Raw genomic sequence first — 120,353 nt, 5'->3', positions numbered from 1 at the left:
TTTTGGCTAGGAATCTTTCAGACCTCATGAAAAAAAAAAGTGACAACAAAAATAGAAGCTACAGCAGAGGGAGATGGATGCTGAGCATGCATTCTGGGGATTTCTCGGGTCGGGTCACGCTTTACAATCGGACGTAAATGTCCGTACTACAGAGAAAAACATTAAAGTAAATGAAGATTCTAAAAATCTTACACAGACGCAAGAGCACTGAAGCCAGGAGGATTCACTCAGTCAGCCGCCCAAAAGCCATGATCCTCAACACGCAGCTAAGGCAGAAATGACCGGGACGCCAGTAGACCAGTGCTCCATCCTAGATAAGATCAAAACTCTGGGTCTTCTGGATTAGAGCCCTGGTCGGGGCGGCACCTTGCGCCGCATTTCTTCTTGTATTCTTTTGTGCAACGGGGTTGGAAATGGACGTGCGCCCACGGGTGGTCAATTCCCCGTAGTTGGGCCCAGTGTTGTAGAGGGCGCCCTCCTTAATCCAGATTGATACTTCGCTCGCTCTCAAGCAGACACGAAGAAATGAAGCGAGGAGACGACCCCTGGTCGTCATCATGAGCGGGGAATACTGGAAAGGATATCTGATACGGGGTGGGCATCGCCTTATAGGCTAGCGCCAGTAAGCTCACAAGCTGAGGCTTGCTGGGGCTTACAGAAGAGGAAAGTTAAACCTTGCGTCGTTCATTTCTTTTTTGAAAATAGAAAGATAGGCAAGGAATGCTTGCGCCAAGAACGGCGCTATCCACCTGAAAATTCTACGGTTGTCTGCCTCTGAGTTGTTATCCAACCCTTGCACAGAGTTACGTTAATGGCTGGTTGACGGTGAATTATTTTCTGCGCACTGCGGTACGAAGCACGCTGTAATGGTACGGTTCCAGCTGGTGGAAGCTATCTGGAGGGTGGTGCGGGGGGGGGGGGGGGGGGGGGGGGGTAGGGCGGTTCTCGAAGGTGGAGACTTCACTCATTGCACTCCCATGCCGACTCCGCAATTCGAAAAATGAGTCTACGACAGCTGTTTCCGTAGAATGTAATGTTATATGCAGCCAAATGTGCGTACAAGCACTCGCAAAAGACTATGTAATCAGAGATGGAGGCGATGGCATCGGGAAGATCGATCCAAAGTGAAATGGAGTACAAAAATTGAGATGAATTGAAAGTACGTGTTTTGACAAAAATATGCTTGAAGATGGATTGATTGTGAAGTCTTTAGGATGTGTGCTGTGGAGTTACAGGGGGTAAAGAAGAAGGTTTGGTGCAATTTACCACAAAGGGATGAACTACGGCCATGTGCTCGCGAACGTGAGCAGTAGAATTAACTAATTAGGCAAGCGGGCGTCCGCGGCTGTGGTTTTAAAAAAGGGTAATTTGAAATCATACGATCGACACTACTTGATACCTCGGTCACAGGTAATAGTGGGGATAACCTAGACAGTTTGATGGCGATAGTAAGGCACCTAAAAACCCTGAACACAAAAAATTCTTTAAATATAAACATAGTAAGGCAGACACCTGAGAAATATAACCACACAAAAATTTTTCTGAAGAAAGTATACGGGCAGGCGCCGGTACGTCTCAAGAATTTAATTTATAACTTTTTTCCTGGGTAGGCAAAATGAAAGTTGGCTCTCGCTTTGGCATATCCCAGAGTCGTTTTTAATGTTTAATATTTATAGAGACCTCTGGAGGTGAACCTTTAAGAGAAGCTGAGCGATCGGCATTGACATTTAAAAGAGAACTATTGTTAGCATTATAAGGACCTATTCGAGTATTATAACATAAGCTCCCATCATTGTTAATGCCCTCAAGAGAAAAATGGTGCGGATTGGTTAATACAGAGGCGACGGCTGGCAGATGCTCAAAAACGCTTTCCAAGAAAAAAAAAAATGAGATTGCAGATTGGGAGATTGGGTTGGATTGGGTTGGATTGTAAAACTTTTATTTCCAACAGTTTGTGGGGTTTTAGGCTCCCCGCCAAAACGACTGCCAAAAGGTCTTGGGTCCCTGCGGCGTCTTCGGCCAGTTGGACGACCTTTGTCAGAGTCTCCAGATCGGAGCTGAGTAGGAGAGCCTCCTATTGGTCAAGCAACTTTATTTTTATTCCCTCCACAGGGGCAAGAGGGCATTTCTAAAGAATATGATTGATACCCGCTTTGTCGTTACATAGCTTGCACTCATATGAATATTGTCCCAGATAATAAAGACTACATTTAACCTGGTTCGGGAATGTATGAGTTTGGAGACGGCGCCAAGAGGTGGCCTGCTTCTTTGTCAATGATTTATCAGCAGGGGGCGAATAAATTTAAGAACAAATCGGTAGCTGTGAAATGGGTGATTAAATATAGGAAGAAGGCTACATGAGCAGAGTTTTCGACGGTTTGACTACGAGTAAATTTTGTGCACGAGCAGCCAAAAATTGAAATTCAGACAGATTTCAAGATGGGAGCCGTTTTCGTGTCTAAAAGGGAGCTTTTTAAGGCGGACAGCCTGTTCCTGCTGCTTTTCCTAAGAGTAGAAGCATCAAGGAAAAAAAACAATCACAGTCGACAAACCTGTAGAGAGCAGTTTAAACGAGTATTCTAGCAGACGCTAGCAGATTCTAGCAGATTGGTGAAAAGGTGATTTTAAATTTCGAAAACTTCTAATACAAGTACCAAGGGAATCTGCCGATGGCTGTTATGTAATCGTAAAAGTATTCGCAAATCTGATGTAATGCAAAACCTCTGGCGCTCGCACTGAAGGACATAAGAAGTGGGACCGACAAAGTAAGTCCCAATTTGGAACGGAGATTTCTGGATGCCTCCTTTACTGATGCGCGAACAACCAGCAAGAGCGTAAGAAGCGCTACATTGTTTCCACCTCTCCGCAAGCCGCGCAAAGATTTTGGGACTGAACCTGCATCTACATAAATAAAGAGTTAGGCGAGGCATCCCGCGCCGCATAAAAGTCATCGCTACCTCACATTGCCGCGATGTTGTTGTTGTTGTTGGCCTTACAATAGATGGACCGGCCAAGAACCGGGAGGCGTAGATTGCAAAAGAAATCACATCAGAATATATGTCATTTTTTTCTGCTTCTTTCTTCCTCTCCCTCTTCTTCCAGGAGCAACCGAGTACTGTGTTTTACCCTCCTCTTTTTCTTAGTTCAGGTTTAGCTGAATAACACTATTACATAGCGGCAACATCAAAAATTAGAAAATGACAAAGTTGACCAAATGATCTATCACATTTAAAACCCAGTAAAATATTTGCGTCTATAGCATCCACTTAAGGTGGTGACTTGGTGCCTAACCATTGAGCGAAGAAGAAAAAGGGAAAAACACTGACATATCGCCTCCTCAAGACAACAACTGATAAGCGACAGCTTGGCCTTACCTCATGTAATATCCCTTCAAGTTTCCTTGAAAACTGGAAGACTAGTCCCTAGTAGACGCTGAAGCCTCGCCAAGTCCACTCCCTTGCTCTGTAACATGCCAAGCAATGAGGTGCTAAAAAGCGTAAAAGAAAAACAAGCCGTTTTGAAAGGATAAAAAAAAGAAAGTGTAATAACTGGGAATAGTCTCGTATTCGCTTTTAGCGGAAAAAGTGTGACAGCTCGGAAGATTGAAAATAGCCGCTTTCTTTTTTTCGTCCTTTTTCGTAGTTTTGAATGGGGGAAAAGCCCGCGAAGAATAAGCCAGTGTTTGCATCGCCTATCAGGGAAAGGCAAGTATGGAGCCCGGCCTCATCGTCCCTGCTTTCTCCGGAGCACCCCGTCGCCGCGCTCGCCGCAGCGTCCTGCGTTCGAGAAACCTCAGGGGAAATTTCTGACTCGGGCTGACAGAAAATGTGAATGACGTATCTTTCCGGCAGAGCTGTGTTGGGCCGCTCTGGGAGACGTCCTGGAAACTGCGATGAAAGCCAGCGTTGGCATCAGAAAACACAGAAGCAGATCCAAAATCTCCTCTTCTTATACTCGCACTGCTCGGAGTAGCAACATGTGCCTTTCGTCTTCGCGGGGTTTTGTAGACGAAGCGTTTAATGGAAACAACCCACCGTCCCGGTAGCTCAGTTGGGTATTACGTTCGGCAAGGTCGGGATTTCATTCTTTTTCGTGTCGGCTGCGTTGCGATGCAAGCGAAATGCCACAAATGCAGGGATATTTAATTCCATTAAGTGCCGGTATTGCGATAGCACTCGAAGCTGTTGAAGCTGTACCTTCCGTTGGAAGGTACTGTTGGGTCTGTGAGACCCAGGTTCCTCTCTTCCCGCTAACGCACGTTGTCTGGTGACGTCACTTCCCTAAAATAATGGGGTTACTGCGATCTGGTGACGTCAATGATGACATAACTGACCACCAACCAATCAGGATTGTTATGGACAACTCCAAATGGTCGCCGCTGGCTTTTTTGCTCGCGTAAGGTTCCCCACTCCCGCATAAAAACACATCTCCATTTCCGCTCAAGGAAAACGAATAATACCTGTTTACTCAACTTGTGTGTTTACCTGCACCGAAACTGGTCGACCCGCCTACCTGTATTTCTTGCATAAAACTCCGGTTTGGGTGTAGCTGGTACATGTTACTGTTCAGGTGAAGGTTGCGCAAACACGGGATGATCCACAACGAGGACACACACACACACACACACACACACACACACACACACACACACACACACACACACACACACACACACACACACACACACACACACACACACACACACACACACACACACACACACACACACGCACGCACGCACGCACGCACGCACGCACACACACACGCACACACGCGCGCACACACACACACACACACACACACACACACAGCGCATCGTTGTGGATCGTCCCGTGTTTGCGCAACCTTCACCTGAACAGCAATTATTCCGTTCTCTTTTAACTCCCTCTATTTCTTTATATACGCCTTTTCTTTTAAGGAGAAATTCTAGAGGCCCGTGTACTGTGCGATGTCAGTGCACGTTTAAGAACCCCAGGTGGTCGAAATTTCCGGAGCCCTCCACTATACGGCGTCTCCCATAGCCTTAGTCGCTTTGGGACATTAAACCCCATAAACTAAACTAACTATTTCTTTATATTCCTTTTTCCATCGGTTTTCTCCGCACTATGGCGTACTGCACGGAGAAAAAAGTTGCGGCGCGCATTATATACACTAGATGGTTGAAACTGATCCGGAGTGCACTACTACAGCTGCCTCCTAGCCCACGTGAGTAAAATTATTGATCATTAATTCAGTTATTGAGAACATGCGAACACATGGCGCAAGAGGGTGGCCTACACGCGTAAGAAAATACGAAAAATACTATTGCTACACTTAGCGACAGCTTTTCTTCGCTGTTCGCTGCTCGATTTTTCGTTCAGTTGCTGGAACAGCTGGCGCCGTCTATGGAAGCTTCCTGGAAACGGACGCGACTAAACTCGTTCGAATGAAAGAAAATGTTTTTTTTCCATGGCCCTGTAGCGTCGATAATGCCCATGTATGCTCGAAGCACGCTTTAATTAGCAGTATACCAGGCTTTAAGAAAAAAAATGCCATAAATGTAACAGAGGTTATGTTTAGCTGCACAGGAAAAGAAGTCGTGTTTCGGCTCAGTAGCCTTGCCTCCATTACCACGAAAAATGGTCACGAAGTATGGGTTCACATGGGAAATGATAGCTTTCGTACGCTTTTGTTTCATATTGTTACGTAGCCGTTGGGGCTCGTAACCGAAACGCTTTAATGGTTGACGTGGACGGCACCGGAGAACAAGCCAAGAGCACCCAGAGGAAGCCGGAACCGATCTTCTTCTTCTTTCACTCGGCGGTGCACGCGACTTGCGAAGAGCAGCCGCCTAGTGGCTGCTTGTGGAAACGTATCATTACCCCCCTCCCTAAAAAAAAAACATCGACCCGATGAATGCGCAAGAAAAGAAGGTAAGAAAAGCAGTTCACAAGAACATGGCAGAAAATAAGTTAGTAAGCAAGGATGGTGCGAAAATGAACGGTCACAAGAAGCATGTGGTTATGGCGTGGCGGTAGGCTGCTAGCGGTGCTCGCGCGAAAAGTACGGCTTCATTCGCACGACGTGGACGACTTCGGGCTTCTGCTGGCGGCGATGAGAAGTAGAAGAGCCGTCTGGAAGAAGTTCGTATGTGACGTCACTGAGCTGACGGACCACTCTGTACGGACCGAAGTACTGCTTTAGCAGTTTCTCGGAAAGCCCTCGGCGTCGAATCGGAGTCCACACCCACACCATGTCGTCCGGTTCGAAGGTCACTACTCGGTGGCGGTGATTGTAACGCCGAGCGTCTCGGCCTTGCTGGTTCCGGATGCGCAGTCGCGCAAGCTGCCGTGCTTCTTCGGCGCGCTGAGTAAAGTCCTCGGTACCAGCTTCGGAGTCACGACCGTCATGGGGCAACATGGCCTCTAGCATGGTGGACACCTCGCGGCCATACAACAGAGAGAAGGGCGTCATGCGCGTTGTCTCTTGTTGTGCCGTATTGTACGCGAATGTGACGTACGGTAGGATGTCATCCCAAGACCGATGTTCAACGTCCACGTACATAGACAGCATGTCGGCGAGAGTTTTGTTGAGACGTTCGGTCAGGCCATTCGTCTGTGGATGGAAGGCGGTGGATTTGCGGTGGGTAGTGCCACTCAGCTGCATGACGGATTCCAGCAGCTTGGCCGTGAAAGCTGTGCCTCGGTCCGTTATGACAACTGACGGGGCGCCGTGCCTGAGGACGATGCGCTCGATGAAAAATTGCGCTGCTTCGGCTGCCGTGCCTCGTTCGAGGGCCTTTGTTTCAGCATATCGCGTGAGGTAATCGGTAGCGACTATTATCCACCGGTTGCCCGAGGAGGAAGTTGGAAAAGGGCCCAACAAGTCCATGCCAACCTGCTCGAATGGAAGTCTGGGCACTTGGACAGGCTGCAGTAAACCAGCTGGCCTTACAGACGGTATTTTCCGTCGCTGGCAATCGTGGCACGTTCGTACATAGTGGCGCACTGCCGCCGCAAGTTTGGGCCAGTAAAAACTCTTTTGAATGCGAGCCAAAGTTCGAGCATAGCCGAGATGACCGGCGGTGGGCTCATCATGACATGCCTGCAAGACTTCGTCGCGGAGAGTGTCTGGCACGACGAGGAGATAATCCCTTCCCGTGGGAGAGAAGTTGATCTTGTAGAGCACGTCGTTTAGGAGACAAAACGAGGAGTGCGTTCTGGCGAAGGGACGGGGTACTTCCGTAGTACGGGCTTTCAGGAAGTCGATGAGTGGAGCGAGTCCCGGGTCCTCACGTTGGCGCTGCGAAACAGTGACTGTGTCGACAGTTGTTATAAGAGGGAAGTCGGGCTCTTCGTCTTCGTTCGCCGACTGGATAGGCGAACGGGACAAGCAGTCGGCGTCGTTGTGCTGGCGTCCGGACTTATACACGATGGTCATGTCGAACTCTTGTAGACGTAAACTCCAACGTGCAAGGCGTCCGGAGGGATCGCGCAAGTTCGTCAACCAGCAAAGAGAATGATGGTCGCTCACGACCTGGAAGCGGCGGCCATAAAGATACGGGCGAAATTTCATCACTGCCCAGACAACAGCGAGGCACTCTTTCTCGGTGGTGGAATAATTGGTTTCAGCACGAGACAAAGTCCGGCTAGCGTACGCGATGACTCGCTCAGCGCCATCCTGCCACTGTACGAGCACAGCGCCGAGGCCTACGTTGCTTGCATCCGTGTGAACCAGGGTCTCGGCATGGGCATCGAAGTGGGCAAGCACAGGCGTTGTTTGCAAGCGGTGCCGTAATTCATCGAATGCCTTTTGCTGTTCTTCTGTCCAGGCGAAGGTGACATCATCTCGGGTGAGACGCGTCAATGGGGCAGCAATTCGTGAAAAGTTTGCAATGAATCGGCGGTAATAGGCGCAGAGTCCCAAAAAACGCCGGACTGTCTTCTTGTCGGATGGAGTAGGGAAGTTGGCGACGGCTGCAGTTTTGGCGGGATCGGGCTGAACACCTCGACGGCTGACGACGTGGCCCAGGAACAGGAGCTCTTCGTAACCGAAGTGGCACTTTTCAGGTTTCAACGTGAGGCCGGCAGATCTTATAGCCCGTAGCACGGTGGAAAGGCGTTGGAGGTGTTCCTCGAACGTTGGGGAAAACACAATAACGTCGTCCAGATATACTAAACAAGTTTGCCATTTAAGGCCGGATAAGACTGCGTCCATCATTCGCTGGAATGTCGCTGGAGCGGAGCACAATCCAAACGGTAGGACCTTGAACTCGTATAGTCCATCCGGCGTGACAAACGCAGTCTTCTCACGGTCCCGTTCGTCTACTTCGATCTGCCAATAACCGCTTTTGAGATCGAGCGAGGAGAAGTAGCGCGCATGGCGCAGCCGGTCCAAGGAGTCATCAATGCGTGGTAGCGGGTAGACGTCTTTTTTTGTGACCTGGTTGAGTTTGCGGTAGTCAACACAGAATCTCAGACTGCCGTCTTTCTTCTTAACCAAGACGACAGGTGAAGCCCAGGGACTCCTCGATGGCTGTATGACACCGTCATTCAGCATTTCGTCTACCTGCTGAGCGATGACTTCGCGTTCCCGCGGTGACACTCGGTATGGGTTCTGTCGGACTGGTCGGATACGTTCGTCGGTTATTATGCGGTGCTTGGTGAGGGGCGTCTGCTTGACCGCGGAGGCAGACGAGAAACAGTCTTGAAACTGAGAGAGCAGCCCGACAAGTCGATCCTTCTCGGTAGGTGATAGAGCGGGGTTCACATCGAGGGCGAATTGGGCCGGTCGGCTGGCAGATGTCCCGGTCTGGAGTGCGATGCAATCAGAAGTTTCGGCGATATCTTCCAAGTAGGCGACCGTGGTCCCTTTGGCGATGCGTTGTCGCTCATTGCCGAAGTTGGTAAGGAGTACATCCGCGAGGCCGTTGGTCGGATGGACGATACCGCGGGCAACACAGACGCCGTGATGGAGCAGCAGCTCAGTGTTCTGTTCGGCCACCCCTGCAGCACTCGACTGGTCGTCGCACCTGACGGTAACGAGAGTACATGAGCGTGGCGGCACGGTTACATCCGCGTCAAGGATGCGCAAAGGTGCGTGGCGTCGTCCGGCGTCTGCGGAAGTCGGTGCAGGCGGTGAAAACGTGACCAAACGGCGAGGAACGTTAATGACGGCACCATGCTGTCGTAAGAAGTCAAGGCCGAGGATGAGGTCCTTGCAACAGTTGGGCAGAATAACGAAAACCGCAACAAACACGGAGTCGGCAATGGTGACTCGTGCAGTGCAACGCCCTAAAGGTGTCATAAGGTGGCCACCAGCAGTACGAATTTGGGGTCCAGGCCATTCAGTCCGAACTTTTGCGAGCCGATCCGCAAAATTCTTGCTGATTATTGAGAAGTCTGCTCCTGTATCTACTAAAGCAGTCACTGGGTGCCCGTCAACAAGCACGGGAAGGTCGGCGCTAGCTGTGTCATTGGTATGAGGGAAGCTCGGAGTCACGGAATCAAGCTGCGGCGGCGTCGCTGTCACGGAATCACGCTGCGTCGTCACGGGGGGGTCTTCGGGACGTCGGTTTCGTTTTTCAGCAACCTGCCCCCCTGAGGTCGCCGCCTTCAGTTTCCCCGGCGTGGGCTTGGCGATCGCCCCCTCAGCGTATCGCTGAAAGTACGACGGCAGCCGTGGCCTCGTGGCAGAGCGCCCGCCTCGGCTTCGGGAGGTGATGGGTTCGACTCCCGCCACCGGCCGGGTACCCACCGGTTTTCTCAAAATGGGTACAAGCTATGGCCCGGCCTGGTGCTCGGCTTACTAGGGCTACATTGCTTGGGAAAGGAGCCTGCGCCTTCAAATCCCGTCACTGTGGGCAAAGAGTCGTGCGGACATAATTGACAAGATCGAAGCGAACGGACAGTCGTGTGGAAAAAGCGGAAGAGATGCAGGAAAGTTGTTAGGAAGCCGGAACCGATCTTCTTCTTCTTTCACTCGGCGGTGCACGCGACTTGCGAAGAGCAGCCGCCTAGTGGCTGCTTGTGGAAACGTATCAATATGCACCCTCTGGCTAGCGCTTCGGATTTACTGGAAATATGTGAATGGCGAAATATTGTGTGCCTGCCTTCGCAGGAAACGAGACACAAGTGTAACTTATTTGCTAGTAACTTTTCTCTGTTAGGCCACACAATATCCGCTACGACACATGCGTGCAAAACGTGAAAACAATATTACTTTGTAGAAGGTGGTGTTTTCATGGCATGAAGGTGTCAAACTGGTTTACCAATCAAGCCATGTTCGACAACGACATTCCTGCCCCTGTGAACATCAGGAAGACAAAAAATAAACATTGCTCAAATCTATATTTTCGCGCTTAAGGCAGCTGCAAAGCAGCAAACTCATGCCGCCATCTTTCTTTATTCAGGGAACTGGAAATGAGCAAGTGAGAATTAGTTCACTTTCAACACCGCAACACGAACGCAGACTCCTTATAAATAATTCAGATACACAGAGGATAGTGCTGCCTCGCTTCTCTTCTTTACAAATCAAAACCGACATATATGTAGTACATAATATAAATTCATGAGGGATAAAGAAAAAAAACGCACACTATAAAAAAAGAAAACAGACCTAAAGCATAATTATTCAAGTGGGTTTCCAGGAATTAAAATCTACTATCACACAGCCCAATCGAAGGCTTGCTTAATAAAAAAAGGCTCAAAGTTGACCGCTGTTCGCTATGTGCAAGGTTCCGGCTATCTTTTCGGCCGGTCGGTGTGATTTGCTAGGTTAAGAGCGTTTTAGAAAATGGGCGTGCAGCTGCACTTAACTTATTTTGGTTGTGGACGTCAGGCCTGAAGGTAATTGCTGCTTGAAAACGCTGCATTCCACAAGCTTTTAACCAGAAAAGAGGTGTCAGAACGCCTCACAGTGAAGCAATCAAGACACGAAAAGCAGTTTCCCATTCCCAAACTGCACTCCGTTACCGAAAATGCCTCCCCAGTTAGTTCAACTGATATATCGCCGACTCTATCACTCAGAGTACAGGCAGGAAACCTGTCACATTACCTGAGCATAAGATCGTGCCGCCAACGTCGCGGTCGTAATTCCCTCGGCGTGCGGCTATGAGCGAGAGAACCAGTGGCAGGTATTATCCCGCATAACTATATACTCCGCCTCGTCGCATTGTCTTCCTGACCAAGACTCCCTTAAGCATCCGTGAGAGCAAAATAAGTCGATTATTTACTCTTAGTTACCCAGCTTATTTGGAAGTTCTCTAGAATTAACCGCAGAAACGGCGCGCTGCTGGGAAATCTAAAGCCCGCTTTAGACAGCGTTGTTGTATGGCTTCCAGGAGGCCATTATTGAAGCTTTTCATACCACGTAGGAAGCTGCAGCTCTTGACCATATCTGCAAAATGGTAAACACAGTCATCAGGAGTGAGATTAACGTTATCTGTCTCGTCCCTAGCTACTTGCGTATTTTGAAGATTTTCGAGCAATATTCAGTACCGTCATAGTAATTCTTATCAGGGACATCATCATCAAAATTAGCCCCATCCCTATCAAATATACCACTGAACGAATTGTTCTCCAATGGGTCTCCAATTAACCCTGGCCGCCGCAACTGCGGCCGCATTTACCCCGCTGCCATCCATTGCTGCACTTGACTTCTCTTAATCTCGCCGAGCTCTAAACGCAATCGCGATAAAGCTACCCCGAAGAGACCTTTCACCCCGTACACTGGCAAAGAAATCCAGCAAACAGATTATTTGGATGAAGTCACAATGTCACATGACCCGCTGCGTACAACGCGCGAAAATAACCCTCCAGGCATTCTTACAGGTGAGTTAACGCAACACGTGTCAAAAGCAAGGCGCTATTGCTTCACTCGTTTTGTTTCGTTTTCGGAGACTTGTAACAGTCGCTTCTCCTTAATGCGATCAGATGGAAACCGCAGGCTGGTTTCTTTGACGTTCTTTCACTCCATTTACGAGAGAACGTTGACCTCAACGTATCAAACTTGGTCTCCAGTTTCTTGCCGCTCTGTATAGCAACGTACTTCGCTCCATTTGCCTGGGATGAATGAACCCTTCCCGGGGGCTTAAGTTCGCAGAACAAAAGTTACTGCACCGCCAGAAGTTCTGACGTCCCCAATCATTTTTATAAGCGCGGGCTTAGCCGCGGGTGGAGGGAGAAGGGACCCTTATAGTCGGAGGTCGTCCTGGACGTGCTGACAAATGACCTGCATGACGCAAATAAGCCGCGCTTGCACCGTGGGCGCGCCAGTTTCGGTCCGAGCCTGGTTTTTGTCTAAGCTAATTAGGCGCACCTTAATGGCGCAGGCTAGCCTGGCCACCCGCCACGTTATTCTCTAGAACAGGCGCCTCTGCAGAATCCCTACCCTCCCCCCACCCTTCCCTTGGTATAGGAGAGGCCTCCACCGGCTCGAGCACATTCGCTACACAATGGGCCAGGCCCGAAACGCCGGCTTGCGAAGCTTAATGCAGCTAAACAAAGAACGTCTTCAGGGACGGCAGCCATTTTGGAGCATGCGATTGTGAAACAAGCCTGGGGAGTAAGCCAGAGACGCAATAGAAAGACACAAGAAAAAGGAAACCACTGGTGCACAAATTTGCCTTTCTTTTGCGTGCTTTGTTCGGAATCAGGAAGAAATTATTGAGATTGCATGCTTTATAGTCAGACGCTGCAGTAAGTGAAGATCGCGGTCTGGCTTTCGGTGCTTTACAAGCACTGTTTACGAGAATCAATCAATCAATCAATCAATCAATCAATCAATCAATCAATCAATCAATCAATCAATCAATCAATCAATCAATCAATCAATCAATCAATCAATCAATCAATCAATCAATCAATCAATCAATCAATCAATCAATCAATCAATCAATCAATCAATCAATCAATCAATCAACAATTTTATTTCCTTAGAAAAGGAGGAGTACGGGACTAAAAGCTCGAACAGCTTGACGAGGTCCCGACCCCTTGTTAGTTGGCATGACAGCAGGATGACGGCCAGTCTTACACAAAAATGAAAAAATATCACAAAGCAACGGGTAATACAGAATTAAACAAGACGGCAATCAATCGGAGAAGCAACAAAAGGTAATACAGATAAATCAACACACATAAGCAACATTAGTGAACAAAATTAGGCGAATAGGAAGGCATGGTTTAGTCTTGCGAATGAAGAAGTTGACAAAAACGTTTAATGCGACAGTTTCGGTTTCTGGAGGGATCAAAATTTTGTCGGTCTAGTAAGTTTAACAGCGAAGGTAATGTATAAGATACAGATTGTTCATCATAGGAGGTTCTCGGGGTGTGTACAAACCACATTTCTTTATGTCGGGTCTGACGAATATTTGTGTTTTCTTGGAGTTTTGCCAGATGAGTTATGTAATCAATGCCAAACTTTACAAAACCTTTGTAGCACAACATCAACCTGTAATTATAAAAACAAAACACAGGAAGAATTTCATATTTTGGAAAAAGTGGTTTTGTGGAGTATGTATAATGGACATCAGCTATGTAACGTACAGCTCTTTTTTGTAGCAAATGTAGTTTCTGCAAGTTTGTCACGCCAGTTGTGCCCCACACCACAATGCAATACTGTATGACAGATACCACCAGTGCATTGTACAACATTAATTTTACCTTGGTCGGGAGAATGCGACGCAGACGAGCAATGACACCAATGGCAGATGACAATTTTGATTGTAGGTGATCAACATGCTCATTCCAGGTAAGGTGCTTTGAAAAATGCACCCCAAGGATGTTAACGGAGTCCACTATCTCTAACTGCTCACTGCCCAGACACAAATTCATATTAGTTGTCAACATCTTACCTCTAGGCGTGTACAAGATTACTTTTGTTTTCTTCGGGTTGATTTTTAAACAGTTTATCGCGGACCAGCGTTCTAAGTCAGACAGCGTCTTATTAGCCTTTATTTCTAGATCTGTTTCCACGTTGCCTGTAATAAAAATGGTTGTGTCATCGGCATACGAAACGAATGTAGCATTATCTGTGCAGCTTGCAATGTCATTTATGTAAATTAAGAATAAAAGTGGGCCCAAAATGCTTCCTTGCGGCACACCAGTGGTAACTGCCTTCCGTGAAGATATTGCGTTATTGGCATCTACAAACTGTGACCTGTGGGACAGATAAGATGACAAAAGCGAGTGGGCGATTCCACGCACACCATACATTTCTAATTTGTTAAGAAGAATGGAATGATTAATTAAATCAAAAGCCTTAGAGAAGTCTATATATATGCCTAACGCCATATGCTTACACCTGAACGTGTCTAAAATTATTTCTTTTTGGCTCAGGAGGGCTGTTTCCGTAGAGCGATGCTTTCTAAAACCATGTTGAAAGTCTGCAATCAAATGGTGGCGGTTGAAGAATGAGAGTAATCGCTCATGCATTATCTTCTCAATGCCCTTAGAAAATACTGGAACTATTGATATAGGCCGATAATTATTCAGTGCAGTTTTATCACCGCGCTTGAAGACGGGAACAACGCGGGTGATTTGCATCCTCTTAGGAAAGGTACCTGTTGATAATATTATGTTGTACACATGGGCAAGAATAGGGCTTATAATATCGAGCACAAACTTTACAGGGCGAATCTGGATACCATCGGCATCTAGTGACTTGCTATTGCTTGTAGCTCTGATACATGAAAAAACTTCAAGAGAGGTAGTGGGAGCAAGGAAAAGCGGTGCTCCATTCCTGTTTACTGGAAGAAACTGAGCGTAGTTAGTGAGGCTGTGTTCTAAGTCCTGTTGCGGTGCTTGAGTAAAAACGTCATTAAATGCGTCTGGTACTGCATCTCCAGAAATTTGCTGCCCATCATGTTTCAATATATCAGGAATAGCTGAGTAGGAGATAGGCTGTAACAAAGCATTCAATTTGCGCCAAAGTACATCACTTCGCTGGTTAGCAGGGTCACTAAATATTGCTAAAAAATAAGCATCTTTGGCTGCTCTAAGTTTTTTGTTAAACTGTTTCTGTATTTCTTAAACTTCTTAAGTAAGGCTTCATCCCTAGATTTTACAAATTTGGCATATAAAAAATGTTTTTGTTTAATCATGTCAAGAAGCTCAGGGGTCAGCCAAGGTTTCCGCGCTTTTGATGGCCTTGTAATTTTTTTGCGTGGAAAGTGTGTAGCATGTAATGGTTTAAAAATATTAATAAAAGCGGAATATGCAGAGTCACTGTCTTGTGCGCAATAAAGGCTATCCCAAGTTTGCTGAGCAATGGCGTGGCGAAAAGCCTCCAGATTTGATGGCGTGATTGACTGAACATAAACTGGTTCCTTAGTTTTCTGAATCAAATGATTGATCTTACTTACTAGTAAAATGATGCCTAGATGGTCACTGATATCAGTGTACAGAACGTCGGCCTTTAACGAATGAATATTAATATTTGATATGAATACATCCAATAAGGAGGCACTGTCAACAGTCACGCGTGTTGCTGTAGAAATTGTATTCGAAAAACCGCAAGTTGTAATTAGAGTCTGGAAATCCTTTTGCAGCGGAGAAGATGACAGCATGTTTATATTGACGTCACCTCCTAAAACTAGATTCATTTTTTCTTCTGTTGCATAACTAAAAAGCTTTTCAAAGAAAGCAAGAAAGCGGGTGGCATCGCCTGATGGCGGTCTGTACACAACAGAGAACAAGTTTGTACGGTTTTGTAGTGTTAATACCTCATAATCAGAAGTTATAGCGGTGAAATCGTCGACTGGTTCAGCAACAATATCATCTTTGAGCAAAAGCGCTACACCGCCCCCTCGCTTATCATCTCGACTACAGAAGAACGACTGATAACCAGAAAGCCGGAACAATTGTGCTGTAGGCGTTAACCAAGTTTCGGTTAACATTATGACTGTAATCGGTATCCTAAAGCTATGTATTAACATGGTCAGTTCATCTGTCTTATGTGCAAGCGATCGAACATTTTGATGAAAAAATGTCATTGCTGGTTTTTTATCTGATATAAAATCTTTTACCTCGGATGGCAGATAACCCATATTTTAAATAAGGAGCCACCAGAAAAGATGAACACATTTGTTGTTCTTAAGTCATTTTCTGCAAATCATCAAGATGGCAAATGGGGACAATGAGACTGCCTTCTGATTTCCGGGCGAAAATCTTGCCGTTTCGATACCAGGCATACTTCCGGCCGAGTTCTTTCTTTTTGCTGTTGACCGCTCCAAACAAGCGTTTCATGGGAGGAGATAAGTGTTCATTGATGTAAATCGGAGTACTGGGCTGCAACTCTAACTGTATATCTTCTGTTGTCAGCCGTTTTTTTCTTGCTTTCTCTAGGAAACAGTCACGCTTGGCTCTGTGTTTGAACTGCACCACAATATTAGGACTATCAGCGTTTCCACTTGTCCTAACCCGGTGGCAAATTTCAACATCAGAATCCTCTAAAGGTACATTCAAGTGCATCTGCAAGTTTTCTGGTTATATCCAGGGTGTTTTCTGCTGGCTCCGTTGGTACACCTTTGATTTCTATGTTGAAACACCTGGCATGCTGTTCATTTTGCATCAACCTTACTTCTTGATCCTTAAGTTTTGCGAGCAGGGCATCTCGGTCCTTTTCCAGACCCTGCAATGCGTCTCTTAGATCAGAATTTTCGTTTTTCAGCTCACTAACAGATGTTTTCATTTCCTCATAGCTCTTGTTCGCAAATTCCAAAAATTCTTTCCAGGCATTCGCGCAGTTCTCTCAATTCATTCTTGAACTCACGTTTAAGGTCTTCGAAAAGTTTAGCGAGCTCTTGCTTTCCTGTCATTGCTACCACCAGAGCGTGGTGCAACACGGAGATAAGCGAAAACAAGATCGCGAGTGAAACAGTCCGCACGGGAACACACAAAAACAATGTATGTGCATGAACAGGAATATGGCAGCAGAAGCTACGGCCGAGTGTTTATCCGACTATTTAAGAGGGCATAGAAATCACCAACCTGTACAGGCGGAAAGAAACAGTTCAGAATGCGTGCTCCCGGCCGCAACCGCTGCTGCCAACTGATGCGAAGGTGCTTCTTGCAGGGCTTTTTAACCAAGGGGCTTGGTGTCCCGCGCAGGCGCGCTGTGGTAGACAGTAGGCAGTAGACACGGCCACCGCCACGATGCTTTTTCTTGGGGCGATAAGCGCTGCAGCCAGGGTAGATGAAGTTTTCTTGCCGGTAGTTCCTTGCAGCTGTGATCTGTACAGGCGGAAAGAAACAGTTCAGAATGCGTGCTCCCGGCCGCAACCGCTGCTGCCAATGTCTAAAAGACATTGCAATGTCTAATGCAATGTCTAAAAGAGTCGAAAAATGAGAGCATAAAAATTACTGCTGAGCAGTGAGCATAAAGCGAGTAGCCTCAACCAGCAAACGTGGCTGGCAGTAAGCCCAAGGTATGCCTGAAATATTGACTTGGTAAGTGCCACACATTACTATAAATATCAGAGCGAAAAGTGCGAAAAATCTCATTTCGCAAATGAGCCCGCTGTAAAATAAGTTATTACGGTAATAAAAACTCCCTGCAATATGAACCTTTATAAATATGCAATAGCTTATTCAGATCGAAATTTAAGCTGCTGAGAAGCCAGTTGATTTTGAAGTTTTGGCGACCAGCAATGAATGCTGAAAATTACTGGAAACCGCACCTAAAAAGATCAAGCCAAATTACACCTAACCTAAACGACTACTTTTTTTCAAGTCTAATACTGGGTGTTTCAGGAAAGACTGAATAATTTTCAAAAATAGAGTTTTTGGGGTCAACTAATGACTTTTGCGACATAGTATTACCAGTGCTGGCGGGCACCGGACAGCCGGTGAATTGCCTTCAGTAGTAAGCTGGTTAACAAATTTCTGATAATTACCCTTTCATTTATCACAGCTAGGCAACTGGTTACAATTACAGATTTGTAGCTGGTGGTTAGTAATAGCCATATCAGTTTTTAAAATTTCGAAAACGCGATTATCCTCGGCGCTGTAGCTCGACGAACTCTGGCTACATCGTGCCGAAATACATGTGGTTTCGAAAAGCATGAAGGAATAGCAACCTTTCCAGTGCACGAAACTGGTCAAAAAAGCCAAAATTTGTCTAGTCGCAGCGGCAATTGTAATCGCGTTTTCGAAGTTTTAAAAACTGATACGGCTCTAACTGCAAATAGACACCCAACTCTAATAGTTAAAAAGTTAATGAATAAAAATTAATTAACCATCTTAATACATAAGATGATTCACCGGTTCTCTGGTGTCCGCCAACACTGGTACTATTATGCTGAAAATGACATATTTTTACTTTAAAAAAAACCTATTTTAGAGAATTACTTGAAGTCTTGCCTGAAATACTTCGTATAAGCGATCTACGAACACCTTCAGAATACCGCGTTCTTTCTTTCTGCGGGGGGTGTTTCCTCTCACAACTTCATTGATGAGTGAAACGTACATCCCAAGCACATACTACATAGATTTAGAAAACCACGTCACTTCCACTTCCTCTGGCACTGCTGTAAACGAAATGAAAATAAACGTAGCTAGCTTATACCAAAAATTCCAGAAATGCTCCATCACTTCAAAGACTTATACGACTTAACTTATCGTTATAACTTATCGTTCAGTGTTGTCATGTCCTCCGCCATAAAGCGTTAACCAAATAACACTAGTCTCCTATTTAAAAAATTAGCTACAACTACTCGCGTTAAAAGTAACCTAAGGCAGAACATATATAAAATTTTGAACAATTGCTCGTAGCTCATGACTTAATGGCCACATCGATTCCTTTAAGCTAATCTAATATGCAGTCTCACTAGAACACATGTACGGTCCGGAGAAATATACTAATTTTTGAAGACTATTCTACCGTATCAAGCTCCAAATACCAAACTTTTACGTGAGAGAAGGCTAATGAAAGACGAAATATGCACGATTATCACCTTGGCATTTAGTTGTAATTAAAATTGATAGAAACATTATTTGTTTCGTAATTTCACTCATCTACTTTGCAGGGAAGAATACTATTTCTAAATATATAAAAATGGATGGTACCAACAGGGCAGTTAGTCATGGAAAGCATCATTTGCAGCGTTCGCTCGCCTGACTAATAAATATGGATCCCTCATTAGCTTTGCTTTGCACTCATATGTCTATCAGAATCACTTAACATGCAAGTAATGCTACTACTTCACCGCATGCTGCACAAATGCTCTGTATGCTGTAAAGTGCACTAATGCTGCTGCTCTTGTAGAACAATAGGGCACTGCAGCCTCATTGAGCGGTGTGAGAATTTTTTTTGTCTTTACCAATCCCTCGTACAGAAGATTTAATAGACGGAAACAAATAGTATAATTTCATTTTATTCGGTTATTTTATGACTGACATAAACACAACGTGAACTAGCGCTCAAGACAGCAAGCGATCGGAGATGGATTCCTTAAAAGTGTAAACCTCCGGCTTCTTGAAAAGGTAAGCATTGAAAAGCATTGAAAAAGTTACGCCGAAATTTCCGGCAGCCCACCCTTAACCGCCTACAAACTTATTGCGTTTACGGCTAAGATATCGCAGCCGGCGATGACTTCAGTCTGTCACCGGCCAAATAAGTTCAGGGATGTTTTTACGTCCCGAAGCCTCAGATGGATGAAGCAATGAAGAAAGTGAAATATGGCGCAACTGACGTGAGTCAAGTCTCCCTTTATTCGGCCCTTTTTCTACTGTCTCCTCCTTCAAACTTGCTTCCTCTCAAGTTGCTCGTGCGTGCGTGTGTGCGCGCGTGACGAGAGAGCCACGCGAACAATTCTGCACACCTGGTGCCTTTTTCCGTTCCGCAATTCCGGGGGCTTTTACGGGTCTTCGCCGCTCCTGAGCGAAAGGTGCTCGCTACAGCCCCTTCGCGGGAGATGTCGAGTGCGAGGATCCCAATCGAATAGGAATAGGCACCCACACCGCTATGCCATTGTTCTTCGCGCAGGTTTCTTGCCTTAGCACATCTTTCTCGGCCTGACTTTTTTTCGCATCTCCTCTCTTCGGCTTTGTTGTTTTTATTTTTCTTTCTCCTTCTGAAGTGGAAGCGAGCAAGCGCCTATTGTGGAATTGGCTCCGGTCTCGCTCCTGCCGGCCTTTCCCTGGTGGCGACTGAACGAAACGACCCAGCGCGGAGGAAGGCGGCTTCGACTTTGCTGAGGAATCTCATCTCGTAGGAATGGCCCCGTCCACTCTATAGACCGCGTTTCCCTTCCGCAATGGACGCCTTATCTCGCCCAGCGAGCCCTGACCTTCTCGCCTCTCGCTCTCTTTCGCTTCTTCTTACCTTCATTGTTTTCCCCACATTTCCCTTCGGCGTCGTTCCCTCTTTCACTCCTCAGCCGCGTGCCTTCTCGTCCCCGCCCTGAATGCGCTCGCCCGGGGTTCTCCGTTACAACCGCGGCGCCTCGACTCTTATTTGCGAACAATAGAGGCGATAAAGAGAGGACGTCTCGCCACCTTTCCCTCCCCTCCCATCTTCTCTCTTTTTATTCTCGAGTGCGCGTCTTTATTTCGGCATCTGGGACGAGTCTTCCTTGTCTTTACGCCTTTCTGCTTTCCCCTCGGTTCCCTCTTATTCCCTCCCCGGCTCCCCCGCTGGGGCGTTCAGAATTCCGGGGACCCGCGTGGCCCTAAACGCTTCCGGAAGAATCGAAGCTTTAGGGCTTCCACTTCCGTCTTTCCTTTTCCCAGCGCCCTCTTCTTCCGCCTCGTTCAGATTTCTTTGCAGTCTCCGCCTCAATTTCCGCTTCGCTGAGGCAGCGTGCGTGCGTGCCAGTTTGACTTCATTGTTTTATTGCACTCAATTGTAGTGCCTGATGTGCGCAGGGTAATGCCGCTTTGATCTATCGCGCTTAATTAATGTCATTCCCAAAGCAGCATAGGATCGTGATAGTTCGTCCCATACTAGTGTGGGTATGCGCTCGACAGCTAGAAACTGCCTGCCGCCCTGCTCCAACGTCACTGACTCTTGCTGCGTCGAGTAGGGCAACGACCTCTGTACGTTAACTGTGCAGACTACTTGTTTTTGTGTTAGCCATTGTTTCTGACCATAGGTGGCGCTTAATAATGGGTAGATCAATAAGTTCGGTCGCCATCACTGCTTAAACTGTGTTTTGTTCGTTTTTACTGCAGGGACGTGAAGTTACATTGCAGTGAAATACTGCAATGCGATGATTTCGAACCGTTCATGGCAGAAGTGGATGGTCCAACAGGCCTGTACATGAAGATTACCTTGCAGGTAAAAGAAAGAGAAGGCAGACTTATCGACGACCCACCCACGGCAATTCTAAAGCAAGTTGCGTGGAAGCGGCTGTGCATTCAAACAAGTCAGTTTTAAGTGCCGGTGTTAATAAAAGCTAGGTGAGGAAAACATGGTTAGCGAAGCTTGAGACGGGGCACCAAGGCGTAGAGGTCTGTGTCCTGTAGAACACTTGCACCGCTAACGAATTTGTGCTGTTTCCTCAGTTGAAGGCGGCTTCGCTTTTGCTGAGTGCTGAGTAATCTCGTCCCGTAGCAATGGCGAAGTCCTCTCTATAAACCGCACTCAGATTTCTCGGGCGACGATCACATTTCTCTCTTTCATCATTGGTGTTGAGAGCAAGTTACACGTAAGCACAGTTATGCCTCATGCCTGATCTTACTCCTGTTGTGCTAACAAAGTCAAGCTTTCACTATAAGCGGAACTTCCTCACGGGTTTGCTCACGTCGCTCTAGGGGCCGTGAAACTAGTGGTGTGGTACATCTTCTTACAAAACTAAATACGATTAGGACTGCTGTCTTTGACTTGGAGCGTTCATTTGGAAGTGTTGCAGGCGTCTACTTCAGCCAGGAAATCAACAAGATCATGTACGGGAGCTGAGTACAACGTTGACAGCGCCGCATTCAGGAAACAGCAGCCTAAGATCGAAACGGAGAAAATGCAGACGAATTTGAAGATGGTGAACACATATCCTCAAACGTGAGCAGCAAACTTTTTTAGGGTGTCCTACAAGGGAGTTTGCTTTTGTTCCTAAGTGACAGCTGATGCACACTCCAACACGGCACAAACGCATAAAACATCAGTACCAATGGAAAATCAGTACCAATGGAATTACCATCATTTGGGATCCATACTTATAATGGCACGGGGTGCCAATACAGAAAACGAGACAGAAAAAGCGCCCATACCCAGAAAACTAATTTCGCTCTAACGAGAACTTTCTCTGGCGTTTTCTCCAACTCACATAACATTTCCTTTTTTCTTCCTTCGCATGCAAGCTCCGAGATTGCGGGATATTCCCTCAGCGCGCAGGCTGCCAAACTCACCGTCCAGCTGGGAGTCTTTGGCAGACAGCGAAGATGAATCGTTCTCATCGGCAGCTCCTTTTCATGGCAGACTACCTGGCAAACAATTTCCAGGGCATTCCTCCTGGTCTCGACGGGTCGATCGGCAGAAAAAAAAAAAAGACCTACTCGAGCCCGTGCCAGCCCTACACTCACAAGTGTTCGGCAACAAAGAGCCGATAGAGAACTTGCGAAACCAAGTATTTGTCTTGCGTTTCTCACTTTCAAGGATAAATATGGCGTTTCATTCACGAAGGTTCTAAAACTGTGGCGCTTGACAAGACAGTTGATTCTTCCCATGCACAAAATAATGCGTGACATGGAGTCGGCAGCAACAGCTTGCATTACTTTCACGCTGGCGCATTCCACCTGAATTCACGAGAACACTACTCTGGTAACCAACGACGTCACGGCAGTTACGAAGTGCGAGCAGCTCTTCTTTTTTTCTTTTTCCGCCTCCAGTAGTGTGCGGATTCCTGCCCTTGACTGAGCGTGGCTTGTAGGTAGTGCAGTTATTAGTACTGCCCAGAACACGCGAGCAATTTAGTAAGAAAAAAGTTATCTTCAACAGCGAGAATCACGCCTTTCACGTAACGCTAAAAGCGCTCGAAAGTGCACAGCACAGTGGAGCATAACGTGACACGGGGCAAAGCGCGACATTTTAACGTGTAAGCGCTAAGGATACCGTTCAGCGGAAACCCCGGCATCGGCGTTGGCGTGCAGAGAAAAGTAGGCGGCATACCTGCCACTTAGGTCGCATCGCCTTGTGACGTCATCAAAACCTGCCCAACACGGCGGGTGGCAGTTAAATTAATGACTGGTGGAGACAGGTTGGTCGGGTAGAGTAATCTCAATCCCAAAAGACCCATCGGTGACTGTGCTTAAAATAGCCACCTGCCGGGACAGAGCTGCATTGCGCAACCACTGCGCTGGGAACGGTATCACGACTCTCCCCGATCTGTGAAGACAAGTAGAGGATGAACAATTGCGCATACATGGGCATGTAGGCAGAACATACGTGGCAGAGAAGGAGTACTTGTGCGGGAGGGATCTCTGATCGTATCGCATTGTACTATTACGGGTAGATTAAGCGTTATGTGATGTTGAAAGAAAGACCGGTGTCTGTGTTTACGAAATTATGCGCAAAGAGGACCCCAAGCCGCTGAAGGGACCGATTAACCCTATCGCGATATACTCTTAAGGCGGAGCTGTTAGCGGAATCTTTCGTTACTTAGCGCCGACTAACTTTTAAATGACCTATCATATCAACTTTGTATTTATGTGCTGTTGAATAGCCTGCCACATGTTCACTGCAATTGATTGGCCCTTTTTAGGCCGAGGAAAATAATGCGAAGCGAGCACTGGTGAACGAGAAAGCGGTCCAAAAGGCGCGAAAGTTGCGCCTTGGGCACTTAAAATATAATTATTTTAGCAGCAGGCTAGATGTGGGTAAAACGTGACGTCGTAATGGTCTGGTGTGTCTAATGTAAATTTAATGGTTTCATTGCTTAGACTAGAGCTGTACTTGTGTTTTGCCGCTCTATAGGATAGTGTGAATGTACAAAAAAGAAAACAGTGAATGCCAACTAGCGCGCAGAAAGCGTGAAGAAAGCCCTGCAGAGAGGCAAGCAGCGCCGTCGCCGTCAAGCGCTTTGGTGTTCCCAAAGACGTCCACCAATGTACATTAAAGAAAATGAGAGAATGTAAAAAGTAGAAAAATGTATAAAAACTCTCGCGAACTTCAACATCGCACTCTGTACGGCAGGCACGAGAACTATTTGTGCAACACATTCTGGCAATAGAACACGATCTGTTCGGTCTGCTTACAATTCAATTAAAACTTGTGTTCAGGCTCTACGAATCGAACCAAATTGCATATCCATCCAGCGCGGCTCAGTGAAAGAGCAACAACTTGACTAAAACAGAAGAAGTTGTGATGAAGGCCGGAAATTAAAAAAAAAAAACAATCGCGTAGACAGGCTTCATGCTGGGCCCGGCGGTAGAATTGACTAGGTAGCATCGGGTTATGTAACAAAACAGTGCTAGGTGCAGTCATATATTACAGTGTATGCTATTAGAATAGGCCCGCAAACATTGTCTAGATGTCCATGGAGCCAACTTCGTGTGCGTTCAGTCTCATTTCGTCCTATGCGGTAGGGCGAAATGCGGCATTTTGTAGTTTTAAATTTCATAAAATTTTACTGCGTTCGGTTTCAACTGGACGTTTCCTATTTGGTGAGCGTGATGCCGGACTGCAGCAAATAATTCTGCAATATTTTTTTTAATTTAATATATATCTGTGAACAAAAAAAACTCGGGGGAAGCTTAATCTCGCCTTTAAGAGTAGGACACGATAGTGTTATCGGGTCCCGTTCGCATCAGATAGTCATTTACCTTATTCCTAATTAGCTTACCAATAATTACTCACGTACGCATGAGTACATGTCCCTAAGACATCTAAGTCAAAGACCACAACTCATTCAGTAGGTGCGTTTTTATTTAGCTTGCCAGAACCAACCTTCGTGGCCGATGTTTTCCGCGCATGCAATACCGCAAAGTTGAACCTGTTGTTTCGCCCAGAATTCATTTTAGCCAAATGTTGCTGCAAGTAACGGACATTTAACAGGGATTGGACTTTTTACCGGATTGGTTTCCTCTCCTGATGCGCTGTATACCCTTGCCGGCCTTTTAGTTCTGTTATGTTTTCTATCAAGTTTATGCCACGTAGCGTCTACCTAGGTGCTCTGCAAATAGTTTTTTGTGTGTATATACACACAGACACACGCACAGACACTCACCAATATATATATATATATATATATATATATATATATATATATATATATATATATATATATATAGCACAGTAAGGTAAACGTACTTGGTTGCTAGTTTAAAATAAGATGCGAAATTGAGAAACGCTTCGTTTATTGGGAGTCGACGTTTCGGACAGAGCCTGTCCTTTTTCAAGACTTTTTCAAGTCTTGAAAAAGGACAGGCTCTGTCCGAAACGTCGACTCCCAATAAACGAAGCGTTTCTCAATTTCGCATATATATATATATATATATATATATATATATATATATATAAAGCTGTCGCATTATAAAGCTGTCGCTTAAAGCTGTCGCATTAAAATAATGGCGACGATTTGCAAATTTGTGTCGCGTTTCACCGCACTCTACACTAGTGGGCAGTGAGTCGAGACACCGGGTTTCGGCTACAGTCACGGAAAAAAAGCTAATAACCGGTAAATGTCGTACTTACACACTCACACGAGGTATGGTTACACACGGGAAATACAGCGTATATTGCCGTGCGCTCCAGCCCGTGTTTAACGAGGTTCTTACAAAGGAACCCTTGTTCGAGATGGTGGACAATTCTGATCGCCATTGTTTGCGCGAGTATAGAACGCCCGCATGTTTGAAGTCGGAGAAAGATTGCGAATGAACGAAACTGGAATGGAGAGAGCATGCGGGCTTTGTTCTATAGGGCCGCGTCAGAACTCGTCCCGGAACATACCGCGTCAGAATCAATTATTACGGTACCGTTTACGATGACATAAGTTCTGTACATGCATCTGTGAAACGTAGCTAGGCAAGGTCTGATGCGTTAATAAATTGGCCGCTTAAGTGCTCTGGTATTGTAGAAATATCGGAGCTGGCCTTCCGCGTTAAGATTTAATGCCAACAGGCGCTGCGGCGGCGATCTAACGTGCTCGCTGCCTAAATCTGCCATCGGTTAAAATGGGCCACAAGTACTGCATCAAAGAGCAGAAAAACATATTAAATTATTTTTTTTTGCTTCGCGCACTTGCCATAAAGCATAATTTGGGTCAGTTGTATACTAGAGTGAATCTTGTAAGGTGTCTTCATGCAGGGACCGAAGAAGGCTCCTGCTCTTATTGTCGGTGAGCCACTTGGATAAATCCTTCTCCCTTGTCGCCGGTAGTGCCACCCCCTGTGAAATGCCTGTCCTTGAAGCCCTTGTCCCTTGCACAAGTCCGCAGCAGGGGGCCGACATTCACGTATGCAGCCGGAGTGGCACACTTCGGGCAGGTGGTGGGTCCTGCGTCTTCTTGTGAGCCCCGTCGACACGTGACCGACGCGGTAAGAGCCGCCCCAGCCCTGACCTTTCTAAACGATACCTCCTCCAATCTGGTTAGGTTATGAGGGATGGGGAAAGTGCTCGGGAGAATGAGGGCGCGTGTACTTTTCCTTAAGGAAGACACTAACATGGGGATAGCGGAGGGGTCACCAAAAGGGAGCCTGGTGTGGGATGCATTAGTGTTTGGAGCTTGGTGTTGGTGTGTAAGATTGTCTACTCTTCTATGCTCAGTGCTCTCAGCATCGCCTTGTGTCCAGTGTATCTGAATGCGTATCTTTGTTTTCTTGTTGAATGCATGTAACTCCTGAGTGACACATAGTGTCTTTGTCACTTTTTTCAGTTGTTTTATGGCGGATAAGGAGTCTGTGTAGATATAGGCTTCTGTTATAGACTCTATTTTATTTATAGCCTCCATAGCATCGCGGATTGCATAAAGTTCCATAACAAGCGGATCCCGATGGCCTGATACTTATTCATGATGTACGTTCAGCTCCGCCAAATTAACTTGCGTGTTTGCTGCAGTGAAATACGCTTCAGTGCCAGCCTTACTGAAAGCCTGAAAACACTCAAAAAAGATGCTACGAGCTTTTACGCGATTGTTTTTGTCAGTTTTGTTTTTACGGTTTTTGCAGAGTGACAGCCAAGAATTACTACTTGGTACATTAGATAGTCTTGATCAGCAAAACATATTAAGTTCCGCTCAGCCTGTGACTTTGTGTTGTATTTGAGTGCTACTGCCTACTTCAGACTGCAAGTGCTTTTTAGTCGAATGAACCACAGTTTTTACTAGAATAGCTCTGTGTAGCCTCTGAGATTACCGTTAGCATCATGACTAATACCGCTAAAACCTTGGGGAGTTTATGCCCAATCTTCTGCTATGTAGCACAGGCATTACATGAAATTAATTTCTTGTTTTCAGTGCTGGCTGCGGTACATAACAACCGACCCCACAAAACAGTCGGATGAGCATTTTTTTTCTATAAAAGAATGAATTTCGATCTAGAATCGTCAATTTTTATATATGCTTACGTATTTGCATTCTTTTTTTTTTTTTGGGGGGGGGGGGGGGCAAAGCAAACGACGTACAGCTGCGCCAGAGTAGCTTAGTTTTCAGCGAAGAAAATCTCTAGGGAAGGCAGGAGAAGGAAACTAAGTTGGTCAAGACATCTAATGCGTAGCAGAGATAACCGAAGCTTTGCTAAGGTAAGATAGTAGATTTTAAGTGAGGGAAATCGCAGCCTAGGGCGGCAAGGAGTTGTTTGATGAGTGGGTTGAGGGAATCTGTCGACATAGGGCGAAGTCCTGCGACTGGCAGCAAGACAGAAGGAAATCGGAGACTGGTGGCTGAGGTCTTTATCCTGCTGCGGACATGACATGAACGATGACACGAATAGTATAACCGTTGCACTGCTGTGGCTGTGAGTAGTGCGAAGCATTCGGCTCGACGCCCGTCTTCAAGCAGAATGCGGGATAGAAGGAAATCCGTTGCACGTAGGAATGCACTGCTGGTCTATTTAGTTACTCACATAAAGGTAAAAAAAAAAAACGCTGCGAAACGACGACAACCCTGGGACGGGCACCGACTCTAGCTGAGTCAGGTGTACTCTCGAGTCGTACAGCTTTTATTAAAGTACACAGCTCTAAGGGTTACCTTTACAGCCTTGCACTAGGCCTCTTCAGAACCCTAAGGTTCTCCGGAAGTGCTGAGCCCTAAAGGCTGTACATGGCCGCAGTTTCGGCGAAATGGCTACAAGGTTAGGTTATTCACTGTCTTTTCGTAGTCGGTGCGAACACTTCAATACGGAAGCAAGCATAAAAAAAGAAGCCGAACGTCAGCCCCGTCGCCTTTATAAATGTTGGGGAGCGCAGGATTTCCTATATAGACTAACAAAGTGTAGCCACGCCTCAACAGGGGACGGATGATCCATCAGAGCTGTGGCTCAGATCAGCTACGCCACCGCGCCTTTGCTATCGTTTCGCTGGAAACGGCACGCCATGACCAGCGCCGCTCTGAGCGGAGCCGTGCCTCAGCACCCTGGGGACACGCCTGGTCCCGCTTTTGTGCGCGCATGTGCGTGCGTGTGTGTGTGTGCGTGAGTGAGCGCATTCCCGGGACGGGATAAATGACGCCTTTCCTTATTTATCCGTGACAGTGCAGCACACACACAAAAAAAACGAGGCCGGAGCCAATCATCGTTCATCGTTGACAAATTGCGGGCCGCCTTGCCATTCCCCGTAGCTAAGCCTCGTCGCGGGAAGGATGACGGCCAAGTCTTCGCCGGTGGAGACAGTCCTTCGGCACGTTCTGGCTGGGATTTGGGAAAACGGGAAGGCAGTTAATCGCTCTCATTAGGGAAGACACTTCCGAAGCAAATACAGGCGCTGACGACCCGAACGGGTACGCCTGAAGGGAAAAGATGAAAAATAAAAACAAAGGATAGGAGCCAGGAAGCATCGACAGTCACTAAAAGCTGCCCGAGGCGGCGAAGGAAGAACAGCGCGCTCACAACAAAAATCCCGGACGGAAAGGAGGTCTTGAAGCGATCATCCTCCCGGGGGGAAAAGATAATTCACGTTGTCCCTTCCAATAAGGCGTTGAGACTTTCGCTTCAGGACGGCGTAATGGCATCGCTGGGCTGCTCAAGGACGAAATGAGTGGACGGCGTTCTTCCTTTCTCCGCAAAGCATAGGCAATCACACCAAAAGTGATACGATCAAAATTAAAGGCCCGCGATGGTAAGGAGAAACATCGACATCGGGGAAGTCCAGCGGCCATTTTCGCAATCGCCAGCGGGAGATTAACGCCACGTCACATGAAATATGTGCCACGCGAAAAGACAGAGATTATATTTAGTGCCACATTTTACGACTGTTTTTGCTTCACAAACGTCGGATAAATCGAGTACGTCGTCGGTTATTTTGAGCGATAACCGCAATAAAGAAGAGTTTTTTTTTTGTTGATCGAAGTTCCAAACACCACAGATATTCCCCTTGTTCAATGCTTCCGGGTGTAATTGCATTTATATATTTTTGGCTCTTGTGCAGTGCTCTAATTAACGCTATGATGAAATGGTGTTTTTTTTTTATAAAGGCATTCAGGCTACAATTCTGCTTAGTGAGCAAAGACTAGTGTCTTACGACACAGTACTGGCAATGTGCAAAAACCTTAGAAGGGGGCGAAATTAGAAGTTGGAGAAAGTTCGCATGGACGACAATCCTTCTTCATGCCGAAAGGCACATGGCATAACGAAGTTGCTCCACTTTACACTTTCTGTACCTACAGCCTGCATAAAGGGAAAAAAAAAACTGCAACTTTTTCGCAATTTCATAATACTTGCTGCCGCTGTACCGGCTATTATTCAAGTACCTTGTTCTTTTCATAGAAGGACGCATACAAAAAGAGGACTGCAATATGTCACGAACGGCGACGGCCTCGTTTAGTCTTCAAAGTCGGGGTCTTTCGCAAGTCTCCCTGGACGGCTCGCATCGTTTTTAAGCGGTTTTAACTCACAATTGAGACACTTATTTTCATTTGCTGTCCCGAGGAGAAACGCTCCGCTGCCCCTGAGCTCAATTTTCCTCCGTTTAGCCGGCCAGTGCAGAAAATAAGTTTGAAAGTTAGATATAAAAGAAGAAGAGTGATACGGAGTCTGCTCTCTGCAATCTGCGGCAACCGGATTCACCAGTTACCCAAGGAGGCATTGCAACATCAACACCAGGTTCTGCGCAGCGAAATCGCGAAGGGTCAACACACTGCAATTTAGCTGAGGCACCACTCTTGTTTAGAGACAATTTAGAAAGAAAAAAATTTGATGGTGAACGAGAACTTGGTTTGTGAGGTCTATAAACTTCTTTCTAGGCTTTCTGCTGGTTCCGTGACGTTTCATCATTCATATTAAAACCCAAATTTTTGCTACTTTTCTACCAAGCGACTTCAGCTGGTGTGTTTTGCAATAATGGCCCAGGAGTCAGTATTGCATACTTTGCTTTGGTACAATGCAGCGTATGTACAGGTAACGATTTAAAAAAGAGAAAGCATTAATCGATTTCAAATCAGATCGAATACTCAGGTCTGCTCAACGTTTTTAGTTTTGACGAAAAAATTGTAGACCAGCCTACTGAAAAAGTTGCATAATGCAATAAACTCATACACGCTTTGCCATACAAGTGTGATACAAGTTGTATGATATTGCATTACATGTGTATGACAAATGAATGATCTTGTAGAACTGAATGTCGTATGTAAGACATATGAATGATAATTGTATGACATTTTATGACAAATCATTTGAGGTTATTGCATCAGCTTTTTTCACCAAGGGGCCAACTGCACTCCCGGAAAATATACCAGATGTCCCAGCTAAATGTAACCAAACTTTTAAAAAAGGCGAAGTGTCCTAGTCCAGTAAAACCAACTCAGGGTTGTTCATAGTCGCGTGGCCTAGTCTTGAGCATTTTTTTCGCTCTTCAAAGTTAATTAATGAGTTCAGTTCAATTAGGTAACTTTTTAATTATTGACTACAGGAAGAAAGTGTCATTGCAAAAGTTTCAGATCACCTCGAAAAACCGCTAGTAGTGCTGTTTCCGTCAAGTTACGACTTACGTAGCTTCATTTATTGGCCTTAAAAGAAAGTTGTCACGTGACCAGCTGTTCGCTCACTTCTCTGCCCCAGTGTGCAACCAAAGTCTCATCGAGGAGAGGACTTCAGAAAAAATGAATTTTATTCTTTAAGGTGTGTCTTGGGACGTTGAAGTGGCACAGTTGTCATGTGGAAGCTTTTTCTTATTGTGCGGGTTATGGTTAAAGGCCGGTAAAAAAGACACTGGCAGCAGTTATGTTTTGTGACTCGTTTGGAGAGCAACCGGCGCTTGTATGCCGGTCCCGTAGGAGGGCATCTCGGGAGAGAGTCTCGTTGAATCTCGTTAAGTCTCGTACGGTGCCCGGATGTTCTCGTTTCAGAGCCCGGATGAGTGGAAATCAGTGCCCGGATGATGGCTCTCGGTCTTGGCGTGACGTCACCACACTGCCGACAACGGGAGCTAACAGCATTTCATGCTTAAAAACTACTTTACGTAAATATTACTTTGCTGCAAATGTCACAGTAAGCTGTTTCTCAAAGCGATCTACAACGTTTCCATTGACACTTTGTTCCTCAAGTCAATAATTAAAAAGTTAGTTAATTAAGCTTACCTAATTAGTCAACCTTGAAGAACGAAAAAAATACTGAAGACTAGGGCACGCGACTCTAAACAACCCTGATTTGGTTTCAGACGGCTAGGACACTCCGTGTTTTTTAAAAGCTTGGTTACATTTAGCTGGGACACCTGGTATGCAGACTAATACTGTCCCGAAGAAATATTTTCGTTATCACGAAAGGACCAGAATGTTCGTTCCTGTTGTAGGCGATTGTACCTGCAGTAACGTAGAATACTTCTTTTAGAGCTTTGAAAGCATAAAACGTTCTAGTGAAAGATTGAATAGCTTTAAGCCAGAACTACGCGAATGACCAAGTAAGAGTATTCCCGTGTAGACTATTTACTCACGTGCCCCAGCAACACGCTTTTTCTGCAAGGCTCGCATAGGTTGCCCTAAATCAGATTTTTAGAATTCAAAGACTTGGTAGCAAATGCATGTGAAAAAATCTCTTGTTACATGGTGCCGGACTTTTTTTGTAGCCTACAGATCTTTGTCTTGTTATTTTGTCAAATTTTCTATTACTCAAAAATGTTCTCCGTGTCTAAAAAAGCCTCGGGCTGGGGGCTAAACACTTATTAACATTTATTCCCTCTTCTCTACATATCTAAAGGCTCACTAAAATATAAAATAATGACTTATATAGCAATTCTGAAACCGAGTTTTCTAAAAATGGAATGCGGTAAATTATTATAAAAATGCGAAACACGAAAGTCAACGTGTGTAGTCATCGTCACGCCCAAACGTGCCTATCTGTGATAGGCACGTTTGGGTGCGGCGCTTTTACTGACGTTGCGTATGTTCGTAGATTCCTGGATTGTATAAAAAGATGCGTGTTTTTTCTAATAAAAGAGAGTTATAAGTTCAGCGCCGTCTTTGTGTCCCTCTTTGCTCGATGTCCTCGTTGTGTAGCGCTGTTGCAAAAATTATGAATCAGTACCAACTCACCCAGACTTCCATTCTTCTGCAGTGTGTATTCAGCTGCCGAAAAATTACGCTTCGGTAGAGAAGGTTGACTGACATTAAAAAGTGTAAATAGGACAATAAATGATGCCAAATGCGAAAAAAGACCAGAATGTAGAAGAAAAATCCCTTATAGTGAGCGTTCTGCCTAAAGTTACAATCTGTTTCACAAGTTAAATGAAATTTTGAAACCTTTTATGATGTCAGTATATGCATGCACATGCCGATGGCTGTGCCGCCTGTCGGCAAGCCCGTGAAGCGTAGGTGGGCCGCGTATGTCCCCCCCCCCCCCCCCCCCCCCCCTGTTCCGTTCCTGTACGCCTTCACAATGCGCCCGTGTCTTTACATGCAGCTCACGTGGCATGGTGTATTAGTAATCAGTCGCGAATCTGCGCACACGTAAGCCTTCACTTATGCAAAAAAAACATACTGCTGTGTAATTGGCTGCTCATTATATTTTTAAAAGTTCCCGTGAACGCGCTCCTGAGACCTTTCCGTGTCTTCACTGGTGAACAGCCGTTTGGGCCATTGGACGAGAAAAATAAACGTCCGCATCCTTTTCAATTTCCACGTTTGAGCGCTTATTGCTCTTTGGCTCTCTTCCCATTCAGTGATCGTTTTCATGCGTGGTCGCCTCGTTTATGGTCCGCAAGGTGCATAATAGTGCCGCAAATCTTTGTAGCGTTACCGCCTTACCGTGCAAGCGCGCTCGATAGTGGATCCTAAAGCAAGATTTCGCAACCTCTGCGTGCATTTCTACATTAGATAATTCGCGCAGTCACAAGGCAGCGGAAAGCTACGGCAAGCGAGTTGAAAAATTTAAAGATGAAGGGTGCACAACAGCGCTGCTAGCTGCTGCTTTGAGCGACGCGATTCTGTAGAATATCCAGCGACAGGCTAAAGGAGTCACAACCTGGATTGTAGACGATGGCATATAAGGCAGAACAGAAAGAGAATGGCCGCAGTGTCGTATATATACGTGGCATTAAAGGTTGCCTCCCTGAGAAGAATGCGGAGAGAGCTGGCACTGATGTTTTAGTTTCCATGCGCACAAAGGATGCGCGATGTGTCCGCGCGCAAGTCAAGACTAAAAAACTGCACGCGATTGAAGAAGCAACGCCCACGACATGCCACATTTCGGCAATGAGGTGTGCGTAAATTCCGCTATAATGTGGATGAAGCTACATCGGCAAAACGGGCCGATGTATAAACCATCGTGCTCGACAGCACGCTGATGAACTAAAAGGCACCCGTGCAGGCTACCTGCTTATCCAGAACCGTGACTGTCATCGCGCGGCGGGTCTCAGTGGTAAAAGTTAAAAGCTATAAAGCATACACTATACAACCAAGCCTTCAAGAACTCCTACTGATATTCAAAAATCATGATCAAGTGGCTCACTTTATCAGTTCGTGCTGCTAACGTTCTTTTTCCCCTTATGAGATAGCGGCTCAAAGTCTCAACGAACCTCAGGTGATTATTTCGTCAACCCACGTACCGAAGGCTTGTTGTCGGAACCGATGCAAATCATGATAAAATAAGGACGCTAGGAAACACGGGTGTTCGTTTTGTTTTTCTTTTCTCGCTCGCCCTTATCGTGAAACGTGGCTCGCAAAGGCACTCGTTCATTTATTTTTGCTGATGGCTTTGCAAATACACCCCCTTCGCTTGGCACGTAACTCGTCCATTTTCAGGTTTGCGATGAGTGATGATAACGCACCTCGCGTCTGCAGGATACCGTCTGATTTCGATCGAAGCCGGCGGGCTTTGCACGAGCGCTAAGAGGTGGTGACCAGAGTGGAAGGCACAACACACGTAACCCGTAGTTACAGTCGTCTAGCAACCAACGCACTTATATTGAATTCTACAAGGTGCACCTGTGACGCGTACTTTGTGCCTATAGGCTCGTGAAAAAAAATCGGGCACGACCTCCTTCGTTGCATTAACCACAGGGCACGTGCCGACTGATTTTACTGCCACGTTCACCGTCGATGTTGTTCGTTGACGCGAAAGATTAACATAATGTGCACTAAGAATACGTAATTCGTTGCTAAGTGCTGAAGCAATGCGGCTGCATCTCTGTGGAACGAAGTTTTTATGCACCTGGAGGAAGGCGTGTGCTGACTGCACCTGACTAACCCCCATACGGTTCCCCATCGTTCTGCTCCTGAGACAACATCGATATTTACGTAGCGACCATCCTCAACTTTATGAGGGCTCCTTCCCTGAGACCCTGTTGTTGTCCACTCATGTAATCGAGAACACCACGTGCTGACCACGTGATCCAGGACCTCACTGATCACGTGTAAAGCACGTGGTCACCAGGTTGCGCATTTCCCAAAGCACGCACGCTATGAGGTAAATAGATGGACGGTTTCAGTGCGTGAACATGGCAGTTTTCGTTTTATACTTGTTACGAAGTTGTAATGCAGAGGGTGGCACCATTTCCCGCGTGAATATATGTAGCACTAGCGCATAAATTTGAGAAAGCGCTATTGCTCCCACCTGTTGGTGATGAGCGTCCTTTGTTCTAATTAGTCTCTCGTCGCAAACAGCCCTTCATATAAACCTGGTATCGCCGCTTCAAATACCTAACAATAGGGAAGAAAACCCACAGAAGGCACGGGACGGATGTTTGCGGACAACGCAAGGCGGTACTAGCAACTGACCATTTATTGAAACAACCCCGTGGCTTTTATAGACCAAACGCGCGTGTACTCCGAAAACAGTCATAAGTGGAGGTTAAAAACACTAATGAAATGTCAAAATAATTTTTCACAAGCATGGTCGACAACAGCAGGTACGTGAAAGGGATAAAAAAAAAAACAATCTAATCGCCACACAGGAAGAGACCGTCAGTGTTTTTCGAGTACGGCAACGAAGGATGGCGACTGCCTCAGTTATTTCTCTTGAAAGTTGTCCCCCTTTCGTCTTCCGATAGTCCCAGTGTCACTGAACTTCGGTTAGCAACGCTTGCAACAGTTACAGTGAGCTGGCAGATGTGCCCCCCTCCCCCCCTTCCGGCCACATACGCGCGTGATCTCGTAAACAATCGTTTCGCGCACACGTGCTTTCCTTGGATGTGGCCAGAAAGACACACCTGCCAGCTCAGAGTAACACTTACAAGCGTTGCTACCCGAAGTTCAGTGACACCCAGGTTATCGGAAGTCGAAAGGGACAACTTTCAAGTTGCCGAGGCAGTCGATCGCTCACCCAGGCCAGAAACCGAATGAATGAGTCAGTTCGCCTTCTGCTGCCATACTTCGAAAAGTATTATTGTCCTCTTCCACGTGACCATTCATTTCTTTGTTTTTCTTTCATCCCTTCCGTATGCGGGATGTTGTTATTCATGCTTGTGAAATTTTGCACTTCATTTGCGTTCAACGCATTCAATGCCGAAGACAGAGGCGCGTCTAGTGATGATGATGATGATGATGATGTTCTCGGGCTGAATGGCGCGTCTAGTGTGTGCTAAGACACACTTCGTCCTTTTCTTTCGGTGGCGTGATCGCAAATGATGCAGCATATAGCTGGAAAGACCAAAAGTGACTGATCCGCGTCTTTGTCATACAGCGCCTACAACGCAGATTGTCCTCTAAAGTTAATATTAGGTGGCCGACATTTAGGTTAAGAGAAAACAAGATCAAGAAGCAATGTGGTGAGAACATAGAGGTATAGTGCAACTAGCAGCGGATTAATATCGTTACGTAACGGCAAGCCGATGAGGAGAGAACGACATGAGAGATGGCTATGGCATGATTTAATGCAGGTGGGCCTAGCGCCAGTGCTCCGTGCCGCGCCACTGGCCAATTTGTCGTCTTCCAGTCCGTGACAATATTGAAGAACACTTCAAATAACAAAGATTCTCATTAATAACAAGAGGTAACAAAATACCATGAATAGGAGTCTCAGAAGGAGTAAGCAACGTTCCTTCTCCTTTCCCTAACGGCCTCCAAGTCCGTCATATTGCTTTTGTCAGCACTGCATGCTAGGTCCGCAGGAGCGCTTTAATCGGTGTCCACACAGAAAGCACCTTCACCCCTCGTTTTCTGCCACTGTTGTTTCAACGGGAGAACATGGGCGAGTGCCAAGAATAAAATCACTTTAACTTCTGCTCGAACTCGTATTCCTCCAAAACATTTCCCCGCACCTTGCCCGGGGTCTGGCCGTCTGCGTCAGACTTTTGCTGGTGGCTACAGGGGGCATTCACTGCCCTCTCTTTCTCTCAAGACGTGCCATAAGGAATTAAACATCGCCTCCTATTGTTAACCAGCTGTGACATCCCATTTTGATAGACTATAGCTCTGAAAAAAAAAAGCAAAAGCGACCAGCCGCTCCTTCTTACGGCTAGGCTGAGTGCGACACGTGCATGAAAACACTTCCATGTAGGGCCAGATCGGCCTGAAAAGGAAAAGAGTAGTATCCCCGTCCTTCCCTGTTGTGAGTGGAAAGCTGTCGCCTTCCACGGCTTTTCTTTAAACCCAATTTCCATTTCTGAGGATGCTTAAGCGAAAGGACAGAGCACACACAGCGCGCAGCCGGCCAGGCTCAGGCTGGGTCGGCGCCAACCACGTTCCTGAAAGGCGGCTTTCCTCCATGAATAAAACCGACTCGGGCGCAGGCGCAAATGCCGTGTTGTGTGTGCACAATGCCGCGTTTTCCGAGTGCCGGCTCCACTGCACGTCTCGCAGCGAACAGAGGCAGAAAGAGAGAAAACATCGAGGAATAAAGTGAAAGGAAGAACAAGGATAAACGTGGTGGCGGGGTGGGGGGGGGGGGGGGGGGGGGAGCGGCTCTGCGTTAGCGGAACCCTGATGTAAGCGACTAAAGCGAAAATTCCAAATCGCGCGCTTTTGCGCGAAAAGCGCGGGGGATAGGGGCTGGCTGAAGCAAGCTCAGGAAAGCGCGCGCATACGCTCGCCCCCAAAGGTGAATTGCGTGTTCCGTTGCCACGCGCTTTCTTCCGCGAGCCTCTTCACCCGCCGCGTGCCTTCAGCTGCGCTCCTGCTCCCTTCGTCTCTTCTTTCCTCTGAAACCAAACAAGGGCCGACGTGCGCGTTTTACCGCGCCGGAGTGCAGGGGACGCTGGGTCCCGGTAGCCACCCTCTCCCGCACTCTCTCGGACGAAAGATTTCTCAAGCGAGCGGTTATTCAATTCGGACCGTGCCGTCCACACGCGCATACAAACAGAAACCAGGCGGCGACACTGTTTCGAAGAAAAAAAAAAGCTGCTCTCTTCGATTGCGAGAACTGCGGGCGCTTGGAAAGCGCGCTCCTAAAAACGTACAAAACAAATCAAGGCTCTATAACTCGCTTCATACCTCGCAAGCTTTGCGCTCCCGATGGAAGCGCCACCAACGGCGGCGCACGAAGACAATAATGCCACGTCGCTGTGTTTCCTCCAGCACGTACTTACATAAACACAGCGGACACTCGGCTTGTCTGTGCTCGCCCACATTTACCTTCTCGTAGGAAGCATGCGTGTCTCCCTTTGTTTCTTCCCATGTCAATACGCCCTCGGTGATACGAACTTGACATTTCTTATGCGCACGTTTCCCTCGATGCACGCAGCTGTCCGGCTGTTCTAGCTTTATCTCATTTCCGTTCTTCTTTTCGGGCAGCACACACCTTTATGGGTCCCCATCCTCTCATCTTTCAGCACGAAGCTCTCAGCCCGCTTGCTTTCTACTTTCTTTTGTTTTTAACTTCTATTTTTTTTTTAACGCTGCTGCTCCGGCTTTTCTCGGTTTTCATTTCTGCTATTATCGAGAGCGGCTTGAAAAGAAACCGACTGCCTTTTCAGCTCTCACACTTCTGCGCTGTCGTCGCGCTGTGCGCCGCAAGCTGTCTCCCAACTTTTCTTCCTTTCCGACCGCCCGCATTAATGAGTGCCCTTTTGGGTGCTCAGCAAAAGGGAGTGCACAAGAGCTCTGAAACTTCCGTATCGCGCGCTCAACTTTTCACCTTCAAGAGAGGGATAAAGGCGCTACAAGTATGTCACGATGCTTCCTTGTCTTGTGTCTGTGTTTCTTGTTCTTTTTGTTTTACCGTTCCTATCCCCTCATTCGGTCGCGAAGGTGCCACAGAACCTGGGTTACCCCACAGCAAAGTTTTAGTTTAGTAGTTCGGCGCGTTGGACGCATTTCGATTGAGGCATATAGTCAAGCCACCCGTGTACAACGGTCGCGAAAACGCAACGCTGCCCCCGGTAGTCAAGTTCTAAACAAAGCTTTTATCCTCCGGTATTGCTATCCCTTTTTCTGTTTTGTTTTCTTTGCTTCGCGACACTGCTACTCAGTCATGCCAGCTGTGTCTCGCAAGAGAAACAATTGGAAATTGGAAGAGATGGCATGAGAAGCAATGAGAAAAGAAAAACTAGGTACAGGCACCAAGTAAAGACATTCAGGGGTATACAGCTGGTAGAAGGACGCCTGGGCAGGCTAGTTGGCTCATGCTCTGTAAGTTGCAACAACGCAGGAATGCGGAGGCTAAATAAGGACAGAAACAGGCTGCTCTGTTGTTGCTCTCGGAAAGATAACTGAGATAAGCTTTCGTGCTACCCTAAACATGATATGGTCGCTAATGGTGTTGACCTCTCGTAGCAATAAGGCCTGCAAGGGCACAAGGCACTGTATCTTTTTGTTTTTCATATCGTCGTAGTTTCTCGTTCAAACCACCGGGCTTTCGTTTTGCTTCCTGTTTACCCCGCTTCGCTCAACTCCTATCCTTCCTTGCCTTTTATTCATACCCTTCCAGTGTTTCCGACTCTGCGATCCTTCCTGGTGGGAATAGAAAATCGACGTGACTCTTTTTTTAGCCCTTTTACGTCCTCGCTACATCCTGTGTGTGCTTAGCACAGAGCGCGTGCCTTCCGCACGTCCTCTCGGTGGCACGACCATACAGTGGCGCCCTCTGGGCTCGCTACGGCACCACCGTATGCAAACAGAATGTCCATCTCAAGGGGTGCGCAAACACGGCCCAGGCGCAAACTCCCCCACAGTGGCGATGGCTTCGGTGCCATGGCTTCGTCGAGTGAGGCTGCGAAAAAAAAAATTAAGAGATTGTTCCGGAAAGACAGGAAGAAAAGTTCGGAACTGGGCTCGAGCCTGGCACTCTTTGTTTTCCTGGCGGTTTGCAACGCACAAACCGGAAGAGCCGGCTTCGGTGAAGGCGCTATCGAAAGCGCCCCCCATGGAGTAAAGTGCGTTGAGCCTCTAGTGTGGCATCAATGCAGAAAGAGTGTCAAAGACAGCACTTCACACTCCCGCGGATGGATACCTTCGCTTGGTACTCAGTAGGAGACGCATAACTCGATGACCACGGTACTTAAACGATTCGTTGTAAACAAGCTCCTTGAGAAGGGTCTGGAGGAGAGACATGAGAGTGAAGAGAAGATAAAAGAATACCGAGCCTGAGAAGTGCTCGGGTGAACGAACTGTCCGCGAGTTCTTCAGCAGGCTGTCGGTGGCCGTTAAATCTGATTAAGGTCGCCGCATGTTTTGTAGCCTGGCCCACTCCCTACGCTCTTAGATATTAATTTTGTGTTAGGGCCCAAGTGGGCTGCTGCAAGAAGTCCGATGTCAGCACTGAAAGAGCAGAGAATTCTGTCCCGGAATGCTTCGTAATAAACCCGCTCTGCCCGTGATTTGCTTCCAGCGCCCTTAAGCTTACGCGTGTTTTGCGAGCTAAGTGGTGTCAACGTGGAACGGCAGCCCAACGAGAAGAGGTGAAGCAGTACTTGTGTTAATTCCATGCTTGTTCTTTTTTGTTTGCGTTTCAGACTAGATAACCGCTGCTCGTGAGTTTTATATTTTTTTATCAACAAGTGTGCCAGAATTCATAGGTTTAGAAAGTGGGATGAGGGATACTAGAGTACCCGGGTTCGAACCCGACCGGGGCGGCCGCGTTTCGATGGATGCAAAACTCAAAAGGCACCTGTGTGCTGTGCGCGTGAAAAATCCCGAGGTGGTCGATATTATTCTGGAGACTTCCACTGCGGCCCCTCTTTCTTCCTTTCTTCTTTCACTCCCTTCTTTTATCCCTCCCCTTACGGCGCGATATGGGTGTTCACCGAGATATGTGAGACAATTACTGCGTCATTTGCGTTCCCCAAAACTTATTTTGGTTTTCATTTCAAACCGGGGAAAGAAGAAGGACAGAAAGCCAGTTTGCGGATGGCTGTTAGCTAAGGGGTGCCGGTCCCAGATTCATGATGACCATGTACCAGAACTGGTTCAACAGGGGGGATCAAGAAATTATCGTGTAAAATGAAAAGGAAGGGCTTTCCACATACCGGCTTTGTTTCTAATGGAAATAAAACATTGCTTAGCAGGTGAAAAGTGTCAGACAGAGAGGTGGAAGGCCAGACGTTGAGGCATTCTGTGCGTGCTGGAGGGCCGATAAGTGGATAGACGCAGCTCGGTGACAAGACGATAAAGTGATATCATCCACGTACGCCAGAACGCGGATAGAATGTTTGTTCTACTGAACACGAATAAGGGGAATAAAGACCACGTTAAAAAATCTGGGTGCAAGAACGGAGCCCTGCGGCATTCCTCCGTTGGAAGTAAAACAACCAAATAGCCTACCACGGACGCGAACACTGGAGGCTCTGTTAGATAAGAAAGAGTCAATGGAAAGGAGAAAGCGATGCAGCTGGAGGCCTCGAGTGTAGAGGGTGTACAGAGAGAAACAGAAGAACGGAAACGAGGGTGGGGAGGTTGACTAGGTGGCGCCCAGTAAGCTACCACGTAGGAACGGGACAGAGGGAGAAAAAGAAAGGGAAGAGAGGAATGCGAAATCAGTTTTGCGCATATCCGCAGGCCATTACTATGAGGGTACACAGGGCGTACAGTGAAAAGTTATAGCCTTGAATTCAACCCTGAGTACTTTCGGAATTTCGACAGCACCTTCCCAGTTTTTCTCCGAGATGAAGCTTCAGTCCAAGGCCCCAGAATCCTGGATTCGGTAAAAGGACGAAGATCCAAGCGGCCGAGCGTGGCAGCCAGGAAGACACGTTCACGCTCAAACCAAAAGCAGTCACAAAGTAGGTGGCCAATTGTCTCATCACACCCGCAGTTCTCACGCGCTCGACAGTCTGCCGTCAGGTGGAAGCAGGCATTTGCAAACGCCACTCCCACGGCCACAGTCGACACAGCAGAGTAGTATTGCAGCGGAAGGGGCGGGGCGGTATGTTCAGTTGAAGCAAGAGCTCCAGGTGGTGCAAACGGCGAGGTGAGCCACCGCAGGTAAAATATAACGCTAAAATAACGTTTCAGGAAAAAATTCACAGATGTTCTGCTGCCTCGGCTGTTGTCAATTATATCCGAACAATGTTGGCGCTACCGGGAGAAGATCCAGCCGTTTCTTTTCTGGCAATGCCCCTGTGTCCTGCTAGGCACTGGAAGATGATGTCGTGACGTCCTTCTAGTGCCCTGTGTTGTAGATGTCTTATCTCCGCTACTACTTGCTCGCGGTGGCATGGCGCAAGGCAGATTTGAAACATTGCAGTGCAGCTTTGGAATCGCAAGAACGAAGGCCATTTTTTGTGTGTTTGCTGACCGATGTATTGCAAGCTGAACGAAGAGAGGTCAATTCTGTCCCAGTAGATCTTGTCCTATGTGAAATTAGTTGGTTAATGCTGGCCTCTCTCATAGGAAAGACCATGGCGCAAGCTTAACTACCAGATGAGACCGAGTCATGCGTATATACGTGAGTAAGGTCACTATACTCGGTGTGCAGTAAGGACAGTATCCGCTGCTTAACTTGTAGCATTGATAAGTGCGATTTCCTCCCTATACGTGGATTTTTCAGACGTACACATGGGTTTCGCTTACTCCACAGTGGAGAGGAGGGTCGTGTCGGGAGGTGGGGAGAGAGGAGGGGAACTGTGATGGTATGGATGACTGTTGGGCTGCCATAAACTTTGAAAATAAAGAGCGCGGTCTCGGTACCGGCACGTACACAAGGTGATGCTGAGGAATAACTTCAAGATGAAGTCTGTGAATCCGCATAGCGTCAAGGGCAATCTACGCCGAAAACGGGTGTTCTTTTGCGAGGGCAATGGTTGCAACTGTTGATGCGCTCCTAGGGAGACCTAGGCATACGTGAAAGGCCTGACCTTGTAAGGTCTGGAGCGCACGCAAATTCATCTTGCACTAGTTTCAACGTACGGGTGTAGAATACCGCAGAAACGCCAAGAAGATTGCTTTACACAGCTTCAGCATTCACTGAACGGACGAGCCCCATGATTTTCCGCCGAGAAATTGGAGGCTTAGGTTTATGGAGTTTAACCTGCGAAAACAACTAAGGCTTTGAGGGACGCCCTAGCGGAGGGCTCCGGATGATTTCTACCTTCTGGGATTCTTTAACCTTTAACGCGGGTGTCTAGAATTTCGCCTCCAGCAAACGCCGCTGCCAGGGTCGAGCCCAGATCTTCCAATTCAGCAGCTGAGCACCATAACCACTGAGCCAAAGCGGCGGCTGGACCTGCTGCCTTTAGTGGATCACTTGTCACCTGTTCTGAATTATTCCTTTTGTATGAATTCTAAAAGTGATTGTTGACATACCTCCCCAATGCTTGCCATTACCAGCGAAAAGTGGTAAGGCAGAAATATTAAAGCGGAAGCATTTAATGTCTCTTCGTTGTAAGCAGCAGTTGTCGACAGAAAATGTCACGCTTTTCAATTGGTCGAAACGATCGTGACGTCACAGTGCGCGAATTTCAAACGGGACCAATTGTACTTTGGCTAGTAACCATGCAACCAATTGAAGGGATCGTATAGTGATGCTCCAAGTAAGTGGGACTGAGCTTAGTTAATTGCTTAATTACCCAATTAGCCTAATTAGCTTTACTAGTCAGGCCATATAAATAAATAAAACCGATTAAGAAATTGGTCGAGCTCAGGAATCGAACCCCGGTCTTCGGCGTGAGAGACGAGCATGCTATCCACTCCGCCATGCCAGCTCGATGGTTTCGAATGAACAAAGGCGCGTCTAGTGAATACGGTGTCTTCACTCACTCTCATCCTTCTCCATTCCCTTCCGGCGAGGTTTAGGTGTCCACCAACAAATGAGAGACAGATACATTTCCTTTCCTCAAAAACCAATTTACCGATGAGCGAGGCGTAGAACCGAATGGACGATGGCGTTCTATGGACTCCTTGGCAGCGTTGCAAGACGCTATCGCGTTCCACTCTTAGGGGCGAAGCTTAAGATCTTAACCACACATCAGTGACCACACTTTAGGTGAAAAAAGTGCCCCCCTGAATTTTGTGAGACAGTTACTGCGTAATTTCCTTTCCTCAAATACAATTTTCATTTTCTTCATTACGGCTCCTCTTTATCTATCTTCTTTCACTCCCATTTCCTCCCTTCCTCTACGGTGCGGTTCAGGTGTCCACCTAGATGACAGAGAATTACTGCGCCATTTCCTTTCCTCAAAAAGCGTTGCGTTCAAAGGGCAAGGCATCGCGCCGAACGGGTGGTGGCGTTCCGTGGACTCCCTGGCAGCGCTACAACGCGCTGTCGCGTTCCACTCCTAAAGGCGAAGCTTAAGCGTCACTAATTAGCAGTTAATTAGTATTCAGGCATTAATCAGCAATTAACCATTAATTAGTGATTTGGCATCATTTAGTAACTAGTACTCAATTATATGTGACGCCACCAGTGCCACAGAAACAGCGAAGGTGGTGCGGAAAACGGTTCCGCCTCTACCCACTTTAGAGAGTCAAAGTGCCCCCTGAATTTTTAGTTACAAATTATGATACACACGTGTAATCACCGTTAAAATCCACGTACAATTTTCGCTCATTTGCAGTTAAATAAATTGTTCTCTTGTCCCGAGACTCAAATATTGAATCGCCAGAGCACCATGGCCGTCGTTTTATGGAATAAGGTAAAAAACAAAATCTAGGAGATGGGATAGACTGTTGTAAGCTGTTGTAACCTCACGGTTCGTAGCATTTTTATTTATTTTTATTTGAACATACTGCAGGCCCTTTTCGGGCCCATGCAGGAGTGTTTACAATGCATCATTGATCAAACAGAGTAAAAACAAAAATGTGGATGGTACAGGAAATTATTCGTATGTTCAAATCGTACAGCGACTGTGTCTAATTGCACGGTACGTTTTTAGTGCGGTTTTATGTTGCAAAGCCGCAGGCACCGTCATGCAAGTCATTAAAATGTACATTAATGCAGTGACTTTATTTACACTGTCCTAGCGCTCAAGGAACCTAAATCCTATCGGAATGACGATTATGTGGCAGTCCGATAAACTTGCTGTTGGAGAATTTGTTTCTAAGCTAGTTGGTGCATAATCCACAGTCAACCAATAGACGCCCCCCCTGGAAGAACACACGTAGGCAGCCTCGTGTACATGTTTTCTTCCCAGTGTGCAGTCTCTTTGTTGACTGCAGTTCTCTTCAATAAACTTCGCCTGACATGCACTCTTGCTTTTTGTCCTCGCCTTTAACGTCGGCAAAGAGGAATCAGAAGAAATCATTATGCATCTGTGCACACCTGGGATGTTGTTTGACGTGAGAGCCAGAGTTGATAAAAAAAAAATAGGAGAGTAAAGGAAAAATAGAGGCTGGTAATAGGGAGGAAAAAAAATGCAGTAAGAACATAATTTTTGCCCGATTGCCCGAGCCGTGAAAGAACATGAGAGACAGATCTGTCGGCTGCAGGGGCCGGTGTTCGTGATTAATAGTTTCACGAGGCGCCTTTGGTCCCACTTGCACCGGCCCTCCTCCCTCTCTTCTCTCCCCCTCAACCTCTTTCTCTAGGCGGTGCCGTCATCATTGACCCGCCTGGTGAACGATTATCGCCGATAGAGCGGCCAAGGCAATTTGCGCAATCTCAAGGCAGCCACGCTGCGCGCCTTGTCCGCGAAGAGTGTGCCCTGGATAACCAACGTTCTCGTCGCGTTATTGAAGGCGCCGCAAGTATGATAAATACGGTGCATAGTTTAACGACGCCCGAATAAACTATACTCGTCGAACTTCGCATTGCGCATTCAGTGGGCTGTATCCATAGCCCATAGAAGGTGAATAGCTAACACAGGTTACGTTCGAACATTTCATGATGAATGGGTCTCATGCCATATTTAAGGATTTCAATATATCTAGAGGCACCATTCGCAGCGAAGTCAGTTGTAAGATTATTCAGTTCCTGCTGTCCGGCTGCTACATAAACTTTGCGCAGCCTCTCAAAATGAAACTGCATTATCAGTCAGATAACGGACTTTCTTAGTTTCACTATCTTGATTATGCACTGACAATTGCTCTGCCATTGAAAAAAGCAGCAACAAAAATTGTCCACGTCAAGCTAAATACGCGTATTCTTTCATAAGGCAAGAATTATTTCCCTCATATATTCTATGTATCATTGCCTAACAAAACAAACATTCTTGATCTTGATTTGAAACGAAGTAGTATTGCTTATGGTACCGATGAACGCTGTATAATGAAAAGAAAAATGTGCGGGTAACAATTTTGGTGCACTTGAGCGCTGCCTCCTTAGTCTCCAAAAAAGTTTTGTCTTCAAAAGCTGGCTTCATAGCAGGACTTACTCGATCTGCAGTGAAAACGTTCAAAAACAAGATTACAAAAATAATAATTATTCAAAATGTACCGAGTTTTGTTACTGATAGCAGAAGGTACGTCATCGAGTTTTGAAGTAAAACGTAACCTTTTTCCCCCCCTTTTAAAATCCCAATCGATATACCTGGCAGAAGATGCATAACTCCATGGCCACTCCACTTTAACTCTTCGTTGCAAACGCGCGCGTCCTGATGTATTTCAAGAGCACCTTTGTCCAAAATAGTTGCGGCCAGTCACGAACTATATCCTTCTCCAGGAGTCGTTCTGCACATTTTGAAATGTGAGGTTACTTTCAAGTGTTCCACCATCAATTCGCTCTCAACGAAGAAAGGCGTGTATACATCTGGAACAGGTACACATTTACCTGAACATAGAACAGGTCAAGGGGAAATGCTGTGAACGCCAGGCTCAACCTGTATCCGCACTAAAAGCTGCTTGAAACTGCTGACGGTGCCCACATCAATGTCCTCGCAAAGTTCGCACTCGTATTTGCTTGCATATGCAAGCACTTTAATCATGATGCCACACTACGTGATTATGTTAGAGCCGCAGATCCTAACCAGCGTTAAGCAGTTGCGTTGCGTGCGGTGTGGCGAGAGATATTTTGTCGAGCCATGCTGTATAACTGGCGTTCCTACTTACTGGCCCAGGATGGCAGCTTTTTAGGACGGAGGAACCTACGAAATGAGTGGAGATATTTATTACTCTTTTATCACTTTCCTTCTGCTCCCAAGGTACTCGTCTCTTGAATGTAAGAGCGTAAGTCACTCTTGTTTACTTACGTGCCCGATTTTGTAAGCTCACACGTGAGCCCCGTATAAGTCATCGAATAAAAAGTACAACTGCGCGAACAAGACAGGACAGGAGACAGAAACGAAAATGACAGCACGGGAGATTCTATGTCTCCTGTCGTGTCTTGTTCGTGCAGTTCTACCTTTTACTGAAATGACCCAACTAGCCCGCAAAAAATTTGTTCCCAGCCACAGAAGTATTTGCATTTCATATTTATTACAAGCATTTCTATAAAAAGCGTGAGCGATAGTCCCCTTCATTTCTCGAAGCGGCAGAAAAGAGAATCCGCTTGTACTGAAAAGCGCTTGGTACTCGTCTATGCCTTCTTTTGAGATTTTCCTGTCGCCCTGTACTTGGCGACAGGTTTTCTTGGCATTGAAAGGAAAGGCACTGGAGCGTAGAAGCGGTAACTGTGTCCCTCCGCCAGTAGTTCGGCCGCAGGTCGCCGCCTCGCACGCTACCCGCTGCGCGGTTTACAGCTCATTTCTAGAGCAGCTGGCGCCATCTATAGATGCTTTTCGGAATCGTACGCACCTGAACAGACCGTTGTAATCAAAGAAAGTCCCTTTTCCGTGATCCTGAGGTAACGTTGAATATTGGCGTTTGTGTTATAAATAGGCCCTAAATAACGAATGCATTCAATGTACGATGTCTTAAAAGGAAACTCATAAATACCACCGGGGACTATATTCGGCTTCGCTTCGAAGAGAGGGCGTGTTCCGGCTCCGCAACTGCTGCTGCGTAACCAGACAAAGCTGTCCCTAAGCTGAGCTCGTGGAACGGCACAGCACATGCTTGGTGTGCTTCCAGTTCATGCTTTCCGTCGACGAGAGCGCACACGCTGAGCGCGCTATTCGCGACCTGTCGCAAGTGCAGCGAACCACACAGAAGTGTTTCGATTGAACTCGCTTTTGCACTTCACCGAGGACAGCATTCATGACAAGTCCTTTCAGGTTTAGAACTCGATCCTCTTTGTGCTACACTGACAGATGATGCTGCAACAGTTTGTTCTCTCCAATATTTTCTTTTCTTCTTTCGTCATCCACGTTAGCGACGGTGTACCGAGGTACAAACTGCATTGCTGCCTATTCGAAGCGCTCGTAGACGAGGATATCTGCGCTATCTTGTGTCTCGCGCTGTCTCGTATGTAAGAGGCCACATGACGTTGTAAACGAAGTAAGATAAATTTTACCCAATATTTCGACATCTGCGTATCCCATTCCTATTTCGGAACATCTCTTCGCTAGTAAAGAGCACGGGTTAACGTGACTGCGTTGAAGAGTGCGATTTTTCAATGCGAACAAATTGGGCAAGATTTTCGAGAACCTGCTGCCTTTCGAAATAACTGCTCTAGAAGATAGCCCGAATCTACTTCACATCGCAGGCAGGAGCGCCGAACGAGGCGGCGGGGCCGTGGCGCAGCAGGGACTTGATGTCGGGGAGTTCTGCGTGCAATATATATGACCACTCGTTGGTGGGAACGCTTCGGTATAAAAAACCGCTCACGTATCCTTAAAGCTGATTTGTAATAGAAGGGAGCTGCTGCTGTAGATTACCAAGAAGCAGTTTGGTGTGCAGCAGAGAAACAGCACGTCACGTATCGCAGCATTGCAGATGTTTCCAATGACAACGTTCCAGTAAAAAAGAACCGTTGTTAAATTTCAGCCAAAGGTCAGATGTAGGCCTCTTAACGCGACCGCTGTAAATAAAGGTAGGCCATGGTTACTTTTGGTTTGTACGGCTGAATTCGGGTTTTCTGCACTGGTTAAAATTTATAACAGGGACACAACCCGACAAAACACAAAGAAGCACGAACTGGATTCACGTCGGTTACAGCTCTCAGTCTCTGCCACTAGGGCGCGGTGCCAACCCCGCCAGGAAGGCAGCCTGTCGACTTCCAAGGCACAGCTCCCGTTCTAAGCGTGCAGATTCATCCGTAAGTGCCGTTGGGCTTGAGGACACTGACCACCGCTGTTGCGATCAGCGCCGTAACCCACTGATGCGAACGGGAGGCATTAACGGTCACTTTATTGTCGTCACGCGGTATTAGTTGTGGTTAGAGCGCTGTCGGAGACGTCCATGCTCCAATTTGCATTGGTTTCCCCATCGGCAGGTCGTTCACGTCGTTCTTTCTCTTTAGCCCCTTTCGCTTCGAATTCGTGGCGCTGAAGGTATTGACTTCAGTTATACTAGTGGCTGACTGGTGCTTCCTCACTCAGTGACTGAAGTTACTTATGAGCTTTGTTGTAAGTGCGGATTAGTATACAGTGTTTGCTAAGCGCTACCGTATGCCGCTCCCTCCAGCTGAGAAAAATGCATGACCAGATGACACCATGCTACCACGTTCAACCGCAGCTGGCCCTCACCTTGCCGGTCAAGGCCATCTGCGCACGCGCTGCTGGATGCTTGCGCAATTAGTGCTGGGCGCAAGAACCTGTCCCCTTTAGTGCACCGCGAAAGACTGCAGCTGCTGTACTGGACCATCTCCTTCGTGTTCAAGTCAACAGTAAATGCCGAAGTTACCGCCGCAGTGGCTTAGTTCAAATGGCCTTCCGCTGCTGTCTCCAAGGTTGCGGGATCGAATTTTGGGTGCGGCAGCCGCGTGTTGGTGGAGGAGAAATGCAAGATCACCCGTACACTTGTGACGTCACAGTACGTTAAATAACTTCAGGTGACCGGAGTTAATTCGGAGCCCTTGACTACGGACTCTTACTGCCGCAGTGGTTGAATTGCTACGGAGATGAAATTGTAGAGGCCCGTGTACTGTGCGATTTTAGTGCACGTTAAAGAACCCCAGGTGGTCGAAATTTCCGGAGCCCTTCAATACGGCGTCTCTCATAGCCTGAGTCGCTTTGGAACGTTAAACCCCATAAACCAAACCAAACTCTTACTGTTCAAGCGTAGCTTTGGGACGGTAAATTCCGCATGTCGTACCATGCAATGTCATGCAAGTAAATGCTCAAGTAGGCGAATGCTGTGCGGCTGCTATTAAGGCACAGATTAAATGTGCTTGCCTGCGTGAGAATGAAAATGGAGGCCCCGTAGTCGCAGCGACGGCAATATGGCGAAGAATACTTTTTATCCAGATGGAGCTTTAGCCAAAATGTAATTTTTGCTTTTCATTACAGACGAACAAAGTACAAGTGAAAATTTTCTCCAGAAAAAGGAACCTATTCTACCATGCGGAAAGCACTTTTTTATTTCACGAACGCTACAATCCCCTCAGCATGTTTTATTTTTTTAAACTTCTGGCAGGTTTATTCTTTCTATAATATTTTTCAACGGGAATTGAAAAAAAGGACTTGCCAATGAGCAGCTATGGGATATGGTTTCTGCCAGACAATAATGAGGACGGAGAAGTGCTAGTTGTGATAATTGGGCTGGGCCTTGATGTAAACTGGTGGCTAAACATTCTGATGAAGACACCAGGTCTTTTAAATTGTACTTTTAAGACCTCACCTGCATTGTTATTTAAATGTTAAAGTTACAGCAACCTGAACCAAAATGACTTCCAACAATTGGAGCCCTACATTCTTCACCTACGCCCTAAAACTGCCAGCTGCATGCGAGTAACGCGCGCCGTCCAAATGTTCCTTTGTCCGAAGTTATTTGTCGGCGCTGATTTGGCATTAGCTATGAAACAAATCGCTCTCGGGCGATATAATGCCACCCGCCTTTGAACGCTTGCTTCTTTGTTCCAGTTCCACTGCTTTCTTTGTGTTATATTCTTATTCTCCCAGATACAACTCAGGGTTCGTTTTCAACATTACATTAACGAAGCTGTTATCGGCTCCCTTATGGCTCAGAAGCGGTGCATTTCGGGCGAGTGGGTACTTATGGCGTCGGCGTCGGGTGCTGACGTAACATATCACATTATCAGTGCGGCTCACGTGAGCGTGACGTCATCGGCAGCGAGCAGCCGTCCGAGCGCATATTTTTTTCCTCATCTGTACACATTTCAGAGTGTGCATTACTTTATAGGTTAATGCCTGAGTTCTTAGGGTCTAATAGCACGTTCTGTTGTAAGCTGACAGGCGAGTCGCTGCGGTTGATATGCTTGCGATGTACGCGCTAGGCTGCGGTAAAGCAATCCCCGTTTCCGATAGCTGAAATTCATAAGGTTTCTTCTTCCGTTTCTCGATAATATTCACACGCCTTCGTCTGCTCATCTTCGTATGTTCCTTTTTATCCCGTTTCCCGACTCTCAGTGTTATTCTTGTATTCCTTGTGAAACAAGCGAATCGAGGGTATAAAAAATCTGCCGCTTTTTCGAATCTTCCAGCTCACTTTTATATCCCGCATGGCATACCCCCATATCTTGGATATTCCGTACCTTTTCTTGCCGCTTCTTAGCACACTCGTACTTTTTTTTTCTCTGTGAAGGAGGAGAGGGGAGTGCACGCACGCTAGTCTTACTGCTACACACATAGCAACGACGACGATTAGCCTCCAGCTGAGAGTTCAATCTCCAAACAACAGCATCGACGTGCGCCTCCTTCTTCTTCTTTCCAGGTCATAAATACAAAGCGCTCCTGGCAACAACATCGACAATAGGGCACCATTTCCAAGCTTCTATCTCACCTCCGCTTCTTTTACTTCTTTTTTTTTCCCCTTCTGTTACCATACGCGCGAGAAGAAGGGCCGGGACTCGGCAGACTGAAAGGTGCCGCAAGTAACATCGACGCCTCGGCCAATGGAACGCGAGACACACAGAAAAGGAGGCACTGCGCCAGTCTCCCGCCAAGGAAAAAGCAACCGACGCTGGATTTCCGGTGCGTGCTCCCGGCCTGCTGCGCTTGTCGGTTCACGGTTGCCAGGCAGGAAGCTGCGAAAATGCCGAACAGGGAACTTCGTTTCTCGGAATTGCTTTTCGCGCTCGATATTTTGTCTCCGTGGCCGGAACGGTCTCGCGCGGCCCGCCGCCGCCAGAGAGCGCGCGGCGGCGGAAGTGCGCACCGTATCCAATTCCTTTCTTTCCCTTTATCCCCTCTTTACTTTTCCCTTTTATGGTCGACGACATTCCCTACATTATGGGGCTTTCCTACGTTTCTCTTTATCTCTCTCCTTTGCCACCGTGAGAAAACTTTATTTGCGATCTGCGCGCACGCGCGTAGACGGAGGAATTGGGTGCGCCTTGCATCTATTCGGAGGTAGACGTTTGTGGGGAAATGCGCTTCTTCAATGACATGCTGCCTGTCGCGCTTGTTGGCACGCGAACGTCGCTACACGGACTAGAAACTATGTGGAGACACCAAAGGGGATTTGCAGGGCCGACTATACTTAAAAACAAGGAAGAAGAGCGAACCGAGCAACATGATCTCGAATACTCCGAAAATTCTTTCCATGAATGCCTCGACAAAGAAGACTGGGCAGAGGCTGAATGAGTGATGATGCTCTCATCAAGCGCGCATAGCGGGTGTTCAGCCAATGCTGCGGCTGGCGGCGGAGGCCTCATTTCGGAGGGAAATGCGCTGCATAATTCATCCTGCATAGGCCTGTTTTTGAGAGCTATCCCGCGTAATAGAGAGCGATGGAAGCAACTCTTTCTTCTGATTTTGCAACAGTAAACGGGACAAAGTAATCAGGAGGTTTCGTTGGATGGCAAGTAAAATTATAGCTTTCGCAATCTAAACTACCAACAGAAAAACAACACCCAAAGAGAAAAAAAAGAAATCTAAAGTTTTTGCATAGTAATTAGCATATTATTTGTCTGCGGCCGCCACGGTGGCTCAGTGGTTATGGTGCTTGGCGGGTGACCCGAAAGACGCGGGTTTGATCCTGCCCGCCGTGATCACATTTCGATGGCGGCGAAATGCTAGAGGCCCGTGAACTGTGCTATGCCAGTGCACTTTGAAGAACCTCAGATGGTCGAAATTACCCGGAGCCCTCAACTTCGGTGTTCCTCATAGCCTGATTCACTTTGGGACGTTAAAATCCATAAAACCAATAAACCAAACAGTATTATTTGCCACTAGTGCCCAAAGATCTCCTGTCTTCTTTGTATTATGACAAGTAAAAGTTTGTTCCTTCTCCTCCTCAGAGAAAACTTTTTTAAAGAGTAAAAAGAGCTTGTAAATTGCCGTAAAAATATCCAGGCTAGTGTGAGAAAAGCAAAAGTTGTTCCTACGTCTGCGAACTGCGGCGGAAGTAATAGTTATCCGAGGGTATTTTTTGATAATAAAACTGAACATCAAGATTCAGCTCCGTTATCTCTCGATTTTTCCAGCTACCTGAAAATATCATTCAACTTAAAATTTTGCCATGCCCTCGACGCTGGTTGTAGTTAAAAATGCGACGAACTGTGCTGCAGAGGCCAGTTGTCACATACCGTGTTCAATTGCCGAAGGGCCGCCGCGGTGGCTCAGCGGTTATGGTGCTCGGCTGCTGACCCGAAAGACGCGGGTTCGATCCCGGCCGCGGCGGCTGGAATTTCTTTGGAGGAGAAATTCTAGAGGCCCGTGTACTGTGCGATGTCAGTGCACGTTAAAGAACCCCAGGTGGTCGAAATTTCCGGAGCCCTTCACTACGGCGTCTCTCATAGCCTCAGTCGCTTTGGGACGTTAAACCCCATAAACCAACCAACCAATTGCCGAAGCCTGCACAAATGTGATTAATTCCCACTTGTGTATCAATTTAGTGAAGGCGATGGACATCATTCAGGCTGATGAAGCGCATTTGATGCCTGCCGTCACTAGGGTTGCTGACACATGCCTTCGAGAAGGTGAACAGGAACTACGAATGGTACCGACCAAGGTAGATTGGTACTGACAATCTCGGTACGAACCCCAGGACTGTGATAGGTACGAATTACGATAGGAACAGAGATACCTGCAGCACAAGGGACAAGAGACGCGACAAGGGACGCGTAGGACGCTGTTCGGCTGTATGAGGAGCGGCTGATGGAGACGTCTCCACAAGTCATGACGGCAGGTAGGGAAGCCAAGCACAAAGCCGAGTTCGAAGGGTTTTACTGCTGATCAGGAACTGGATGATAGCTGATCACCTTTCTTACAAAGAATTGCATAGCCTCATCTCTTCTCAGTGACAAGGTAAACTGAAATGTCCGAAAGCTTCTCTGCATTCCGCAATCGCGACATCGATGAGCGTTCTTATTGGATAGTTACTGTTCTTTTTTCTACGTACTCCCTTTGCGAAAAGTAACCCAGCAATATGTTTTTGCTTCTCAACCGTATAACGGAGCCTTTATGGCACCCCTAAAGACCGCAAGATGTCAAAACGTGTGGTCAAGTGTTCACCTTACTTTACACCGATTCGGAGATAAAGGACTGTCATAGGTGCTTCGCTACGAGGCTAAGAAACAAGCCATAGTTGCCCGGTTACTTGTGGCAAAGATACACCAAGATTTTAGTACCGAACTGTTTATGTAAGTCTTTCGTTATCCATTGACGAGAGCCTTCTATTTAACCTGCAGCATCAAGGTCGCGACGACGTTGTCATGGAGCCCCTTAAGACCCCGCGGCTTATTTTAATGACCGAGCCGACTTGCAAAAATTTACGAAAAAAAAAAGGGGGTCGTACTTGCTAAAAACAGCAGTATCCAGATATTTCGGTATTCAGGTTTGCTTTATTTACGTGTTAACGAAGCGGGCTGCCGATAAGAACTACGCTAATTAAAACTGCACTGAACGAGCATTGCAGCAAAACACGCGCTTCACCGAGGCGATAAAGTTTGGGGGGGGGGGGCAGCGCTACCCGCAAGCGATCACCGCATGCGGCTGTGGCAGTCGTCGAGCCCTTGGTTCTCCTTGTTTTCTCTGCGGGGAGCGCTGAACCGCAGGCGGTGTAGCTACTCGCTATTTTGTAATGCGACGCTCCAAGCGGAAATTAGTTTCGCATCCATCCGACGTGAGACGGGTGGATGGGGCACAAGAAAAAAAAAATATTATTGAAAACGCGTCGGGTTGGGTTATTTCGTCAGGAATAAGGGAAATTGCGCGGCGGCTGCCCCAGCTATTACCAGTTCTGCTCATTACCGCGGACGCGCAGGGGGATGGAGAAAGGTGCGAGAGAGTATCCGCTCATTATAAAAACGCGGAAAAGGAGAAACGGGCTGAACTAATTTCGGAGGCGCTGGGAGTAAGCGTTTAGAAGGGAACGGAGATCAGGTATCGGGCTCGGAAAGAAGGAAATTTGAGCGATGAGGAGAGGAGGCGGATATAGTTGCCGCAGAGCGATGCGTTTGTGAAGTTATGCGCATAATAATAACGTTTTCTTCAAGGAGAAAGAAAGAAGGAAAAGAATAGAAAGAAGAGAATTAAAAGATGAAGAAGCTTGACGTCATACCCAACGCGACATACTGGACTCAACTGCAATTTTGCCGCGCAACTGCGCAGTTGAGTCCCGCATGTTTCGTCACTGCGCACCAATGGCGCTTATATTGTTGAAGACTAAAATAATCATCGACTGGAAAGTGTACTAAACATTATGCGGGCTTACTGACCTAGATTTCAGAGAAGTAGAAACTTTAGTGCCCCAGAATGAGAAAAAGGGTTGAGGGGGTCCCGACGAAGAAAAGTCCTCTGATCGAAACGGTGCCTAAGCAAACTGAAGCCCCAAAATGAGCAAAAAAGGGTTGACGGGGGCCCAGACAAAGATAAGCCCTCTGATCGAAACACTTGCTAAGCAAATCATCTGGCCTCAATCCTTGTTCATATTGTTTTGTGCTGTCAAGAACTCTATGTTCGTACTCTCCTTCTACAATTGGACCCGTGATGCGCAAGGCAGACGACCCTGAAACCTGGCAAGCGAGAACACAGCGCTAACGAATGCCAATATGACTGCACAGCCGACACGAAATGCTTACGGGATGCGTGTTCTAGGGAACAAATTTGTTTCACTCCTGCCTTGGGACTCAGTCGCCGAGGATGGATATCAGCGGATCTAGTACACGAGTCCCCTCATGTTTAAAGGCAATTTAAGCGATTAACCTTTGTGACAGCGCCTAAATATTATTTTTTCGAATGCCGGTACTCCGTACACTTTTACTCCCGACTGCATGCATGTAGATAACTACCATGAAATGAGAATAAAGCTCATTTGAATTTAGCACTTGCGTGCGGCCTCGTCTTTTTACGCCCAGAGAAGTTCCCGAGCTAGGAAGTATGACTGACCAATTCGCCCGCCCCAATTGTACCGCTCGTTAACTAAGTGAGACTATCAGATGCGAGCGTCTGAGCCGGCATTCGACCGCCCAAGCCCCAACACCAGCTGTTTGCTACGTGGCGTAGGCTAATCAGCGTCAGTCTGCTTTCGGTGGAGCTGATACTGATTGCTGGTCACACGGTCGCTGTTGGAGGACAAAGATATTGACGAGGATGACTATTGTATTTATTTACATTTTATTTATTTATAATTAACGACTTTGCCCACAGCGCCATTTTCGTTTGGCATTACAGCAGGAGGGGGGAAATTATAGCATGAGCAGTACAACCCAGTTGCAGGCTGCCGTTAACACAGTGCTATCGTTGCGGTGATAGACGTTTCGGGAATAAACGCAAAGAGTGCCTTTCTTAGCTGCCCCTTCCATCCATTTCAAGCGCATTTCTACTTCTGTATGAAACGGGATCGGCTGCAACCTCTTCTGCTCAGACGTCGAAAGATGCGCGTAATTACAAACTTTTTCGGAAAGTGAGCTAAAGCGCTACAGCTGTAGCGACTGTGGAGCTCCTGGTCAAAGCAGAACAGCTTTATACGCATTCCTGCAAGGAGAGCTTATCTGTTTACGGGAAGAGAACGCCTATAGGGATCATTATTCTTAATATTATTCTGCTCTGGTTTACGTGTTCCACGTATAACTGTGACCTTTGATTTTTTGCAAGGAGGATTGATTCGCTAGAATGTGTCTTTTAACACGATGCTTACATGTCACCCCTTCATATGGCTTTAAGCATGAAATGCTTTTAGCTCTCCCTCGGCAAACTAAGACGAACGTCCTCCGGAAACCACAGAGAACTTGAATGCGAGCATGAGGGCGGACATGAAGCCGAACTTACCCCAAACTGCTGAAAAAAATAGCCATCACTATAATACTGCCCCAAGCGGGATTCCAACCGGTGCCGGCGCAGACAGAGCAGCTTCGTTTCCCGATGACGTAAACTGCTAAAAAAAAGAAGGGGGGGGGGGGGATCACTATAACACTGCCCCAAGCGGGATTCGAACCGATGCCGGCGCAAACCCGATGACTTAAACCACGTGGCCTGAATTCCATACTGGCCATCTCCGCAACCTCTCGCGTTGAGTGCTCCAAGTGGTTGCCTGTCGCGCTATGTCTTGGTTGCCTTCGTCATCTCTCTTTGATTCGTTCTGTGCCGCGAATGTTTTCTAAGGCCGTTGAAAAGCGGGAGAGAGCTGTTGCACGCCAAAGAGCGAAAGCAGAGAGAGACTCCCAGTGCACTTCCAGCACCAAAAAAGAAAAAAAGAAGCGACTGAACGCAGTGGCACGTAACGCGTCAGAACCAGTGAAGAAAATCGAGAGCCCCGGTCCGGCAGGAAAGCGGCCGGCGTTGAAGGATCCTCAGGCTGCGAACACAGTCAGGGAGATAATTCGTAGAACGTTAAGTTGGGCAAGTTGGTATAGGTTCATGGTTGAAAAACAGCGCACAAAAGACTAGAGACAAGAGTAAAGGCAACGACAGGACAAGCGCAGGACAGCATCGTGTTACCGGCACCGTATGGCGACCGGACTCCCGGAGCTCTATAACCCTCTGGCATCTCGGATCACGCGTTGTACAAGACGTCGTTACCACCTGAGAGTACGCTGCGTGAGTGGGTACGGGTGTTGGCAGGATTCATCGGAAGGTATCTGTTTACTGGCCTAAATAATGATCGGCACCAAAAACCCCAAAAAGCTTCTCTTGGCGGGGATTTCGCGGAAACCTCAGGAGCCGTGCTTTGATTACACTGCAAAGTGAGAATCACTAATGTCTCCGCTGAGCTGCAAAGGCTATCAGTAATTCCAAAGCGAAGAAAACATGCAAATCTCTATTTGTTGTTGTTCTTATTCGATGTTCAACGCTATTTCCGTGAAAATTTAAGCTGTTTTGAAAATTTACTTTCTGTACTCAACGCCAAGTTTACACGCGGCTGTCAAATGAAAAGCATACGCGCAAGCCTCAGGCATACTCATAAAAGCACCTTTCTGCTAGAGCCTGTTTTGGCCCGGCAGTTTCGGTATATACGGCACCAAAAGAGCTCGCAACGCGTTTTCCAGCGCATCGTTTACGAAACTTCATGGTCTAACGGCGAGCTCGTTAACGCTGGATGGTTCGCAGGCAAGCAACGGCGACGAGGTGTGCCGGCAACGGGCGTCCAAGCGTGCCGGCGTCAAGATTACAACGCGTAAACGCCGACACCAGCCGCACCGTCTGCTGGCAGGTCGGCGAGCGTGGCGCTCCCGCGCGGAAGGCGGCGCACACTTCGTCACCGTGCGACGTTCTTCTGCGCGATTTAGAAAGACGCCCTGAAACCGCGCGTCGTTTCGCGTGTTGATGAAGGCGGACGTTGAAAGCGCTGCGAAAGTTCGCTCGGCTCGAAAAAAAACTGCCATGTCCCACTGCTTTTCGGTTGAGAAGCCGCGCTGCTCCACCGAGAGGGGGCGTAAAGTGGCGGTGCTGAAGCCATACCGCCGCCTCTCACACCCCGTCAGCCAAGCCCACTCCTTTTTTGCACCAGCTTCTGCAGCGCGCCTCTTGTTCGCTCAGACTTTTACGGAAGATGGAAAGAAAGGCGATTTTTACGAGTGCATAAGGCCTCCAAATTGCCGCATTTTTGCGTGGTCGTAAACTGCGCGGAGTTTACTGAAGAAACATAGCGTATGGTGTTTTACGGCGTCTTTGTTTTCGAGACGCCGAGAGAATAACGGACGTTAAACTGCCAACTTTCGCTACGACTCTAAGGAACGACGCCGTAATTAACTGGCACGCTTTCGTTCTCAACGCAAGAGTAACTTTGTACCCCGGAACGACCAAAGGAAACGACTTGTATCTGACAAGCTGCCTTTGAGTACGTCGAGTAAACAACAAGAACAAAATTAACTGTGAAATGAGTTGTTGTTTTTTTCACATGAATTAACTGATGAGCATAATAAGTAGTCAGGTATTTTTGAACAAGACATGTTGAGGACCACGTAGGAAGGAATGGACTCAGGAAAGGCGGTTACGTCATATTTTTTGAAGCCGGCTCCCCCTGCTCCCCCCTACTAAGTCGCCGTCTCAGCGTTCTCGCCCATGCGCAGCAGGCATTGCAGCAGACGACACCGCAGCGCCCAGCGTTACTATTGGCTGCGCAGTCAGCCAGACTCCCAGTAGTCCTTGCGAAAGCGCGTGACTTCCGGCACACTTTTTGGCTAGCAGCTCGGATAGCGAGGGCCTCTTCTGAGTTTTCCTTCCTCCAGGTTGAAGGCACAGATTGAAACACATGACACTGCTTCAGTTGTCTGCAAGCTACTCAAAAAGCTACAAAACGCCAGCATTTGAGTGCACCAAGTTTCACTTAAGGCGCAGAGCGGGCAACAGTCTTGCTGGTGCATCCTAGAGCAATAAAAAAGCCATCTGCGAAAGCAAAAATTCCCGAACCTCCCCTCTAATCGCGTGAAACGAGCTTGAAAAGCGAAAGAAAATTAAGAAGTTGTTGAATTATATGGCACGCGATTTCCCTCTGAGCACTAAGCTGCCGAACGCCGATTTTGAATCCCAGAGAGGTCGGTACCTTTTGGGGGTCCTGGCAGCAGGGTTTTATTTCTACTGACAGCCCTTGTGACCCTCCGACGCCTGTCCCAAGCGCCCAACTGCTCTGTCGCGGGACGCCTGGGAAGGGGGTGGCAGGTAAGCACCGAAAAATTCAGAAGAACTCAGTAATTAATTATTGAATACAGGCTATTAAGAGCTCATTTGTTTCCCCATGCTTAGCTTTTAGGCAGTCCCAGAACACTCTCAACTATGTAGGTGAAGAGCCAGCTAGGGGAGCATATTGTCAAAAAGGGATGGTGTTCCGCAGTTTGATACTTTCAAACATTATCTCTGGCGCTTGGAGACCATGAAAGAGTCGCCAATAAACGAGTAGCGTCTAGTAGGCGCCAAAACACCATTTCCGCAGTCAGAAAAAATGATGGACCTGGGACTGGCCGGCTGTTACGGGTTGTGGAACCAAGCTGTCGAAAAAAGGGGATTCGAGATCAACTTGTCCCGTTGGGTTTCACCTGTCCCCGAGGTTGGGGCCTCAGCAAGCGTCTGGTGGTGATCAAACTATCTCCGGATAACAGCATCTGCATCACTGAGCAGACATGGCGCATTCCTTGTAACAGAGGCATGAAAAGCAGCAGCTCACAGCAGCCTCAACTTGACAAGCAACTAGCTGCCTCTAATCCCTCTTATAACCTATTAGGTACTATAACAGCTGCATCCTAACCTGATCCCCCACCCGTCTGCATTGGCAGCCGTTTGGAACCTCGCAGCCGGAGCGGCCGGTTGCTCCGACCGCTCCGGCAACCTAGGGGGGGGGGGGGGGGGGGGGGGGCACCTGGGTCACGTGACTTTTTGGCGTAATCACAACATGCCCACTGGATTGTGAGTAAACTGATCACCATGACAGGTGACAGTTGAATTAATGATTGGTCACGAGTTAAACTAATGACTGGCTCTCACAAGCGCACCGCTGGGAGCACCTGCCATAGCAGGGCAATGGCGCATCGCTTAACCACTGAACCATTCCACTAGGAGCGGTATGAGGACTCCCCGCGACCTATGAATGTAAAGTCGAGAATTACCAATTCCCAATTAATGCGCATTAACCCATTAACCCTATTTCGTCATATCCTAAGGAGAAACTGTAGTGTCCCCTCCGCTCTTTTTTTTGCCAGCACATGGGTGCGTGAGTTTTTCCTCACGCTGTTCGTTCAACACTGGGAACGTCTCACGTACAGCCATAGCTCTAAAGCTATCTAAAGCTAGAACAAAGAGAGTTCTGGTCATGTGTCCTTTTCACGAGAGTCGAAAGCCAGTGGCGTTTTCAGCCCATTTCTTTTACCACCACCGTCATACCACCACCCAGCATATCCTTTGGACGTGCCTAGCGGTGCCCTCTTGCATATTCAGACGAACAGGACCACGCACATAAATCTGATGCACCCTGACGACTACGAGCGGTCGATATGTCATCCCACAGTCATGTATCTTTCTCAGCTATATTTGCGCGGCCAGTCTGTATGGATGGTTCTGAACATACGGTCACAGCACACCAGAGTTAATTTTATAAACGCTGCTTCTTTTTGAACTCGAGTTACTTTTCGTGCGAGCGGAAATGCAGTCAATCACACGGTGGAAATGAATTCATGCTTTGAACGAATATCAGTGCTGCATTAATGCTTTCGCGAAAAGACTGTGCGCCGTACCATTTACGCTTTACGACATTCCATAATAGATGGTCATTGTGCGTCTAAACCGGCAAACTCTTTCATGCGCCCTGCCTCGTTATCAAATCCTTTGCTTTTTGAACTGACCAAATAGGGCGTGAGCAAAATTAGTGCTGCCGCAAAATCAAACACAGGTTAAGACATTTTGCCGCTTGTCTGTTTGCCTTACTGTGAGCAAACACAAGTTCATAAAAATTGAATATGCAGAATCATTTCTGTTCACCTGCGTGCGGGCTAAGCTTAGACTGCAAGAATGCACAAGACGTGAGCGGCGTTCCTTCATAGAAAGATCAGAGAGCAAATATCAATTTTGACGAGAAAAGAAAGCATCACCGCTCAGATGCCTTAGAAACGTTAACATTTAGCCGGAAATAAGTGTCCATATGTTGCAATACTGCAATAACTCTCACTTGAAAAGAGGAAACAGTCTACAAATAGTAAAACATCTCACGGCGCCATCTTCGGCAAATGCATAAAGTGCTATAACAGCCGCAGCGTATCTGAAAACACTGCGCCGTGGTTACGCGACGGACGCCTCGTGTTCGCAATCGTAACCACGCAATAAAACCATGATTTCTGATTCCGAAACGTGAAGCATAAATCCCGCCTTTTCTTTGCTTGTTTTCCTCGAGTACTGTGACAAGCAATATGCATTCTTCTTCTTCTTCTTCTTCATTCAGGGAGAGAACTTCTTCCTTCACGTCCGAAAGACATCAGTAGTGCTGCGCAATAGGCTTCTGCGCGCATCTCAATGTCAACCACACGCGCCTGTCCCTATTCTCTTTTAAGCTGCCTTTACCACTCACCGTTGCACAACAAACCTGCACCATTCCCTATTTTATGGCCGTGAACGTCCCACCTCTTCTGGAAGGCCTTTCCACGTAGAGTTTGTGAATGCCGGTCATCTTCTGCCCTGCTTGTTTATTTTTTTTTTCGAATTTCTACGCGCTGGTAAAGATGAGGCATTCGACTGTGAGAAAGTATCTTCCAAAAAAAAAAATGAAGAGCTGCGCTTGTTTTGAGAGCAGATGCGCGGCCAGCGGGCACACACACATATATATCGGTGCGGGTAGGATTCATCCCCTCGTTGATCTCGATAGGCAGCCCAATATCTCTGACCCAGCATGTCCTTTATCAAAGGTTTTATTTTTTTTTCATCTTTTTCTTTTCTTCTGTCGCTTTGTTCTCGAAAAACAGCATCCTGCATCCTCCTCCGCATTCAGCTTGGCAGTGTGTGGGAGAAGGAAAGAGAGTGGGGCATATATAGGCCGAAGAGGAGGAGGAGGAGGACGAGGCTGAAGGAGAAGAAGAGGCCAGTCTATTTCTTTCGGCCCGATATGATTCCCGACAAAACCGGCTGTCAGACAGCGGGAGTTTCTGCTTGGATGGGCATCGAGATACATAAACGCCGTGAACGGCGATCCAACAAGAAAAAAAAGAAAAGCAGAGAGCCACGCTGCGGTGGGGCGGTGAGGATAAGGGACTGAGATGCGAAGGAGAGAAAAAAAAAAGAAGAGTAATGCCGAGGGAAGTTGGGTGAAGAACGAGGCAGCTAGGCACGATGGAGGTGGGAGGAAGCGTCAAAGATGGCGGGATGCTCGCGGGATGGACGTATTGGGAAGGAATCTTCGCTTCGGAACCCAGCGGACCGCGAGTGACAAGATGCAATTCGGCTGGAACTCAGCTGGCTCATCACGGGCAGACGTCTTCCCCAAACCGGTTCCCTCCCTCACTACGGTCTCTTGCTCATCCTACTTCTTTTCCTCGCTGCAAGTTTGGGCAGCGTCTCCTACCGAAAAGTTTCCGAAGCCGCAACAACTGCGGATACGCGAAACGGAAAAAAGCCAGTGTCAAAAACAATACCATCAGCGCTAAGTTCCCGTCTTTTTTTCTTGCTTAACTACCGATATGTACGCGTCAGCGTCGATAAGACGTGGTGCGTTTCGGTGAAGGAATTCAAATGCATTTCAAACAACTTCTGAGTAAGAATAGGTAAGGAACGTAGAAGCACGAGTAAGCAGGCGTATAAAGGGATCGATTTGGACGTCAGTCGAGTAGGAGCTTCTTAAGAGAAAAACAAATGGCGCGAAGAGTCTGGTACATGTTTATATTTGCATGCACAGCGTTCGCATAGACCAGAATTCTCTGTCCAGATGATGCAGCGCGACGATTGTTAAAGATGGAAGAATACACTCTTGGATACACATTGTGAAATAGCAACCATATGCGTTGTCACAGTCAGCAATCGAGCAGCCATGGTCGGCGGTAATGGTCGGCGTTGCATACTTGATTGGATTGCCGAAACCGTGAATGAAATGACGTGCTACATGCGGATATTTTGGAGTGTCGTGATAGCTACAGGACATATTCATAGTTTAAAATGCCTCGCCTGGGACAATCTTGACTACGGTCTCATTACCAACAAATTGGCAGTAGCCGACAACATGGCGAACAAATAAACATTCAGAGGATTGTTCTTCCTTTCGCAACCAACACAAAGAAATGAGACACCAAGAGTTCTCTCGAAGCAAAGCCAACACGGCTTCGAAAGACGGCAACGATGCCGCGTAAGGTACAGCGCACACGCGATGGCTACTACAGTGCCCCTCACCGTAACAACCGGAACGATAGAGCATTCTTCACTCGCGTCAGCAACACAGCGCCCACTTTTGTTCTCATACAATTCACGTTTAGAATGCAGTGTGTGTAGTTCCTACGCTCCCATTTTTCGCTCTCCGTTCAATGCCCAGGGCTTGCAGCCAACAAGCTCTCCAAAAAGGATCAGTCAATGGCAGCAAAGGACAGTTCCCCATCCCACTTCGCAAGAAAAATAAAAATAAAAAAAGAGAGAAAAAACGAAGGTATCCCAACAGTGGTGCGACAGAAGATTCCGAGCCAGAAAGCATTCGGAAACCATCTATCACAGCGCGCGTTCGGCGGCGGCCTGTAGGCTTGTCACGCACCAAAGAGAGCAGAACCGAAACGTCGTTTGCCCTACGTGCGATAAGAAAGAGTGTATATATATGTGCCCCGCTAAGAGGGGACAACAGGGCAATCTACGGGGCCCGTGCAATAGCTGGCAGGCTTCCGGCTTTCGGGCCTTGTGAGGGGGATCGATTTCCTTTGAATTCGAGCTTGAACGAACCCGACTTTCACGGCGGGGTGCTCGGAAGCACGCCACTAAGGCACTTCCTTTTGCGGCGCCTTCTCCGTGGCCACTTTCGCCCTATTACACTCTTTGCCACTCCTCCATTTTTCTGTTAGCTGAAACAGTTTAGCGTGTGCTGATGAAGGCAAGTGGGTAGGGCTGGAAAAGAGACCGGGGGTGCTCGCAACGGCAATAGCACGGGTTCTAAAAACGATGACAAAATGATATTGAAGAGTTTTTAGAACGTACGTTTGGTTTTACGATTATCGGATATTTTGACCGGCGCGATTGAAGTGCGGTGTACCGCTAGAAAGATTTGAGATCGCTGGGCAGCTCGGAAGCACCTCGGTCGTTACGCTTACAGCATAGCCAACATAGTGCAGCAAGGAATATATGGCCAATTGCAATTAATTTCATTGCAGTGCCTTCGCCTCCGTTTCAACTCCACAAGGATAATATACAGGGTGTTTCACCTAAGACTTTACACATTATTTAAAAAAAGGCTTTTTCAGTGTGTTAAAATAGGCTTTTCAGTTGGGAGAGCGCTTTCTTCGGCACAGCATTTTCAGCGCTGTCGTACATTAGAATACAGTTAAGACGTGCTAACTAGCACGTTGGTTGACTAATATTGAGCAGTTAACTTTTAAATATTACCGCTAGGCTCCTTAATTATTGAAAGGCGTTTAGCCAGCTGCAACTAATATTCATATCAGGTTTTAGAATTTCGAAAATGCGGTTACTCTCGGCGCTGTGGCTCAACAGATTTTGGCTATTTCGACGAGTTACGTGCACTGGAGAGGTTGCTTTGCCTGCAAACTTCTCGAAAGCGCATGTATATTGGAGTTATTTAGCCAAAATTTGTTGTGCCACAAAGCCGAGGGTAACTGTGTTTTCGGAATTCTAAAAACTGATACCGACATTACTAACGATGCGCTGCGCCCCTCTCAATAATTAAGGATCCTAACAGTAATAGATAACAAGTTAACTATTCAATATTGGTTAGCCAGCCTGCTAGTTAGCACTTCTTAGCCCTATTCTCATGTACGACACCGCTGACAATGCTATGCCAAAAAAGCGCTATTCCAACTGAAAAGGCCTATTTTTAAATACCCTATTGTGCCAAGTTTCGGAGAAATCAAGCTTTGTGCCAATCCTTCAATGCGGTTGCGACGACGACAGCTTAAAATGTTGCATCATGCTGTGTGTATTACGCGCAGACGAAGATTACGCGACATTACGCATTTATTCGACAACGATCTGAACTTTCACAAACCCATGCGCTAGTGAGAGAATTGAAGAAGCTTCCTTTGAAAGGGCAGGAAATGTTGACACTTCGTTCTGAGAAGCATTCTCATATCCTCCAACTATTTCTAACACGTTAGCAAACTCGATAAAAGCGGAGAAAAGAGGCAGCTGAGGCGCTTTGTTAAGGCAAGAGTCCTTATAACGGGAGGGCAAAGATGGTCATTCTCCCGTGTAATGTATGTGGCAGCGTCTCTTGTTGACGATATAAGATTTAAAAGCCTAGCTTTCTCCCTCATAATACTAGTATAAGGGCCCAAAATAAACTGAGAAAATAAGGTGTTGATAACAATCATGGGCTAGCGCTATAAAGCATAGTTAATATCTCTTTTTCTGCTTTCAATATATACCCTTTCGGAAGAAAGTGGGCACATGAGAGAGGAGCAAGTCTTTCCGAAGCGCACTGAAATTGTTTTTCGCGTGATATAAGGTAGGCTTTATGCGAAATATATTAGCTTTGCCTTCTTTTTCTTCAATTCCTTCACCGCGCTGACGGCAAGTCAGAAATTCGATACTATTTCTCTGAATACAATAAGTGGTTTATTTTGAGAAGAGAGGTAATTGGTAAAGTCGCGCTCTGTGTGCCTTTGTCGCCTTTTGCGTCATACTCCTTTTGTTTTTGTAAGCTGCACATAGCTTAAATAAGTTAAAAGAAGACGCGAAAAAAGAGATTGCACGGATGAAGCACGCACTATGAGCTGCGTTCTAGAAGCAACGACGATATATCGTCGTACCGTCGTATTGTACGTATTGTTGTTACTTCTAGAACACAACTTATAGTCCGCATTTCGTGCCTTCTCTTGTTTCATGTCTTAGTTTGTGAACATAGTTCACAGCGGAAAATGAACGAAAACCAATTAGCCTAGTTTGTTGCATAATTAGATATAAAGCAAGTGTCGTAATTTTTCCGAAGGCTATTCCCCCAGTTAAGGGAAGACGTCAGTTCCCTGGCATGTCAGTTAGGGCATCCGATAGGTGCTATTGTTTCCACATCGCAAATCGCCGGCCATTCATTAAAGACGCAATGAAACGCGCTCTGAAAGCCAAGCATCCACAGTGACCAACTACCCGCTGAGCGAAATAGATGCAGCGATTACAGCCCAGCGCGCAATAATCGAATTCAGACTGTCTATGCGACGCACCCCAAATTTGACGGCCGGATGGCAGCGCCATTGCCCACGCTGTAGGGTTTAAACCCCGACCGAGCCGAGCGCGACGAGTAGTGCGCGCGGCCTTGTATAAATAAATAGTAATTAACTACGCGCCGGCCGGAGAGAGCGCGCATGGTACGGGAAAGAAGGCACAGAGAAAGCGGGGGTAGCCCTGGTCGGCAAAGCGGGGCTAATTATAAGAAATACTCGCGCGTGAATGATCGCGGACCCATGCCTGCGTGCGCCGGGATATCTAATTACCGGCGCGCTGGAGCCGACCTTCTTTCAGGGGCGAGTGTCGGCGAGTGGCGCTGCGAGTGAAGTCTTCGCGCTAGAGCTGACTCGAGTGTACGCCAAAAAGCGCCTCCGAGCGTGTTAACGCCCAGCCAGTAAAGTACGAAAAGAAAGGGGCTGAAACGGGAAAATTTTTGGACGGAGGTGGCGCTAACAGCAGAGTGAAACAAGGGGTAGCGCTGAGACGAATGCAATACACGAGTAACTCATTTTTTTTTTAGCAGCTGCTTTGCCTTTATATAGGTTAGACGAGTAGAGACAAAATTGTGAGCGCGAACAGTTGAACTTCGTTATAACGAAGTTGAAGGGGCCCGGCGATTACTTCGTTATAGCCGTACCTTCGTTATAACCGCAGCTTCGTCATAGCCTGTGTTGAACAATCTTCCAAGGGGAATCGTCATTCTTTCTTTATATCTGCTATTTCGTCATAAACTTATATATACTTCGTTCGAACTTCGTTATAAACGAAGTTCCACTGTGTATGATTTGTGTCATAGGCGTAAGGAGGCGCCTTCGAGCAAGTTTCAGACGCAGGCATTGAGTGGAACATAATTTAACATGATTTTGAATGTTGTCCGAGGAGCCGATCAGCTTTTCCACCACCATCGAGGGATGTCAAGGTGCACATGTCGCAATTATTGTGACGTCACCGAACCCAGTGTTCGTTCTCAAGAACAATTAGCGCTTGCAGGCGACGCCATTGGGAATGAAGTAGTCAAGGTTGGCCGGTCGACGGTGTCGGGTCGTAATTGGGGAGATAAATACGTTCTCCCCGCTTAACAGCGGCTGACACAATTCAAGACCTCCCGGACCCCCACCCTGTGATCGCGCGCGCTACCGAGCGCTCGCCGACCACGGCTGGCCTTGCTCTGAGGGAACAAAGGAACGACACTCTGGCTGACACAAACAAGCATTTATTACAACAACAAAAATAACGCCAGCTAGCAACAAAATATTCTAAGGAATCGAGGACGTCCGACTCACCGGCACGGTTACGTGCGAACGTTCGCCCATGACAGGGCAAGTGGGAAACTCCGAGGCCGGGCGGGAGAGCTGGCAGGAGAATGCTCCCATCACGCGGCCTCGCCCCGCTGGCGAAGAGCGGAGTCCCGCGCACCTTCCGTGCCCCCAACATTACATTCGCGGAGGAAGTTGCTATCGTACTTGCAGCTGCGGATCCAGAGTCCCGAGTCATTATCACCGACTCAAGAGAAGCTTGCCGCAATTTTGAACAGGGCCAAATTCCAGATCGTGCTTTCCAAATTTTACACAGATGTGAGTACCGGGATTTCCCAACCCGGCGCACCATCATGTGGGCCCCAGCACATGCGGGGATAGAGGGAAATAAGGTAGCGGACACTACCGCCCGCGCGCTTAACCACCGGGCATCGCCTCTTTCGCCGCCTGATCCGGCTACTGATTTTAATCCGGCTATTACTTTTCGGGAGATCTCTCTCCTGTATCAAAACGCTGACGGCCGATACCCACCCCCCTGTAAAGGCCTCAATAAGGTAGAGGAGCGTTGGCTACTTCGCCTCTACACCGACACGGTACTGTGCCCGGCAGTGCTCAAACATTTCAATTCGGCTTTTTCGGGCGAGTGTCCACACTGTGGGGAAGTGTTTGCGGACACGTATCACATGGTGTGGGCATGACCTGCCAATCCTGCTTTCCCACCCCACCCCCACCCCACCCGGGAGGACTGGGAGGCGACCCTGCTCGGCTGCTCTGACCTGCAGGCCCAACGGGCCTTGGTCGCGCGAGCCTGGGCGGCGGCCGATGCCACTGGGGTCCCGAACTAGGGACCTCCACCTAGTATTTGTAAGGGCTGGCCCCCTCTGGGTCAGCTCATGCATAACCTCCTGCATTATACCTGTACATAAATGTTTTCCACCACCACCACCACTACTAAAGTGAACCAGACCGGCTTCAGCTCTGCTATCCTGAAAATCGGTTTACAAACTCGAGGACATTCATAAAACCTGTTTAGGTTACGTCAAATTATAATGTGCTCGAAGAACAGGCCTACCGGTGAGAGACGGATATGTAGATTCGACATATGAACGAGACACCGGAGCGAAATGGAATAAAGTAGGTACATAGTCAACACTGAAGCACCCTTTATTACAGAGTTGCGATATGTGGGCTGACAAATGGTACAGAAACTACGAACTAATAATATTTCGATATCCGTGTATACAGCCCCTTAGTAACAGAGCTCACACAAAATGCTAATAAGTAGCACGCCAAGGAGCTGAACCAGGATTAGGCAGATGATCTCTCTTATGCCATACGACTCGCAACGTAAGGTAATGAATATGCACTAAGGCGCCTAAGATACTAATAATCCCGCGTTTGGAAGCGGCTGTATTTCACACGATACATGTTAGCTACGTGGCAACCAAACTAAAAGCTGCGAATATAACTGAAATACGTTTAATCTCTTCGGACAAACGCGCGGACACAATCTTTCACGCACGCTTTACTGCTTCGAACAAAAAAAAAAAAAAAACTTCGACGTGCCCGAACACAATATTGTGCGTCACCAAGTCGAGAACATTTGTCTTGACCCCCTAACTAATAAGGAGACGAGTGAAAGAAAGGAACCGGCTTGGCTCAAGAAATGATCGTTACGCAAAAAAAAAAAAACGAAACAAAAGGCGGAGTGGGCCAAAATCGTCCCTCGCGACAGCTGCCACCGAGCGCTCCTCTTCTTACGATTTGATTAAACGCCATACCTTAAACTCGGTGGCACCTTAATTACTCACTGCCCCCTTTTCCCTTTATTCCTCCTCTCTCATATTCTCTTCTCACTTCAACAATTCGACCCTGGGCTCAGGGCAGGAAGTAAGGCGGAAAAAAAAAATATTCGTCTTCCTTTGTTCAACTGGAAAACAAAAGCGTCAGTACGATAGTTAACCCTCGTAGTTTCGTGCGCGAGAAAAATCCGCGAACAAGTGAAATAAGAATCATGCCATCCACCCCTGCTCCTTTCTTTCTTTCTTTTTTTTACAGCGAGCAGCATCCCCCATAGACGACAGTAAGAACAAAACACTGAGGTGGGCGTGCCATATTAGCAGCTGGCGCCCCACTCTGCTGCTGTTGCGGGCACGGTAACGCGCTGCCGGTATTGTCTCTTATTCGGAGGCGTCCAGATAAGGCCCAAGTCTCACGCAAAATCAAACAATAGCGAAAGCATTAATCACGTCACTCTTTCTGTTTTCCGATATTTCTAAACACTCTACAAGTTTTTTTTCTCTCTCTCTCTCTTTTCAGCACGCTTTCACCCGGCGAACGGTATCGACGGCTCTCTTCATCATTTACGGGGTTTCCGTTCTGTGTAAGCACTCTGCGTGCTCTTGCATGTCTCAGTTATAATATGCAGGCGTGATTTATAAGCGCTAATGCGCTCGTTATCAAACCATTGTGTTGCTGTTTTTTTTTCTGACGATGGCGACATGCGAAAGCAGGAGAACTGAGAGAATCTAAAGAACAAAGAACGTGCCCTTTCCTCCACTGTCTTTATTTTTTCCAAAGCTCCAGAGCATAGAAAGAAAAAAAAGATGGGTGAAGGAGGAAAGGGGCGGGGGGGAGGGGGGGGGTCATTAGACGTGCTAACGAATGAATGCCTTCCTAAATGAGATCGGGTGTTTCATTGGTTCTTGATCGTGTAACGGTTGCACTAAAATGCACGTGGTTCTGCATAATGATGGAAGAAAAAAAGACGAAGAACGGGTTCGTTTACAAGAGGGGACTATGCGATGAGATCGTATTTCGACGCACACCTTTGACGTTCAGTAAAACGGCGAATCGGTACATACTTGAAGAAAACAGTGCAGCAACAGGTACAAGAGAGAAGACGGAGCAGGCGCTGACTAGCAACTGAAGCCTTGCACCTAGCCTTGCACAACAAAGAATGTCGTCATAACACCTTCGTGCCTGCTGCCGAACCATGCATTCCAATTTTTAACGACACAAAGGACTTGTACAATCACAAAGATAGATTAACTAGGGAAATCAGCGAAGCATTTCATATTCACAAAAACCGCGACACATGCGCAAGCACCCCATCATGAATGATTTTGACATCTAAACAGTGTTGTTGGGGTAGATTATGCGTGCTCCTGGTTGTTAGGAGAGTATATTTTTTGTGTTCCTTGCAATAAACCTTCAATGGCTAGTCAGCACCTGTACCGTCTTCTCTTTTGTCCCTGTTGTTGCGCTGTTTTCTTCAACCATTTACGTTTGCGTGTTAGGGCATGTGCGTCTGTGGTGTGAAGGTTGTTTCTCTGTCAAGCTGGCAAAATAAGTCAGGAATTGTGTCATGCGCTAAAAGTGCATTCTAGCACAGCTATACGGGGTAACCTAAGTGCACTCCCCGAAGTGTGCGCTCAGGTGGGAGTGTGTTCACAGAACACAATTTGAGGGTCGAGTACGTAGCCTCGACGGCAGGAATTTTTGGGGCATAAAATGTGATTTGTAACGAAATGCGCATACACGTTGACCTTACCTGTGACATATATTTTTTATTTGCGCAGTGGTTTTATAATAGCGACCAGCAAAATAACGCATCACAAAAACGCGCTGTAGTACGTTATGTTGTTTGTAGTCCCGATTCTGGATGTGCTGAGAACTTGTATTGACTTGCTGCACAAATTATCACAAAACAAATGTAATGCTGTCGTGGCCAAAAATTTTAACATGTGTTCATTTTTATGTGGTACACTGCTCTAAGCGAGCATAATTATGAAGGTTACAAATACGGATCACCATTTCAAACAATTCTGTTTTCAGCCAGCCGCCATTTTCGCATCTACGAGCGTACTCTGCTCACCCGTTTAGCATCGCGGAGCGTAAAGTGAACTCTAGGAGCTGCAGCGCATTCACCGTTAACTAGATTTATTTTTCAAGTATGACAGGGGTATGAGCTTGAAGCGACGGAAAGTGCTTTTAGTTAAGCGTTTTGAGGCTTTACTGCACCGTGCTACATGTTGCAGCTACACACACAGTTATGATACGCCCAGAAACATACGAGCGATTTTCACAGTTATGGAAAGAGTGTTGTATATTACCACGCATGCGGAATTCGGCTGGGTGGGCTTCTTGATTAAAAGAGAAGGCTGGGTACGAAACAAAAATAAACACACAAATATACATGTAGCTGGTACGCGGGAGCGTCGAGCGCGTGCTAAGGACCGGTGCTTTTTATGGCCTAACATTTAAGAACACTATGCATCAACAACCACGCATAAGTAACGTAGTAATAAGGGAGTAATTACTCACTGGCGTCCACAGAAGCGCAGCCATACGGCTACAAAGGAAAGCCATACAGCTTTCTCAGAAACTTCGCAGTGAAAGAAAAATTCGTCCTGGTGCGGGGTTCGAACCCAGACCACTGCTACACCGGAGCAGTCGCTCTACCAACTGAGCTAACCGGGACATTTTTTTTTCTTTATTGCATGGAAGAACTTCCGTAAAAAAGGGGAAAACTCAATGAAACTGGTTCGCGTCTCAAATTACCGGGCTGCTTAATACGACCCCGCCATAGCCCTAACTCAACACTGCATCCCCATCAAAACATCAAAATTGAGGGAGGCACACACATGCATCTAGGCATGGCAGCCAGCTTGGAGGTTCTTCGCGTGCAGCATATGCACTCCTCACCAAAGCACACTTTTCACGAAACACAGATTTGGACGATCTTGGTGGCTCGGCATGTCTGTCCATCATACGGGTTTTCCAAAGACTGAATAGTCCCATCAACGCAGACAGATCATAAGGCACAACACAGTTTTTGCCAACAGGCAGAAATCTAATAGTGTATGGTGTAATTTCAATGTCTTTCTTAAGAGTTCGTTGTAGTATGTCCCAAAAGAACATGGCATCACGGCACAGGATGAAGCAATGATCAATTGTCTCAGGCACGTTACACAGACGGCAATTCCCATTCCAGGGTACAAACATCTCCTTGTCATTAAGAAATGTCTTGACAGGCAGCGTCGCTGTGTGTAGTTTGAAAAAGAACGTTTCAGCGGCTGCCTGAATGCACATCCGCCGAACACGCTTTAGAACACTGATGTCCAAAACCCCAGATAAGGCTGCCGATACAATGGTGTAGGGAACAAAGACTCAGTGAGAGCCTGGGTCATCTGCTTTCTCGAGGGGCTATAGAGGTAATCTGAAGAGAAGCGCACAGTGAGGAAATTGAAAGTGTCAGCAGCCTCCTTAAGGAATCCCCATAAAGTCCCCTCACGAGCCTGCACAGTCGGTGCGAATAAGTAAGGCAAATGAAAACTAAGCCGCCTAATGAGCACAGCTACCAGAAACGGGTGGTTTGCCGGAACAGCAAGCTTATGGTCGGGGGAGAGCAAATTGATCAATAACTCGAAGTTTGAAGAGTGTTGGTCAAATGTTTTAGGAGAAGCCTCCAAGGTGGAGTAGATTTGTAACAAGGGAGTAATTATTCACTGGCATCCACCCAAGCGCAGCCTGCTTAGAGTTATTGATCAATCCGCTCTCGCCCTACCATAAGCTCAGATGAAAGAGAAAAAGAGACCCGGTTAGCTCAGTCGGTAGAGTGAATGCTCCGGTGAGGCGGTGGTGTGGGGTTCGAACCCCAGTCCAGGACAAATTTTTCCGCAACTGCAAAGTTTCTGAAAAAGCTGTATAGCTTTCCTTCGTAGCCGTATGGCCGCGCTTGGGTGGACACCAATAATTACTCCCTTATTACAAATCTACTCCACCTTGGCGGATTTGTCTAAACATTTCACCAAGTAACGGAGTAGTATGGTATTAGTGGGTCTGTACTTGTGAACGCGCTTTTGCATCTTCTCGCACCTTGCCACTTTTAAAAATTCAGAAACAATCATTTGTAAACGAGTCTATAGCGTGCCTATTCAGGCAGTGCAATGTTCTTGCTGGCTAGTTCTTACGGGCTACTTGGTTCATTTCCAAGAAAAGGTAGGACTGGGAGAATAACACAGAGCACGAGCCATGTAAACGTCAACTACAACGACATGTCCGCGTTTGATCAGTGCGTCAAACAGAGATGTCCGGCCAAGACATTTTACGTGTTTTCCGATACGTACAAGATTAACTAGTTGTACTTAAAATGTTCACAGAAGACGACCTTGACGAAGTCGTCATTAACGTTCTAGAATTATTCACATTCGCCTCCAGGGGCTTAACTTTCAGCTACGAGTTAGCAGCTGACTGCAATACCTCGAACGAAAACCTGAATTTGTGACTGAGCATATTTGCCGGCCATACAACCAAAGAACAAAAAGAACCCACTGCCATTTGGAAGGACCCAATCCATTCTTATAAAATGCCCTAATCTTGGCCTGCAAGTCTTTCCTAGAAAAATCATGCAACCATACAATATAGGAAAGGAAAACATCAATAAGGCCAGCGCTTTCGTCCCGTTGGTTACCCTCCCCATCTGATCAACGCTGCGTGAATGCAAGTGAATGAAATAAGTATGAATGTGCTAACAAAAATCCGCTACACGTGATGCTGTGCATATAACCTGTATCACACATCAAGCACATGACAAACCGATATTGTGTCAGGGTAGTTTTCTCGGCAGCATGTAAACTGAGCAGTATATTCCCTTTGGCTTCTACAGAAAAGAAAAGCAGGTCGGAGTGTACCTCGATCCAAGAGAAAACGCTCACGGCGTGCGATTTAGGTCACTCTATAAAACTGGCAGATGTTTTAATCAACAGGCATGTGAGCATACCTCGGTAATAAAGAACAACTTTCGCAATAAAAAACGCTATTGTAAGAATTCTGAAGACAAGGTAACAAGAAGAATGCGCCTTGCACTCCGATCTTTTGTAACAGCACTTTTCTGTTCGCAACACCGAAAGGAAGGTTGTCGATGTGCCAGCGCTTCATCTATTGCGCTTTGACTCCATGAAGTCACTTTTTTAGAAGGCCACTATGATTTTGTGACGTACCTTTGTCATGTCCGATGCTTGGCTGTAAACTGTTTTTCATGCCCGGAAACGTATTTTCTTTATCTAGCATTGATGTCCACCCTTACACTAGTTCCTTGTGTTTACCAGCCTACCATGCTTGTTTTTACACACCTCACACCTTCTTTTTATTCTATCACCATCGACTAGATTTTGTTCATTGCCACTCCAAGCCGCTCATTGTAGCTTCATGTCACTCCAACACTCTCACTCCAGGCTTCACTGTTCTCTTTTAACCAGGTTGATTATTAGTTTCGATTGTTGTGTTCTTTTTATTTTTTTTCTGGGGTGTCTGATTGCCAAGTTGTTTAAACTGGCCTCCCGCAATCATACAATTTTATTTTTGTTTGCGAAATAAAATAAAAATACGATCACTGTGTGCTACCTTTGATCACTTTCTGAGCGATAACTAAGGCGGTAGCGCGCTTGGGTTCCTCGTTTGCATGGCATATGCTTTCACTCGTGAACAGAGTTGCAAGTGCGCGCCCTTGGTGTCGTTTTCATTTGTATATCTAATGTCCAGTCTTATTCTCACACTCCTACATTGTATTTATTTTTTAAGGGATGCAGACTATGAAGAGCACAATATCCTTTCAACGGGCAGACTTCTGCGACCGACATTTGTCTAAAATACCTCATGATGTTTGATTGCTAGCCAGCCCAAAAGAAACGTCACTCGCAAACAATGTAATTTCACAAATACAAGTTGGTCAAAGCTGATACAGTCTTGCGTTTCATTGCCTCTGCCTTCTTAAATAGATGTGCATAAGGATAGAGGCGACACATCGCTGGAAGTGCGCCCACAGGTTGTTGCGGGATTCGCGAATAGGGAACGCGCAACAGGAACAAAGATAATTACCTAAACTAGGCTGCGGCTTTGTTGAAACAATCGGCGACAGCCGTCCTGTTCTAATTGAGCCGTAGTCTTGTTTAGGTGGTAAAACTTTCTCTTTCCATTTCTCTTTTCGCAGTTTCTTCATTTTCTCCCGTTTTTATCTCCTTTCTCTCTTCTTCTTCTCCACATGAAGAAGAAGAAGGGGCCCTCCTCCTCGTTCTTCCCTTCCCTCCCATCCCTTCTTCCTCTCCTCATCTTCTTTCTTCTTCTCCTTCACTCTTTCTTTTTTGGCTTGCATTGATTTGGCGCCTTAGATTGAAAAATGCAGTCAAGGGTAAAATCAACGTCCGCGTAAGGAAGGCATATAAGAGAGCCCTCGGCATTCCAGTCAGCGCGTCCACAGAAAGGTTACTGAAACTGGGAATCCGCAACACGCAGGTTGTAACCTAACATTGCAGAAATTCCGCCTGACCAACAATAGCGCAGGCAGAGCAGTGTTAGACAGACTCAAACTGCCATGCATAAACACAGTGCAAGACCGACAAGAAGTCCCCGAAGAGCTGAACAACATATTGCAAGTAAAGCTCGTACAAAGGAGCATGCACCCAGTGCATCCCGCAGAAAGAAGAGAGCCCAGAGCTCAAGCCATAAATAAACAATGGAAGAACAACAGAAACACATCATACCCAGATGCGGCAGATCCAATTGGAGGCATCATGACGATACCAGTCGCAGACTTGAACGGACAGTTCTGAAACAGTGCATGATAGGCAGGTGCAGAGGCCCAACCCAAGCGGAGGAGGCCCAACCCATTGCCCTCGCAGTGACCACACAGAAAAAACAACAATGTACAGCATTCCTGGGCGAAAATTCTGGCTACTAATATATTGTAAGGTACTGTTACGGAAATATTGAAGCTAATCGGATGCGTCGCAAAATCTTTCAATTTTTTTTAATCGCTGGCATCGAGCAGTTAGGCCGCCATAGAAAATCGATTAGGAACGTTTTTGGACGACAGCAAAAACGTCAGCAGCAAAAAAATGCAAGCCTGCTCAAAGGAGACCAGCAGATATATTGATTGTTATAGTGAATATATACAATATATGAAAAAAAGTTCAACATTTTTGGACAAAAATTATGAATATTAAAAAAATTGCACGTTGCTGTTATGAAAACATTGAAGGTAATGGTTCATCCTTCCTATGTGTAGCAAAACCTTTCTTTTAAAGTTTTTCCATCACTCGCATCGAGCATTTAAGACTGCCATTAAAAACCAATGGAGAGCGCTTTTGGCGATAGCAGGACGTTAGCAGCAATAAAATATACGCCTGACGGGAGATCTGTGGATATATTGATTGTCATAGTGAAATCTTATTATGTGTGAAGAAATTGCGTTCATACAATCCTTCTCGTTCAAAATGATTTTGTCCAAAATCGTTGGCTATGGAGTATAATCACTAATTCGCAAGGAACGTGCACGAACTATATCAGGCGCATAATATGCAAGCCACCCGTTAGGATCCTAAAAGACATACAGATATTAGCTTGGGCGTAAAAAAAAAAGAGAAATAAGAAAAAAGTGCCCTGCCCGCACTAAAAGACATACAGTAAGCCGAAAAGCAAGCAAAGCTCAGATGGACACCAGCGCATCAGTCCGCAGAGGGGAGCGAAGGCGTACACACCACAGCCTTAGCACCCCTACCCCGGGCATCCCAGAACACGGACGAGCACAACTACTCAAACCTGCTGACCACACACACAGAAATCCTGCAGCATTATAAGCTAAGCATAAGCGGATAAGGTGGTGGAGGTGTAAAACATTTATTTGTACTATTTACAAGAGAGGTATTGCTTGGACTGGGCCTGAAGGGCCCGGCCCTCGCAATCACTAGGAGGGACCCCTAGTCCGGGACCCCTGTGGCATCCGCGGCGGCCTGGGCTCTTGTCACCAGGGCTCGTTGGTCCTGGAGAGTTGAGCAGCCGAGCGGTGCAGCCTCCCAGGCCTCTCGGGTGGGGTGGGGGTGGGGTGGGAAAGCAGGATTGGCAGGGTACGCGCTGCCAGATGAAGAACTAGGCAAGGAACAGGAAATAACACCGAGAGGAACACAAACGAACGCTTCGGTATGGGCTCGCCAGAACAACGCGAAAGAAGAAAGATAAAGGGTAAAAACCGACGATGGAGCGATGTGAAAAGTTCACCAGGAGCTGAGCGAAAGGGCTGGAGCGGCTACAAGATCCAATGGGCTCCCGGACTAAGGAGACCACCCGCCAATTTCAGTTACAATTAAAATGTTTTCATCATCATCATGGCTTAGCACCCAAGCGGATCGGCGCTAAGACAACGCACGCCAAGCCATGCCAAGGATACAACCACAATGTGCTTCAGTTCCACAACGACTCACTGAGGGTTCTCATAAACGGCTCTCGCTGTGATATCATAGCCTTCAGGGGTGTAAATTTTGTGCTTTCTGAGCATGTTTCTCAGTGTTGGCACTGCCAACGAACGCGCCGCAGCAACCTTACTCTTAATGATCGGCAGCTGATTGCCAGAGTTTTGGGTCACGAAACACTACCTCGCGACACCATGTAAACCAGTAAATGTCTCACAAGGCTATCTCCGCGAAAGGAGGTGTTCCATCCAAAACAAATGAAGAAAGAAATACTGGACGAAGAAAATGAACCTAAACAGAAACGCGAGACAACGTTACCAATTTTTTTCCAAGTTGCGCATTTCATATTCACGAAGGCAGATTTCATTCCCCAAAACGGTTATATTTTTCGCAAGAAAGCAACACCGAGAAGAGGGGTGGGGGTAAGGGTGGTGTAGAAGAAGGGTAAAGGGCGGGGGGGGGGGGGGGGGGGGAGTTGAGAATAAAATAAAAATTCCGGATTCAATTCCACGCGAACAGTGTCGGTAGACGCGCGTGCTTTCCAAAAGTGTTGCCAGACGCAGGGTGCCGGCTTCCACCGCCTCCGTCCCACCCGTCTGCTTCGCGCTGCTGCGCATGAATGTCCCGGCGCGAGAAATCGCATAAAAGTGATTTACTGGCTTATAACGGCTCGCAGGCAGCGCACAGACCGGTCCGCGGTGCGCGTTATGGGCACGTACTCCAGTGCTGGAATTTTATGGACCCGCTGGGAGAAAGTGCTCCCGCGAGAAGGCAATAAAGGCCTAGCGGAGACACGGGACACGTGCGGCCCGCCAAGCAGCAAAGTGCTCCCTCCCTCCCTTTCTTCCCCCTCCCTAAACCGCCTTCACGCAGAGGCGACAGCGCCAATGCCGCGAGAAGCAATACGGGCGACGCGTGCTCCGACAGCTCTGTAGCTTGCTCCTCACTTCGCGGGCGTCGCGCCCCTTTCCATGGGGATGCTTTTTCTTTCCCTCGCCACGTCGCTTGTTGCATTGCGAGCATTTCGCACTGAGCGCGCCGCATCAGTCGGGAGCCGTCACAGTTGCACAGCGGCTTGTTCGCAAAGCGCATTCTAGGTACACGACTTCGCAGCTTTCGCCACCCACGCGTAGTACAGGGTGGTTTCGGGATGCATCCGTAATGATGAAGCCTTTATGCAACCTGACATATAACGCAAGTAACACATAGAGCAGAAGTTTCGAGCCATGTTTGCTCATTTTTCGCTCTAGCTTGGTCTAAGCAGATTAGAGCAACTGAAAAAAAAAAAAAAGATCCCTGGGGGGCTGCCTTAACCACATTTTAGGTTGCCTGCTATGGTTGTCTACAATGAGTATCTAATGTTCTTCTTGCGATTTTTCTGCAGAAACTCTGGTTGGAACCGGTTCTATTGCCCTTATATGGTATGCATGAGTCATCACCTTCTAGAATGTTCGAGCACTTTCCATTGGATTGTCACAGGATTGTACTAATCCGATGACTAATTCATTGCAATCCATCTACTAATCCACCTTAATTCATTTTCTGCTGTGGGCCTACTTGAAAATTTTGGGGGTCCTAGGTAATTTTCGGGGGGGCGGGGGGGGGCAAGGTCTAAAATTCGGGGGTCCTCCGATTTTCATATTTGGAGGTATTGATGACGGCACGGCCCTCTCGACCAATCAGAGAATTTCGCGACAGAAAAGCCCGAAATTTTTCATGAGCCGTCAACCTAGATCCTATCGCGTAAAAAAATAAAGAAAAATATGTATAGTCACCACAGAAGTAACTCACATTAAGGGTGGAAGCGATGGACGTGGCTTCCTGCGATGGCTGTCGTTGCCTTGGGTCACTGCCCCGCTCCTGCTACTGATGGAAACAACAGGTAAAAGCTTTAGCGGGCGAAACGCACTTGTGCGCGTCGCATCTTCGGTCACCGATCCGCGTGTATTCCGCCATTGTGATGGGGTGAGTGCGGGGAAATGTTCCAGTGTTGCTAAGCGTCATTCGCCTGACAGCTTCAATACAAGGAGAGGGCTGAGTCGGGCTGGTTAGTTCATGTTGAATGGTAGGCAAAAGCGCTGACGGACGGGACGGAAGAAGGCGATCGAGACAGACACATGCGCTGAACTAACAACCAAATAATTTATTGCGAAAGAGGGGGTAATATAAAGCATAGAAAGGATAAGAAATGCGGTGCAAACATGACATGGCATACATTCGGGATATCATCACTGATTAAGAAAAGCGATCTCCTGTGGGAATAGAGCCACCGATGGTTGGCATACACATGAGTTGCCTAATGCGTGAATGTGAAAGGCCTCCGATATCAGGCGCGAGGTATGATCTCTATATTTGGCGATGATAGTGGTTTGGTTCAAAAACGCCTCACGTTCTTCGCAATCTGCGAAATGAATGACCATATTATTTCGGCGTGACTTGTTTTTAATGTATTTCGCGTGTTCGCGTAGCCGATCGTTGACGCACCGTCCGGTCTCTCCGATGTAAAATCGGCCGCATGACAGTGGGACCTTGTAAACTACACCACAGCAACAGTTGACAAATTTGTTTCTGTGTTTCTTCTGACAAGCCTTCTTTCCACTTTCCTCATTCACTCTCTTGCACAGGCCTCCCAACTTGTTCCTGGCAGAGACAAGGAGCTTCACGCCGGCTTTGTTCACAATCTTTTTCAGGTTATGCGAAACTTGGTAACCATACGGAATACATGTTAGGTGCTTATTGTCCAGTTTGCGCGTCTCCTTCTGAATTGTGCATTCTTTTAATATCGACTCTGCTATGCTAGATAAGATCTTCGTCGGGTATCCTGCAGCGGTAAGCCTAGTAACCTGCGCGTCAAAGCTGGCCTGGGTTTTATGTGCACATGATCGAAACAGAGCGGCTTTCATGCATGTTTTCGCTATCCCGCGCTTAACTATCTTAGAGTAGGCCGACCGGAAGGGGAGCAGGCTTTTCTGGGAGCGCGGGAAGTACATCCAACAAACATGGTCACACGATAGCACAAGTTCCAGATCTAAAAACCTTAGTTTGTTGTTAGTAGGTAGCTCTGTGGTCAATTGTAGGTTGTTAAGTTCAGTACTGAACACGTCAAAAATCTGAGCAACAGTTTGTTGGGCGTCACTTTTGCAATAAAATAAACTTTTGCAATAAAGGTGCATCGACCGTCACGGAGTTACAAAGTTCCAGAACTCTAGTGGTATGAACGTTAGCATGTTTCTAGAAATGCTCCGCTTTTATTTACAGTCCACGTTTGCTAGAGTTGACGATAGTTTTTTTCATCCAAAAACAAGGTGTTTGTGTTGGATCCAGCCTCGCTCCCGTTCTCAGCGATCTGTTCTTAGCTTCGTGCGATAGACAACTTCAAGGCAAGCTTGACGGCACCTGTGTTAAGGTTATGCGTTATGTAGATGACTTTTTAGTATTTTATCGCAAAAGTGACGCCCAACAAACTGTTGCTCAGATTTTTGACGTGTTCAGTACTGAACTTAACAACCTACAATTGACCACAGAGCTACCTACTAACAACAAACTAAGGTTTTTAGATCTGGAACTATCGTATGACCATGTTTGTTGGATGTACTCCCCGCGCTCCCAGAAGAGCCTGCTCCCCTTCCGGTCGGCCCACTCTAAGATAGTTAAGCGCGGGATAGCGAAAACGTGCATGAAAGCCGCTCTGTTTCGATCATGTGCACATAAAACCCAGGCCAGCTTTGACGCGCAGGTTACTAGGCTTACCGCTGCAGGATACCCGACGAAGATCTTATCTAGCATAGCAGAGTCGATATTAAAAGAATGCACAATTCAGAAGGAGACGCGCAAACTGCACAATAAGCACCTAACATGTATTCCGTATGTTCACCAAGTTTCGCATAACCTGGAAAAGATTGTGAACAAAGCCGGCGTGAAGCTCCTTTTCTCTGCCGGGAACAAGTTGGGAGGCCTGTGCAAGAGAGTGAATCAGGAAAGTGGAAAGAAGGCTTGTCAGGAGAAACACAGAAACAAATTTGTCAACTGTTGCTGTGGTGTAGTTTGCAAGGTCCCACTGTCATGCGGCCGTTTTTACATCGGAGAGACCGGACGGTGCGTCAACGATCGGCTACGCGAACACGCGAAAGACATTAAAAACAAGTCACGCCGAAATAATATGGTCATTCATTTCGCAGATTGCGAAGAATGTGAGGCGTTTTTGAACCAAACCACTATCATCGCCAAATATAGAGATCATACCTCGCGCCTGATATCGGAGGCCTTTCACATACACGCATTAGGCAACTCATGTGTAAGCCAACCATCGGTGGCTCTATTCCCACCGGAGATCGCTTTTCTTAATGAAATGAAATTTATTTCAGCAGAATCGGGGTACATATACTTGGGGATTTTTGTTTTTATATCTGCTGAGGTTCACGAGGCAAAAGGCGTCCATATGGCGCCTGACGGGGCCTCGTGACCTTCACGCACGCTGTGCGGCGAACAGTGCCAGTATTTGCTGAAGGAGAACTTGTACATTAGAGAAGTCACATGCGCAGTCTTTTTCAATTCAAAACAAAAAGAAATAAACATAAGTAATAAAAGCAAAAACAGAGCATCGACAAGAAAAAGCCAACAAGACAATCAAAACAAAAGAAAGAAATATACATAAGTAATGAAAGCAAGAACAGAGTATCGACAAGAAAAAGCTAACAGCACAAAACAGTTTCACACATTCTTTGGTGACGTCTCGGGTAACATCAGTTTGAAAACGTTATCTGGGTATAACTCGCCAACAACAACGATTGAAGGCCAGTCCTGGTTCTGAGTTAACATTCGATATGCGCCAGTTCATATTGGTTGCCTTTTTTATTTTTTATTTCAGGTTTTTCTTTTGAGGTCACGATAAAATGAAAATATGAAAATATTATCGTGACATTTGATAACAATCTGCAACCTTTAGCAGTAGTGCTTCTTTCACTCGTTTTTTAAAAGAATAGCGTGTTTTAGAATCATTTGCGATGGAATGCAGTTCTGGAAACGTGTTCAGTAATAACGGTAGCTGATAATCTATTGACTCCTCACCGTAGGTTGTTCTAGCGCGTTGTTTCACGTATTTTTCCTCTCTTAACATATGACCACAGTCTGGTCTTCTATATCTCGTAACGAAATTTTGTCCGTGTGATTTTATTTTTAAATACAGGTAGTTTGCCAGACTCTGTTGGAACACATAAGTAATGGGTAATACTTTATATTTTATAAACAAAGGGAATGCATGTTCATATCGCGATTTATTTGCTATATATCTAATACACTTCTTTTGCAGGCCGTACAGTTTTTCTAAGTTACCCTTACCAGTGCTGCCCCAAACTAGTATGCAGTAGTATAGGCGGGAGAAAATCATTGCGTAATAGAGTTTCTGTTTAAACCAAGCTGGCAAAATAAACCTTAACCTGTTGAGGAGGCCAAGCGTTTTTGAAACGTTTATCCGCAGTTTTGATACGTGATGTGTCCAGCTTAGATGTTCATGGAAGTACACGCCTAGGAACTTATGTACATCCACTCTATTAATTTGATGGCCCTGAAATGTTAACTTCATATTATTGTGAATTAACTTATTCCTTGCTCGGAATATTATATAATTGGTTTTTTCTACATTAAGCGCTAGTTTGTTTGAGGATAACCATGTCGACAGAATACAAAGCCACTCATTTGCCGTATCCATTACTTCCACAAGATCGGGACCACTGAAAAATACATTTGTGTCATCTGCGTACAAGATAATGTTAGGTGTCTGCGGTATCATTACAATATCGTTTATATAGAGAAGGAACAGTAATGGTCCTAAAATCGAACCCTGTGGCACACCATATTTTATAACTTGCAAACTTGATTTAACGTTACCAAACCCAACGTACTGGAGTCGATTCTGCAAATAACTCTTGATTAAACGTAGCGAAGTTCCACGAACACCGTATCTTTCCAGTTTATAGAAAAGAATATCATGCTTTATGGAGTCAAAGGCCTTCTTGAAATCTAAGAATATGCCTACTGTGTAAAGTTTATTTTCAATGTTCGAAATGATTTTTTCTTTTATGTTTAACAAAGCAGACTCTACTTATTTACTTTTCTGGAACCCGTACTGCTGCGGTTTGATGACGCCCTTGCTGTGTAAGAAGCTACCCAATTTACTGTTGATTACGTGCTCCGCTATCTTCGAAAACATCGGAAGTACGGAAATAGGACGGTAGTTCCTGAAAACGTTCTTGTCGCCTCCCGTGTATACCGCGCAGACGCGGGCAATTTTCATTTTTTCAGGAAACAAACCATCACGCAAGATACAGTTACAGATGTGTGAAAGAGGTAAGCTCAGCAGGTTAGCCACCGCTTTCACTGGACGAGCTGCTATTTCATCGTACCCGATAGCACAGTTGTCCTTGAGACCTTTCAGCACGGATTCAACTTCGTACGGCGTAGTTGGAGATAAAAATATTGTATCTGCCAACCGATCATCAAAATACAATTCAGAGTGGGCGCTATCGCAATTATGCGTAATTCCCGACGTTAGAAAATGAGTATTGAATTTTTCAGCCAATGTGGAGCCTGAATAAGCAATGCCATCAATTATGAGTTCCTTTGGGGCAGTATGCGCATTTTGCGAAAGAAGGGATTTCATTAGAGGCCAAGCTTTTTCAGGGCAGCCGTAAACCGTCGTAAACTTGTTAACATAATATTCTGTACGGGCTTTCTTCAGGTCAGTATTAAGTTTGTTTCTAATCTTCTTATATTGCAGAAATTTACTTACATCTTTAGTCCTGATAAATTCCTGAAATAACCTGTCTCGATTATTTATTCTTTCCAAAAGTTCCCTTGTAATCCATGGCTTTCTCGCTTTGCGACATTTAACGACTTTCTCAACAGGAAATGCTGCTTCATAGAATTTAATTACTTTGTCAACAAAAGTATTGTACGCATCATTGGCATTCTGAATGCTTAAGACTTCACTCCAATCTGTATTTGATAGCATGCTACCGAAAAGAATCATTCCATTTTCGCTAATGCGTCGTCGATGAAGCAGAGTTCGAGGCGTCTGATTTTCAATAGGGTGGAAACAGAAAAAAGGCATGTGGTCACTAATACCAGTTGCTAGGACACCTGCACAGACATCTTTTAAACAGCTAGTAAAACACAGGTCAATGAGCGTTTCACTTCTGGTGGTCACACGAGTGGGTGCATCAATAACATTTTTCAGTCCAGCTGAATGCGCTGATTCAAGAAGTGCAACTGATGATGAGTCTTTGCATAATACATTAATGTTGAAGTCTCCCACAATAATGACGGGAAGACCTTTCGATGTGAGATATTCCGTGAAATGCTCAAAAAAGTTTAAGAACGCGGGAAGGGATCCGGAAGGCGGGCGGTATAACACTGTTATAATAAAACCTTTGGAATTGATTGTAAGCACTTCGTAGTCAATGGTGACCACAGAGTATTCTTCCAAGACAGTATAACTGAATGTATTACAAATGTATAGTGCTATACCACCACCTCTTTGGCGGTCGCGACAGAGGGCTTCACATCTGTAACCATCAAACTGGACAGCATCATGTTTGTCACTAAACCACGTTTCCGTAAAGCACAAAACGCTAAATTCATGTTTCAGGGATGTTAAATAGCTAATTACTTCTAGTTGTTTATTACGCAAGCTTTGCGTGTTCAGGTGAAAAACTGAAAGGAATCTACGCAGTGGGTGTAGATGGATGAGAGCATCAGCGAATGCCTGTCCGTCATAGTAGCCGTATTGCGGGAAGGCTGTGACATGGGTCAAAGGCATTAACAGGGAATTTGCGTCTTTCAGTTGATCTTGCTGAGATCATCTTCAGTCTTTATCAGAATGGCGAGCTCACCTGCCCTTTTCCTAACATAGATTCTTCCGTTCCTCTGCCAAGAAAATTCATACGACTTCTCGGTCGCCCTTGTTTTGACTAGCCAAAAGAGCTTCTTATTTTGCGGGCTCAAGTTATCGTACAGTCTGATGCCTGGTACTTTTGTCCTCAAGAGTGATCGTTTATCATCCCATTGGTTTTTCAGCGTACGTGAAGAAAACCGCACTAGCACTGGAGGGACTTTGTCAGGTTTGCAAGGGAGTCTGAATTGCCTCTACGTCTCGCGTTGTTACTTCCGGGATTTCCAGTTTCCGTGCGATAGTGTTTAGTTTTGCCAGCAAATTTTCATCTTCTGTATGCTCCATGCCATGAATTTCCAGGTTCTGTCTACGGCTATACTGATCCAGATCGTTTATCTCTCTTTTCAGTTCTTTAATTTCTTGAAGGGATGCATCCGACTCGACTTTGTCTACCCTTTCCCTCAGTTCAGTTATCTCTGTTTGTTGGGCTGTGACGAGCTCTACTACGCTATCATATTTGTCCGATAAGAACTTGACATTCTTTTCAATTGCTTCCACAGTTTCTTTCATGGTCATAAGTTTCTCGATTTTGCTCAGGAGGGGAAGAAGCGCTCCAATTTTCTTGTTCATATTGGCTAGCCTCGCCACAATGTCAACATCATAGTCATGTTTAGCCTTTCCAGTGTTCTGGCTACCTCTTAACTTCGAGGCTTTGCATGTTGGACACAGCCATGACCTTCCTATGTCAGGCTTGGCCTTTACGGCTGCCTCTCCCACTCCTGCGCAACTCCCGGCATGGTATGTGAAAGCACACTCAGAACAGCTTATGGCAGTGGATTCTTTCTCGATGGCTACGTGACATGCCAGACAGATATCAGCAATGTCCTCATCAGACATCACGCCAAGTACACCACTAACAATGGCAACAGCAGCAGCAGCGGCAAAAAAAAAAACTATTGCTTGAATTCTTACGGTAGACAAAAAATACAACTAACCTGTAACAGCAAGACGAGGGATTAAACGGTGGAAGGAACTGCCGCCACTGCTGCGTGCTATGTGGCCGCGCCGGGGGCAGAGCTGTCTTCTTATAGTCTTGTCCGGTGGTGACGTAGCGCTTGCTTCCCTTCTAGCGCAGCTATTTGTCGATGGCCTGCCAGCTGATTATGCGTGCACGTGGTCAGAAGTCTGTAACAATGATGATATCCCGAATTTATGCCATGTCATGTTTGCACCGCATTTCTTATCCCTTCTATGCTTTATATTGTCCCCTCTTTCGCAATAAACCATTTGGTTGTTAGTTCAGCGCATGTGTCTGTCTCGCCTTCTTCCGTCCCGTCCGTCAGCGCTGTTTTGCCTACCATTCAACAGCTACGATAGCTCCTGCAGACTCAGACGACGTGCTGCTGGTGGGCGAAAGCGCTGGGCATAATTATAAGCAAGCGCTCTGATTGTCGCGCTGTCAGTTAGTGTGCCGATCACTCGGCTGAGCTGTCCTTTCCTAACTTCTCTTGGCGATACCGCAAGAATTTCCACACAGTCGTGTGTTGCAATCTCTTTCCTGCAGCTTTTATACTAGTGCGTTGGTCTGACTGCGGTCTTGTTTTTGTTTTTTTTTTCCTTTTGATGCGTACCGGCTGCTAACTTAAGACTTGGTAAAACGCTCCATTGACTGTTCGGAGAGGATAGCTCTTCTCCGGCAGCGTTGTCCAGTGCTCGATTCCCCGCGACTCCCGAATGGTCGGTGTGCAATCTAGCTTTCTCTTATTGCTAGGCTGCATATCACAGAGCTAATTTCCACGTACTAGGCGGTTGGGCTGAAGCTGTATTTCTTTTGTAATGCTGGGATGGCTTCTTTCGAATCCGTTGTATGCTGCCGTGAAAACAAAAGCGATATTTCGATATGGTGTCCAGCATTGATAAAAAATTTTAAAGACACGTGGCTTTTTTTTTTCAGTCATGCAGTGGAGCCGTTAAGGCCACCGTCAGGCTTGAAATATCTGTAAGATGAGCAGAACACTGGTCTTCATATTTCGTGGCGTTTTGGCCTTCAGAGCTACTGCTTAAAGGAAACTATGTGGTCTGAAAGCATTCGATCAAGGCTGTACTTAGCGACGTCGGCTATGCAAGAAGGTTGGTGCCCGTCGCCGTGACGTCGGCTGGGAGTTCATAGGGGTACTGTCCATGTACTCGGAAAATAGTTGGAAGCGAGCTACACCAACCACAACCTTTTTCCGAAGGAGCAGTCCGTTACTCAGTTTAAGTGTATTTCACCACACAGCGAAAGCGTTATATGCCTGCACTCGGCGACAGCTTATCGTGGCAATGAAGACGACGCTACAGGGTGGAGCGTATGTAACTGTGCCATTCCCCTAATAGTACTGCCGCACGGCGGTGGGCCTGGCGCGTTACTCTTTGCGTGATTGCTTGACTCCACACTGGTGTAGGTGGCGCCATCTTTGGAAGCAAGGAAGCGCTGATAAAAGCATTGGAGGCAGTCATAACAAATCAGCAAATTCCGCACAGCTGGAGACAGAGTAAAATGAATTTGATTTATAAAGGGAAAGGAGATAAGATGAACATAAAATCCTTCCGTCCGATTACGATAACATCTGTTATGTACAGGCTGGCAATGCAGGCGGTGAAATTAAAAATGCAGTCATGGGTAGAAGGGAATAGGATACTCGGAGAACTTCAGAATGGGTTCAGAAGGGGTAGGCGGTTAGATGATAGCCTGTTCGTGCTTACCCAATGCATAGAAATAGCTAAGGCGGAAAATAGACCTCTGTTTTTAGCCTTTCTGGACATAAGCGGTGCATACGATAACGTCAACAGGGAACTCCTGTGGAGCATATTGAAAGATTTAGGTATTGGTAATGAGGTAATTGATTTTCTACAGGAAATCTACCGAGATAATGAAGTTGAAATTACATGGGAAGGGAAAAAAAGTACCACAACTGTGGGGGTGCACAAAGGATTAAGGCAAGGTTGTCCTCTGTAACCGCTGCTGTTCATGCTTTACGTGATAAATATGGAAAGAAGGCTAGAAGAAAGTAATCTGGGTTATAATCTGTCGTACAGATTAGGCGGAAATGTAGTTGAGCAGCGACTCCCGGGTTTAATGTATGCGGACGATATTGTACTGTTAGCAGGTAGCCAGGAAGATTTACAAACTTTGGTTAATTGCTGTGGAGACGAAGGAGACGCTCTAGGATTCAGTTTTAGCGCAACTAAATCAGGTGTGATGATTTTTAACGATACAACTGATCAGGTGCTTACAATACAAGGCCACGAAATACCCAAAGTGGCCGAATACAAATACCTCGGGATATGGCTAAACGAAGGACAGATATACACGGAAAAGCATGAACAGGCTCTTAGGGCAAAAGGACGAAGAGACGCCGGGATAATGAAACATAGGGCATTATGGGGGTACAACAAATATGAAGTACTAAGAGGTATTTGGAAAGGAATAATGGTGCCGGGACTTACTTTCGGCAATGCGGTTCTGTGCTTAAGGGCAGAAGCTCAGTCGAGATTAGACGTAAATCAGAGAGCTGTTGGAAGATTAGCACTAGGTGCCCACTGCAAAACCACAAACGAGGCAGTACAAGGGGATATGGGCTGGGCATCGTTCGAAGCACGGGAAGCTAAGAGTAAAATACTATATGAAGAACGCCTGAGGAAATTGGACGATAACAGATGGGCAGCTAAGGTATTTAAATATTTATACAGAAAGAACGTTGACTCACAGTGGCGGAAAAGAACTAGAAAACTAACCAGTAAGTATGCCGGTCATGAGGACGGAGAAAGAAAGAGCATTAAACGACAGGTTAAAAACGCGGAAGTAAAAAATTGGATGAATTCAATGGAAAAGAAACATAGTGTAGAACTATATCCATACTGGAAAAGGCAGATCAGGAAAGAATTTTTCTATGATAACTCAAGAGGCAGTGCCCTACTTTTTGAAGCTAGATCAGGGTGTCTTAGAACGCGCAGCTACAAAAAGAAATTTAACGAAGAAGATGACACATGTGCAGTGTGTGGTAGATCTGTGGAAACAATTGAACACCTCATAATCAAATGTGATGGTATCCATCCGGATGTCGATGCAGGCACAGTCACTCTTTCTGAGGCTCTAGGGTTTAAATACAACAATGGTCATGTAAATAAATCTGCAGTGAAAGTCAGCAAAAAGCGATTGGAGGATTGGTGGCTGAAAAGCAGAGATGTGGCATAAGGACAGAATTGTAGGAAACCGTAGGTAAAGGTGATGGCGAATCTTAATGAGAATTGCCAACACAGTAAAAAAACAATAATAAAGAAAGAAAAGCTGAGCATGGTGGCAATTGCCACCACCCCGTTGACGAAAATTGTTGTCGCGGAGTATAGTGACTGTCTACGCGCACTGGGTTTCGTGTTTGTGGTTCGGGAGTCTGCCCAAGATGCCGTCCTGTCTGGTCGAGTGGGCAGCTGCAAAGTGTCCCCATACACATACATTCTAGGAGCCGCGTTGCCTGCGGAGAACTTCCTCGTAGAGAAAACGTGTAGGTCTACAACATAGTGGAAATGAGGCCGCTTTTTCTTTCAAACATGTTCCTCGCACCTAAACGGAAAATGAAATTCACGAAGACAAAGCAACGGACTAAATTTTAGCAAGATGGTTGTTAAAGAGGCTCAATTACTTCTGTTTATTCATTGCAAATCCATGGGCCGTACGCCAGTAGACCGTATCCTGAAACATAAAACGCCCCTATACTCACCGCATATATGAGCTGGAATTATAGCCTACCTCTTACTTATTTACTAAACTAACTCTTCGAATGAGCTCATACTATTACTCTATAGACTCCAAAATAAGCTCGTACTACAGGGTCTAATTACGTGGGGACATGCCAAGGTTTTTCCTGGAAAAAAATGGGCACGCTTGACCGCTCAAACATTATTGCCTCATCTCCACAACATGCGGAAAACAGATTAAATTCCAACTTTTTTTATTTCCAGGGCCGCCAAGTGAAGATTACACACCCTCAGCTAAGCTGCACAGTTTCCGAAGCCAGCGATATTCGAACTAAGTTCGCAGAGGATCCGAAAAAACGAAAGAAAAACTTCGCTCAGAATGGAGCCCAGCTTTGCGACAGCCTTGAACAGTATAGGCTATGTCAATGCCGAGCAGGCTTCCATGAGTGGAGAACGCCAGACGCGTGCATATAGCGCGCATAAAAGGTTCGCGGAGCGTGTGGTCCCCCGACGGCAAAGCTGGCGGCAGACTTCGTGAGATCAGTAGTCGCCTACAGCCCGACGTAGATTACATGCGCACCGGTACAGCAGCTCGGCTGTCGCAGACACAAAGCAAAGCCTCGCGTTCGCACTCTATACAACAGACTCATGAATGCCAAGCGGCCGCGGTGCTGCTGTCCGCGCTGCAGCTTCGTGGCTCAAAAAAAGCTGACTTTCTGCACGAGAGCGGGCGGCAGGCGTGGGTGTCCCGCTGGCGTGTTTACGCGCCACATCGCGCATTGTCAGCGCGCCTCTCGCTTACAAAGGCGCCCCCTGGCTTATAAGGTCCACAAAAGAAAGCCTGCGAGAACGGCGCGAGCGTGACGCGCGCTGCGTACCGTGAAAGGCTTTGCAGCGGCAACTTTCGCTCAATTTTTGCTCACGGTTTCGTGGTTCAAAGCACTTGGAAACGACAGCTGACGTTTCACTCCTGTACACATACCAATACGAATGCAACCGAGTCTTAGAGGAGTACAGGAAAGCGAAACAGAACGCATGGTTTATATGTGGAATTCGAAAGAAGTGGCATCTTTTCTTGGGCGGCCGCTGCACGAAAGGAAGAGACAGAAAGCTTCACATCCTCTTCCTGCTCAAGAATGAAAGAGGAGACAGTCTGCCTGTAACTGGGGAGCTGTCAGAAATGTCACTCGTTTCTCGAGGATGTTTTCGCGAACAACGCTCCGCAAATATATGCCGAATAGAAAGAATCGGGTTTAGAAAAGAAAATTTTAGCAGACATAAAAGAGCGAACACTTGAAAAATTTCCGCAGAAGAGGACAAGCGATGAAGTTGTGTGCCGACGAGAGTTGGACGAGGCCGGGAAAGCAGGGGGGGGGGGGGGGGGGGGGGTATTCCCATTGTTATGTAATAAGGTAGTTTCCGCAGTGTTGACACGGCCTGTCAGTCCGGCGCTGTTCGCTGGGTGACAGGCGCGGCGTGGGGCACGCGATCCGCTGGAGGAATTCAAAAGCCGGGCCTCTCTTCTGGTGTCGCTTGCCAAAAAACGATGCATAATTGAGTTCGGTCTGCTCTCGGCGGCCTAGAATGGCACTGGCGGAAAATCCACGCGAAGCGCTTCGTGCATGCCGCGTGGCAAAGGACCTGAAAACTACAGGATGCCGCGAAAGGACGGAGGGATGGGCAGAGGCAGAAGATGGCAAGGGGGGGGGGGGGGAGGAGGAGGTGCTAGGGAATGTGGAGGAGGACAGTGGAGCGCGAGCTTGGAACACCACGTAGAAACAAAAGAACTCGTTCGCGGGCTATAATTGCGGCCCAGAAAAGGGCGCGAAAACAGACAAGTCTGCAGCACTATAGTGGGGTATGTTCATTTTTTTCCCCCCTTCATATCGAACAGCTTCTGAGCTGCGCTAGCACGTTCGCTCACTTTTAACCTGGATGCTTCGGATGTGATTCAGTTTGCATAAAAAGATTTTAGAGTATAGCACCGCGGCCTCTCTGGAGTTTTATTCATCTTATCATTAGTTGGATCCCCTGCTCTTCACTGGCCAGAATTTAGAGAGAAACTGCGACACAGTGAAGATACACTGATAGGTTAGCATCACATACGGCGAAAACGTGAGTTTTACTAAAAAGAGAGCTTTGTTAAATAAAAATTTGCTGACTATTAAGATACTCGATAATGCATAATTTGAGAATAGATGTTGACGACTTTGAATAGGCGATAGCACACGGAACACGCAGTGACGAACAGAGGTGGCGCTGTGCCTCGGCATCACCGGCACGCCCCGGCCTGCTCGGCTGGCGCGTTTCGCAGCGGCCGTCGCCGATGGAGCACGGCAGATAGCCCCACTCTTGCCATGCCATACTCCTCCACTTTCCTTCTTCCGCTTCTGCCATACCGCCTGCTTTCCTCCTCCACTTTCCTCCTCCAACTACCGCCGTGCTCTACCTCTTCAATTTCCTCCTCGCACTCTTCTCGGTACACCACCCTTCAATTCACCGCTGTGCTCCTTGCTCGCTCTGACGGTTACGCCGAGTTACGCACCTCAAAACATGCACGGACACCTAAGAACTGCGCTAAAAAAAAAAATAGAAAAAGAAACGCGTAAAACCGAAGTACAGCCTTTGCTGAAAGTAACCACGCTGCACAGTTTGTTTCTCAGTGGTATATTAAAGCTATTATGCCAGCCTTAAAGCTCTAAACCTCTGTATGGTAAGGGGAACCCCTGTACTCACCTTCCACCTTCAAAGAACTTTTTGATCTTCAGAGAAGCCGTGAGGGCTCTGCTATGCCTTGCAGCTTGCTAAACCATGCAGCTTGCTTACTTTTGGCAAAGACTGTACGCGTTGCGACACCCCTCGCGGATTCCTACAACTGCGTCACTTCACGGGAGTTTTATTCTGGTTTAACATCCCAAAGCGACTGAGGCTATGAGGGACGCCATAGTGAAGGGCTTCAGAAATTTCGACCACCTGGGATTCTTTAACGTGCGCTGTGCGACGACAGTGCGCATTAAAGAACCCCAGGTGGTAGAAACTTACGGAGCCATTCACTGCGTCCCTCATAGCCTGAGTCGCTTTGGGACGTTAAACCAGAATAAATCAAATCAAATCAATCTTCTCTGGACAAGATTGGTTCGTCCCTTTCTCGCGCCACTCTACTTCGCCGTCAATGGGCAAGCGCCAGCGAAATGCCAGGAAAGCAGCGCAGCGTGTGTATCCAAGAATGCCAAGAGTTTAATAATCAAAACAGCGTTAACCGAATGAGGGACAGAAAACCGGGACATAAATGAGAGAGTTGTGTGCACTCAGCCTGCGTGAAGCCGTTGTACGCCGCAAGATGAGGACTGCTAGCTCTCAATGGCATTAGCGTTCGGAAGGGGCACCTCTCATTGGACGGAAAGCTCTGGCGAACGCACTTCATAAAGCTGACGTAACCATCACCTGGTTCGCGGGCTCGTAAATGCGGGAGTATATCGGGTATTTCATTAGCGATGTTCTCAGCAACACATCCACTATTACGCGCTGGAAAAACGTCGGCATGTTCCAGAGGAATATTGCAGACGTCTAGCCTAGTGTGTTGCTTAGTTTGCTATTTGCCTTCAGTGTCCATTTAACTGCCTTCCTCACCAACCGACTCTCCTGTACGCGATTCCTCCCGCTCTGCGAATCACCAGGCCGTTTAAAGCAGACTATATTACTACTACTGCTACCCTCCGCTGGCGCATTAAAGGTGCACTAAGGAGGATCCTGTGCTGTCTTTGTACAGCAGAAACTCGATCTACAAGCTCGAACCTGTGCGGCCGATTTTCTTATTAAGTCGGTTTAAACGTCCTCGCTGCCCCCCCCCCCCCCCCCCCCCCCCCCGTTCTTTTTTTGAACTAACCTCGGAGAATAGGAGGAGGCAACCAACACATGCAGTGCCTTTCATCCAAACGCGTGGTGGCTTCGCTTTCGCGTTTATTTTGTTTTTTTTTTTAGGTTTCCGCGAATAAAGTTTCACTGGCAGACACCATAGCCGCAAATTAGGCTCACGGAAATAAAAGTACTCTTGCAGAATCTTTCCTTTCACAGATCCTTCCACGTACAACTACGTGTCACTCCGCCTATGGCAGAGCGGCAAGCCACCACGCGACTGGCTGAAAGGCACTCCACGCGACACATGACTCCTCCTACTCTCGTAGGTGAGTTAAAAAAAAAAAAAAGACGAGAGCCCGGGCGTCTAATTCGGTTTAATAGGAAAATTGGCCGTACAGGACAATAATTCGAGGTTTCTAAGATTGCTTGGAGCGTGGAGACCGAGTTCCCGCGGTAAAAAAAGGCAAGCTCAAGATCCTCTTTAGTCACCTTTGAGGCCTCTTTATTTTTCCACTTTCACACCTGCCAGCAAAACATGCCCTATTACAGTCTAAAACTGATCGTCATAAGCATGAATAATAGTGGCGAAAGCTTTTTTGCCTACGCCGTCCTCACCTCCCCTTTTTTTTTTCTCCCAAGAGTCCGATGGGGCTCGAGTTTAAGCATTCTACAAGAACAGTGCATTAATCCCGACAGATTACACTGAAAACTCTCCTCGCTGCGTACCCGGTCGCATCCAACACCGAGCAAGACTAAAGAATCTTAAACTCTAAACTAACTCACTACATCACAAACCCTTAAATACTGAGTACTGAACTCTACACAGCGCGCTGATTGCAATGGCCGTCGCAAAGCAGACTTGCCTGGGAAGACGCCTCCTAGACAACGCATCGGGACACGCATCGCAAATGAGCACTGAGAGCAATGCCTTGTCGAAAATGGTCTGCATTCGGCGGAGATCTCAAGCTCCGGCAGCCGATCACTGGTAGAGCTGAGCGTATGCCACCCTCTTTAGAGACGTACTTCAGTCGCTGGGTAAAACCACTATAAAGCGCTGCTTCAGGCGAGCCACCTCTCCTACATCTACACAGATGCTCGACGAGAACAAAAAATTCGCTGTGGCTTAACTTGGTTAAGCCGGGTAATTGCGAAAGCAATATCCGTACCTACGCCATGGTACAGCTGGTAGTGTAGCTGGTGGTGGTGCTTGTGGTTAGACTTGTGGTGATGCATCGGTTATACAATCCAATCCAATCCAAAGCAATCAAACCCAAACCAATTCAATCCCATCCAATCCAATCCAATCTAATCTAATCTAATGCAATCTAATCCAATCCAGTCCAGTCCAGTCCAGTCCAATCCAGTCTAATCTAATCCAATCTAATGCAATCAAGGTCAAATGAAGGTCAATGGTGGTCACCGCCGCGGCACGGCAAAGGCGTGAAAGTGCAAGTAGTATTGCTTTCGCAAATGACGGTCAATGGTGGTCACCGCCGCGGCACGATGGTGGTCACCGCCGCGGCACGGCAAAGGCGTGAAAGTGCAAGTAGTATTGCTTTCGCAATAAAAAACTAGGGAATGCCTGGCACGTTTGAAAACAAGATCGTGCTGTTATGCTTGTTACGTCGTTTTATTGACACAGGTATTCCATACCCAACCATTCTGGACAAAAGTATTCTTGAGCGGGAAATCGTTTACGAACGAAATTTTTTCATATAATGCAAGATTTCACCACAAAAATCAATATATCTGCATATCACTAGACGTAACTCTTTTAACTTTTTCTTTCTATTAACGTTTCTGCTATCATCAAAAGCGGTCCCCATTGGTTTCCTATGGCAGTGTTAACTGTTCGTTGCGATCGATGGAAACGCTCCGAAAAAAAGAATTTGTTACACATCACAAGAATGGACCATTACCTTCAATCTTTCCGGAACAGTATCTTACAATTTTCAAATTTCAATATTTTTGTCCGAGAATGTTGGACATGGGACGCGCACTCATGGCCGGCTTAGTTTATATCTGATTTAGCTGTCCCAAAACGTGCATTATAAAACTCGACTGAATTTGTTTTTCTCGCGCAGACACGATTTCAAGCGATGCTATGAATAAACTAAGAGGCCACTTGTAAAATATTTAAGTTCGCTAAAATAGTTTTATTACAGATTTATTACACAAGTAGAAGATGAGTGTCTTTGCACGTTCGTTGTACTGCACTGCTTTATACGAAATGTCGCGTCAGCCTTAAACGGGGATTGACATCCCCTTTGGTATTTGGCGCACACTACGAGTCAACAGCCCACTAAAACCAAACAGCATGAAAAAGAGCACACCATTTCCGCTCTGCCGACCGTGGCAAATGTAACGACGGTCTAACTCGGAAAATCTCCATGGTTTTATCTCCGCGCGTATCAAGTATGACAAAGTCTGAACTTTTAATTTGCACTTTTGTTTGATTACAGAGATGAACTGATTAGGCTTGCCCGCATTTCCAGTGCTATCAAGCAGCGTGCCGGGGCACTACATGCCAGCTGTTGCAGCTGAAAATGTGCAGTCTTGGTCAAAAGTCTTAAGGCCAAAGGCTTTTCACTTTAGCCGCATAAGAGAGCCATTATGGCACTATTAAAAACCGAATGACCTTGAAATGCAAACACAAGGGTTATTCTGGATGTAGAGAAGCTTCCTGCTTGACTTGTATTTTGCATTAAGTAGAACGTGTTGTCGGGCTCGTCCCGTAGCCTGTCTTGTGTGTGTGTGTGTGTTTCGCGCAACTGCCATGTCTGATGTATTTTGGAACATCTGCTACACGGAGCATTCCATGAACATTCATTCCGCTGCAGCTGAACGCTGAGGCCTTAAGACTTTTGACCAGGACTGTACATCTGTGATACTCCTGACCTTCAGAGTGCGTGCTTGCTACACAGACATTCGTAAGTGTGAGAACTTACTATATTTAAACTAAACTTCATATTATTTTATATATTAAACTAAACCTTAATTTAAACGATTATAATAAAATTAAACTCAACTAAACTCATTTTAAAACTTATTAGGCTAAATATTAAACTTAAGTAAATATATGCAGGAGATGTATCGACTACGGTACGTAAAGTGTGCTAATTAACTTGCAGCAAGATTTTGTGAAAGGAATAAAAATTTTTAACCCGACTCCTCGAAAAGCCACACAACAAATACAAACCTCAGTCTATTACAGGATGCTGTAAGCGTATCGATGTTGTTCCTGAGCATGTTTCCGCCTTGTTTCCCCCCATGTTTTTCGTCCAGATATGCCGAAAATTCGCGCAGTCGCCGGCTCAACATATGTGCTTCTACAAGATCGCCTCTTGGCTGGAGGGAAGCGACTTCACTAGACCAAATGATTCCCATTGGCTGGAACAGAGCGGTACACGTCCACGTTTTCAATCACTTTATTTATTTTGTTATTTTTTGACTGGGAGTGGTCGAACTAAAAGCACAACCAGAAAAGCATAAAAGAACTCGAATGAGACGCGTGCGTGACATAGTTCCTGAGATGCAGTCAGCGACAGACTGGAAATACGAGAAACTGACAAAACGCTGCCTGAGCAGAACGCAAGGCGTGGCGTGACTGTCACCAGATGCGGGCGAAACACGAACTTGAGACTTTCAAACTGCGATTCATCACTCATACAGGTTAATTAGTGGTTGGTTTGGTTTATTGGGGTTTAACGTCCCAAAGCAACTCAGGCTATGAGGGACGCCGTAGTGAAGGGCTCCGGAAATTTCGACCACCTGGGGCTCTTTAATGTGCACTGACATCGCACAGCACACGGGCCTCTGGAATTTCGCCTTCATCGAAATTCAGCCGCCGCGGCCGGGATGGTTAATTAGTGTGATGAGGCGAAGAAAAGTGATTCGTTAACTGAGGCAAGGAACAAGCTGGGAGAAAATTGCTTAAAACTGGTGCAAAATATACACGTTTGAAGTCCATTTAGCTAGCCGCTGAGCGAGCAGAAAGTACAGCAAATCAAAAGATAAAAACGCGTTTTACAGCTAGCCTCTTAAATCCTGTGCCGCTGCCACAACTGTGCAGTTTTATTCACTTTGAAAACACCGACTACTAATTACAAATGCAATGAATGAGGTTATACGCTCGAACTTTACAACTTAATCACTACGGGTAAACATTACGTATTTTTTCTCAAAGAGTACGCATTAAGAATTTTTCCGTGGTGGGCGCGTTTGGAGGCCTGCCTAAGACGTGAGATTGCTGCCTGAAAATGGTGTGCGAAAGAGCAGCGAAATCACCTGCAAAAACGCGAGGGCGTAGACTGATGGTAACTCGGTAACTCAGCAGGTTGGGAGGAAGTGGTTGCCATTGTTCCTTAATTGCAGTTTTTATGTTTATTAGCGCAGAAAGCGTAGTAAGGCTTCAGTTTCTTTCCTAGCTAACAATTATGCTTTAATTAAGAAGCTTCGTTTTACAGCCAGCTTTACAGCTATTTAACCGAGCTCAGTGGGGCTACTTAGAGGGCTTAGCAAACAATGTCTTCGCATATTTAATACCGCACTTCATAGTTTCCGGCAAGAATCGCGAAAGTCTGATAGTTTAATTATTGTTGATAAGTATCGTTCAACATTATTTAAATAGTTATGAATAATAATGATTTTCTGATGGCGCTTTAAGAACGCCCCTCATAGCGGTAGAAGATGGCTTAGATAAAATTTTGCAAATTGCCGGAGTGCTATAGCTTCCTAAAAGAGAATCGCACAAAAGGCTCGCTGCAGATGTGAACGCAGCTTCACGGAGCACGCTACAGCGTGGACATCCACACAGTCAAAAGTTCGACGAAAACTCGTCCTGGAAGGAAAAACCATGACTGTGAAAACTAGCACTAGCCAAAAGGAAGGAAAATGAGCTAAAAACGAAATGACGCTTCGGGACACATCCGGGTCCCTTGTTTGCATATGAAACGCCATTTATTATTAGCACTTTTTTTTTTTGCTTTCGTCAGGTGTTAGTTTCCGCGCTAGTGGACATCTACAGTGTGTTAATATCTAAACGCAATTAACAAACTCTCTCAGGAGAACAATTCCGCTCGTCTCTTGTTCTTGTACATTCACAAGTCAACATCATGGAAAAATGAACCACAAAACGTCATTTCTGTTGTTTACTGTTTCTTTTGTTTTATTATTTACATAGTTATCGTTTATTTTTCTTCCAAACTTAAAGGACCAGAAACCATAGCACTTTAAACCTAGTCATTTTCCATAACAGACGCATACATTCGGGAACTGTAATCAAATATAAGCGAATAGGCTGGTCGGTGCAACTTAATAACCTGAAGCGCTCTGGAAATAAAGTCACTGAGACTACTGTTAGGAGCGCTGTGAGCTGATTATGAAGAACCTCTCCACTAAATATTCCACCGAAGCCTCCTCTAACCATCCGCCCTACTCCGACGCTTTCTCTTCCGCATGAGAGACGGACGCGGCCGCATTGGAAGTTGCCGGTATATTTATATAAACATTTGCCGCCACAACGACTACGCAAGCACGTCTCGAATGCGCAGCACGACTTCGGCGAACCAAGGACCTACGATGGCAGCGAAATATTCTTTTTTTTTTTTTCTAAACAGATGCGCTTTGAAATCGGAAACTCGGGGCGGTATTTCTTGGTGAAATAAAGACGCAAATAAAAGAGGCGGGAAGGCGAAAGGACCGACTCTTCTCAGTGCGATGTCAATGCGCGCTCAAGCGCGCGCCAAACGCAACAGACCAAGTGGCGCGCTAAAGGCCAACGTCAGGAGGGGGCGGAGGCAGAGAGACGGCTGCCGCTAGCTCCTTGGGCGGCCCAGCTTGGCTTGGCTTGGCTGTCTCTCGGAGCGCCCGCGCAGTCAAAAGTTGGGGGCCGACGTAGCAGCCGCCGCAGCGTTCATGCTCCGGAGAACTCGGAAGAGGGGGGTCGCCTCCGAGAATGGCATCCAGCGATTACGACGGGTCCAACGAAAATATGTATCCGATTCCAGCCGTTCGCTAACGCGGAAACTATGAAGCCAAAAAAAAAAAAAAGACTGAAATCTCTCTATGAGAAGCAAATAGGTAGAAAGCGGAATTAAGAAAGCATAGCGCAAGGCTCAGGATCGATCCGAAGGCAGCGGACTAGAAGGAGACGCGTTTTTGCGATATGCCGTAGTTTCCTGAACCATTACTTTCTTGTTTGTTGATTCTATTTTTATTTTCAGTCTCCTTCGAGATGGATTGTTCCGCAAGCAATTGCGACGCTTTAAAGTCACTGTCCCTTTTCCAAGCGACGCGCACGCGAGAGGAAAAAAAGAGAAAAAAAGTATTTGAAAGTGCAGGGCGTGTAGGGATAACTAGGGATGCGCTGGGAGGAAAAAAGTGCGGAGCAGGGATAAAGAAGCAAGCAGCCACGCGATAGTGGACACGATGCATCAATGTCGTTCCCGCGGAGTGCACGTAGCGCAAGTTGAAACTGCTTAAGACCTCGCCAGAGCCGAGGTAAAATAAGGTACAAAGAAAAACTGCACAAGGCGATTTTCCTTTTAAGCTGTCCCATCGTTCTATGCGTGCCATTTTAATATTTATACTACCCGAGTCAAGAAACTGAACGCGACGATCCAGAACAGTTGCACCCGCATCGTTTTGACGGGCTGCGCACGTACGAGGGCGCTTCGGACGCTGTGCTGTGGCAAGCATTGTCACTGCGTACGGAGGCTGCTCCTTGGGGAAATAAAAGGCGAAGAGAAATTGTAGATAACAAGTATACTGGCAACTGCGCATGCGCATCTTATGCTCCCATGCCTGGCTCATGGCTGTGTAAGAAGAGCATTTTCCTTTATGCACTGATTGCCAACAGATATGAAAAGAAAAGAATAGCATACACGAGAACAGGTTTGCCGAATGAATGAGGTGCAGCAGAGTGGAATGATGAAGTCCCTGAAGCTCGTGTAAAGACCCTTTGCTCGCGGTTACTCTGTTCTAGTTGGTCATTCAGCCGGGCATACCGACATAAAGAGGGGGGATGTTCACTTGTACGTTGCGGCAAAGACACAAAGTGCATTTAGTTCGGCCAAGTGAGTCTCGAAAGAACGATTTCTCGATATTTTTTCTTTCTTTCTTCGTTGCCATGCGCGCGGGCGTGAGCCTGCTTGCGCGCTTCCGAACTCTCGCCTTCGTTAATTAAACCTTCCCTCAGCCTGTTTTGCACTTTCACGCATGCCTACAAATGACCACTCGAAGTAATCGCAACCTGGACGTCCCTTGCGCATTATGCATTGTCTAATCTCGAGCCCTGCAACCCAGTTCAGACTGTTTAATTTTTTCACCGTCCTGCGCATAAGCTACGGTGTCGGGTTCTCTAATAAGAAGGGCTCTGTCCGTGGGTACGCTCCTTAAGAGGGAGTACGAACAATTTCTCTGCGAAAGAGCAATTGCGCGTTAAGACGGCACGGACACAGTCCGCACACTCATAGCTGGCATTTAGTGCGTACAGCTTAGCAACGAGTTCATTAGCCGTGAAAGGCTTCCGTGTATGCGTTTATTAAACAGGCCACGACAGAAACTATCATGACCTAGTGTTAACCCAAACCTACGTTGAAATCGTTTTGCGTGCGGGATAGCAAATGCTGCTCCATATTAAATTCTCTCTTACTGCTTTGCGATAATGCACGAACGCAAACTACTGGCGGAAGCACGTACGCTTTTGAAAGGCTATTCCACTCTTCGAAAGAGTACGCCCTTAGGAAAAGTATTTCTGTATTACACTTTTCCTTAGAACCTTCCCTTTTAACGGAAAGGGCGACTTAATACTTTCCTTCGCAGGCGCTTTTGAAAATCACCGGAAACCACAGCCGCTGTGTCAGACAAAAGCTGCGGCTGCCGCAACGTTGGAAAGGACCATTGTGCACAAATGAGCAGCGAAGGGAATTGCGGGCACTGCTTAAGAACAGTGCCGCGAATATAATGCGGGGGAAAATGGCGCAGCACTGAGGCATGATGGAGCAGCATCGTCAAATTTTCCTCGCGGCTACCAGAAAATTCATGGATGTTTCAATAAATGTCTGACGCTTGAAGTTAGTGAGGGGGGGGGGGGGGAGCGCAGAGCGTAAATGAACTCGCAAGGTCAGGGTTCTAAGGGTACAGTATTCGCTACAGTAGCGCTAGAGCATTCAAAGGGAGCTGAAAATTTATGAAAGACTTTCAGACACACTACAAGTTACTTTGACGATGAACGGTGACGATAGGGAGCAGAAAAGTCGTAAGAGAGGATTAGAAAGACAATTAAAGTTGTGATTCACAGCAGCGCAGCAAGCACGGACAAAAGGGAGACTAGACCAAGTAAATGCTGAACGCTGAAGCGCTGGAGCCTAGTCTCCTTTTTGTCCGTGTTTGCTGCGCTGTTGTGAATCATGAATATACGCCAACAAGCCCAACTTTCTTCACTCATCAAAGAAAGTTACTTTGACGATGAACGTTGAAGCTAACAGCTGTGCCTTTTGCCCTTTCTTACCGACTAGAATTGAGGGCCGTTCGTAACATTGCTTGCATATGCAACGAGCTTGCCACCTGTCTCTGTTTTCTCCAAAGCGCAGAAAAAAGTCATACCCAAATATTCTGGACGGAAGCATTTTTGGGCGGGAAACCTTTTATGAGCGTAACTTTTTTTAATACAATGCAAGATTTCTCTCTAACAATCAATATATCCACAGATCACCCGACGGAAGTCTTTAATTTCTTTTTTCTATTAACGTTTTTGCTCTCGTCAAAAACTTTCTCAATTGGTTTCCTGCAAGGGTCTTAACTGTTCGTTTCGATCGATGAAAGCACTTTAACAAAGGTTTTGCTGCATATTAGAATAATGAACCATTACCGTGAAAGTATTTTCGTAAAAGTATTTCCGTAATATTTCCGTAAAAGTATCTTACAATTTTTGCAATATTAAAAATTTTTGTCCAAAATTGTTGGACATGTGAAGTTTAGTGCAAGTAGAGCGGCTCGTCTACGGTGTACGAGCGCAACTTATGAAACGAAGTAAGCTTCGACAGTTGTCGCCATGCGAGACGCAGATACTTTCTAGCCGGTTGATCTGCCTGTCCTTGATATCTGTACTCGTGGTTAATAAACCCGAGAAGCCTGATTATAAAAGCAGAGCAGCCATTCCCATAGTTACAGCCGCATAATTTACTGAGTGTCCATCTATACTTGCAGAAGCTCTTTCACGCGCACACCTGCCATGAATGCTATAAAACCATTTTTGCCCGCCGTGATGTCCTAATATTACTAACATGTCCCGTAAACACTCAACAGAAAGCAGTGAAAAGGGAGTAAGTTGCCCATTAGGGCACTCCCTTTCATAAAAGGGAGTGCTCCTTTTTTACTCCCGTACAGGCGCATTCGTGTAGGAAGTGCTACTTAGTTCAGCTAAATGAAAGCAGCTCAGACGTTATCCGCACTACCGCATTATTTCTTGCTCGCGAGTTCTAACACGAGACTAAACGTGCCCAAAATAATGGGCACACTACAGTCCTGCAGGCCCAGACCAATAGAGGTAGTAGCGTTAGAGGTAACAGACCAATGCTGATTCTTTTTCAAGGTTGAGTTTGCCAGTTGCACTGTCCTCTTCTATCTCTATTTCTCTTATTCTGATGTATTGCTTTCCCTTTCCGGCAGCAGGCGAGGAGAACTCTACTCTCAAAGTGATATCGTTTCTCTGGTCATTCTTATTTCTTCTCTCCCCATAGCTACTATGGTACCCAGATTTACACGTCCACTTGTCTTTATGGTTATACCATTCCACTGCAAAGTCTGAGATAGCGGGTTCGTTATCTGACCGCGGCTGTCGCGTTTCTATCGTAGCGAAATGGAACAAAAAAAATGACCATACAGTCATGAAACCTGCTGCAAGAAATCTGCGATTGCAGTAGGATTTACCATTTATGATTACTTGGATGATTTTACTGTAATGAATGCTTTTGCTGGGAGGGTGAATGGAGGTGGGGTTGGCAAGATGCGTCGTGGGCGGCGGTGTGGTGGGGAGGGGAGGCTGAACAGGTAGCTGGTGTTTTTGAAGAGCAGCTGGCTTTGCCACTGCGTCCTTGAATTCGATTTCGCCTTCGAGATTTCTTTCCACTACTGCGTGGGTTTCTAGTCGGCAGAAGCCTTGTGCAAGGTATCGACAGGTTGGTGGTGACGGCTGGTGTTTCTTTAGGGTAGAATTGGGTGACGGCAGGGCGGGGAGGTGGATCGAAGGTGTCGGTGGGTGCGTAGTTGGGCATTTTTTTTGGCTACTTGTATGGGTTGGGGAGGTGGCTTGGTGCTTCCGGAAGGTAAAGACTTCACTCACCAAGTGTTCACGCGGATAACGTCGGCATTTCCATCGTGTGCCAGTATTACTGCTGTCACAGTTAAGCAGCAAAAATGAGACATGTGCAGAGCTTTTCGTATGCGGTAAAGAAGTCCACGAAGCAGAGCGAAACTGGAGGTCTGTACTGCGGCGTCTATGAAGTTTCACAGCGCATGCAGCCTCTGGTGACAAAAAAAAAAAAAACGACAAGTGTTTCGATGATTTCAATTCGTAACATACACAGGTGACAATACTGAATCGTACTAGAGGGCCAGATTCTCAGCTACGTCAAAAAACTCGTCGTCTCATCGCCATTCATGCGCTGTACTGACAGTGTGCAACAGTTCCTGTGCACTTTCGTCTCACTAACTGCAATCAAGGAGCACTCCGCGAGTGCAGAGACAACATGTGGCCTCGGTCAGGAATCGTAACGGCAACAGAGCGCGCGAGCGCTTATTGGTTTAGACAGAACACCACGCTTCTGAAGGGGGGGGGGAGACGAGAATTTCCAAAGAACGACAACGCTGTCTTCAGCTGATAGTACTCAAGCGCTAGCACCTCCAAGATAATCAAGTACGAGGAGACTGCAAGAAAAAAAAAAGACTCAAAAAGAAGACATGCAAGGAATCATACGCGACAGGTTCTTCCGTATACGGAAACACACGGAGCGGACGGATTTTAAAGTATACGCGGTTGTGGCAGAACCGAAAAAAAATAAAAAGTAAAACAGATTGGGGGCGTGGAAGAACAGTGCGGGAAGCTCTTACAACGACTTAAGCCGCCCGCACCGCCAGAACTTGATCGATGGGTAACGGGCGGAAGGCCGGCAGTAGAGCATTTTGTGCTTAGGCGAAGCGTGGGAGGGTCGGCCAAGCAAGGGCTGAATGCATAATTTCAGAGGAGAGCCCCACTCTTCCCTGCAAGCGCTCTTCCGGTTCAGTGAGGGGAGAAAAAAACTAAACCAAAATAAAACAGGGAAAAGCCAGCACGGAATTTCAGTCGAGACACGCAATATGCATTAGTTCTAGATTGGTTTTTCGCCGCATTTAGTTTTCGAGGGTCATCATTAATTTTTTTTTTTTTTCTGGCTGCGAGATTAAGGATGCGAGACTGGGATCAGAAGGCACGCTGTAAGAGTGCGAAATCAAGCAAAAAGAATAATTTGCGTGCTCTCACAGTTCAGCGCACCAAAACCCGCTTCGTGCAAAGCAAAAATTTTGATGGCGAGCAGGCGCGAAGAAAATGAGCTTTGAGGATACAAACTTTTTTGGTGATATTACATTACTGCACGTTGTACAAGGTCCAAGCAAGAGAAGAGATGCCGAGCACAAAAAGTCCCTAGTTCACTGTTTTAGATTCGGACTTACGGGCGTACAGAGCCTTTCTCACGCGTGTATGCACTATATACGGTGTGTTTCAAGTTATTCAATACAGATTTCTTTTTTTTAACAGACATGAAGGACACAACTGTGCGGTCTCTGCAGCTGGATTGTGCGGCGAGGAGGGCGTTATTTGGAGACAGGGTGCAGTAAAAAGAGTAATTAATTAAAGGAGTATATACGCCAAACTTTCGCTTGCGTGTTGTGTGTTTCCAAACGATTCGTTAGACATTAGTATACGTAGATCACCTCGTGGATCACCCCGACAAACGCTAAATATGTCATAATTGAATTTATTCTTGATGCTCCTTCAGTTCCGGTTTCGACAACTGAGCGATGGCTGTAACATGTTCAGGTCACGTCGGGCGCGAAAAAAACCTGCAGTATAATCGCCGATGCTCTCTGGAGTTAATTCCCTAAACGCTTAAACCAGCCTCCTTCACGAGCTGGAATGTCAAAAGTAATGCTTCTGTGGTCATATCGGAGCTTTTTTTTCATGCCTCACTTGATCTAAACATACCTTATACGGCACAGACATCGTTCGGTTGACGAAACCGAAAAAGCATGAGGAAAGTTATCCAACAAAATTTTATTTGGCGGTCGTAGGCGAATACTAAGTGGTGATCCATGTATTCTAATGCCTTGTGCATCACTTCAGAGAAGAAAAAGTGCAACTAAAATCAGGTTCCTTTGGGTTCCTTTACAGATGATTTATATTGCGATTTACGTTTGTAAAGACTCTAACTTCGTGTGCATTTCATTCTAGCGAAGCTATTTTATCAATTCACAATGCAGGAAAGCCAACTTGAAGGGGTTTCATAAAATCGTTTTTCTTCACGTCAATTAGCGCAAACTATAATACGTAATATGCCATTTTTAAAATTAGGTTCGCATTTCAATTTCACATTTACTCATGTGCCCTAAACCCAAAAACAATCAAAAGTGAATTAATTTTTTAATTCTTTAAGCTAAATAATTCTTTAGCTACCATCTAAATATTGTCCGACCTACCGTACAGTGAACCTGCAGAGACTGCACTATCTTCGACAGCTTCGGCGAGCGCGGCTTCGGCCGCTTATCTGTTTTTTGAGCAGCGTCCGCTCCGGCGGACGCAGTTGTTGCTGCGACGCGCGTCTTTTCTTCCCTTTTTCTCTTTCCTCTGATCTTTTAACTCTCCTCTGTCTGCACGTGGCAGCGGTGGTGGCTCGGCTCGAGCCAGTAGCAGGCCCGTGCAATTTCCTTTTCATCCTTCTCTCAGTCACAACAACAACAACAACAACAAAACACAGATCTATACTGAAGGATGCAAAACGCCCTGCATACTGAGCCAACATGCAACCCGTGCGTGCGACTACGTACAACTTGCTGCGAAGGCGAGAACGTTGAAGCGAGGTGAGGGGACGCTCGATTCATCACCGCCTGGCGGTGTCAACGAGAAGGAGAACGACGATGACAGGGACAGCGCCTAAAGACAGCTCTACGGCCGGTGACTTTCCATAAAAAATGCACAACACATGCCATTTGACGTGAAGTTTCAGTCTTTAAATGTGTAGCCAAGAGTTGCTCGTGCTCAAACACTGTCGAAATGCCACACATAAGAAAACAATTTCTTCCTGCTGAATTGTACACTGAGTTCCATCACATGTTCTCTTCGTCAAGATCGATACTGAAGTGTTGAGCTCCAAGGAATGAAAGGTTCTGGCCGGGCAAACACCCTGCGTGCAGTTTGGCTTTCGGAGGCCTGAGGGCGACAGAACGAACGCGGAAACGAAAAGTGAGGAAAATAACCATTAATTGCGGAGGAAAAACACAAGGTCGCCTAATTCGACTACGTTTTGGTAATGCGATAACAGTCGAAGCTCTTAATGCCTTTGCCTAAAGTGACCAGTGGGGATCGTGAGAACTTCTTCCCTGGCAATGCTCTTCCCGTGCACCTGTCTCTTGCCGCTGTTGGCAGGTGGACGTTCACACAGACGAACCTGGTCTGATGCCGTCACAGGTAATAAGCGTTACCTTGTTTGGTGATACTTGCGGTCTGATGACGTCGCTGTCGGGCTTGTGAGGCCCAGCCAATGGGATTTCCGAGCTCTAGCGACGTCACTGCTTGCCAGCCAATCAGGATTTTTCTGTACAACGCGCCGGGCGGTAACCGCCGCCTTTTTGCTGCGGCGAGGCTTCTATGCAATCGCATAAAAAGGAGGAGGTTTCACTTTGCACCTTGAATAACGAGGAAGGGAGGAGCAGAAAAAGGCAGAACACGATGGGCACACGCTTGAGAAGCGCAATGCTGTCTCCGGGTCTACCGAGCAGGTCAGCCCTAGTGAAAAATATGAATAGATTTGAATGGGTCACTAAATAGGATTATGGCATATTTGGTTTAGTTGGGTTAATGTCCCAAAGCGACCCAGGCTATGAGGGAAGCCGTAGTGGAAGGCTACGGATAAATTCGACCACCTGCGGTTCTTTAACGTGCACTGACATCGCACAGAGAATGAAAGTCCTTGGTTCAATTCCACCCGCGGAGGTCGCATTTCGATAGCGGCGAAATGCTAGAGGCCCCTCTACTGCGCGATGCCAGCGCACGTTAAGAACCCCAAGTGGTCGAATTTATCCGGAGCCTTCCACAACAGGCCACATTCCCCGAGTCGCTTTGTGACGTTAAGGCCATAAACCCAAACGAATTGGATTTTTTTTTTTAAGAAATGGCGCATATATGTCTCGCATATATCGGCGGACACCTGAACCGCGCCGTAAGGTTAGGGATAAAGGAGGGGGCTCAGAGGAATGGAAGAAAAGGTGCCGCAGTGGAGAGCTCCTGAATAATTTCGACCACCAGGGGATATTTAACGTGCACTGACATCGCACAGCACACGGGCGCTTTTTGCGTTTCGCCTCCATCGAAACGCGGCCGCCGCAGTCGTGTTCAAATCCGGGTACTCCGGCTCAGTAGCCGAGCGCCCTAACCACTGAGCCACCGCGGCGGGTAAACCAATTGCATATAATCCCATTTGCTGACCTATTAAAGCCTATACACATTTTTCAATAGCGAGACGACCTATACAAAGGGTGCACTTGCATTCACGAAGCACGAGCTGCCGTCATCCTCCAGAGGTCCTTCACTTCCTCAACTATGGCTATCACAATAATTAGGAGCAGATCGTAGGTTGTGCCTGGATGCAAGAAACCGAGGGCACGCGCAAATTATATGCATAGGCATCGAGAGACGTAACAAAGAGTGTGTCTGAATTGCGCGATAGAATAGCGCAGAGCGCTTTTTCTGGGCTGCCTCTCGGGTCGCCTGCTCGTTCAAAGCCATCAAGGATGGAGCTATGTATTGCAATGCACTCACCACCATTCGCATCTGTCCCAGTTTGCCACTGTTTTGTCGAAAGCAACACTTACGTGTTGCTGGTCACTTCGTAGTGCGATTGAGTGCACGCTTGAGCCACTTGCATAATTCTCTTCGCGTGGGTCCCTTCCTAATCTATTCTCGTCTCCTCTCCTGCAATAGAAGCACAGATATAAAGGGAAAGGTTGCAGTAAGAAATATCGCAAGGAAGCCGCACACGCACTTCCTTAGTACATATGCTGAATCTGAACGATATGGAGTTGAAATATGCGCCTTGCCCCGTGCGGCCGAATGACATGCAACACCGCAGAGAGTTGAGACTTACCGAAGCCAACCTACTGCAAAAGGATCGACCATGAATGGGGACCTCAGCAACCACACGGCACAAAGCGCTGCTTGGCGCTCAGGACTAGCACCTCTATATGCACACCCTTGACGCTGCAGGTTGCTGTATTGCATCCGAATAAGTTTACACGCATTCAATTCCATCATTTCCCGCTTTCTTTTACCCACCCGCTAAGCAGATCACACGAGTAGCAATATCTGCTCTGGGTTAGCTGCTGTATCGTTCGTTTTTTTGAAGCGAAAGCTTCACCGCGCTGGGTAAAGCCAGTTTCGCGGTGGACACAAGTTTCACCTGCAAATGACCTTGAGCTTCGAAAGCAAACAAAAGCCGCAAAACTGGCCCCCTAAGAAACACGCACTCAAAGTTAGATGCCTTTCGCTTTCTAACCACGTTCAGTAGCTGTTAAACCGCAGCTAATTTTATTGCGAAAGCAATACTGCTAGCACTTTTCTGCCGTCGGAGGAGGTCGTTCCTTCGCTCACGTGACAGCGTGACGTCACGACCAGAGGAGAGCAGGGGCCCCAACTCGTCTGTTCGGCCGTAGTCGTTCCTCCGCTCGGCGCTGCGGGTACCACGTGACGGCCTCCTCGGCCCGCCGCGTGAGGGCGCTCACTAGGAAAGGATAAACGGGCGCCGCAGGCGCGCTCAGCTTGGTCATGTCTGAGGAGTTGTACAAGGCGTCGCTAGAGCGACGTGCTGCGCGCAAACGCCGGCGCCGTGCCGAGGAGACAGATGAAGAAAGGCAAGAGCGGCTGGCGAAGCAACGCGCCTATGCCGCAGAACGGCGAGCCCGGCGGCGTTCTACAAGTTCTCTTTTTTTCAGTCGCAACAACAAGGCATCGCACCGAACGGGTTGTGGCGTTCCTCGCTTCCTTTACGGTGCGGTTAGGGTGTCCACCGAGATGACAGAGAATTACTGCGCCATTTCATTTCATCCAAAAGCCGGTAGCCACGCGTGACCTGTAGACGTGGCGCACTGCGTTCCTTCAGTTGGAGGCGCTGCGCGCTTTCGTAACCTACCAGGCTTAACCAAAGTAAAGCCCCCGCCAATTTTTTAGAGCGCAGCTCTTTGGCGCCCGTTTCTGCGTTTCGTGGCGTCGCTGTGGCCGTTGTCCGTTGTAACCAGCAGTGGGCACCCTAGTCGTGCTTTAAGCTGCGAAATCAATATAGCGGGAACTTGGAAATCGGAGGGAAGGCGTATAACTGCCCCCTTGGAACAGTGGACACCTCAATCGTGCTTTAAGCTACGTGGGCGTAGTGACCGATGTGCGCTGCATGCATTGGCATTGACAACGTTGTGCCAGAAACGCGGCACTGAAGCCATAGGCCGTCGGCGTTCATTGTGTTCATAGGCGTTGGCGTTGACAATGTTTTACACTCCGATCATTTTAAGGAAAGGAAGTGCGCATAACCGGGTCCCCCGGTCAGTGGACACCTGAATCGCGTTTATAGGTACGTGGGGTGATGAGAGAGAGAGAGAGAGAGAGATGTGGGCTGCATGCATTGACAACGTTGTGCCAGAAACGCGGCGCTGAAGCCATAGGCCGTGGGCGTTCATTGTGTTCATTGACGCTGGCGTTAAGAGCGTTTTAATGCCGATCATTTTAAGGAAAGGAAGTGCGCATAGCTGGCTGTCTGAGGCAGTGGACGCCTGAATAGTGCTTATAGGTATGTGGGCTCATGAGAGAGAGCGAGAGAGAGATGTGGGCAGCAAACGTTAGCGCTGACAACTGTGAGCGAACTCTCGCGATCAACCATTAACTGCCGCCAACTGCCAGGGTGTAAATTGGTTTTTTGAGGAAAGGAAATGACGCAGTATTTGTCTCACATATATCGGCGGACGCCTGAACCGCGCCGTAAGGGAAGGAATAAAGGTGGGAGTGAAAGAAGAAAAAATGGCTGAGGCTTAGCTTAGGTTAAGCCTAGTCAGATGCGAAGCATACTGTCGCCGAGTTGCATATCGAGCACGCCGCTTGGCTAGACGTTCTTCACGCTCTTCATCAGTCTCTGTAGCACGCCGCAACTTTTGCTTCTCATTCCAACGAGCAGCCCTGTCTCCAGGAGGCATCTCTATCCCGTGTACGCCTAGCAGAGGCAGGCGCACCCCCTTGTATACCGCCGCTCCAGCATCACGTGTAAAGCCCCTCGATAATTTGAAAGTAGCGTCTTTCTGTGAACTATGCCGCCGCGCCGCGCACCCTCGCCGATCCTCCTCTCTCACCTCTCCCATCGGCGCTTTTCTCAACGGTGATTGGCTCCGAGGGCGGTCTCCGGGAAAAGCGCGCGGAAAGTTCGCTCTTTTTGTGTTTTCATTTTTCGTCGGCGCCATTTTTTGGCCAGCCGCCGCTGCTGCGACCGAGCTCCCTGGCATTGCGCGCTTGCACTTCGCGTTATTCGCGCTCTTTTAGTGCAGCACTATGCCGAATTGCTGCGCATTTCAGTGCACAAGCCGGCCTGAAAAAGCCTTTGTTCTTTTCGTGATTCCGAGCGGCAAGAAAGACAGCATTAGAAGAAAAAAGCGGCTGCGCAACATCGGCCGCAAGAACTTGACCCTGACGAAGACTGCCCACCTCTGCGAGCAACTGTGCATTTCTTCCAAGCGACTGTGTATACTGAAACTGCATGCATGCGCATCACAAAGCCAACAACCTCACTTAATTCACTGATCATTTTTCGTCGTTATGCGTGTTATAGTTGTCACTTCATGGTTACGCTCAACGCGCTATAATAGCGGCGGCTGATGCATACAATGTGTGTGCATGTGTTAGCAAGTGTGGAAGCAAAAGTGTTGGTATGCGTGCAGCGGTATCCGCGGTGCGGTAAATTTTTCGAACCTCTGGTAATGGTGCACATCGCAGTAATGCGGCGCATGTCCCAAGCGAGATTTAACCTAGATTTTTTTTATGAATGCAACTTGTCTAACGATCTACGCTTATTTGTTGTTTTGCTTAACCGTTACGCTTCTACCAGGTGAGATTATCAATGCCACATTCTAGGAAAAGACCTCATATTGCATTCACATAAATAATTCGTTTTTTAATCACTTCAGCGCTTTGCATTGTTACCTGAATGTACTCAAGTATTGTAAATATGTAATGCATGCCATTTTTCTATATTCATTGCTACAGTTTGTGATCTTTTGCTTTAGTTGAGCATGGTCGCGTAGCCTTTTGTTGAATACATCACCCGCTCAAAAACTATAGGCCTACATCTGAGCTGTTTCATTTCCCTAAGTATGTTTTTGTTTTCTGTGTTTTGTTTTGAGGACTGCACCCAACGGGTGACAGATGTCCACAGCTGGCTTATTCGTGTTTTTATGTGTATTTTTGGCGTAAAACTACACGACTCCTCTGTAATAAACATTGCATCTGAAAAACTGTGTGTCATATTGTGACTGTATTTATACTGAAGACTTATATTAGTCAGGCACTTGCTTTAGGATAGCCTTGACTGTGGCTGACCAAATTGCTAAGACCCTATAACTTTCTCTTGGGTTTTGTCACGGTCGTTGCTATCAGTTTTTTTTCTTTCCTAACGTAACATCTCTTTAAGCGGATTTAAAAAGGAATAGAATGTGGGCGGAAAATGCCCCAGTGTGCCAAACTTTGGGGGTGGTCTACCTAAATTTTTAAGTCAACACTGAGTTTCCCATAGTCAAATTAGGTTGGACCCCAATGTTGGTTAAATATGGACGACGTCAAATTTATGGGTTCCAGAGAGACAAATTTTGGGGATAGCCCACCTAATTTTGGATCTCACCATTGAATTGGTCATATTAAAATTACGCTTCACACCAATTTTGATGAAATTCGGACAAGGTCAAATTTCGGTGGTTGAGAGGGCCAAATTTTGGGGTGCGGACACTTTCCTTGGACGACGGAAAATCGGTGCGCGGATCTTTGGCTCTCGGCTTCGGCTCGACATCACCTCAAGGTCGCCGACAGCGGGATCTGAAGTCGTTTCATGCTTAATAGAAAAAGTTCGTATTCGTTTTCAAAACGATTAGGCCGTTGCATGTGCACTGCGCGGTGCCAAACTCAGACTGAACCTTAATAAAAAAATTTAGGACGGCCATCGAAGTAAATGGCCCAGCTTGTTCCCAGCAACCATCCCACTTCTGAAACTCCACTCGTGAACAACTTCATAAACTGTGCTTCCGCGATAATTAGTTCGAAGTGAATCTACATTTAACTAAACATTGGTATGCTGAAAATATTCAGGAATGTTCAAATATACTGTAAATATTACGCTTCATATACTATGCCGTGTTGAGAATGACGGTATTGAAAAGTCAAAAAGAATGCGAGATGTATGCAGCAAGTGGTTTTGTGTGCCGCAAGCGCTCGTAATTGGCACTTTCATTGCGCGTACGAGACGCTAATTTATGTGGCTCGTGGTAGTCACGCGTTCGCATGTCTTTCTCGTGTTTTTATTCAATAACAGAGCGTGGAAAAAGCGCGAACTTCAGAGCGCGCGCATCTGTCAGCCAACTGCCCGGACGACGAGCGAGCGACGCCCAAAAAAGCGTGCCGTGTGCAGCGCGCGCAGCCGGCGGGCGAGGATATTCGAGGAGGAAAACGCCGGAGTGGAGGAGAGTGTCGCTACTTTCAAATTATCGAGGGGCTTTAGTCACGTGTTCACTACAGCGCAACTAGCGGCAGAAGCAGGAAACACATTGGTCGCGACGCCTCGCGCGACGGCGCGAGCTGGGGCCCCGTTTCTCCTATGTCGTTACGTCACGCATCACGTGGTCCTCCTTGGTCGCGACGCCTAGCGCGACGGCGCGAGCTGGGCCCCCGTTTCTCATCTGCTGTGGCGTCACGCATCACGTGGTATGACATGGAGGTCACGGAAGGTCAATGGTAACGACACCGCCGCGCTCGAGGAGCTGGGTTGGGCTATTTTAGTATGCTTCGCATAAAAGAGAAAGAGGTGCCGTAGTGGAGGTCTCCGGAATAATTTCGACCACCTGGGGATCTTTAACGTGCACTGACATCGCACAGCACACGGACGCCTCGCGTTTCGCCTCCATCGAAACGCGGCCGCCGTGGTCGGGTTCGAACCCGGGTACTCCGGCTCGGTAGACGAGCGCCTTACCACTGAGCCACCGCGGCGGCAGGGTGGGTGGGGATATAAAGACAAGCAGGAATTTCTTACCACTTATGCGGGAGAACATCTGTTCCTCTCGCTCGTAACGCCTCCCACGGATGTGACAACCTCGCGAAATACTTGCGCAGACCTCGCCTTTGAGAACCAGGCATTGGTGCAACAACTCTAGCAGATATCCATCTATTTCTCCGACCTCAAAGCTTCCTTCATGACAATCAAGAACTGTTAGTGGAGCGTTTCTTGAAGGATTATCTGTGAAAAATAACAATTTGTCTGTAATTGTGCATACATGTCTTGCTCAAATTCTTTGCCTCAATATATCGAAAAGCTGAAACAGCTTATCAGCTGCGCTCAGATTTCGCATTAGGAAGTAACGTAATCGTCAGCAATTTTTTCTGCTATTTTTTTTTCAGTTTATCGGGGCTGAGGATACAGTCCTTCTGCATATGAAAAAAAAATTGCTGAGGCTCAGCTGGGCTAAGCCTGGGGAATGCGAAGCATATTAGTGGCTAGGCTTGGTAATACATGGCTTTCCTTGGTTGAATACTTGGTCATTTTAATACAACCACTAGAAGCCTTCGTCGTGGGGGAAGACAACGGCATGGCTACAGCGGAACGCCGACTAACCCCGAGACGCGCGTTGGGTGAGCGCCTGGATTGCCACGGAAGCCGCGTCTGCCTGCCCGGTGGAGCGAGCGTTTCACCTACACCGAGTGTGAACGCGCGTTCGAAATGCGCGGGAATGCGCGGGTGTGACGGCTAGGGGTCCCACGGCGACGGCGCGAGGTGGAGGCCGGCTCTCTCATCCGATGTCACGTGGTGTGACGTCACGGTGTCACGTGGCGTGACGGCTAGGGGTCCCACGGCGATGGCGCGAGGTGGAGGCCGGCTCTCTCATCCGATGTCACGTGGTGTGACGTCACGGTGTCACGTGGGGGTCCCACGGCGACGGCGTGAGTGGTAGCTGCCTTTTCCCTTCGAGACAAGTAAACAGCGCTGTGTTTTTCAAAGTAGGTATTAGAGTTTTACAGTTTCGAGTTTCTACCTAATGAATCTTTTAAGAAAAATAAAAAAAATAATAAAAAAAACCACCCGAGCCGGGATTCGAACCTAGGCCCTTTGTAAAATGAACAGAAAGGCGCGCGCTTCGTACCACTCAGCCACGACGCGAGGCGGACGGATACATTTTGCTTGTTTTTTGCAGCGGACTACTTTCGTACCTTTGGCAGCGTTGACAGCTATGTATGAAACGGAGTATAGCAATATGCTTCGCATAAAAGAATGTCTGCATTCAGAATAACCTGTTATGCCTCAAAAGTTTAAAATATTCAAAGCGGTACGGAAGGTAGGAGGGACGCGGTAGTGAAATCCTCTAGGGGCCGTATTACGGAACTGGTAAATTGGTTTTTGAGGAAAGGAAATGGCGCAGTATCTGTCTCATATATCTCGGCGGACACCTGAACCGCGCCGTAAGGGAAGGCAGGAAGGTAGGAATGAAAGAAGAAAGAGAGAAAGAGGTGCCGTAGTGGAGGTCTCCGGAATAATTTCGACCACCTGGGGATCTTTAACGTGCACTGACATCGCACAGCACACGGGCGCCTCTTGTGTTTCGCCTCTCTACTCTGTCCTGCAATAATAAAACATTACGATCCTAACACGGATGGGCGATGCCCACACTGTGGGGAGACCTGTGATATCTTCCACATGGTGTGGGCATGTACTCAAAATCCCCACCTTCCCCCTTCCCCTACCCCTTCCAGAGAGGCATGGGAGACTGCCCTCCTCAACTGCTCCTCGCTTGAGTCCCAAAGGGCTCTGGTGAAACGGGCGAGAGACGGGGCCTCGTCATGCGGTGTCCCGGACTAGGGACGCCGACCATGTAGCGGGGCCACTCTGTGGCTCCCAAACTCTTTTTCACATAATAAAAGTTTTCACCACCACCACCACCACCACCACCACCACCACCACCATCGGAAGGCGGCCGCCGCGGTCGGGTTCGAAGCCTGGTACTCCGGCTCGGTAGACGAGCGCCTTACCACTGAGCCACCGCGGCGGGGGGAGCTGTCAAATCAAAAACTTGTCAAAAACTTGTCAAAAAAGTGTCATTTAGCCCCGCCGTAGCCGTGCTCCTATTGGTCGGCCGTGGCCGGCGGCCATGTTGCTTTTTTGCATCGTGGGTGGCTGTCGATTACGTCACGAACATGACAGAAGTGGTGACGTTGCACACCTAATTATGCAGGCGCAATTTGAAGTTTTTTTTTTTTTTTTACCGCTTCGAGGCGGTCAATTCGGCCGTTGCGTTTTTGACAGAAAATGGCGGCGGCAGCGGCGGTGTATGTGGCGATGGCGGCTGCGCCGGCGCTAGCAAACGGCGAAGGAGGGCATACGAAGACGCGTTTAACTTGCCGGACGAACTGTTTCGACGCCTTTTTCGACGGGAGAAGCCATAGAGTTTCTTACTATTACCTAGAGGGAAAGCTGGCAAGCCGTCTATGGGAGTTTGCATGGAGACCCCACGTGACCACCTCAGCCACCATGGGCGCTCAAAGCATCATGGGGCGGTGAGCTACTTGTTGCGGAACTGTAACTTTTGGCCAAAAAATAATAAAAGAATAAAGCTGTTTGATAGCTACAAACGTCCTAACATTCAATATCTTGTCTAATGATTGCAACAAACGAGCAGAAAAGCATTTAAGTGCAAAGTTTGCCCAAAATAAGAGACGACTCGCTCTCCTATTGGCCAAGTAAAGAACACTATAAAAACTAATAATTCGTAATTAACAAGCGCATTTTTAAAAGTAAATATGTTTTCAAAAAAAATGTTGTTGTTTAGATACTTTAAGAGGTTTTTTAATGGCATTTCGGAAGAGTAAAACTTTTTATTGGCGTCGTGTGTCGTCGCGTCCTCACTACTATGGCTTTTGCACACTGCGTTCGCGCGAAAGTCGTCTGCGCACACACGAACTACGTTTTCGGAATGAAACGCCTTAGTACTGCCACTCTGTGTTCTCGAAAAACTACGACTGTGCCGCAACAAGTAGCTCACCGCCCCATGATGCTTTGAGCGTCCATGTTGGCTGAAGTGCAGCGCCGCCAGCTTTCCCTCTAGGTAGTAGTAAGAAACTCTATGGGAGAAGCAGACTGCGGAGTGGCTGTGCGACGAACTCGGCGATGAACTGGGAGGTGTGCGTGCGAGTGCGCTGTCGGTGCAGCGGCGGGTGCTGTGTGCACTGCGGTTATTTGCGACCGGCGGCTTTCATGCAAGCTTCGGCAGCCGACGTCACCTCTGTGCCACAGCTACATACAAATAAAACATGCTTATGCTGGCAAAGAACTTTATGTTCCCCTGCAAATCGCACTTCGTGGTCGTCTTCTGTTTCCCGGTCGAGAAAAAGTTACAGACGACCACACATCACAAACTGCAACGCTTCACGCTTTGACACTTCTGTCATCGATCGTAAGAGCCGAACAACACAGACCTTAATAAGTTGGCTTCGTCGATTTTTCCGCACTTAGACCAACCACACAGTACCTTGATTGTCGACGCCGCGTAACTAAACAGTATCAAGGCGTGGAACAGCTGTTTTCGTGCAAAGCGGCTTGTTGACGTTTCACCGCCGTCAGCGCACCCCCGCGGCAGCAAAAGTTACCCACTAGCAAATTTAATAGCCTAACTTCTTGCGCTTCTTGTTTTTAAGGCGGAAGCCTTTAATGCCTCTCGTTGTAAGCAGGAGTTGTCGACAGAAATGTCACGCTTGTTTTCTTGATATTTTTCAGCTTTAAACAAAATTTTTTGGCAAAATAAAATAATAATTATTTTTATCGCTGTGCATTTTTTTACTCTTTTAACAAAAAAATTAGCAGACGGTCTCTCGTCGTGCAGACAAATGCTTCCGGGGCGCCGCTCTGCTGCAATTGGCGGATTCCTCGTTGCGTCAATTTTGCGTCAAGCGTCGACGTCACATTGTTTCGTCGTTTTGACGTCACTGTCAATAGCTTTTGCCAAAATTTTTGACAGTTCCGTAATACGGCCCAGAAAAAATTCAAGGGGCACTTTGTCTTCAGTGCGTAGAGGCGAAAGCGTATTCCGCACCACTTTGCCTCTGTGGCACTGGTGACGTCACCACTGGATGATGTCACATATGATTAATGACTAATTACTAAGTAACTACAAAATACTAATTAATGGCGAATTTCTAATCAGTGACTAAATAATAATTAACCGGGAATTAATGACGCATAAGCTTCGCCGTTAGGAGTGTAACGCGACAGCGTGTTGTATATCGCTGCCAGGGAGTCCACGGAACGCCACCACCCGTTCGGCGCAGTGCCTTGCCCTTTGAATGCAACGCTTTCTGGGGAAAGGAAATGGCGCAGTTATTCTCTGTCATCTCGGTGGACACCTGAACCGCACAAGGGAGGAAGTCGGAGTGAAAGAAGAAAGAGGGGCCGTAATGAAGAAAATGAAAATTGTATTTGAGGAAAGGAAATTACGCAGTAACTCCCTCACATATCTCGGTGGACACCCGTCAAAAGCGTGACACCTCTCCTGACAAGCTTCTGCTGACAGCCTTCTGTTGACAACAATGAGGCGTTAAAGGCTTTCGCCTTAATGAATAATTTCGTCCACTAGGGTGAGGGGCAGCTCACGTGCACTAACATAGAATTCCATGCATGGGTTTTTGCGTTTGAAAATGAAAATTGCTTTTGAGGAAAGGAAATGGAGCACTAACTGTATTACATATCGCGGTGCACACCCGAACCACGCCGTAAGGGAAAGGAGCAAGGAGGGAGTGAAAGAAGAAAGGAAGAAAGAGGT

General features: G+C 46.9%; 1 long non-coding RNA gene across 1 annotated transcript; it reads right to left on the bottom strand.

The window, feature by feature from the left end:
* Positions 1 to 15,856: 15,856 nt before the first annotated feature.
* LOC149340608 (uncharacterized) lies at positions 15,857 to 111,042 on the bottom strand. The gene is made up of 5 exons (XR_016283637.1): positions 110,908 to 111,042; positions 110,080 to 110,232; positions 87,407 to 87,596; positions 80,315 to 80,389; positions 15,857 to 17,210 (listed from the first exon to the last, which is right to left on the bottom strand). It is a non-coding gene; the product is annotated as an uncharacterized LOC149340608 (long non-coding RNA).
* Between the last annotated feature and the right edge of the window lie 9,311 nt (positions 111,043 to 120,353).

This window comes from Amblyomma mixtum, chromosome 6 (assembly GCF_055824585.1).
Source record: "Amblyomma mixtum isolate Tamu chromosome 6, ASM5582458v1, whole genome shotgun sequence".
In the NCBI taxonomy this organism is placed as follows: Eukaryota; Metazoa; Arthropoda; class Arachnida; order Ixodida; family Ixodidae; genus Amblyomma; species Amblyomma mixtum.
The sequence above is the reverse complement of the archived record's forward strand: the minus strand, read 5'-3'. Positions and strand labels throughout refer to the sequence as shown.